This window comes from Taudactylus pleione, unplaced genomic scaffold (assembly GCF_031769625.1).
Source record: "Taudactylus pleione unplaced genomic scaffold, aTauple2 ptg001289l, whole genome shotgun sequence".
NCBI classification, from domain to species: domain Eukaryota; kingdom Metazoa; phylum Chordata; class Amphibia; order Anura; family Myobatrachidae; genus Taudactylus; species Taudactylus pleione.
Window position 1 is genome coordinate 286255 of NW_028285689.1, and position 121896 is coordinate 408150.

The following is a 121896-nucleotide window of genomic DNA, read 5'->3' on the forward strand; positions in this document are numbered from 1 at the left end:
ATCAGTCCTCCCGGGCTGGCACGCTCTGCATTATGGGAGAGACATCATGACATCATGACGTCTCTCCCATTACCCACTGCAGAAGCCGGAAGACAGCCGGCTCTTGCAGTGGGAGCTCAGCAGTCAATGAGAGTCTGTCTGACTCTCATTGGCTGCTGGGTAACACACACATCACTGCCACACTGGCGGCGATGTGTGTGTTACTGCACAGCCTGAGACCGCCTGCCTCCCACCCTCCTCCTGGCGCTATTGGGTAAGTGCTCAGGTGGAGGGAAGGTCTCAGCTGTGCAGCAAAGGACAGGTGCTGGGTGCAGGGAAGCCTAGCACTGGTCCTTTGTAAATGTGTAGCGCTGATCGCACACACTGTGGTTGGTGCTACACTGCCTAACTAGGGCAGGTCGGTACCGTGGCCAGCGGCACCGCCAGTCCTAGGGTGCCCAGGGCACACGCCCTGCTCGACCCCCCTTAGTTACGCCACTGAGGTAGATAGATAGATATGAGATAGAGAGATAGATATGGGATAGATATATATGAGATAGACACTGTAGATAGATAGATAGATAGATAGATAGACAGATATGAGATAGATAGACAGATAGATATGAGCTAGATAGATAGATATGAGATAGATATGTGATAGATACTGTAGATAGATATGAGATAGATAGATAGATAGATAGATAGATATGAGATAGATAGATAGATAGATATGAGATAGATAGAGATATGAGCTAGATAGATAGATATGAGATAGATAGAGATATGAGCTAGATAGATAGATATGAGATAGATAACTAGGGCGGGTCGGTACAATGGCCGGTGGCACCCCCCGCACCGCCGGTCCTACAGTGCCCAGGGCACACGCCCTGCTCGGCCCCCCTTAGTTACGCCACTGAGGTAGATAGATAGATAGATATGAGATAGATAGATATGGGATAGATATATATGAGATAGACACTGTAGATAGATAGATAGACAGATATGAGATAGATAGACAGATAGATATGAGATAGAGAAAGATATGGGATAAATATATATGAGATAGATACTGTAGATAGATATGAGATAGATAGATTTAAAATAGATAGATATGAGATAGATAGATATGTAGTTCAGTGTAGGCTGTTAGGGTGTCCAGTATCTGAAGTGTTCAGTTCTAACGTGTTTTGAGCATTTATAATCAATATTAGCGTTAGGCCGGCGTTCTTGTTACCTGTGAAGTGACACTGCCATCTTTCATCCTACAGGTAACTACTCCAACCAGATGCAGCAATTCTCAATGTTTTATAGCATAGCAGCTATTACATTGCATAGGTATATTGATATTAGTTGCTGTAAGTTGTTTTAAACTTGTACTATGTTTTTATATTAAAGGGAATTAGGATGATATACAGACCTCACTATGCACAGATTTGATTAGCACCATCTGCTGTGGGTGGAGGGCTGTTTCTAAGGGGGGATATGAGATAGATAGATATGAGGTAGATAGATATGAGATAGATGGATAGATATGAGATAGCTAGATAGATATGAGATAGATAGATAGACAGATAGATATGAGATAGATAGATGGATAGATATGAGATAGATAGATATGAGATAGATAGATATATAGATAGATAGATATGAGATAGATAGATGGATAGATATGAGATAGATAGATAGATAGATAGATAGATAGATAGATAGATATGAGGTAGATAGATACTGTCACGACCCTGTCTAGTTGTCACCTTTTTGCCTTGAGACTTATCCCTGTCAGCTCCCCCATGGATCTGTGTGTGTAATTTGCCTGGAGGATTTGCTCTGATTATTGCACCTGGTCTCTCCTGTCTGTGAGCACTGCTGGCTCTGATTGGAGTCACAGGTGTGGTTCTCATTCTCAGAGCTGCAGAGATGAATACTCCCTCTGCATGTTGTGCCTTCCACCACTCAGACTGCTACTACCAGACCACCTGTCCGTATACACCAATTGCTGCCAGACCCATGGTATATATCCTCTCCTGATAGCATTCTGGGCCTGAACATCTCGTCTTCCCGTGGTGTATGGTTCATGCATTCAAGTCTGTCCCTGAATCCTGCTACAGCAATCCCTGGCGCTATCCAGAAAACCTGTTTCAGCTGTACCTGGCAATCCAGTAAATCTGCTGGCAGCAACCCCCGGTGCTTCCAGAAAACCTGTTACAGCCAAACCTGGCAATCCAGTAAGCCTGCTGACAGCAACCTCTGGTGCATCCCGAAAACCTGCTACAGTAATACCTGGCATCCAGATGTCCTGTTACAGCATACCTGGCCTGTGCTCTGCTGTTAGTCCTACCCCTGGTTGGTCTCTGGCACTCTGTAAACCTGCATCGTGTCACCCTGCCTTGCTTCCTGCTGTGGATCAACTCCTGCCCCTTTACCTACCTACCCCCCTCCCTGAACCTAAAATTCCCAAACCTACCCAATCCTTCCTGAAACCTGTTATTTCCAATTATGCTGTCCAGCCTGCAAATTCCCAAACCTACCCAATCCTTCCTGAAACCTGTTATTTCCAATTATCCTGTCCAGCCTGCAAATCCCCAAACCTACCCATTCCTTCCTGAAACCTGTTATTCCCTATTATCCAATCCAGCCTGCACCTGAGTTCTAGCCTTTGTCATAGTAATTCCAGATTACCCTGTTTAGCCTCGTCTCAGCATTACCTGACTTCCCTTCAGCCATTGTTACGTTCCAGTCCAGAGTCAAGTTCCAAGCTCATCAGGTCAGTCCACGTTGTTCCAGTCCAGAGTCAAGTTCTTAGTTCATCAGTTCAATTCAACAAGTCTTCCTGCCGGTCGCTCCAGTTCCTGTCATTTATCATCAAAGGCAGTTTTCACTGCTACCCAAGTCTTGTAAATAGAGCTATTTACATTCTCTGTGATTCCAGTCATGCCGGCCTCCGTTGAAACCCGATCATCACCTGAGACAGGTAACTCGCAGACACCAATCATGACAGATATGAGATAGATATATAGATAGATAGATATGTAGTTCAGTGTAGGCTGTTAGGGTGTCCAGTATCTGAAGTGTTCAGTTCTAAAGTGTTTTGAGCATTTAAAATCAATATTAGCATTAGGCCAGGGTTCTTGTTAGCTTTGAAGTGATTAGCACCTTCTGCTGTGGGTGGAGGGCTGTTTCTAAGGGGTTGGGGGTAATCAGGATGCACACACGTTTGTAGCCTTATATCTTGTAGTTCAGTGTAGGCTGTTAGGCCGTTAGGGTGTTCAGTACTAAAGTGTTTTGAGCATTTAAAATCAAAATTAGCGTTAGACCGGCATTCAACCAAAGGAAAACAGATGGAAAACACACTGCAAGCCAACATGAACACAGACGGTCTACAGTCAAGCTATACATCAAAACTAGCTCCTGCAGTCTGCATAACCTGCACATTCTACACTGATGTCCCTGGTTTGGAGACTGCATAACCTGCACACTCTACACTGCTCTCCCTGGCTTGGACACTGCATAACCTGCACACTCGACACTGATCTCCCTGGTTTGGACACTGCATAACCTGCACATGCTACACTGATCTCCGTGGTTTGGACACTGCATAACCTGCACATGCTACACTGATCTCTGTGGTTTGGACACTGCATAACCTGCACTCTCGACACTGATGTCCCTGGTTTGGACACTGCATAACCTGCACACTCTACACTGATCTCCCTGGTTTGGACACTGCATAACCTGCACATTCTACACTGTTTTCCCTGGTTTGGACACTGCATAACCTGAACACGCTACACTGATCTCCGTGGTATGGCCACTGCATAACCTGCACACTCTACATTGATCTCCCTGGTTTGGACAATGTATAACCTGCCCACTCTACACTGATCTCCCTGGTTTGGACACTGCATAACCTGCAAACTCTACACTGATCTCCCTGGTTTGGACAATGCATAACCTGCACATTCTACACTGTTTTCCCTGGTTTGGACACTGCATAACCTGAACACGCTACACTGATCTCCGTGGTTTGGCCACTGCATAACCTGCACACTCTACATTGATCTCCCTGTTTGGACACTGCATAACCTGCACACTCTACACTGATTTCCCTGGTTTGGACACTGCATAACCTGCACACACTACACTGATCTCCCTGGTATGGACACTGCATAACCTGCACACGCTACTCTGATCTCTGTGGGTTGGACACTGCATAACCTGCACACTCTACACTGATCTCCCTGGTTTGGACACTGCATAACCTGCACACGCTACACTGATCTCCCTGGTTTGGACAGTGCATAACCTGCACATTCTACACTGTTTTCCCTGGTTTGGACACTGCATAACCTGAACACGCTACACTGATCTCCCTGGTTTGGACACTGCATAACCTGCACACTCTACATTGATCTCCCTGGTTTGGACACTGCATAACCTGCACGCGCTAACAGTGATCTCCCTAGTATGGACACGGCATAACCTGCACACGCTACACTGATCTCCGTGGTTTGGACACTGCATAACCTGAAAACGCTACACTGATCTCCCTGTTTTGGACACTGCATAACCTGCACACTCTACACTGATCTCCCTGGCTTGGACACTGCATAACCTGCACACTACACTGATCTCCCTGGCTTGGACACCGCATAACCTGCACACTAAACACTGATCTCCCTGGCTTGGACACTGCACAATCTGCACATTCTACACTGATCTCCCTGGTTTGGACACTGCATAACCTGCATGCGCTACACTGATCTCCGTGGTTTGGACACTGCATAACCTGCATGCGCTACACTGATCTCCCTGGCATGGACACTGCATAACCTGCACACGCTACACTGATCTCCGTGGTTTGGACACTGCATAACCTGCACACTCTACATTGATTTCCCTGTTTGAACACTGCATAACCTGCACACTCTACACTGATCTCACAGATTTGGACACTGCATAACCTGCACACGCTACACTGATCTCCCTGGTATGGACACTGCATAGCCTGCACACGCTACACTCATCTCCGTGGGTTGGACACTGCATAACCTGCACACTCTACACTGATCTCCCTGGTTTGTACAGTGCATAACCTGCACACGCTACACTGATCTCCCTGGTTTGGACAATGCATAACCTGCACATTCTACACTGTTTTCCCTGGCTTGGACACTGCACAATCTGCACATTCTACACTGATCTCCCTGGTTTGGACACTGCATAACCTGCACGCTCTACACTGATCTCCGTGGTTTGGACACTGCATAACCTGCACACGCTACACTGATCTCCCTGGTTTGGACAATGCATAACCTGCACATTCTACACTGTTTTCCCTGGTTTGGACACTGCATAACCTGAACACGCTACACTGATCTCCGTGGTTTGGACACTGCATAACCTGCACACTCTACACTGATCTCCCTGGTTTGGACAGTGCATAACCTGCACATTCTACACTGATCTCCCTGGTTTGGACACTGCATAACCTGCACATTCTACAGTGATCTCCCTGGCTTGGACCCTGCATAACCTGCACACTCTACTCTGATCTCCCTGGCTTGGACACTGCATAACCTGCACACTCTACACTGATCTCCGTGGCTTGGACACTGCACAATCTGCACATTCTACAGTGATCTCCCTGGTTTGGACACTGCATAACCTGCATGCTCTACACTGATCTCCCTGGTTTGGACACTGCATAACCTGCATGCGCTACACTGATCTCCCTGGTATGGACACTGCATAACCTGCAGACACTACACTGATCTCCGTGGTTTGGACACTGCATAACCTGCACACTCTACACTGATCTCCCTGGTTTGGACACTGCAGTACCTGCGCACACTACACTTTTTTCCCTGGTTTGGACACTGCAGTACCTGAACACGCTACACTGATCTCCGTGGTTTGGCCACTGCATAACCTACACACTCTACATTGATCTCCCTGTTTGGACACTGCATAACCTGCACACTCTACACTGATCTCACAGGTTTGGACACTGCATAACCTGCACACGCTACACTGATCTCTGTGGGTTGGACACTGCATAACCTGCACACTCTACACTGATCTCCCTGGTTTGGACACTGCATAACCTGAACACGCTACACTGATCTCCGTGGTTTGGACACTGCATAACCTGCACACTCTACATTGATCTCCCTGGTTTGGACACTGCATAACCTGCACACGCTACACTGGTCTCCCTAGTATAGACACTGCATAACCTGCACACGCTACACTGATCTCCGTGGTTTGGACACTGCACAACCTGCACATGCTACACTGATCTCCGTGGTTTGGACATTGCATAACCTGCACACTCTACACTGATCTCCCTGGTTTGGCACTGCATAACCTGCACATTCTACACTGTTTTCCCTGGTTTGGACACTGCATAACCTGAACACGCTACATTGATCTCCCTGGTTTGGACACTGCATAACCTGCACACTCTACACTGATCTCCCTGGCTTGGACAGTGCATAACCTGCACACGCTACACTGATCTCCCTGGTTTGGACAATGCATAACCTGCACATTCTACACTGTTTTCCCTGGTTTGGACACTGCATAACCTGCACACGCTACACTGATCTCCATGGTTTGGACACTGCATAACCTGCACACTCTACACTGATCTCCCTGGTTTGGACAGTGCATAACCTGCACATTCTACACTGATCTCCCTGGTTTGGACACTGCATAACCTGCACACTCTACACTGATCTCCCTGGCATGGACACTGCATAAACTGCACACTTTACACTGATCTCCCTGGCTTGGACACTGCATAACCTGCCCACTCTACACTGATCTCCCTGGCTTGGACACTGCACAATCTGCACATTCTACACTGATCTCCCTGGTTTGGACACTGCATAACCTGCACACGCTACACTGATCTCCCTGGCTTGGACAGTGCATAACCTGCACACGCTACACTGATCTCCGTGGTTTGGACAATGCATAACCTGCACATTCTACACTGTTTTCCCTGGTTTGGACACTGCATAACCTGAGCACGCTACACTTATCTCCCTGGTATGGACACTGCATAACCTGCACATGCTACACTGATCTCCGTGGTTTGGACATTGCATAACCTGCACACTCTACACTGATCTCCCTGGTTTGGACACTGCATAACCTGCACATTCTACACTGTTTTCCCTGGTTTGGACACTGCATAACCTGAACACGCTACATTGATCTCCCTGGTTTGGACACTGCATAACCTGCACACTCTACACTGATCTCCCTGGCTTGGACAGTGCATAACCTGCACACGCTACACTGATCTCCCTGGTTTGGACAATGCATAACCTGCACATTCTACACTGTTTTCCCTGGTTTGGACACTGCATAACCTGCACACTCTACATTGATCTCCCTGGTTTGGACACTGCATAACCTGCACGTGCTACACTGATGTCCCTGGTTTGGACACTGCATAACCTGCACACGCTACACTGATCTCAGTGGTTTGGACACTGCATAACCTGCACACTCTACACTGTTTTTCCTGGTTTGGACACTGCATAACCTGAACACGCTACACTGATCTCTGTGGTTTGGCCACTGCATAACCTGCACACTCTACATTGATCTCCCTGTTTGGACACTGCATAACCTGCACACTCTACACTGATCTCACAGGTTTGGACACTGCATAACCTGCACACGCTACACTGATCTCCCTGGCTTGGACAGTGCATAACCTGCACACGCTACACTGATCTCTGTGGTTTGGACAATGCATAACCTGCACATTCTACACTGTTTTCCCTGGTTTGGACACTGCATAACCTGAGCACGCTACACTTATCTCCCTGGTATGGACACTGCATAACCTGCACATGCTACACTGATCTCCGTGGGTTGGACACTGCATAACCTGCACACTCTACACTGATCTCCCTGGTTTGGACAGTGCATAACCTGCACACGCTACACTGATCTCCCTGGTTTGGACAATGCATAACTTGCACATTCTACACTGTTTTCCCTGGTTTGGACACTGCATAACCTGAACACGCTACACTGATCTCCGTGGTTTGGACACTGCATAATCTGCACACTCTACATTGATCTCCCTGGTTTGGACACTGCATAACCTGCACATGCTACACTGATCTCCCAAGTATGGACACTGCACAACCTGCACACGCTACACTGATCTCCGTGTTTTGGACACTGCACAACCTGCACACACTACACTGATGTCCCTGGTTTGGACACTGCATAACCTGTACACTCTACACTGATCTCCCTTGTTTGGACACTGCATAACCTGCACATTCTACACTGTTTTCCCTGGTTTGGACACTGCATAACCTGAACACGCTACACTGATCTCCGTGGTATGGCCACTGCATAACCTGCACACTCTACATTGATCTCCGTGGTTTGGACACTGCATAACCTGCCCACTCTACACTGATCTCCGTGGTTTGGACACTGCATAACCTGCACATGCTACACTGATCTCCGTGGTTTGGACACTGCATATCCTGCACACTCTACACTGATCTCCCTGGTTTGGACACTGCATAACCTGCACATGCTACACTGATCTCCGTGGTTTGGACACTGCATTACCTGCACATGCTACGCTGATCTCCATGGTTTGGACACTGCATAACCTTTCTTCTCAGCTGCAGCTTCTTGCATTGAAATTTCAGCTTTGAGACACCTCTGAGTGCACATCCCAAACAATGTCATTTGCTTTATATACACATGATCACCCTGTCTAAATGTACTTCTTACCAGTGTATTATTTACTACTCTTCATTTGACTTGTATTCCTCCAACACTATTTACCTTCTCTCTTCCACTACTTCACCGACGTATCACACTTCCTATTGTCTGCCTCCCCTCTAATTGTCTGCATCCTCTGCTGTGCTTTCCTGCCCACCTCCTATTTTCTCACTTGTCATCCTTCACTCTCCCTCCACCCTGAGTCAGCCACCATGCCTCCTCGCCCCTGCCCCATATCAACCATATCCACCGGCTTACATCTTCCCCTTAGATCTAGCCCACACGCCATCACCCACAATCCAGACAATCTCATCCACATATCCCGTCCCCTCCCTCCCATTTTCCTGTCCCCTCTGGAACACCAGATCCGTCTGCAGTAAACTGCCTGCTATCCACGACCTCTTTATTTCCCACTCTCTAAATCTTCTCACCATCACTGAAACCTGGCTCTCCTCCTCTGACACCACATCCCCTGCTGTGCTCTCCTATGGGGGCCTCTCTTTCACCCACTCTGTCAGATCTGACAATCTGACAACCGCCAAGGTGGCAGAGTGGGCATCCTCTTATCCCCCAACTGCACCTTTCGCATTATCCCACCTGAGCCCTCCCTTTCTTTGTCCACCTTCGAGGTCCACTCTATCCATCTCTTCTACCCCATTCATCTCTGTGTTGAAGTCATCTACTGTCCCACATGCCCCCCACCCAATTCCTTGACAACTTTGCTGCCTGACTTCCCCACTTCCTCTCTGCTGACCTTACCTCTATAATACTCGGTGACTTTAACATCCCTATTGACATCACAAATTCTGCATCCACCAATCTTCTTGCCCTCTCCTCCTCCTTTGGAATTTCTCAAAGGACCTCCACCACTACCCACTGTCTCGGCCACTCCCTTGACCTTGTCTTCACCCATCTGTGTGCTCTCTCTGACTTCTCCAACTCTCCCTTCCCCCTCTCAGACCACCATCTGCTCTCCTTCACTCTCTCAATTTCTCCACTCCTCCCCTCACCCAAAGCCACCATCACCAGGCACAATCTTGAGACTCTCAAACCTGCTGTCCTGTCTTCATCATTTGATATTCTCCTCTCTCCTCTATCAACCATGGCCTTCCCTAACCAGACAGCCTCCTTCTACAACATCACCCTCACTTCTGCACTTGACTTCATTGACCCCACTTCCTCTGTTCCCCTCCATCAATCAAAACCTCAACCCAGGCACTCCAAACTGAGTGCTCATGCACAGCCGAGCGCCTCTGGAGGAAATCTCGCTCTCTGGTGGACTTCCTTCACTTCAAGTTTGTCATCTCTTCCTACAGCTTGGCCCTCTCCCTCACCAAGCAATCCTTCCTCCAATCCCTGCCACCTCCACCCCTCCCATCCTCCCTCACTGCACTTGACTTTGCCTCCTTGAGGCAATTCGTCACAATATTTCCTTCAGTCTCTTTGCTGCAACCCCACCTCCCCCACCATCCGTACCTCCCGGCCACCCCACCTTGTGCTCCTTCAGCCCCACCACGGACGATGAGGTCCACTCCCTCATCTTGTACTCTCCCCCCTCCACCTGCCCCTTTGATCCTTCTAAGGATACTGCCTTTGAACCTCTATATACCCCTGCCTATACCTTCTAATATCCTACTTATAAACCTCTAAGGATGATGCTAATTTGCGTACGCAGTCATCCAGCAAATAAAGACTCCAGACTTAGAACATGTGGTTCCAAAGCACAAAGTATTATTCAAGTAAAAGTACAGCAGTTACACGCTATGATCCTCATATAATCTTAGCGCAAAGAGATTATACAGACTCAAGTACAATTATACATACGCAGCGCTCTCTGGTCCAGATGTAGGCATCAGCAAGAAACCCCTCATCAATCAGCATTCAGCACAAAGACCAGGAACCCAGGGTCAGAGCATATTTCTACCCCCCAGAAATAAAACAACACAATAGAGAAGTTTTTTGCTAATACCATTGGTAAAAACGGAGAGTGCATATGTTACAAGGCATTTAACAGGTTGATTCAAATAGACACAACCCAGCCTCTAACAACTGGGGGTCTCTGGTTTCCTGTCCCATGCATTCATCCTAACAGTTGTTCATATTATGTACATTTTGTTGCTTGAAGTCTCTGCGGTCCATAAGTTGAGAATGCATGATGCGATCTCCACACCGATGGTACCGGAATACTGTTGAGAGAGTACGCATCAGTACAATACCAATCACGGCTTACTTATCACATACAAAACCTTAGTTACCAAATAATCTTTATTTCATAGCAATCATAGTAAATGTGCATACTTGAATCTTATACCTTAAAGCTTATTAAACCTTTTATGTGAATATGTAATGTGTAAGTATGCGGGGTGTGATGTAAAGACGCTAGTTAACTTGGGGCAGTTGCGTGCGCATGAAGCTAATAAACAGTGTTTTCATACAGGATCTTATGCCTTCGCTAATATGCGATTAGTTACCAGCGCAATTGTGCGTATTAATGTGTGTATGACTATAAAGAAATGTATAATACCAGCGCTCAGTACTAAATAGTGGTAGATATGTTAGACTCAACAAACAGCAGCCTGCACCAAATAAAGGTATCCCAAAACCTTACAATTGATCAGTACATATACAAACATGTGGCGCTCATCTGTTAATATTGTGTATAAATATAAATCTAAATATGATTAAGACGTTGATGTATATATATATATATATATATATATATATATATATATGTGAGTCGGAATGCAATTAATTTATCCTGTATAAATCTTGTAGTAAAATTCACTCTCATGTACCAAACAACTCAATTGACTCTAATCCTATTGTGAGTCCCGCAGCAATCCAAAAAATAGTCTCGTATGATATGAGAGTCTCGTATATTATTATAAATACCAGAAGTCACTGTGGTAATCAATGTCCTTATATCAGCCATTTATTCATGGAATAAAGCTTTAGGTGAAATACCAATGGAGCCGATGAGATCACCAATACAGGAGTTATAGAGAGAGAGAGAGAAGTGAAGGGGATCGAGGACAGAGCCTTCAGGAACTTCAACAGGAACAGAGAGGGAATGTTCAGAAAGGATCGCCGTTGGTATATGAAGAATCCTCCGCTCTCCAGCTAGGGTCCCGTATGGCTGATATAAGGACATTCATTAACCACAGTGACTTCTGGTATTTATGATAATATACGAGACTCTCTTATCTTACGAGACTATTTTTTGGATTGCTGCAGGACTCACAATAAGATTAGAGTCAATTGAGTTGTTTGGTACATGAGAGGGAATTTTACTACAAGATTTATACAGGATAAATTAATTGCATTCCGACTCACATATATATATATATATATATATATTATACATCAACGTCTTAATCATATTTAGATTTATATTTATACACAATATTAACAGATGAGCGCCGCATGTTTGTATATGTAATGTGTGTATGAGAAATGGTGCACTTAAACCTCTTAAATGGTGCACTTAAATCTCACTTAAACTAGCAATGTAGAATGCTGAGCCTCATAGTTCCACATGCCCCCCTCTCAGCAGCCCCTACTCTTCCCAGGCTCAAAAGTACAGTCCTTTGTTCTCCCAGGTTCTTGTATAAATGCAAATTAGCACAGCTACAAGACCCAAACCTCAGATAACACTCTTGGCTTTGAAGGTATTTTATTGTAGGAAGCCTGCTAATGTAAGGTGCTACAAACGACCCTCTTGCTGTATTCGAGCAGGGCCACCTGGAGTGAGAGCAGACGTTATGTCCAGGAAGCTTGTCTTCACAGACTAGTTGTCACATGGCCATTTGCTCTGTTCAGCTAATGCAATCCAATTTTGACAAACTGGAAAGCCATTTCTGAAATATATCCTTTAGGGGAATTATAATAATATACACTTTATCCAGAGCACCCAAACTACGTAAAGTCATGAAATGGGCTTTTGGTGAATCGCCGTAACTTATGGCGATGGTCACAGATGCAATCGCATGATGCTAATAGTAATATCGCCACATGTACTCAAGTGTAAGTTTATCTAAAATGGCGCTTAGGTGGCCATTCGCAAAATGGCGTCTTGCGATCTCATTTCCAAGATGGCATCTTGCGGCCAGTCGCAAGATGGTGTAGCTGCGATTCAATTTTAAACTGATCTTGTCTCAGCCAATAATCCAGCTTTGACAGTTCACCCTTTGATAGCGAACAACATGCTATCACAATCTGATTTTAAAATATCATTTAGGCTTACATTTATATACTATTTAGTGTTATTATGGGATGGCACAAGGTGGTTCTTAATCCATCAATAATGTGTCTCTGAGTGGGGACATAAAACTACTATTATACGTACACTGCGGATCTTGGAAGATCATGTGAAAGGTGTGGGGATACACCAGTCCTATAAAGACAGTCTTGAAGGGGAATTGAGACTTTACATTATCTGAGGTGTTTTTAAAAATAACATTTCAATAATACATTCTATGCATGTCTAAATATAATACATTAAATGATGGTATTTCCTAGTTCAGGGTTGTAATGCAGTTACTCGTTATTCATACTGACCACCATCATAATTTCGTTCTTTCGTTTTACTCTATTTTTACATTTTCCACACTTCAACACAATAGGAACACACCGGACACATAGGCCAATTATTATGATGACAATCAGTATAAGGATTAAGAATTTGCCTATGCTGGCGATCATTTCCTGGACCCATTCCCCTAGACCTGAGAACCATTTCACTGGGTTCAGCCATGACACCCATCCTTCTATCTTCTCCCTTACTTCAGCCACTGAAGCATTATGGTTCTTACAAAACTCCCATTTTAGCTGCAGAATTTCATCCATCTTCCGGTCTATCACCTCCTTGGTGTCGCTGGTATCATTGGTGACATAAGTGCAACATTTTCCTCCAAATTGGGTGGCCAACGTTACGCAATACCCTCCAGTAACAGCTGTTAAATAATTTAACACTAGCCTGTGTTGCACCAGTTCTTTCTTGTACGCTTGCAATTCTCTCCCTGTATACCTGAATGTCATCGTACATCTCGGTGATATTATCTATCAATTTAGCAAGTTCCTGAATATATCTAAAGTTTAATGTATCCCGAGCGATCCTGGTGGGATCGATTGCGACTAAAACTTGAAAGCCAGTTGTCTCACTAATTAACTGAGTGGCTTTGTGCACGTCACCAGGTATCATATTTCGTTTGCCTGTGTGTGAAGATATGGTGATGGTGTGTTTTTATGTATACCAAGCATTCCAACATGTGTGAGGGTCATAACTTCTGGGACTACTCTTCCCAGGTGCCACAAACCTTTGGAACTCAGGGAGAGCCACTTATACGCTTTTCATCCACATATAAAATATACATTATCAGGGAGAACATAAGGAATGGTATGCACCATTATCATTAAGCACATTTCCCTTGCAAACAATCCTATTTCTGGGTCTTCCATCTGGTACATCCAAGTTTCTGGCTGTATTATTTTAACACAATAACCATCTGGCACCTTACCAATAATTTCTTTGGTGGAACGCAATGTATACCGATACCTAAAATGTTACCCACTAGATTTAATTGAGCGTAACAGATCATGGTTTATGGACTCATTATCAGCTCTTTGTGAGAAGGTCATCGTCTGATTATTCCCCGTCACTTCCCAACTCCCGGGTTTATTGGAGTTGGTTATGTTTAAACACAAAAGTGATCTATCTACTTGGAATTGATAGCGTTTGAAATGAGGTGGTTTGGATGAGAGAAATTTTCCATCCAATGTTTTCCCCTTTTGTAATTCTAAAACTTCCATGATATTCAGCAGAAATGGCACCAACCCTACATTCTGCTGTCCCTGTGTCACATGTGAACACACCCAGCAATCAGTTTAATTTAACACTTTGCCTAGCATGCTATGATAATCCTCTAAAGTATACCCACCCCAGTACGGGTTATATTTAGGTTGGCACCGTTGGATACAGTTCTCATCAACTAGGGACCCACAAAGCTCACAAATACAGGAATCTTCAGACGATAAACCTCCACACCGTTCCCGAGTATCTGGAATGACAGCTCTCTTAACAATAATAGTACTAAGATTGGTCAGACACTCCCCTGATTGGCATTGCACTCCTCCTGACTCCACTCCATCAGCACTGCCATCAGCTCCCATTTCTTAAATCGGTCTCCCATCACAGAAACTGGATATTCCCGAACCGACCAGGATGGTGAACACTCTAAAAGAGAATATGAAAATGAACACAGCAGGCCCGTCCATTGTCACAACAAGACCTGCAAATTTTTCTTAGTTCAGGTATCTCACTACGACCTTTTCAATCCTCCCGGAACAAGCTCGCGAGCGACAGGTCCACGCTATCAGCCTTGTCTCAGACTTGTTTCTCCACTTGTTGATTGACCTTTTTGCAGTGAGTGGAATGGACCCAGGTATTTCTCTCAGCCACCTTCAAAGATGTAGTACTTGTCAGCAGCACCTGGTACGGACCTTCCCACCGATCAGTCAAACAACCTGAACGCAAGAAATTTCTGATCATAACATATTCTCCTGGTTCAACATCATGACAGTTAGTTTCAGGCATATCATGGGACAACAATTTCAGTTTCTGCTGCTGTTGCTTTAACTGCTTACTCATTGATATAATATACTTTACAGTTACTTAGTTGTTACCCTTCAAGTCTTCCTGTGGACTTATAATCAAATGAGGTTGTCTACCGAACAGTATTTCAAATGGGGACAGATTTAGAGGGGGTCTAGGAGTGGTCCTTATGCTATGTAGGGCCAAAGGTAACGCTTCTGCCCATCCTAGTCCAGTCTCTGCCATGATTTTAATTAACTTATTTTTAATAGTCCTGTTCATCCTCTCTACCTTGGCACTGGCTTGCGGTCGGTAGGGGGTGTGAAGTCGGCTATTAATACCCATCAGCTTACACATATTTTGAAAAACATCACCTGTGAAATGAGTACCCCTGTCACTCTCAATGATTTTAGGGATACCGTACCTGCATACAAATTTCTGAACTATTTTCTTGGCAGTAAACGCAGCAGTATTAGTGGGGGTAGGCCTCAACCCAATTAGAAAATACATCAGTGCACACTAATACATACTTGAGATTCCTGCAGGGTGGTAATTGGATTAAATCAATTTGTATCACCTGGAAAGGTCCATCAGTCAGTGGAATGTGGGACGGTCCGGTAGGGAACGCTTTCCCTATGTTCTTCAACAAGCAGGTCAGACAGGACATTGCTATCTTTTCTGCTTGTGAAGAAAACCCGGTGCACACCAGTATGCTCTCACCAACTTGCACATACCTTGTTTTCCCAGATGAGTCAGACCGTGTGCTGCCTCAGCCAAGCTGGGGTAATATGCCTTGGGGGCTACTGGTTTCCTTGTCCGTCCCTCCAGAGCCCGGAGGACTCTTGCCCACATCCCTTGGACTTCCAAATGGACTTTTCCTGAATTGAACACAAATTTTGCATCTCAATTAATTTCAGCATATCAATTGTTTGGAAAGACATAATTTTTTCAGTGGGAGAAAACATTTTTATCCCTGCTGTCCATTTTGCAGCTTCATCGGCTCTGTTGTTGCCCAGTGACACCGGCTCATCCTCACATGTATGGGCTTTACATTTAATTACTAACACCGCTTTGGGCAGTTGGATTGCTTCTAAAAGATGTTTTATGTGTCGGGAATGTGCAACTGGTGTGCCTGCTGCTGTCATAAAATTTCTCAGACACCATAGAGCTCCAAAATCGTGCACCACCCCGAACGCGTACCTCAAGTCAGTGTAAATGTTAGCAGATTTCCCTGCTGCCAGTTCACACGCTCTAGTTAGTGCTACTAACTTTGCCACCTGGGCTGAGTGAGGAGGACCAAGAGGTTTAGCTTCTATGATGTCTGTGTCATTTACAACAGCATAACCTGTACATAATTCACCTGTCTGTTTGTCTATGACAACTCCCATCCATATAAAAAGTCACATCCACATTCTCTAAAAGGTGTGTCGTGTATGTCAGGTCTAGCAGTAAAGGTCTGATTCAGATATTCCATACAATCGTGCATATCATTATGTCCACTGAACTCACCTCCCGCCAGCAACTCGCCTCCTTCCACCCTTTGAACATCATGTTGTACATATGGTAAATACATTTCTGGATTCAGTGTGCTGCATCGTTTAACAGTGATGTTTGCAGGTACGATTAGAGCTAGTTACCATTTGGTAAACCTAGCCGAAGAGACTTGTCTGGTTTGAGCTGAGTTCAACAGAGCAGATACAGCATGGGGAGTGTAGACAATCATATCATAACCCAATACTCCGTCCTCACTTTTACTCCCAATAAAGCGGTAGCTGCTACACTTCTCAAACAAGTGGGGAGTGATCTTGCCACAGTGTCCAATTGGGCACTGTAGTATGCTACGGGCCTACTGGCATCACCATGTTTTGTGTAAGGACACCTGCAGCACAACCATCGGCTTCCGTACAATACAAATCAAAAGGTTTTTCATAATCAGGTATTCCCAATGCAGGAGCTTTTGTCAGACTATCCTTAAGATTAAGAAAAGCCTGCTCTGTTTCCTCTGTGTGTATGACATGATTGGGCTTTGAGGAAGAGACTAATTCCTGTAAAGGCAAGGCCAAAATAGAAAACCTGGGATCCACTTTCTACAGTACCACACATTCTCAAGAAGGTACGAATTTACTGTTGATTCTGCGGCAGTGTCATGTTCTGTATGGCCTGGATTCTATCATTTGTAAGATGTCGTAATCCCTCGGTTAGGCTGTGTCCCAAATATTTTACTCTGGATTGGCAAGGCTGTAGTTTGTCCTTAGCCACCTTGTGTCCTGTATGTGAGAGATGAAGCAACAAAAGTTTAGTATCATTCAAACATGACATAAACAAGTCAGAACATAGCAATAAATCATCCACATATTGAATTAGAACAGATCCATTGGCAGGTTGAAAAGATTGTAAACAGTCGTGCAATGCCTGGGAGAAGATACTGGGGCTGTCTATGAAACCTTGGGGTAACCGTGTCCATGTGTATTGTACACCTCTGTATGTAAATGCAAATAGATACTGACAGTCAGGGTGGAGAGGCACAGAGAAGAAAGCAGAACAGAGGTTAATGACAGTGAAATGGGTTGTATTTGGTGGGATCTGCATCAGGATGACAGCTGGATTTAGCACTACAGGGAATTGGCTCTCTACTACCATATTAACACCTCTAAGATCTTGGACCAGCCTATAACCCCTCCCACCACTCTTCTTCACCGGGAAGATGGGACTGTTGGCTACACTAGCTGTACGAACTAAAATTCCCTGTTGCAATAATCGCTCAATTATTGGAAAAACCCCTAATTCTACCTCCTGTTTTAGTGGGTACTGGGGAATTTTTGGAGCTTGCCTACTGCTTTTTAAATTTACCATTACAGGGCTTACGTTTGCCATTAATCCAGTGTCCTGTCCATCCTTAGTCCAAAGGGAATCTGGAATTTGGGACAACATTTTATCTACCTGAGATGGATTTTCATTTAAACTTGTAGAGTGATACATTATCCTTTGGGGAGTGTCCAACATATCCCACACCTCGTGTGCAACTCTCTCTGGGATATCTAAAAATACACCATCAGGGGTGCAATATATAATACATCCCATCTTACATAACAAGTCTCTACCCAGCAGGTTAGTAGGAGTCGCAGCAGCCAGAAGGAAAGAATGCCTGGTATGCAACGGCCCACTAGTAACCTCTGTGGACTTTGTTAAAGGATAATGTTCCACTTTACCTGTTACACCCATTGTTGGTACTATCTCGTTCGTCACCTGTAAATTAACGGGAGATTTTATCACTGACCTGGTCGCCCCTGTGTCTACAAGAAAAGGATATTCAGTACCAGCTACATCAACCATCATGACCGGTTCTTCCCTAGTACTTCCCGTTAACCTGACTATCTGTATACTACAGGTATGACCTTACCCCTAGCGTTGGCTACCATTCTCCAATAAAGCATTTACAGCCACAATTGGAGCTGGTGCCTGCTGGACATTTGCTGATCTCTGTGCATATCCCTTATGGGGATGTCTAGATCTTCCCTGATTTGGGGTTCCTACTCTTTTATCTGTACAGTTTCTACTTAAGTGTCCAGTTTGTTTACAATTAAAACATGTTCGTGGATCGGGTGAAGACACGTGTTGTTGTGAGGTTTGACCAGAGGGTAAAGGTGGTGGATATGGGTAAGGATAGGGAGGGTAAGGGTATTGTGGGGGATATGAGGTTTGTGAGTAGTATGGGACCTGTGGTTGTATAGGGTTTGTGGAATAGAGCTGTATTTGTTGTTGCATGGGGTTAGTGAGGGCATATAACTGTTCAGTTGTAAGTGTGTGTGCAGATGAGAGTGTGTCTGTTGGTTGTGATGTTAAAGTCATTCCCTCCAGAGCTTGTATACTGACAGCCATTAGTTTTTCGCTCTGGGTCTCTCTCTTCTTTGAGATGTTTTTATCATGTTTTATGGCAGATTCTATGAGGGTATCTATTGTGACTACCCTCCAGCCAGGTTGTGAGGTCTTTAAATTCTCTTTCAGACCGTCCATGAGTACCGTGACTATCATTCCCCTGTGGTGAGTGCTATCTTTAATACCTTCTAACCCAGTGTATTGGGTGATAGCCTGCAGAGCCTGGTCGCAATAATCTTCTGTAGATTCACTCTCCTTTTGCTTAATGGTGAAAATTTTGTTCCAGTTAAGGGAACGTCACCATCCAATACACAATCCGTGATAAATTTTCTCACGTCGGTATTGCGTGGTAGACAGGCCCTTAACACCACACGCCAATCTTTATTAGTTGGCTCATGAGAACTACCCAAATTTCTCAAAAATCTTTGACATTTGGCTAGTTCCTCTTTGGGATCGGGGAAATCATTTATGATGGAATTTAGTTCTGCTCTTGTCCAGGGGCAATGCATTACTACTTCCCTCATGGGCACTACACCGTTCGCATCTGCATTTCCATTTGGAATGGTTATTTTCCAAATGGGATGCAGACCGGCAGTGCTGCTACCTTTAACCTTGTTACCTGGCTGGTGGTTTAATCTGTTGCTGCTACGTATGGTATTAACAACTTCCTCTATGGTTGCAGAGGGTGTTAGCACTTCCCTTGCTGTTACCGATGGAGATGGTGGCACCACTCGTGATTGTGGTGATGCAGCATCTATCATCTGCACAGCATGGGAACTGGCAGACATTACAATAGGCTCATCATCCACATCATAAACATTTTCTTTATGGTTACTTAAGAGAGGGTACAAATTGCTTGTTACATTTTTATGGGTATTTTTGGTAACTGTACTTGCACCTCCATCCACATAAGGTGGGGATGGTGAACGTGAACTGCTGGCAATACTCTCCACCACGCTACCTTGCTGCACGTGCGCACCATTTTGTGGCTCGCCCGTATTGCAATTCAGTGTCGCGGATGTATTCTCTGGCAATGCGCCAGCAACGCTAGTTTGCATCGCTTGCACATTTTTAAGCCACGCATCCCCTTCATGCTGCCACAACTTTAAACATTCATAATATTTGACCTTTTTCTCTCGGGACTACATCAGACTGATGTGATCCCGGACATTATCTAGTACATTTTTATCAAAACTACCAATTCTGGGAAACGGTCTAACACTCTTCATCGTCATTTTAAACCATACATCACAATACCTTATCGCATAAGTACCGTACTTAGTGTGCATAATACGACGGGCCGATCCAAATGTCGCTTCCATTAGCAGCACATCATTGTCTAACATCTCTATTGTTTGCATGGCTCCCATTCTGAGACAACTCCTATGCTTTTCAATAAAGATTTAAACTGGTGAAAGATAATCAAGATACTTTCACTTACCTGTGGACGATTTAAACGGCAGCGCCCACACACCTGGATAAGATTTGAAAAAGGCAACTTCCACACCCGGATAAGATTTAGTAAGGCAACTTCCACACCTATGGAAGTTTATATGTCGGCCACTTCCACGCACCTCTCTACAACAAAGACAACATGTACACCTGCTACTGTGTATAGAACGGTAATCTGCTTACCGAGTGACTAGCACTTAGCCCTTAAAGGTCATACGGTACCTCTAACTGTAGGGAACAAGTTACCGCTACCAACAAATACTCACTGTTACACACTTTTTCCTGTGCAGAAAAATACACGTTAACCCAGATATTGATAACAATTGAAAAATGTAAACCTCAATGGCTTTATTTAAACACGTGGCAGCACAACCGGAAGGACGTATACGCTATTGTGCGACCAGTCACATACACAATAATGCAACTACCACACAACCGTATAACAACTTTTTAGCTGCGTACGCAAAATTGCATGTGGCCACTCCACCCTTTGCTGAGATATCGATAACCATATGTGCCGTGTGAGTAGGTAAGTGAATTCACCATGAGCCCCCAACTAAGGATACTGCCTTTGAACCTCTATATACCCCTGCCTATACCTTCTAATATCCTTCCTATAAACCTCTAAGGATGACGCTAATTTGCGTACGCAGTCATCCAGTAAATAAAGACTCCAGACTAAGAACATGTGGTTCCAAAGCACAAAGTATTATTCAAGTAAAAGTACAGCAGTTACACGCTATGATCCTCATATAATCTTAGCGCAAAGAGATTATACAGACCCAAGTACAATTATACATATGCAGCGCTCTCTGGTCCAGATGTTAGGCATCAGCAAGAAACCCCTCGTCAATCAGCATGAAGACCAGGAACCCAGGGTCCGAGCATATTTATACCCCCCAGAAATAAACAACACAATAGAGAAGTTTGTTGCTAATACCATTGGTCATAACGGAGAGGGCATATGTTACAAGGCATCTAACAGGTTGATTCAAATAGACACAACCCAGCCTCTAACAACTGGGGGTCTCTGGTTTCCTCCCCCATACAACATCCTAACAGTTGTTCATATAATGTACATTTTGTTGCTTGAAGTCTCTGCGGTCCATAAGTTGAGAATGCATGATGCGATCTCCAGACCGATGGTACCGGAATACTGTTGAAAGAGTACGCATCAGTACAATACCAATCACGGCTTACTTATCATGTATAAAACCTTAGTTACAAAATAACCTTTATTTCATAGCAATTATAGTAAATGTGCATACTTGAATCTTATACCTTAAAGCTTATTAAACCTTTTATGTGAATATGTAATGTGTAAGTATGCGGGGTGTGATGTAAAGACGCTAGTTAACTTGGAGCAGATGCGTGCGCATGAAGCTAATAAACAGTGTTTTCATATAGGATCTTATGCATTTGCTAATATGTGATTAGTTACCAGCGCAATTGTGCGTATTAATGTGTGTATGAGAAATGGTGCACTTAAATCTCACTTAAACTTAGTGAACACCTAGCAGTGTGGAATGCTGAGCCTTATAGTTACACACGCCCCCCTCTCTCAGCAGCCCCCACCCTTCCCAGGCTCAAAAGTACAGTCCTTTGTTCTCCCAGGTTCTTGTGTAAATGCAAATTAGCACAGCTACAAGACCCAAACCTCAGATAACACTCTTGGCTTTGAAGGTATTTTATTGTAGGAAGCCTGCTAATGTAAGGTGCTACAAACGACCCTCTTGCTGTATTCGAGCAGGGTCACCTGGAGTGAGAGCAGACGTTATGTCCATGAAGCTTGTCTTCACAGGCTAGTTGTCACGTGGCCATTTGCTCTGTTTAGCTAATGCAATCCAATTTTGACATACTGTACAGCCATTTCTGAAATATATCCTTTAGGGGAATTATAATAATATACACTTTATCCAGAGCACCCAAACTACGTAAGGTCATGAAATGGGCTTTTGGTGAATTGCCGTAACTTATGGTGATGGTCACAGATGCAATCGCATGATGCTAATAGTAATATCGCCACATGTACTCAAGTGTAAGTTTATCTAAAATGGCGCTTAGGCGGCCATTCGCAAAATGGCGTCTTGCGATCTCATTTCCAAGATGGCGTCTTGCGGCCAGTCGCAAGATGGTGTCGCTGCGATTCAATTTTAAACTGATCTTGTCTCAGCCAATAATCCAGCTTCGACACTTCCCTTCTCGCCTTCTATGTTCCCTGTCCTCCACTGCCTGCTCCCACCTTGCTCGCCTTTTCAACTTATCTCTCTCCACCGGCATCTTTCCCTCATCATTCAAACATGCTCTTGTCATGCCTATTCTTAAAAAACCCAACCTCAACCCATCATCACCCGTCAATTACCGCCCCATTTCTCTTCTCCTTTTTGCCTCCAAACTACTTGAAAGGCTTGTCTTCAGCAGCATCACCAGCTATCTCTCTGACAACAAGATTCTTTGATCCTCTTCAATCTGGCTTTTGCCCACTTCACTCCACTGAAACTGCCCTGGTCAAAGTCACCAATGATCTGCTTGCAGCCAAATCCAGGGGCCACTCCTCTCTGCTCATGCTCCAGGACCTCTCTCCAGTCTTCAACACTGTGGACCATATTCTCTTCCTTCGCACCCTTCAGACCTCTGGTATCTCTAACACCATCCATGTCTGGTTCACCTCTTACCTCACCAACTGCTCCTTCTCTATGTCTGCCTCTGGCTCCACCTCCCCCCCTTCCTGTTGGTGTCCCACAGGGTTCTGTCCTGGGCCCACTGCTCTTCTCCCTGTACACCTCTACACTAGGAGAACTCATCAGCTCCTTCGGCCTCCAATACCACCTCTATGCCGATGACACACAACTATACCTCTCCTCTCCTGAACTCTCCCCTTCTGTCCTCTATCAGGTAACCAGTTGCCTCTCCGCCATCTTTTCCTGGATGTCTGAATGCTCTCTGAAGCTCAACATGGACAAAACCGAACTCATCTTTTCCCCTAACAGTCTCCACTCCAGCCAATCTCACTATCACTGTTAACAACACAATCATCTTCCCTGTCCCCCAACTTCGCTGTTTGGGTGTCACCCTTGACTCCACCCTCTCCTTCACACCCCACATTCAATCTCTGGCTCAATCCTGTCGGTTCCAGCTATGCAAGATCGCTCGCATTAGACCTTTCCTCCACCAGAATGCTACCATGATTATTTATTCACTAATCATTTCTCGGCTTGACTACTGCAACCTTCTCCTTACTGGCCTCCCACGTTGCCATCTTGCCCCCCTCCAGTCTATTCTCAATGCGGCAGCTAGACTTATCTTCCTCTCCCGCCATTCCACTTCTGCTGCTCCCCTCTGCCAAAACCTGCACTGGCTCCCATTCTCCTACAGAATCCTCTTCAAACTCCTCACCTTCACATACAAGGCCCTCTCTAACTCCACTGCTCCCTACTACTCCAACCTCATCTCCTTACATACTCCCTCCCGCCCACTCCGGTCTACCAATGACTGTTACCTCTCCTTCACCCTGGTTACTTCATCTCATGCAAGTATCCAAGATTTTGCCTGCGCAGTTCCCCTACACTGGAATGAGCTCCCTCGCTCGATCAGGCTCTCCCTGACCTTGCAGAGCTTTAAATGTGCACTGAAAACCCACCTGTTCATCAAAGCATACCCTTCCACCACATAACCATGTTACCAGGTCTCTGTCACTCCTGTCTCAGCCGTCTCTACCTTGCTTAATTCTTGCACTCAGGTCCCCCTCTTCACACTCATGCCTCATGTCATCTGTCCGTCTCCCCTCTCCCCTAGATTGTAAGCTCCTAGGGGCAGGGTCCTCCTCCCCGCTGTCTCACAGTCCTCCTCTTAAGCACTTCAATGACAGCCTTCACCTTCAGAGCTGTATTGTGTATAGAGAATTGTGTTGCTAATTGTTACTTGTGTTCTGTTTATATTTTGGTTACTGTATTGTAATGTAATGTCCCATAAATAAAATGGAATGATAGATAGATAGATAGATAGATAGATAGATAGATAGATAGATAGATAGATAAATATGAGATAGATAGATAGATCGATAGGATATGAGATAGATGTTAGATAGATATGAGATAGATGTTAGATAGATATGAGATAGATGTTAGATGTTAGATAGATAGATATGAGATAGATGGATAGATAATGAGATAGATAGATAAATAGATATAAGATAGATATGAGATAGATAGATAGATAGATAGATATGAGATATATAGATAGATATGAGATAGATATGAGATAGATAGATAGATAGATAGATAGATAGATAGATATGTAGTAGCCACCTATGTAACCAGCACATGAATAAGGCGGCTACCAAGACCACTCATATGCAAATCCACCAAGACGTGCCAGATGCGGCGAGCTCCCCCTTACTGCTCTAGCCCAGTAGCATCAGGGCAGCCAGGTATCATTGTTGGGGCAGCAGGGGATTAGTTCTAGGACTGGATATACCATAGGGCTATACCTCTGCCCAGGCTGATACTGCTGGTGACCCTGATGCTACTGTGCTATATCAGGGTATCTATGTGCTGGTCATGTTATCTCCTGTCCAGGACCTGAGTGTAGCAGACAGTGACCTGTTATTGGGCTCTGTGTTACCTGGCTATGGTGTTCCTGTCACTACACAGCCTCCTATCACATACAGAGTGTATAATCTCCCCCTCCCCTTCATAAGAACTTCACTCTGCAATGCTGATAATAACAGACAGAGCAGGAGAAGCACAGGAGGAGGCAGCAGGTAAGGTGCACACCGCACACACACACACAGTACACACACCGCACACACAGCAATCCCATCACTCTGCCTAGGCATCTACACATACACACACAGTACACACACCTACACACACACACACACAGTGCACACACCTACACACAGAACACACACACCTACACACACACAGTACACACACCTACACACAGAACACACATACCTACACACACACACAGTACACACACACACAGTACACACACCTACACACAGAACACACACACCTACACACACAGAACACATACACACAGTACACACACACCTACACACACACACAGTACACACACACACACAGAACACATACACACACCTACACACAGTACACACACACACAGAACACACACACCTACACACACAGAACACATACACACACAGTACACACACACACCTACACACAGAACACACACACAGAACACATACACACATACACACAGTTACACACAGTCACACATACATACCGTACACATAGTCACACACGCACACACATACACACACACAGTACACACACCTACACACAGAACACATACACACAGTTACACACACACACAGTCACACATACATACCATACACACAGTCACACACGCACACAATGACACAGAGCAGCAATTCTTTATCCTCTGATAGCAGCAGAGTCGCACAGTTATCAGGACAGTGAGGTACGATTACATAGATGTATCAGACAAGCACGGGGGGGGTGAGAAATTAGGGGGGCATCTGACACTCACACAATGGCATCTGCACTGTAAGGGTGGGCTCAGCTTTCATGGGTCTGGCAGGGTGTAGGGTGATTCTGTATATACTTTGCTCTTGTTTCTGTGAGCGCAAAGGGCCTCATTCACATCTGCATACAAATGCCATCGCAGTTGCAATTTCTAATGGAACGCTGTTGCGAAAATATGCTAATGACCCACTCGACGTCCAGGACTAAGAGAGGCCCACTAAACGCATCTCACATCCGCCGCTCACGTACACAAAACCGGAAACACTGAACGCAGATCAGGCGGCCATCAGTCTTCTGAATAAGTTGAAAGTTCTGCAGACAATGGAGATGCACTAATTATTGGGGAGTGATAGAGTGGAGAGAGATAAAGTACCAACCAATCAGTTCCTAACTGTCAGTTTTCAAAAAACAACCTGTAACATGACAGGTAGGAGCTGATTGGTTGGTACTTTCTCCAAGGCTCAGTGCATCTCCCCTATGTCTCTAATCACACAGAGGGCTCTCCTGCTGCAAGGACGCAGGGGCTAATTTATGCACGCCCTGAAAACAGTGCGTTTTACTGACCCCTCCATTATCTCCCCCTAAACGCTGACTTCCTGTCACTCACTTTGCAAGTGAAATGTGTGTGCAAAACAATGGCTGCGTGTGAGCAGAGCGACTATTGCACATACGCAATGTCTAACAGTCGCTCAATCTGCGTAAACATCAGCGTTTACATTCGGATTTGAACTGGGCCCTAAAATGCTGAAATTTCAGGTGCCAGCTGTAGCACAGCCTCCATCTTGTGTGAGCGTGGCACTCGGTGAATGACCCCCATGGAAACACTATGTGAGGCACAGATAAAGAGATATTTGCAGAACATACCTAAGCGCGTTCTGTGATTGCTGTCGCACTGCGGCTCTCTGGGCTCCTCTACATATTATATAAAGCTGGTTACCATGGAGACATGCAAAATACAATCTACCTGTGTTCCTTAATGCTTACTCCCTTCCCTATGGTCCTTTATCATGTCTAATGTGACCATCGATAAGGACAAACTTCTCCACTAGCCCCAGAAAGTGTCTTTCTGTCTCCTAAATTCTCCGTTGATTATTCCTGTCATGTTTTACTGCTGTGTTTTATGATCATCTGTAGCTGAAAGTCCAACAGGGATTGTAAACTTATGTAAAAAGTATGGTGGTCGCTCACATCAGCTTAATGATATAGCACAGGTGCTTGTAAAGGGCGGGGTATACACTGAGCAGAATGTTCCCTCCAGCACACTGCAGTAATATCAACAAAAAAACTTGAATCCTACATGATAATAGAAATTCAGAGGTATTAGTTACATACATTTGCAAATATATAATTAAGCGCCAGGCCATCGTCAAGGCTCCTCTATACCAGTGTCCCTAACATTAAGGGGTTCACGTCTGAGGTGCAGGGCACCCCAAAATAATCCAGCCAAGGACTATCCACAGAGCATCACACGAAAATGGAAGAAAGGTGATAATGAAGTGTAAAGAATAGATGTGTAAAGAAAATCAATAAATGTTAATATAATGAGAAAGAATTAAAATTACATAAATAATGAACAAACAAATGGAAAGGTGAGGAAAAAATATTTATGTGAATTAAGTGAAAAAGACGCAGCCAGAGCCACTTCGGGGTTCCAACGCCCAAATGCTCACCCCAAAATAATTATTGCTACATAATAGTAGCACCCACTCTGGGTCATATAATTACAATTAGTGTACTGCATGATAACAGCACATGTATAAGCTGAGAGCTGACTCACCTAGGAGGTACCCCAGAAACCTCCACATGGCACTATATGGACCAACACATCCTCCCAATGCTGGCTCCCTTCATGCCTCTCAGAACTGTAAACAGAGAGTATGGTGGTCGCTCACATCAGCTTAATGATATAGCTCAGGTGCTTGTAAAGGGCGGGGTTTACACTGAGCACAGAAAAAAAAGGAATGTGCCCCCCAGCACACTGCAGCAATATCAACAACAAATACTTAAATCCTACATGATAATAGGGATTCAGAGGTATTAGTTACATACATTTGCAAATATATGATTAAGCGCCAGGCCAACGTCAAGGCTCCTCTATACCGGCATCCCTAACATTAAGGGGTTCACGTCCGAGGCGCAGGGCACCCCAAAATAATCCAGCCAAGGACCATCCCCGGGGCATCACACGAAAAGGGAAAAAAGGTGATAGTGAAGTGTATCATGTAGGATTCAAGTATTTTTGTTGATATTGCTGCAGTGCTGGAGGGAAAATCCCTTTTTTTTCTGTGGTATTGTAAACTTATGTGGGTAAGTCAATAGCAGCGCGCTGAGGACTAGAACTGTTATATCTATATTTGCTCCAGCTACTCCTGTAGGGCACGGAGTAAACGGGGGAGTGGGGGAGAGATGCGGGTCTGGATTTCTGAAATCTGAACACACCAGTATTTAAAGAACACGAATTAGGGGCTGAAGTTGTACCAAAAACCAGAGATGACCTTTGGCCACTTAGAGCCGTATTCAATTACAGCGGATCTGCGATACTTTTCCGCCTCCCAGACTTTTCGCCTACATCGCATGTTTTGTAGGCGAAAAGTATTGCGCTCATGCCCGCTTTACCCCGTATTCAATTTGAAAGTAGGCAAAAACGGGACCCGGCGAAACTTAAACAAGCGGAAAGTACTGTCAGATTTGGGGAAATCAGCCTGACACCCCCCAAAAGATGCTGTGACACGGGGGTTAGCTATGGTACCCCCCGATTTGGCTTGCTGAAGGTATTTGGTGTTTTTAAACGGGCTCAATAGCTGCTAAATAACGTTTTTGTATAAGTGGCAAAGAATAGTATTCAGGAGGTTTTTTTGCAGAAAATAAGTTATCCCAGCAAATTTGGGGTACTTGAAAATGGGGGTGAGCATATTTTAAAGTTGCTAAAGTGAAGTTTTAAAAATGTGAAAAATCCACCTGCCACAAGCACCTGCAATGAATAAAACACCTGGGGCATTTTTGGGGACCCCCCCAGAGTCAAGTTCGCTAGTTTTTAACTTTGTCCCCCAACATTATTTTTCGCCTCCAAATTCAAAGTGATTTTTCTGGGGTGTTCTTAAGTGCTTTTAAAACTTTTTTGACACAGTTTACCTTTGGGGGACTGTCTGAAGGCTGCACGGGGGGTCCCGCAACGTTGCACCCCAAAATCCCAACTATGCACTTTTTTCCGCCTGCTATTCATAGGTGAAACCTTTTCGCCTATTACATTGCATTGACTTTCCTCCTAGGCGTAAAGTCTTTGAAACTGAATACGGTAATACTTTTCCGCCTGGCGAAATGACGTCATTGGCTAAACTTTTTCGCCGATGCTGGCTTTTCGCCTCAAATTGAATACGGGGCTTAGTCGCTAACTCTTACCTGTGTCTCTAACTGTGGAGAGGTTGAGGCATCGTGGCAGCTAACACTCCTGACTAGGGCCCTGATTCAGAGCCGAACGCTCTGACAGAATCGCTCTGAATCAGGGCGTCTTGTTTTTTTTTTATGGAGCTGCCTCCTGGTTGCCACCCACAGCTTATGCAAGCGGCCAGGATGATGGTTGCGATGGTCAAGACCATCGGGCTTGCGACGAGACCCTTGTGGTAGGGTCTCGTGGCCGCAAGCCCCAGAGAGCTTTCGGGTCAAACAGAGCGTAAAGCTCTCCCACTGACATCACTTGTGAACACAAGAAGAGCCTCATTCACATAAACCGTAGAAATATTGGGTGCGACCGTTGTGGGCTAAATACTTCATTACTTCTGTAGTACATGGGAGATAAAGCCAGCATAACTCAATGGCGTATTCTTATTATAGAGCCGGTGACAGAGCAGAAATGTAGTGTTTTCTATAGCAAAATGCAGTTTTCTGGGCTTTTACCGCATTTCTCATGTGTACTAAGCGATACATTCCGGTGCTTCAACCCAGTGGGTAATAACCTGGGCATTACCCCGGAAGTCACTATTGCAAAGAACAACTCTTACCGGGAGAGCCATTTTCTAGGTACATACCGGCGATATTACCTGCTAATTGCGGATGCAATGCTTAGTACATCCCGCCCTTAGTCAGAAGCCAAATAACCTACCAGTATATTTTATTTAATGTGGGAGGAAACCCACAGAGAACATACAAACTCCACACAGATATTGCCTTGGTGGGTATCAAATCCAGGACATCAGCTCTGTGAGACAGTAATGCTAATCATTGTGCCACCGTGCTAAGCAGACAGGTATGCAGTCGGGATGCCGACAGTCTAAATGCCAACCGTCGGCACCCCGACTGTCTAATCCCGCCAAGGTACTAATGACAGGCGTCAAAATCCCGACACCTGTCATTAGACCTATGCCGGGAGCCCGTCACCTGGCTTACCGATCGAAGGTAAGCCGGGCGCTGGGCATGGACAGCCGCGGGGGGGAGGGTTAGGTTAGGAGCTACCGGGGGAGACTTAGGGTTAGGAACCCCCCCAGAAGGTTAAGGTTAGGCTAGGGGAAGGGGAGGTTAGGGTTAGGCACTTAGAGAGGGGTTAGTGTTAGGCACTTGGGGGGGGAGGTTAGGGTTAGGGGAGGAGGTTAGTAAATAGAAAAAATACTCACCTGTGGGGGGGTTCCGCTGTTGGGATTTGAATGTTGCCGGTGGTACATCATACTGATTCCAACAGACAAAACCTAAGTAGTGCTCAATGCTAACACTACAAATTACTTTTGAATGATCTTCATTAGAGATGAGCGGTTCAGATTCTGTGGAATCCGAACTGCTCCAAACATATGGGATCCGAGTCCACCTGTTCTGGTGTTCCCCGCCTGACTCGGATCTCCGTTCGGGGCCGAACGGCGGCCGCCTGTGAGAGCGGTCTGCCCTACACAGACACAAATACACAGCCGCCAGCATACTACTGGGGGCCAGCTAATGGGGGGCATACTACTGGGGGGGCATACTACTGGGGGCCAGCTAATGGGGGGCATACTACTGGGGAGGCATACTACTGGGGGCCAGCTAATGGGGGGCATACTACAGGGGGGAATACTACTGGGGGCCAGCTAATGGGGGGCATACTACTGGGGGGGCAAACTACTGGGGGCCAGCTAATGGGGGGCATACTACTGGGGGCCAGCTAATGGGGGGCATACTACTGGGGGGGCCAGCTAATGGGGGGCATACTACTGGGGGCCTGCTTATGGGGGCATACTACTGGGGGCCTGCTTTTGGGGGCATACTACTGGGGGACAGCTAATGGGGGGCATACTACTGGGGGCCAGCTAATGGGGGCATACTACTGGGGGGGCATACTACTGGGGGCCAGCTAATGGGGGCATACTACTGGGGGGGCAGACTACTGGGGGCCTGCTTATGGGGGGATACTACTGGGGGCCAACTAATGAGGGGCATACTACTGGGGGGCATACTACTGGGGGGGCATACTACTGGGGGCCTGCTTTTGGGGACATACTACTAGGAGCCAGCTAATGGGGAGCATACTACTGGGGGGGCATACTACTGGGGGCCTGCTAATGGGGGGCATACTACTGGGGGGCATACTACTACTGGGGGCACTGCATAGGGGGCCCTACTACTAAGGGGACTGCATAGGAGGCACCACTACTGGGGGCATTGTGTAAGGGACACCACTGCTGGGGGCTTTGTGTAAGGGACACCACTGCTGGGGGCAATGTGTAAGGGACACTATTGCTGTGGGCATTGTATAAGTGGCAATACTACTGTGGGCATTGTATAAGGGGCATTACTACTGTGGGCTTTGTATATAAGGGTCACTACTGTGGGCATTGTGTAAAAGGGTCACTACTGTGGGCATTGTGTATAAGGGTCACTACTGTGGGCATTGTGTAAAAGGGGCACTACTGTGTGTGGTAACATAAATAAGAGACACTACTTTATGGTGTAATGTGAATCAGGGACACTATGGCCCTCATTCAGAGCCGTACGCTCTGAGCAGAGCGCACGCTCTGAATGAGGGCCGGGCTCCATTTTCATGGAGCGTCCTCCTGGACGCTCGTATAGCTGTGGGTCACCACCCACAGGCTATACGAGCGTGCTTTTTGATGGCCGCGATGGTTGAGACCATCGCGACCATCGAAATTGCGAGCCGGAGCCTGCGGTTGAGGTTTTCAACCGCAAGCTCCGGAGTGATTTTGGCTTTATCAGAGCCAAAATCACTCCCACTGACATCACTAGTGATGTCAGTGGGCCGGCTTCTGACGGGAGGCGTTCCCGTGGGAACGCCCCCGTCAGGGAGGCACGCCCCCGGCACGCCCACCAAAGGGGGCGTGCTGTCAATCAACATTGACAGCATGCCCCCTTTGATCGGACACAACGAGCGAAGGACTTTCCTTCGCTCGTCGCGTCAGGCACATGCGCACGACGGAGCTCCCTCCGTCGTGCGCATGCTCAGTGCATAACATCGACCCACTTGCGAGCGGACAGCCGCTCGCGAGTGGGTCTGAATCAGGCCCTATGTGTGGTGTAATGTGAATAAGATTGTGCACTGTGACTCCTTGGGCCGTAGCTCACTATGTAAACAAGTACTGTGACTCTGCTGGCCGTACCCCACTGGGTGGGTGCACTACTTTTCATTTCTGCCACTGCTGTGTGGCAATGTGTCATAGATGTGCTTTATACTGTGGTGTCTGTGCCGCTGCTTTGTCGCTTAGTAACCAGTCAGCTCACTGCAACCTTTGGCCAATAATGGTGAAAACAATATTATAAGCTGTGATATGGTCTAAATTGACTGGAAATTAATGTTATTGAGGTTAATTAAACTCTAGGTAGAAAAAAAAGACCAATTTATGTGATTTTAGCTTTTTTTGTCAATTTTTGTAAAAAAATTCAAACCCAAATCCAAATCCAGTCACCGCAGTTTGGCAAATCCAAATCCGGATGACGAATTAGAACCAAATCCAAATCCGGCAAAAATGTTCCGGCGCACATCCCTAATCTCCATGTGGCAGCAACAAGAGGGAACGTAACTAAATGTCAGTAAGGAGCAGTCTGGAGCCGGTGGCTGAGGGGCGGGGGGTGTAGGGGAGGGTATTGATCCCTGCGCTCGCTGTGAGACACTTGGTGTTGTACATGTAGCATAGAGCATGTACAGGGGGAAAGTAAGAAGTAAAATCTACTAATGAAGCCACTGTGACAGGCCGGGCCCTGTAGGGCCGCTCCTGTTTGTTGTACTGAAAGTGCTTAGAAAGGTCAATTTTGCTGCTGTTTAAGATAAAAGCCAGATAAATACAAGTAGCAAATCTACCATCTCCAGATAACAGATATGAGCAAGAAGATTGGGGCTTGTAAAAATAAGCTGATAGACATCATACGTCTCAGAATATCAGCCTCAGGGCCAATCAGAATATCAGCCTCAGGGCCAATCAGAATATCAGCCTCAGGGCCAATCAGAATATCAGCTTTAAAGCCAATCAGAATATCAGCCTCAGGGCCAATCAGAATATCAGCCTCAGGGACAATCAGAATATCAGCATCAAGGCCAATCAGAATATCAGCCTTAGGGCCAATCAGAATATCAGCCTCAAAGCCAATGAGAATATCAGTCTCAAGACCAATGAGAATATCAGCCTCAATACCAATGAGAATATCAGCCTCAGGGCCAATGAGAATATCAACCTCAGGGCCAATCAGAATATCAGCCTCAGGGCCAATGGGAATATCAGCCTGAAGGCCAATCAGAATGTCAGCCTCAGGGCTAATCAGAATATCAGCCTCAGGGCCAATGAGAATATCAGCCTCAAGGCCAATCAGAATATCAGCCTCAGGGCCAATGAGAATATCAGCCTCAGGACTAATCAGCATATCAGCCTCAGGGCCAATCAGAATATCAGCCTCAGGGCCAATGAGAATATCAGCCTCAGGGCCAATGAGAATATCAGCCTCAGGGCCAATCAGAATATCAGCCTCAAGGCAAATCAGAATATCAGCCTCAGGGCCAATCAGTATATCAGCCTCAAGGCAAATCAGAATATCAGCCTCAGGACTAATCAGAATATTAGCCTCAGGACTAATCAGAATATCAGCCTCAGGGCCAATCAGGATATCAGCCTCATGGCCTGATCCAGGGGTGGACGCGCAGCCGATGTCGGATGTAGTGGAGCGGGTTCTTGCGTCCTGATTGTCTCTGTGCACAGTTGCAGTTGTGATTTCAGGTGCACACACAGAGAATTGTATTAAAAATGTATTGTGCGTTCCTGGGCGGTGACAGCACAAGATGATCCATTTTATGGCAGACACATAGGAGGCCATACTGGGATGGAGAATCTGTGTCTGCTATATGGATGGTACAAGTTTTAATGGTACGACCAATAGTGGTGTCTAAGGACGCACCAATCGGTATAGTCTTAGCCCCACTTACCATACGTGGCACTGCCACATCATTGCACTCCGCACATCCCCAGTGTCTCAGCAGTATCCCCGCTCTCCACAGCACATGAGTAAACAAACCAGTCGGCTGCATGGGCACGGCCATGATGGATTTTCCCGTGTGACTGTCTAGTCCAATCCCTGTGCTGCTGCCTATTTAAACCCCTTCAGAAGAGCAGCACATTCCTGAGATAGTTCCTGGTCCCCAGGCATCAGTCACTTCGGTGCCGGTGTATTTTGTATTGAGCTTCTGTGTCTGACCATCTACAGTTTATCACCTGTCATCTGTATCCTGCTGAGCGGACTCCTGTTATCTACCAGCGATCCTATATCTGCACTCTGCTACCATCCTGCCTTCCTGGTCTGCACTCATGGTCCCCATCTGTTGTGGCTCTTCCAGGAGATTCCCCAGCATGAAGTATATCTGGACTCTCGCTCATTCCCTTTGGCTGCCAATCATAGGTCTGGTGTATGGTTTTTCCTGTTCTGAGTTTCTGCACTGGGGCTGTTCCTGAGTGTCATGGTCCGGTTCCAGGGCTGAGGTGCGCTGCGGCCTCCAGGTTTGCCCGGCTGGTGCATTCGGGGGTCCAAGGTGCTGCATCCTCACTTTCAGTTTCTGAGTTCCATGTTCTGATTCCAGTGCCAGGCCTGTGAATCAAAGTTTGGGTTCCAGGATGATTTTACCCTTGTGGTTATCCACCCTGAGCTCGTTCTGAGTTTCTAGACTCCAGGCACCTCTGAGTCTCTCCAGTTGTGGTGTCTGAGTTTCTAGACTCCAGGTTCGGTACTAGGCACCTCTGAGTCTCTCCAGTTGTGGTGTCTGAGTTTCTAGACTCCAGGTTCAGTACTGGGTTCCCACCTTAACTGCTCTATTGGGAACTGGGGCTGAGTTCCGTACAAATGGTTCCTGGATGTCTCGGCTGGGATTCCAGTTCTGTGTCCTTGTGCAGACTCCAGTCCAGAGTTCCACCCTGTGTGTTTGGGTTTGCCACGGATGTCAGCTATAGTCCATGTCTGCTCCATGAGGACCACTCATCCAGTCTCCTAGTTTTCACCCATACTCCTCCGTCAGCTGATCCCAAGACGGATCTGAAACCTGCGAGTCTCATGATGGAGACACAAGGGAAGGAGTTTGTATCAGCATTTTCATAAACTCACAGACGGGTGCCCGACACTAAACCCTGCTGCATCTACTTCAGCCTGCGACTCAGAACTGCAGGGATTAACAAAGCACTACTAGAGTTAATGCTTGAGTACAATTTAAGGTTTATGGCGCACCTCCGGCTACTACAGCGACAAAGAAGGTGCAATCAGCTCTATGACAGTGTGTCAGGCACGGATGGTCCACAGTGCTCAGCCTGTTATGGGTGTGATTCAGATATATACGCAATGGGATGGGTATGGGGTGCTTGTCGGTAAGAACCCTAACCCTATCCCTACCGCTAAACCTAACCCACCCATCCTACAACCTAAACCTAACCCTACACCCCCACAGCCTAACTCTCCACCTAGTGCTTAACCCTAGCCCTCCCCTAGTGCCTAAACCTAACCCTCCACCTAGTGCCTAACCCTAACCCTCAACCTAGTGCCTAATCCTATCCTACCTCTAAACCTCCCCCTAGTGCCTAAACATAACCCTCCACCTAGTGCCTAACCCTAACCCTCCCTTAGTGCCTAATCCTAACCCTCCACCTAGTGCCTAACCCAGTGTTGGCTAACCTTGACACTCCAGCTGTTATGGAACTACATAACCCAGCATGCACTGCTACAGTTTTGCTATTAGGGCATGCTAAAACTGTGGCAGGGCATGCTGGGATATATAGTTCCACAACAGCTGGAGTGTCAAGGTTAGCCAACACTGGCCTAACCCTAACCCTCCACCTAGTGCCTAACCCTAACCCTCCCCCTAATGCCTAACCCTAACCCTCCCCCTAGTGCCTAACCCTAACTCTCCCCCTAGTGCCTAACCCTAACCCTCCCCCTAGTGTATAACCTTAACCCTCCCCCTAATGCCTAACCCTAATCCTCCCCCTAGTGCCTAACCCTAACCCTCCCCCTAGTGCCTAACCCTCCCCCTAGTGTATAACCTTAACCCTCCCCCTAATGCCTAACCCTCCACATAGTGCCTAACCGTCCCCCTAGTGCCTAACCCTAACCCTCCCCCTAGTGCCTAACCCTAACCCTCCCCCTAGTGCCTAACCCTAACCCTCCCCCTAGTGTATAACCTTAACCCTCCCCCTAATGCCTAACCCTAACCCTCCACATAGTGCCTAACCGTCCCCCTAGTGCCTAACCCTAACCCTCCCCCTAGTGCCTAACCCTCCCCTTAACCCCAAGGAATCGGTATGATATCCCGGATGCCGCATGGGCGGGAGTTCAAATCCTGGCAGCGGCAGCCCGACAAAACAACAGAGCCTGGCAGCGGAAGCCCGACAGCGCTGGAAATCCTGATCGTGGTAAGGCAAGTATCTACTAATCTAACCTAACCCCCCTAACCCTCCTTAGGGGTGCCTAACCCTAACCTCCCCCCCTGTGCCTAACCCTAATCCGCCCTCTAAGTGCTTAACCCCCCCCTTCCGCGCTGCCTAACCCTAAGTCCCCCCCGGGGTGCCTAACCCTAACCCTTCCTCCCCTAGCCTAACCCTAACCCCCCTCTTCCCCGCTGCCTAAACCTAAGTCCCCTGGGGGGGTGCCTAACCATAACCCTCCCTCCCCCTAGCCTAACCCTCCTCAAGGTGCCCTAAACCTAACCCTCCCCCCCGCGGCTGTCCGCTCGCGGCGCCCGGCATCCGCTCGATCGGGATGACGGGCGCCGGTCTCCCAGCGTCGGGAAATGAGCGACGTCTAGATATAGATGCTGGTCATTTATCCCATGGCGGGATAAAGCAGTCGGGAAGCCGGCTGCCGGGATTCCGGCTGCCGGCTTCCCGATTGTATACCAACCCCAATACGTACTGTCGGGATGCTGGTGTCTGCATCCCAACAGCCGGGATATAAATTACGCAATGCCGATATTTATGAAGTTGAGCAATTAACACCTGACCGAGCATGTGTCTCAGCAACAATGCGCACGCACGGAGAGTGAATTGAATTGTGATGAAATGGGGTTGTAGTGAGAATTTATTCGGTTGGAGATTGATGGACAGGGGCCATTTTGTGTGAAGTAACGGAGTGGCAGCAAAAACGCGCATTTCATGGCTGTTTTCAGGGCATGTATCTGTCTAAATCTGCAATTCTGTAAAATATGGCGCCAGTGTCTCAGTTCCTGCGGCCATTCTGCGCCACCATAGAATTACTCAGGTGGTCGATTATCGATGGACTTGCGACCGTCGCTGCCTATGTGCGCGCACTTACTTGGATCTGTGAAGCCACCAGTGGGCGTCTCAATACATCCCCTGGCAGCTGCGACATTTGCATATTTTCGCACATTAGCTGCGTACGGGATCACAGCTGCGATTGCATTAGTGCCCACATCTGGATGAGGCCCAATATTAGGTGAGGGCAAATCCTGCACAGTAATGAGCATATTAATGACACCAGGGAGAATATACCCGTGTTTGGTGGTTTATCGTTGGCTTTTTGAGGTAGGAAAATACAACAAATCACCAGTCCGAGGGCAATTATTTCATCATTTTATTTAGGTTCTCTCAACTTAGGTCTTTGTGGTGCAAGAAGCATTGCAGAGGAGGAGTTTCAGTCCGGCTTGAATGAGAGAGCGCTATAGGGATAGAGAGAAAACAGAGAGATACCTCTGTGGGCAGGAAATGCGGCTGCCGGTGGTGTATCTGCTGGGCTGTGAAGTACAAACAACCCACCGGGTATAATAGGCAGGAAATGCGGCTGCCGGTGGTCAATCAGCTGGGCTGTAAAGTACGGACAGCCCGTCGGGTGGACGCGCGTTTCGACTCTGAAGGCTTGGTCACCTGATGTGCAATTTTATGAATAAATGATATATGTCTTCTGAGATCTCAGGTACCAAGATGTGTTTCCAGGAATACACTTCTTTTTAATAAGATTTATTAAAGGTTAAGTATTATTATATATATATATTTTTTTTGTCTTTTTCTAATTTTCCTTATCTAATCTGACTAAGAGTCCACCAGTAAGACTTATTTATTCTTCTGCTTCTTTGCATAATCAGTTAGATTGTGATTTTCACTAATTTATCTGGTAGCACCACCAACCATAGCATAGTCTTACGTCAATTTATTTCCGTTAAGACCTCAATGTTGGTTTCTATAATTAAACTTTGAATGACTTACATGATTAAACTAATAACTAATTGACTAGTGCGGACCCCCCCAAACCATTTTTTACATGCAAAAAAGTGGGCCTGGTGTGTAAAAGGAGGCATGACCTCGCAAGAAAGGGGTGTGGGGTCTGTCCTGTCGAAATCACACTTTGGCCTAGGCCGTCCCTGGTCACGGGTTAGCGCTTTTGGACTCCCACTCACCGTCAGTGACCGCCTGTCACTGACTCCGCCCACTGCACCGTGGGCGTGTAATGATGCTGCCACCACCAAACTCTACCATCGGCGTTTGGAACCGCTTTTTACGTACAATCAGGTTCCTGCCTAGGCAGCTGGAACCACTTCTGCTGCGTATGCGTTTGATTAACTGCGGCCACACCTCCTGTTTGGTGTTGGCTGTATCCTCCTGATCCCTCGCAATGGACCAGGTCTGCACGGTAGCTTGGCAGAGGGCTTGAACTTGGAGACACGGAGCTCTTACTCAGAACAGCAGGAGAATGGAATAGCGTTTTGGCGCAATTCTGTTGGTCGCAGGATTGAGTCAATTGAAGTAAAGGAAAACGGTGTTTATTTGCTCAATGTCTTAAAGAAGACCCTCCCTTCCGTCTGAAGGGGAATATCACACAGAAATCAAACAGCAATTCTCCACAAAGGCTTTCCAAAGATGTACCACATACAGGAATCTTATCAGCAGCTCTTCTCCTCAAAGAAGTTACAGGGTTGTACCCATACAGGGCTCACAGTCCCTCTTTTTATGTCATTCTTACACACAACATCACAGGGAGGCAAATCCACCCTGTGTTCCTTCTAGCCAATCAGACTCTCAGAAAACATAAATAAATACGTCTTACATTTCACAGAAATGAAATTAATTACCTTGATACCACCCAAAAACATTTGCTTTCCTAAGCACAAACTGAGTTAGCATATACTGTTTCTGAAAAGGTAAATATAATGCAAATTCCTATTGCATTCGTCTCTTCACACGTCTATGACTAAACCAGTTTGGGCTTTCTGAGTCTTACACCTTCTAAGCTCTTACACAACATAGAAGCTTCCTAACCACAAACAACTTGCTTTCCCCAAACTTGCGGGGGTATCGTACACAGACACACAGGTGTCTCCCTAGCCCGCATTTCAAAGGAAAGGCTTCTTCAGTCAACACCTAACCCTTCACTGCCAGGCTAGGGTAATTACCATATCCCTCCCTAGGTGAGGCTGCCAGGCTATAGGGTAATTACCATATCCATCCCCACTGCTAGGCTAGGGTAATTACCATATCCATCCCCACTGCCAGGCTAGGGTAATTACCATATCCATCCCTAGGTGAGGCTGCCAGGCTATAGGGTAATTACCATATCCATCCCCACTGCTAGGCTAGGGTAATTACCATATCCATCCCCACTGCCAGGCTATAGGGTAATTACCATATCCATCCCTAGGTGAGGACGTCTAACCAGCAGTTTGTCTCCAAAGGTCAGGACATGTTACATTTCTATAAGTGCATTTACACCCATATTACATACAAAAATATATTCAAACATGTCATAGACTATACTACTCCACTTTATACACCAATGCATTGCAGACGCAGTGCTTTACCACAAAATATGTGTATATTAATACAGGTTACTATGAACCATGTGCAGTGTGCTTTTATACTGTGTTCACTGTAACTGTTTCAGTGCTGGTTGCAGTGGAAGCTGACTCTCCCTGTCCCGCAGTGGCCATGACACACTCTACCCACACTCCCCCAGTGCAGCAGGTCCAGGCAGCGACATGTAAAACATTAAAAACACACTTAACACTCAGCGCGTAGCACAGAGTATACATTTCCAATGGGCGCCTGGTGCCTTTTTGTCCTTTAAAAATGGCGGCACAGCACGGGGGTTAACCCCTTCAGTGCTGTGGCAGCCATTAACCCCGTGTGGCCTGCCTCCGGCCACACTTCTCCCCTCCCCCTCAAACGGGCTAAAAGAGGGCCATGTCCCAACAATTTGGCTCCTGGTCCCGCAGTCTCTTGGGGGGTTCAGGGAAGCTACCTGGGTGGCTTCGGCTCCGGCCTGGACAGTTCATCCATATTGCAGTGGGCCTTTCCTTGTCTGTGCACAATGTCCAAATAGTCACTCTGAAGTCCAAGGCTCCACCACAACAGTCTGTCAGTTTCCCTTTTGGGGGACCAGTCACACACATAGTGCCGAAGGTGGTCCAATGCTCAAACAATTGCCAACCACTGTGTTCCAATTGTGGCATACCCCACCTCCCACAGTAGCAGTATATGACTCAAACAAGCCACAGGGTGCTCCTGCCCATATGGCCCCTCCTGGCTCTGTACTGCTCCCTGTCTGTGCAATGACGCATTAGTTCGTGCCACAATGTCCTGGTCCTGAAATTGGGGCATCTGCACTGGAGCTGGTATCAGAGCCTCCTTCAATGACTGGAATGCCAACTCACAAGCGGTTATCCAGTCCATTGACTTGGGGATTCCCTCCCTGGTCAACTCTGTAAGGGGTGTCACTACAGCACTAAGGTCAGGGACAACTTGTCCATAGGGCCTTACAGTTTCTAAGGTCAGTACCTGTCTTGGGGTTGTGGGACGGGGACAGTTTCTGGTTGCCTTCACCCCCACTGGTCTGGGCCTACCACTGTCTCCCCCCACTCTACACCCTGGGGACTGCACCTCTGTCATCTCCACCTGGCATCTGTCTGTGCTACCTGTCAGACCTGCCCTACCATCTTCCTCCAATGACCTATGACTCGGGGAAGCTAACCTGTCACCTAGGCCTTCTCTCACCACCTCATCCGCTACCTGTTCCATAGTGATGGCGGACAGATCACCAGCCTCTGAGCTCTGTGTGGCATTCACCATGGGTAGGCTGCGTGTCTTCCCTGATCTACTTGGCACAAGCAGGGGACCTTGCTCCCTAACTGGCCTATCCCCTTCTACCTTCCTGGCTATCCTGTACCTTAACCCTTCCCGCCAGGTCACACTCACTGCCGCTATCCCTGGAAGGCCGCTGCCAGCTTGGCATGATATGCCTTCCAGATGTGGGTCAGCAAGCTGAGCTTCCCTGAACTCCTGTCTGGGTCCCTCACCTCCTTCAAAGTAGGGACAGTCTACAGGGGGATATGGGTTGGGATCGCTAGGGTCAGTTTGGTTGAGGTCAGTCAAAGGGAAGTCAGTGTGGTCGCTCATACTCACCACCGGAGTTGGCAAACCACTAGGGACAGGAGCATCACTGGGCACCCTCACAGGATCCAACGAGCCGGAACCAACATCCTCTGTGTTGCTAAGGGACGTAGGCATACCAGAGGCAAAAGGCATGCTGGGTAGATATGCTGATCTAGCCGCTGTAATATTTTCCTCTGGGCTGGTTGATGCTGTGGTAAGCTGCGCTGGCAGTTATCTAGCTGCTGTGGTCTTTTCCTCTGGGCTGGGCTGTTCTGGTGTAGTTGATGTAGACTGTGATCCGGAAACTTGACTCCGGGCAATGGCGTTAGCAAACAAGGTAACGGTTCCACCATCAAGGTCATCCCCCAGGATCACATCAGTTGGAAGGCCATCCATGACAGCAACATCCCTCAACTCTGGGCCAGCTCCCCAGTCCAGGTAGACTCTCACTCCATTCCGCCTGCCACGGTCACTTTGGCAGTGCAACCTGGCAGTACTGCAGCAGAATCAGTAAGGTGGGGGCTCACGACAGTGATTGAGGCCCAAGAGTCTCTTAATCCTTATCCCTGCAGGGGCCCCACTTGGACCGTCTGCAGGTGCTGCAACATATTTTGGGGTGGCCCCTTGGCCATGCAGGTGACTCTCTCTATAGAGTTCACCTGATTCTCCCCACACTCCATTGGACTGACTGGAGTAGGAACAGTCTCTTTGGGCTCACCTCTCCGGGTCAGTCAAGCATGCCGGGCTCCAGCACTCGGATTTGGGGCACGAGTCTGGGGTGCTTGGGGTGTGGGACAGTTCATCCTCAGATGTCCGATTTTCCCTTCCTGTCCAGTCGGGGCCCCGGTGGTCTCTGATGATTTGCAGGGACAGGGCGGGGCGATTGCTGGCCAAGAGCACCCGGGTTGGAGGATGCCCGCTTTGGGGGGTGATGAGCAGAAGAGGGGTGTTCCCCTGGTTGTACAGTCCATTGGGGTCGGCTACTAGTGGGGCGCTTCTGCCCTTGTGATCGAATTGCCACATACTTGTCTGCTAACTGGGCAGCCATCTTCAAGCTGGGTGGCTCCCGGTCTAGCACCCACTCCTTCACCTCTGGGGCACACCTGTGGTAGAACTGCTCTTGGCATAGCAGATCAATCAGTGCGTCCCAGGTAGTGGCACCAGATCCCTTCACCCACTTCACCATGTACTGCCTCAGCTGGGTGGCGAACTGCTCATTGGTGCTGGTAGGGTTCTTGGGCAAGTCCGGAACTTTTTCCTGTAAGACTCAGGAGTGACAAAGTTTCGCTGTAGGAGGGCCCTTACGACTTCATCATAGTCACCGCAGTCCTCGGTGGCCACTCCTCGATAGGCCTCCAGGGCCTCTCCGTGCAGTGTGGGCACTAGGTGTCTCACCCACTCCTGCTTGGGTAAATCATGTCGTTTACAAGTCCTTTCAAATACTTGCAAATGTCCATCAATGTCCCCATTGCTGTCTGCAACCTTGGCAAACTGGATACAATCTGATCCCGGTACAGCAGTCTGCAACGGTGCTTGGGGTACCACGGCCCGTGGTGCCTGCTCGTCATGCCACATCCGAATGATGAGCATACGTTCTTGTTCCGTTGCCTTTTCTCCCAATTCCGCTAGCCGATCCGCTAGGGAATCCATTCTGTCCCCCCTGGGACGTTGGGATCCCTGCCATGCTGGGGAATTCTGAGAAACATAACTGCTGTGAGAGGGGGCGGTACTTGTTGCTCTCACCACGTTCTGAGGGGCGTCCGTTGTTACGGTGGCGCACTTTCCACCTCCGTCTGATGCAACTCCACTCAGTTGTAATCAGCCATCCTACGCATTCTCCTGAACTGCAGTTACTCCTCTCCTGAGTAACTCTGCTTCTCTTGTCGGGTGACCGAAAAGCCACCTGGGATTATCCCACCGCTATGCCACCAGATGTGACTGGACGCCTTTCACCTAGGCCGTCCCTGGTCACGGGTTAGCGCTTTTGGACTCCCACTCACCGTCAGTGACCGCCTGTCACTGACTCCGCCCACTGCACCGTGTGCGTGTAACGATGCCTCCACCACCAAACTCTACCATCGGCGTTTGGAACTGCTTTTTACGTACAATCAGGTTCCTGCCTAGGCACCTGGAACCACTTCTGCTACATATGCGTTTGACTAACTGCGGACGCACCTCCTGTTTGGTGTCGGCTGTATCCTCCTGATCCCTCGCAATGGACCAGGTCTGCACCGTAGCTGGCAGAGGGCTTGAACTTGGAGACTCGAAGCTCTTACCCAGAACAGCAGGAGAACGGAATAGCGTTTTGATGCAATTCTGTTGGTCGCAGAATTGAGTCAATTGAAGTAAAAGCAAACGGTGTTTATTTGCTCAATGTCTTAAAGAAGACCCTCCCTTCCATCTGAAGGGGAATATCACACAGAAATCAAACAGCAATTCTCCACAAAGGATTTCCAAAGATGTACCACATACAGGAATCTTATCAGCAGCTCTTTTCCTCAAAGAAGTTACAGGGTTGTACCCATACAGGGCTCACAGTCCCTCTTTTTATGTCATTCTTACATACAACATCACAGGGGCCAAATCCACCCTGTGCTCCTTCTAGCCAATCAGACTCTCAGAAAACATAAATAAATACGTCTTACATTTTACAGAAATGAAATCAATTTCCTTGATACCACCCAAAAACATTTGGTTTCCTAAGCACAGACTGAGGGCCTGATTCAGAGCCGTTCGCTATTTGCGGTCGTTCGTTCAAAAACAAGGGGTGGCTATTCAAATGATCCGTTCGCAAATTGTAGTCTGTTCACGCCTCTAAGTCTGAACGAGCGAGCAAAACATACGCTCGTTTATTTGTTAAAAACGCCCCCTGGCCGCTCGCATCCTACGTCATGTCCGCTATTTATTAGATTAATCGAGTACATCGACCAGCGTATGAACTGCTCGCTATTCTTGTGGTTGGTGTTTGCTACCACAAATTTGCGAGCAGTTCTGGCTATAAAATAACCCAGTGACGTGGTCAATGACGCTGCTGAATTAATTATGCACACCCATAATACGCCCGTTTTGACCTTTAAGCACGCCTGCGTTCGGATCTCCACTCCCCATTTTCAAGCATCTTCCCCTGTTACCACCCACATACACCTCATTCTGTCACTCAAAATAGCAGGCACTCGCTATATAGCGTACAAACGATTTTTGGCCGCACTGACTGGTTCGCGCATGCGTACTAAAAACCGTACGCATGCGCAGATGTGCAAACATCGCTCGGAACGAGCGTACTGCCGCTAACGAGCGGCTCTGAATGAGGGCCTGAGTTAGCATATACTGTTTCTGAAAAGGTAAATATAATGCAAATTCCTATTGCATTCGTCTCTTCACACGTCTATGACTAAACCAGTTTGGGCTTTCTGAGTCTTACACCTTCTAAGCTCTTACACAACATAGAAGCTTCCTAACCACAAACAACTTGCTTTCCCCAAACTTGCGGGGGTATCGTATACAGACACACAGGTGTCTCCCTAGCCCGCATTTCAAAGGAAAGGCTTCTTCAGTCACCACCTAACCCCCCACTGCCAGGCTAGGGTAATTACCATATCCCTCCCTAGGTGAGGCTGCCAGGCTATAGGGTAATTACCATATCCATCCCTAGGTGAGGCTGCCTGGCTATAGGGTAATTACCATATCCATCCCCACTGCCAGGCTATAGGGTAATTACCATATCCATCCCCACTGCCAGGCTATAGGGTAATTACCATATCCATCCCTAGGTGAGGACGTCTAACCAGCAGTTTGTCTCCAAAGGTCAGGACATGTTACATTTCTATAAGTGCATTTACACCCATATTACATACAAAAATATATTCAAACATGTCATAGACTATACTACTCCACTTTATACACCAATGCATTGCAGACGCAGTGCTCTACCGCAAAATATGTGTATATTAATGCAGGTTACTATGAACCATGTGCAGTGTGCTTTTATACTGTGTCCACTGTAACTGTTTCAGCGCTGGTCGCAGTGGGAGCTGGCTCTCCCTGTCCCGCAGCGGCCATGACACATTCTACCCACACTCCCCCAGTGCAGCAGGTCCAGGCAGCGACATGTAAAACATTAAAAACACACTTAACACTCAGCGCGTAGCACAGAGTATACATTTCCAATGGGCGCCTGGTGCCTTTTTGTCCTTTAAAAATGGCGGCACAGCACGGGGGTTAACCCCTTCAGTGCTGTGGCAGCCATTAACCCCGTGTGGCCTGCCTCCGGCCACACTTCTCCCCTCCCCCTCAAACGGGCTAAAAGAGGGCCATGTCCCAACAATTTGGCTCCTGGTCCCGCAGTCTCTTGGGGGGTTCAGGGAAGCTACCTGGGTGGCTTCGGCTCCGGCCTGGACAGTTCATCCATATTGCAGTGGGCCTTTCCTTGTCTGTGCACAATGTCCAAATAGTCACTCTGAAGTCCAAGGCTCCACCACAACAGTCTGTCAGTTTCCCTTTTGGGGGACCAGTCACACACATAGTGCCGAAGGTGGTCCAATGCTCAAACAATTGCCAACCACTGTGTTCCAATTGTGGCATACCCCACCTCCCACAGTAGCAGTATATGACTCAAACAAGCCACAGGGTGCTCCTGCCCATATGGCCCCTCCTGGCTCTGTACTGCTCCCTGTCTGTGCAATGACGCATTAGTTCGTGCCACAATGTCCTGGTCCTGAAATTGGGGCATCTGCACTGGAGCTGGTATCAGAGCCTCCTTCAATGACTGGAATGCCAACTCACAAGCGGTTATCCAGTCCATTGACTTGGGGATTCCCTCCCTGGTCAACTCTGTAAGGGGTGTCACTACAGCACTAAGGTCAGGGACAACTTGTCCATAGGGCCTTACAGTTTCTAAGGTCAGTACCTGTCTTGGGGTTGTGGGATGGGGACAGTTTCTGGTTGCCTTCACCCCCACTGGTCTGGGCCTACCACTGTCTCCCCCCACTCTACACCCTGGGGACTGCACCTCTGTCATCTCCACCTGGCATCTGTCTGTGCTACCTGTCAGACCTGCCCTACCATCTTCCTCCAATGACCTATGACTCGGGGAAGCTAACCTGTCACCTAGGCCTTCTCTCACCACCTCATCCGCTACCTGTTCCATAGTGATGGCGGACAGATCACCAGCCTCTGAGCTCTGTGTGGCATTCACCATGGGTAGGCTGCGTGTCTTCCCTGATCTACTTGGCACAAGCAGGGGACCTTGCTCCCTAACTGGCCTATCCCCTTCTACCTTCCTGGCTATCCTGTACCTTAACCCTTCCCGCCAGGTCACACTCACTGCCGCTATCCCTGGAAGGCCGCTGCCAGCTTGGCATGATATGCCTTCCAGATGTGGGTCAGCAAGCTGAGCTTCCCTGAACTCCTGTCTGGGTCCCTCACCTCCTTCAAAGTAGGGACAGTCTACAGGGGGATATGGGTTGGGATCGCTAGGGTCAGTTTGGTTGAGGTCAGTCAAAGGGAAGTCAGTGTGGTCGCTCATACTCACCACCGGAGTTGGCAAACCACTAGGGACAGGAGCATCACTGGGCACCCTCACAGGATCCAACGAGCCGGAACCAACATCCTCTGTGTTGCTAAGGGACGTAGGCATACCAGAGGCAAAAGGCATGCTGGGTAGATATGCTGATCTAGCCGCTGTAATATTTTCCTCTGGGCTGGTTGATGCTGTGGTAAGCTGCGCTGGCAGTTATCTAGCTGCTGTGGTCTTTTCCTCTGGGCTGGGCTGTTCTGGTGTAGTTGATGTAGACTGTGATCCGGAAACTTGACTCCGGGCAATGGCGTTAGCAAACAAGGTAACGGTTCCACCATCAAGGTCATCCCCCAGGATCACATCAGTTGGAAGGCCATCCATGACAGCAACATCCCTCAACTCTGGGCCAGCTCCCCAGTCCAGGTAGACTCTCACTCCATTCCGCCTGCCACGGTCACTTTGGCAGTGCAACCTGGCAGTACTGCAGCAGAATCAGTAAGGTGGGGGCTCACGACAGTGATTGAGGCCCAAGAGTCTCTTAATCCTTATCCCTGCAGGGGCCCCACTTGGACCGTCTGCAGGTGCTGCAACATATTTTGGGGTGGCCCCTTGGCCATGCAGGTGACTCTCTCTATAGAGTTCACCTGATTCTCCCCACACTCCATTGGACTGACTGGAGTAGGAACAGTCTCTTTGGGCTCACCTCTCCGGGTCAGTCAAGCATGCCGGGCTCCAGCACTCGGATTTGGGGCACGAGTCTGGGGTGCTTGGGGTGTGGGACAGTTCATCCTCAGATGTCCGATTTTCCCTTCCTGTCCAGTCGGGGCCCCGGTGGTCTCTGATGATTTGCAGGGACAGGGCGGGGCGATTGCTGGCCAAGAGCACCCGGGTTGGAGGATGCCCGCTTTGGGGGGTGATGAGCAGAAGAGGGGTGTTCCCCTGGTTGTACAGTCCATTGGGGTCGGCTACTAGTGGGGCGCTTCTGCCCTTGTGATCGAATTGCCACATACTTGTCTGCTAACTGGGCAGCCATCTTCAAGCTGGGTGGCTCCCGGTCTAGCACCCACTCCTTCACCTCTGGGGCACACCTGTGGTAGAACTGCTCTTGGCATAGCAGATCAATCAGTGCGTCCCAGGTAGTGGCACCAGATCCCTTCACCCACTTCACCATGTACTGCCTCAGCTGGGTGGCGAACTGCTCATTGGTGCTGGTAGGGTTCTTGGGCAAGTCCGGAACTTTTTCCTGTAAGACTCAGGAGTGACAAAGTTTCGCTGTAGGAGGGCCCTTACGACTTCATCATAGTCACCGCAGTCCTCGGTGGCCACTCCTCGATAGGCCTCCAGGGCCTCTCCGTGCAGTGTGGGCACTAGGTGTCTCACCCACTCCTGCTTGGGTAAATCATGTCGTTTACAAGTCCTTTCAAATACTTGCAAATGTCCATCAATGTCCCCATTGCTGTCTGCAACCTTGGCAAACTGGATACAATCTGATCCCGGTACAGCAGTCTGCAACGGTGCTTGGGGTACCACGGCCCGTGGTGCCTGCTCGTCATGCCACATCCGAATGATGAGCATACGTTCTTGTTCCGTTGCCTTTTCTCCCAATTCCGCTAGCCGATCCGCTAGGGAATCCATTCTGTCCCCCCTGGGACGTTGGAATCCCTGCCATGCTGGGGAATTCTGAGAAACATAACTGCTGTTAGAGGGGGCGGTACTTGTTGCTCTCACCACGTTCTGAGGGGCGTCCGTTGTTACGGTGGCGCACTTTCCACCTCCGTCTGATGCAACTCCACTCAGTTGTAATCAGCCATCCTACGCATTCTCCTGAACTGCAGTTACTCCTCTCCTGAGTAACTCTGCTTCTCTTGTCGGGTGACCGAAAAGCCACCTGGGATTATCCCACCGCTATGCCACCAGATGTGACTGGACGCCTTTCACCTAGGCCGTCCCTGGTCACGGGTTAGCGCTTTTGGACTCCCACTCACCGTCAGTGACCGCCTGTCACTGACTCCGCCCACTGCACCGTGTGCGTGTAACGATGCCTCCACCACCAAACTCTACCATCGGCGTTTGGAACTGCTTTTTACGTACAATCAGGTTCCTGCCTAGGCACCTGGAACCACTTCTGCTACGTATGCGTTTGACTAACTGCGGACGCACCTCCTGTTTGGTGTCGGCTGTATCCTCCTGATCCCTCGCAATGGACCAGGTCTGCACCGTAGCTGGCAGAGGGCTTGAACTTGGAGACTCGAAGCTCTTACCCAGAACAGCAGGAGAACGGAATAGCGTTTTGATGCAATTCTGTTGGTCGCAGAATTGAGTCAATTGAAGTAAAAGCAAACGGTGTTTATTTGCTCAATGTCTTAAAGAAGACCCTCCCTTCCATCTGAAGGGGAATATCACACAGAAATCAAACAGCAATTCTCCACAAAGGATTTCCAAAGATGTACCACATACAGGAATCTTATCAGCAGCTCTTTTCCTCAAAGAAGTTACAGGGTTGTACCCATACAGGGCTCACAGTCCCTCTTTTTATGTCATTCTTACATACAACATCACAGGGGCCAAATCCACCCTGTGCTCCTTCTAGCCAATCAGACTCTCAGAAAACATAAATAAATACGTCTTACATTTTACAGAAATGAAATCAATTTCCTTGATACCACCCAAAAACATTTGGTTTCCTAAGCACAGACTGAGGGCCTGATTCAGAGCCGTTCGCTATTTGCGGTCGTTCGTTCAAAAACAAGGGGTGGCTATTCAAATGATCCGTTCGCAAATTGTAGTCTGTTCACGCCTCTAAGTCTGAACGAGCGAGCAAAACATACGCTCGTTTATTTGTTAAAAACGCCCCCTGGCCGCTCGCATCCTACGTCATGTCCGCTATTTATTAGATTAATCGAGTACATCGACCAGCGTATGAACTGCTCGCTATTCTTGTGGTTGGTGTTTGCTACCACAAATTTGCGAGCAGTTCTGGCTATAAAATAACCCAGTGACGTGGTCAATGACGCTGCTGAATTAATTATGCACACCCATAATACGCCCGTTTTGACCTTTAAGCACGCCTGCGTTCGGATCTCCACTCCCCATTTTCAAGCACCTTCCCCTGTTACCACCCACATACGCCTCATTCTGTCACTCAAAATAGCAGGCACTCGCTATATAGCGTACAAACGATTTTTGGCCGCACTGACTGGTTCGCGCATGCGTACTAAAAACCGTACGCATGCGCAGATGTGCAAACATCGCTCGGAACGAGCGTACTGCCGCTAACGAGCGGCTCTGAATGAGGGCCTGAGTTAGCATATACTGTTTCTGAAAAGGTAAATATAATGCAAATTCCTATTGCATTCGTCTCTTCACACGTCTATGACTAAACCAGTTTGGGCTTTCTGAGTCTTACACCTTCTAAGCTCTTACACAACATAGAAGCTTCCTAACCACAAACAACTTGCTTTCCCCAAACTTGCGGGGGTATCGTATACAGACACACAGGTGTCTCCCTAGCCCGCATTTCAAAGGAAAGGCTTCTTCAGTCACCACCTAACCCCCCACTGCCAGGCTAGGGTAATTACCATATCCCTCCCTAGGTGAGGCTGCCAGGCTATAGGGTAATTACCATATCCATCCCTAGGTGAGGCTGCCTGGCTATAGGGTAATTACCATATCCATCCCCACTGCCAGGCTAGGGTAATTACCATATCCATCCCCACTGCCAGGCTATAGGGTAATTACCATATCCATCCCTAGGTGAGGACGTCTAACCAGCAGTTTGTCTCCAAAGGTCAGGACATGTTACATTTCTATAAGTGCATTTACACCCATATTACATACAAAAATATATTCAAACATGTCATAGACTATACTACTCCACTTTATACACCAATGCATTGCAGACGCAGTGCTCTACCGCAAAATATGTGTATATTAATGCAGGTTACTATGAACCATGTGCAGTGTGCTTTTATACTGTGTCCACTGTAACTGTTTCAGCGCTGGTCGCAGTGGGAGCTGGCTCTCCCTGTCCCGCAGCGGCCATGACACATTCTACCCACACTCCCCCAGTGCAGCAGGTCCAGGCAGCGACATGTAAAACATTAAAAACACACTTATCAATACTCAGCGCATAGCACAGAGTATACATTTCCAATGGGCGCCTGGCGCCTTTTTGTCCTTTTAAAAATGGCGGCACAGCACGGGGGTTAACCCCTTCAGTGCTGTGGCAGCCATTAACCCCGTGTGGCCTGCCTCCAGCCACAACCCCACATTAAAAATATTAAACTCATTGACCTCCACAAAAAAAACGTGCCCCTAGAGCAGAAAACCAAAACACAAATGTCACCCTCTACATCTGAGTATTTTCTATTCTCTGCTCCCTCCCCTACAGGGGTTAATTTACCTGTTTTTCTCCTGTAGCGCAGTCTCACTCCTGTCACCGTGGGTCACCAGAAGTCCGCGGAGTTGCCAGCAGTAAGTGGCACTGGCGGGGGAAAGGGAGCCCCTTTAGGAGGTGAAACCAGCCAGATGCCATTGGGGAAAGCAGGCGCGCATGCAGGGGGGGTTTCCGAGTACCTAGAAACCCCCCCTGCCCGTCGATCCATCGCCGCGCACTGGCAGCTTAATAAGGGACCCGGCGGCAAATTTGTCCACTAACGCCAATCATGCCTCGCGGACTGGCATCCAATCAGGAGCGGCCACGTGGCCGCTTCTAATTGGCTGTTGTTCCTCACGGCCGGCGACCAATCAATAGCGGCCATGTGGCCGCTCCTAATTGGCTGTCGGTCAGCGCGGCCGGCGCACTATTCTAATGTGCCTCCGGGGATCCTGAAGGGAAGGGTGCACACCACTGCGGCGAAGCAAGTCCTGAGAGAGCGGGGCTATGTGCAGAAATGCCGGTGAGGTGGATGTGTGTATGCCGATGATGCCGATGATGAAGGGGCTGTGTGTACTGTGTAAGCAGATGGTGTAGGGGCTGTATTACACAGTATACACAGCCCCTCACTATCTGATCTGCATACACACAGAGCAGATGTAAGGTGCTGTGTGTATGCAGATCATTTAGTGAGGGGCTGTGTGCACTGTGTAGGCAGATGGTGAGGGTCTGTGTGTACAAATGGTGAGGGGCTGTGTGTATAGGTAAGGGGAACAGAGTGCTGTGGCGATTGCTGAGGGGAGTGGTGAGGGGAGAAGTGAGTGCTGCAGTTAGGTGAGGAGAGGTGAGTGGTCATGTGAGGAGGGGTGTGCTGCTGTGAGGAGAAGGTAGGTGTGAGGAGAAGTGAGTGCTGTGGGGAGGGGAGGTGTGAGGAGAAGTGAGTGCTGTGGGGAGGGTAGGTGTGAGGAGAGGTGAGTGCTGTGGGGAGGGGAGGTGTGAGGAGAGGTGAGTGCTGTGGGGAGGGGAGGTGTGAGGAGAGGTGAGTGCTGTGGGGAGGGGAGGTGTGAGGAGAAGTGAGTGCTGTGGTGAGGGGAGATGTGAGGAGAAGTGAGTGCTGTGGGGAGGGGAGGTGTGAGGAGAGGTGACTGCTGTGGGGAGGGGAGGTGTGAGGAGAGGTGACTGCTGTGGGGAGGGGAGGTGTGAGGAGAAGTGAGTGCTGTGGGGAGGGGAGGTGTGAGGAGAAGTGAGTGCTGTGGTGAGGGGAGATGTGAGGAGAAGTGAGTGCTGTGGGGAGGGGAGGTGTGAGGAGAAGTGAGTGCTGTGGGGAGGGGAGGTATGAGCATGAGGAGAGGTGTGTGTTGCAGTGCGGTGAGGTGTGGGCTGCAGTGAGGAGAGGTGTGGGCTGTGGGGAGGGGAGGTGTGAGCATGAGGAGAGGTGTGGGCTGCAGTGAGGAGAGGTGTGGGCTGCAGTGAGGAGAGGTGTGCTGCTGCAAAGGGAGAGGAGCAGAGAGGGAGGAAAGAAGACTTCCAGAAGAAAAGAAGAAGGAAGAGCCGGCCAAGATGGACCTACAGCAAGAAGCTGAGGACCGGAGAGTGTTGCAGTGGTGGAAAGGAAAAGACCTAAATGAATCTCCCCTCTGCAGCCTCTCCCAGCGCCATGGTAGGCAGCTTCGCCCACTTTCACTTATTTAATCCTCCCTAGACCACCGGGGTTGTTGGACACTAGGCCCGTTGTGGGCGTATCCTGAGTGCATATAATAAACTCTAAGCATAGCTCAGTCTCATACAATCAGATACAGGCAGCGCTCTCCTCGGGTACTCAGTAATCCAGGCTTATTAATCCATTTCTGTGCCACTTTACAGATGCATTTATTACATATTTTGTCACGGCATCTGAAAGGTTGCACAGTAATGAATTAACAAGCTTGGATTATTGAGGAGGAGTGCTGCATGTATGTGTTTAGATTTTTGCCATTGGTTTTGTAACCAAGTATTGGAAACCCCCCTTTCAAAATCCTGCATTTGCCACTGGAAAGGGTCCTAGACACATGTCTGGCGGGCGGGAGAAATGCAGATGGTGTTCCCCGGCCGCACAGCTTGTTAGAAGGAGGATAATCAGCAGCGCATGGTGCAGATGACACGCGGCCCAGCCCGCCCCAGGCCTCAGCCAATAACAATCAACCAGATTCTTATTGGCTATTGCTGTCACAGTTACAGCTGCCAGAGACAGCCGCGGCTTCATCTAACCGCAGCTATAGTTTGGAGCAGCGGCCAATAAGAATCACACTGATTCCTATTGGCTGCTGGTGATACAGCTGACGCAGCAGCCAATAGGAATCTGCCTGACTCTTATTGGCTGCTGCTGGTTGCCCCCGCATGTCCACCGCAATCGAGTGGTCGCGTGTTGACCGTGCTTGGTGTCTTGGCCAACCCGGATTTAAATAAATAGCTATCGGTGTTCTGCCAAATCTACATCTCGGTGTCTTTAGTATTTATATTCTAGTGCTTAGATGACTTATACACATGATACGTCTCATTCCAAAGAAGGTTTAAAGCTGGGTACAAACCAAACGATGGTGCGACCCGGCTACAGCACGATGTGATGGAATGATACATTGTGCGCGCCGTACAGTCTCTACGATCTGGAGTATGATTGTGCCATGTATGGTTACATGTAACTACACTGCTACGTCCATTGCAACGTTCCATCTACCGCGCAGAACAGCAGGCGATCGATACGATGATCGGCCATCATACAGATCAGCTGTACACACTGCTCCTGATTGAGGGATGGACAGAATTGCAGCTGGAGGTGTCTGTATGACAAAGGGGTAACCGTTGCTCGCGATTGTCATCCCTTTGTCCAGGCTGTGGAAGCTGAAGCTTGTGAGGCCAGGAAAACTGACGCAGACTGTGGCCTCGTCCCCACTTTTCCAGGAATGCTGCACAGGAACGCCCCCGCTGCAGCTTGGGATGTTCTGCGTGCAATATAGCATGACCCGTTCTGCAGATGAGCAGACCTCTCACCATCGGGTTATTGTACATATACGATGTGTACAAAATATCGTTCTGATCCGCGCTGGTACGATAGATCATACAATACATCGTATAGTGTGTACCTGGCTTATGAGTCAGAGATGGCCTCCGGTGTTCTGTGTCCACCAGGTCTGAGTGGCAATACTCCTGGAGACTGTGCGTGCAGAACCATGGACAGACAGAGGAGACGTACCCAATGCAATATTCATGTCATTTGCTGACTGTTTGCAGCTGTGTGTGCGTCTAAATCCCTAAACAGTTGCATGACACATGCGCCCCACAGTGTTACCACCGGACGGATTGAGCCGTGATGACTCTGGAACGTATTGGGCATTTCTGGGCAGTGAGTGGATGATATTATGGGTGTGCAATGGGAGTGTCCAGAAGTGGTTTAGGACTAAGATCCTGATTCAGCTTAGGATGGTATTCTAGCAAGCAGCTCTGCAATTCCTTCCTTGCAAATATGGTAATGTAGCAGGATGCGTCACGCCATCGGGAATCTGCGTTCAGCAGTGCACTGCTGAATAAGGCTCTAAGGGCCTGATTCACTACCGACCGCAACTGCAATTACGCACTCAATCGGGCGATTGTTGCGTTCTGCGCTTACATCACAGTGCGCATGTGCGAAGTCTCCGTTGCCATCTTGACTACGCAGACCCATTGCAGAGTGAATGACAGGAAGTACCGTTTGTGGGTGTGACGGTCAGTGGTCACCGAAACGCATGCGTGCCACTGCGTTTGAATGCTGTTACAGGGGCGTGCATAAATTAGCCACTGCTATGCCATACGCAGCTTGTGTGCTGACTGCATGTGATGAGGTTAGTAATTCCTGAGTAAGGTCAGAGCCTGTGTAAGTGTGTGTGAGGCTGTGATGGTACTCCATGTTACTGATGGTCTCTCAGTCTTGTGTAATCACTGCGTGTGATGATGTTAGTAATTCCTGAGTAAGGTCAGAGCCTGTGTAAGTGTGTGTGAGGCTGTGATGGTACTCCATGTTACTGATTGTCTCTCAGTCTTGTGTAATCACTGCGTGTGATGATGTTAGTAATTCTTGAGTAAGGTCAGAGCCTGTGTAAGTGTGTGTGAGGCTGTGATGGTACTCCATGTTACTGATGGTCTCTCAGTCTTGTGTAATCACTGTGTGATGAAGTTAGTAATTCCTGAGTAAGGTCAGAGCCTGTGTAAGTGTTTGTGAGGCTGTGATGGTACTCCATGTTACTGATGGTCTCTCAGTCTTGTGTAATCACTGTGTGTGATGAGGTTAGTGATTCCTGAGTAAGGTCAGAGCCTGTGTAAGTGTATGTGAGGATGTGATGGTACTCCATGTTACTGATGGTTTCTCAGTCTTGTGTAATCACTGTGTGATGAAGTTAGTAATTCCTGAGTAAGGTCAGAGCCTGTGTAAGTGTTTGTGAGGCTGTGATGGTACTCCATGTTACTGATGGTCTCTCAGTCTTGTGTAATCACTGTGTGTGATGAGGTTAGTGATTCCTGAGTAAGGTCAGAGCCTGTGTAAGTGTATGTGAGGATGTGATGGTACTCCATGTTACTGATGGTTTCTCAGTCTTGTGTAGTCACTGTGTGTGATGAGGTTAGTAATTCCTGAGTAAGGTCAGAGCCTGTGTAAGTATGTGTGAGGCTGTGATGGTACTCCATGTTACTGATGGTCTCTCAGTCTTGTGTAATCACTGTGTGTGATGAGGTTAGTAATTCCTGAGTAAGGTCAGAGCCTGTGTAAGTGTGTGTGAGGCTGTGATGGTACTCCATGTTACTGATGGTATCTCAGTGTTGTGTAATCACTGTGTGATGAGGTTAGTGATTCCTGAGTAAGGTCAGAGCCTGTGTAAGTGTGTGTGAGGATGTGATGGTACTCCATGTTACTGATGGTCTCTCAGTCTTGTGTAGTCACTGCATGTGATGAGGTTAGTAATTCCTGAGTAAGGTCAGAGCCTGTGTAAGTGTTTGTGAGGCTGTGATGGTACTCCATGTTACTGATGGTCTCTCAGTCTTGTGTAATCACTGTGTGTGATGAGGTTAGTGATTCCTGAGTAAGGTCAGAGCCTGTGTAAGTGTGTGTGAGGATGTGATGGTACTCCATGTTACTGATGGTCTCTCAGTCTTGTGTAATCACTGTGTGTGATGAGGTTAGTAATTCCTGAGTAAGGTCAGAGCCTGTCTAAGTGTGTGATGCTGTGATGGTACTCCATGTTACTGATGGTATCTCAGTCTTGTGTAATCACTGTGTGTGATGAGGTTAGTAATTCCTGAGTAAGGTCAGAGCCTGTGTAAGTGTGTGTGAGGCTGTGATGGTACTCCATATTACTGATGGTGTCTTAGTCTTGTGTAATCACTGCGTGTGATGAGGTTAGTAATTGCTGAGTAAGGTCAGAGCTGTGTAAGTGTGTGTGAGGATGTGATGGTACTCCATGTTACTGATGGTTTCTCAGTCTTGTGTAATCACTGTGTGTGATGAGGTTAGTAATTCCTGAGTAAGGTCAGAGCCTGTGTAAGTGTGTGTGAGGCTGTGATGGTACCCCATGTTACTGATGGTATCTCAGTCTTGTGTAATCACTGCGTGTGATGAGGACAGTAATTTCTGAGTAACATCAGACCCTGTGTAAGTGTGTGTGATGCTGTGTTGGTACTCCATGTTACTGATGGTATCTCAGTCTTGTGTAATCACTGTGTGTGATGAGGTTAGTAATTCCTGAGTAAGGTCAGAGCCTGTGTAAGTGTGTGTGAGGCTGTGATGGTACCCCATGTTACTGATGGTATCTCAGTCTTGTGTAATCACTGCGTGTGATGAGGATAGTAATTTCTGAGTAACATCAGACCCTGTGTAAGTGTGTGTGATGCTGTGTTGGTACTCCATGTTACTGATGGTATCTCAGTCTTGTGTAATCACTGTGTGTGATGAGGTTAGTAATTCCTGAGTAAGGTCAGAGCCTGTGTAGGTGTGTGTGAGGATGTGATGGTACTCCATGTTACTGATGGTATCTTAGTCTTGTGTAATCACTGTGTGTGATGAGGTTAGTAATTCCTGAGCAAGGTCAGAGCCTGTGTAAGTGTGTGTGAGGCTGTGATGGTACTCCATGTTACTGATGGTATCTCAGTCTTGTGTAATCACTGCGTGTGATGAGGATAGTAATTTTTGAGTAACATCAGACCCTGTGTAAGTGTGTGTGAAGCTGTGTTGGTACTCCATGTTACTGATGGTATCTCAGTCTTGTGTAGTCACTGTGTGTGATGAGGTTAGTAATTCCTGAGTAAGGTCAGAGCCTGTGTAAGTGTGTGTGAGGATGCGATGGTACTCCATGTTACTGATGGAATCTCAGTCTTGTGTAAACACTGTTTGTGATGATGTTAGTAATTCCTGAGTAAGGTCAGAGCCTGTGTAAGTGTGTGTGAGGCTGTGATGGTACTCCATGTTACTAACGGTTTCTCAGTCTTGTGTAATCACTGCGTTTCATGAGGTTAGTAATTCCTGAGTAAGGTCAGAGCCTGTGTAAGTGTGTGCGAGACTGTGATGTTACTCCATGTTACCGATGGTTTCTCAGTCTTGTGTAGTCACTGTGTGCAATGAGGTTAGTAAATCCTGAGTAAGGTCAGAACCTGTGTAAGTGTGTGTGAGGCTGTGGTGGTACGCCATGTTACTGATGGTATCTCAGTCTTGTGTAATCACATCGTGTGATGAGGTTAGTAATTCCTGAGTAAGGTCAGAGCCTGTGCAAGTATGTGTGAGGCTGTGATGGTACTCCATGTTACTGATGGTTTCTCAGTCTTGTGTTGTCACTGTGTGTAATGAGGTTAGTAATTCCTGAGTAAGGTCAGAGCCTGTGTAAGTGTGTGTGAGGCTGTGATGGTTCTCCATGTTACTGATGGTTTCTCAGTCTTGTGTAGTCGCTACTTATGATGAGGTTAGTAATTCCTGAGTAAGGTCAGAGCCTGTGTAAGTGTGTGCGAGACTGTGATGTTACTCCATGTTACCGATGGTTTCTCAGTCTTGTGTAGTCACTGTGTGCAATGAGGTTATTAAATCCTGAGTAAGGTCAGAACCTGTGTAAGTGTGTGTGAGGCTGTGATGGTACTCCATGTTACTGATGGTCTCTCAGTCTTGTGTAGTCACTGTGTGTGATGAGGTTAGTAATTCCTGAGTAAGATCAGAGCATGTGTAAGTTTGTGTGAGGCTGTGATGGTACTCCATGTTACTAATGGTTTCTCAGTCTTGTGTAATCACTGCGCTTTATGAGGTTAGTAATTCCTGAGTTAGGTCAGAGCCTGTGTAAGTGTGGGTGAGGATGTGATGGTACTCCATGTTACTGATGGTCTCTCAGTCTTGTGCAGTCACTGTGTGTAATGAGGTTGGTAATTCCTGAGTAAGGTCAGAGCCTGTGTAAGTGTGTGTGAGACTGTGATGTTTCTCCATGTTACCGATGGTTTCTCAGTCTTGTGTAGTCACTGTGTGTAATGAGGTTAGTAATTCCTAAGTAAGGTCAGAGCCTGTGTAAGTGTGTGTGAGGCTGTGATGGTACTCCATGTTACTGATAGTATCTCAGTCTTGTGTAGTCACTGTGTGTGATGACGTTAGTAATTCCTGAGTAAGGTCAGAGCCAGTGTAAATGTGTGTGAGGCTGTGATGGTACTCCATGTTACTGATGGTTTCTCAGTCTTGTGTAATCACTGCGTGTGATGAGGTTAGTAATTCCTGAGTAATGTCAGAGCCTGTGTAAGTGTGTGTGAGGCTGTGATGGTACTAAATGTTACTGATGGTCTCTCAGTCTTGTGTAGTCACTGTGTGTGATGAGGTTAGTAATTCCTGAGTAAGGTCAGAGCCTGTATAAGTGTGTGTGAGGCTGTGATGGTACTCCATGTTACTAATGGTTTCTCAGTCTTGTGTAATCACTGTGTTTTATGAGGTTAGTAATTCCTGAGTGAGGTCAGAGCCTGTGTAAGTGTGTGTGAGGATGTGATGGTACTCCATGTTACTGATGGTTCTCAGTCTTGTGTAGTCACTGTGTGTAATGAGGTTAGTAATTCCTGAGTATGGTCAGAGCCTGTGGAAGTGTGTGAGGCTGTGATGGTACTCCATGTTACTGATGGTGTCTCAGTCTTGTGTAGTCACTGCGTGTGATGAGGTTAGTAATTCCTGAGTAAGGTCAAAGCCTGTGTAAGTGTTTGAGTGGCTGTGATGGTACTCCATGTTACTGATGGTGTCTCAGTCTTGTGTAGTCTCTGCATGTGATGAGGTTATTAATTCCTGAGTAAGGTCAGAGCCTGTGTAAGTGTGTGAGAGGCTGTTATGGTACTCCATGTTACTAATGGTTTCTCAGTCTTGTGTAATCACTGCGCTTTATGAGGTTAGTAATTCCTGAGTAAGGTCAGAGCCTGTGTAAGTGTGTGTGAGGATGTGATGGTACTCCATGTTACTATTGGTCTCTCAGTCTTGTGCAGTCACTGTGTGTAATGAGGTTAGTAATTCCTGAGTAAGGTCAGAGCCTGTGTAAGTGTGTGTGAGACTGTGATGTTACTCCATGTTACCGATGGTCTTGTGTAGTCACTGTGTGTAATGAGGTTAGTAATTCCTGAGTAATGTCAGAGCCTGTGTAAGTGTGTTTGAGGCTGTGATGGTACTCCATGTTACTGATAGTATCTCAGTCTTGTGTAGTCACTGTGTGTGATGATGTTAGTAATTCCTGAGTAAGGTCAGAGCCTGTGTAAATGTGTGTGAGGCTGTGATGGTACTCAATGTTACTGATGGTCTCTCAGTCTTGTGTAGTCACTGTGTGTGATGAGGTAAGTAATTCCTGAGTAAGGTCAGAGCCTGTGTAAGTGTGTGTGAGGCTGTGATGGTACTCCATGTTACTAATGGTTTCTCAGTCTTGTGTAATCACTGCGTTTGATGAGGTTAGTAATTCCTGATTAAGGTCAGAGCCTGTGTAAGTGTGTGTGAGGATGTGATGGTACTCCAGGTTACTGATGGTTCTCAGTCTTGTGTAGTCACTGTTTGTAATGAGGTTAGCAATTCCTGAGTATGGTCAGAGCCTGTGTAAGTGTGTGTGAGGCTGTGATGGTACTCCATGTTACTGATGGTCTCTCAGTCTTGTGTAGTCACTGCTTGTGATGAGGTTAGTAATTCCTGAGTATGGTCAGAGCCTGTGGAAGTGTGTGAGAGGCTGTGATGGTACTCCATGTTACTGATGGTTCTCAGTCTTGTGTAATCACTGTGTGTGATGAGGTTAGTAATTCCTGAGTAAGGTCAGAGCCTGTGTAAGTGTGTGTGAGGATGTGATGGTACTCCATGTTACTGATGGTTTCTCAGTCTTGTGTAGTCACTGTGGGTGATGAGGTTAGTAATTCCTGAATAAGGTCAAAGCCTGTGTAAGTGTGTGTGAGGCTGTGATGGTACTCCATGTTACTGATGGTCTCTCAGTCTTGTGTAGTCACTGTGTGTGATGAGGTTAGTGATTCCCGAGTAAGGTCAGAGCCTGTGTAAGTGTTTGTGAGGATGTGATGGTACTCCATGTTACTGATGGTCTCTCAGTCTTGTGTAGTCACTGTGTGTGATGAGGTTAGTAATTCCTGAGTAAGGTCAGAGCCTGTGTAAGTGTGTGTGAGGATGTGATTGTACTCCATGTTACTGATGGTATCTCAGTCTTGTGTAATCACTGTGTGTGATGAGGTTAGTAATTCATGAGTAAGGTCAGAGCCTGTGTAAGTGTGTGTGAGGCTGTGATGGTACTCCATGTTACCGATGGTTTCTCAGTCGTGTGTAGTCACTGTGTGTAATGTGGTTAGTAATTCCTGAGTAAGGTCAGAGCCTGTGTAAGTGTGTGTGAGACTGTGATGTTACTCCATGTTACCGATGGTCTTGTGTAGTCACTGTGTGTAATGAGGTTAGTAATTCCTGAGTAAGGTCAGAGCCTGTGTAAGTGTGTTTGAGGCTGTGATGGTACTCCATGTTACTGATAGTATCTCAGTCTTGTGTAGTCACTGTGTGTGATGATGTTAGTAATTCCTGAGTAAGGTCAGAGCCTGTGTAAATGTGTGTGAGGCTGTGATGGTACTCAATGTTACTGATGGTCTCTCAGTCTTGTGTAGTCACTGTGTGTGATGAGGTAAGTAATTTCTGAGTAAGGTCAGAGCCTTTGTAAGTGTGTGTGAGGCTGTGATGGTACTCCATGTTACTAATGGTTTCTCAGTCTTGTGTAATCACTGTCTTTGATGAGATTAGTAATTCCTGATTAAGGTCAGAGCCTGTGTAAGTGTGTGTGAGGATGTGATGGTACTCCAGGTTACTGATGGTTCTCAGTCTTGTGTAATCACTGTGTGTAATGAGGTTAGCAATTCCAGAGTATGGTCAGAGCCTGTGTAAGTGTGTGTGAGGCTGTGATGGTACTCCATGTTACTGATGGTATCTCAGTCTTGTGTAGTCACTGCGTGTGATGAGGTTAGTAATTCCCGAGTATGGTCAGAGCCTGTGGAAGTGTGTGAGAGGCTGTGATGGTACTCCATGTTACTGATGGTTCTCAGTCTTGTGTAATCACTGTGTGTGATGAGGTTAGTAATTCCTGAGTAAGGTCAGAGCCTGTGTAAGTGTGTGTGAGGATGTGATGGTACTCCATGTTACTGATGGTTTCTCAGTCTTGTGTAGTCACTGTGGGTGATGAGGTTAGTAATTCCTGAGTAAGGTCAAAGCCTGTGTAAGTGTGTGTGAGGCTGTGATGGTACTCCATGTTACTGATGGTCTCTCAGTCTTGTGTAGTCACTGTGTGTGATGAGGTTAGTGATTCCCGAGTAAGGTCAGAGCCTGTGTAAGTGTGTGTCAGGATGTGATTGTACTCCATGTTACTGATGGTATCTCAGTCTTGTGTAATCACTGTGTGTGATGAGGTTATTAATTCATGAGTAAGGTCAGAGCCTGTGTAAGTGTGTGTGAGGCTGTGATGGTACTCCATGTTACCGATGGTTTCTCAGTCGTGTGTAGTCACTGTGTGTAATGAGGTTAGTAATTCCTGAGTAAGGTCAGAGCCTGTGTAAGTGTGTGTGAGGCTGTGATTGTACTCCATGTTACTTATGGTTTCTCAGTATTGCTAATTATTACAGATGTGTGTAAGGTAAAGTGGGCGTCCTTATGTTAGGCTGCGACAGTATTGCGATTGCAATCATTAGCATATCATCGCAATGAGACTGCCTGCGTAATCACTATTGCGATTGCAATAGCATTACTTACTGAATCTGAGCCGGACGCTATTTGCGGACGGTCGTTATAAAAAAGGGGCCCGGATATTTAAATTGAGCGCTCGCTCTTTGCAGTGTGTTGACGCCTCTATGTCTGAGCGAGCTATTTTGTAATACGTTTGCATCACACGTCATCTCAGGTATTTATTAGATTAATCGGGTACATAGAAAGGCATCTGAACTGCTCGCAGTGGTTGTCATAGGATTTACTTCCCGCTATCACTGCGAGTAGTTCAGGCTAAAAGACAACCAAGTGCCGTGGTCGATGCCGCTCCTTTACTAATTATGCACTCCCATTAAACGCCCTTTTGACCGTTTGGCACTCCTGCGTTCGGATCTCCACTCCCCCGTTTTCAAGCACCTTCCCCTGTTACCACCCACAAACGGTACATTCTGTCACTCAAATTAGCAGCCCCTCGCTGTTTTACGAGCACACAATTTCCGACCGCAATGACTGGTTTGCGCGTGCGCATTATGACCCATACGCATGCGCTTACGAGCAGCTCTGAATCAGGCCCTCAGTCCCTTAATGCTTAAATATATTGGAGGCCGTACCCAAATGTTTCTGTACGGGGCTGGTGCACGTCCCAATGGTGCCATTGATGGTAGTGACTGCAGATGCACAAAGTGGGCGTCCCAGCCCTTGCGCAGTCAGATGCACACTTCTACACTAGGGGAAGGGCTGACAGTAGTAAAGTCACATATGCAACTGCAGCAAAATTAACCCCATTCCATTCATCCTGAAAAGGACCCACATGCTAACATGCATGCAAACCGTGGGTGCAAGGAGTGTGGCTGCTATGGTGCTCGAGCTGCCTCTGTGGCCCACCGCTCCCCTGCACCCTGAATGTTGATCTAGGGCTGGACCGCCAGTTGATTACAGCTGGCGCATCGTCAGGCAGACATCGAGGGACAGCGCCGCTGGTCACGAAGCAATCAAAGCTCATAGACTGACAGCCAATCAGTAGTGGTGGCTCCTGATTGTCTCCCGGTCCAATAGCTCCAACTGGCTTGCGCCGCTGCTGTCTTCCATGTCTTCCACTGCCTGTCCCTGCACCAGCTGCAATTATCTGGGGGCCCAGCCCCAAATCCACACCTGCTGGCTGCTGATGGCACACAGGTGGAAATGGGAGGCTGCTGGAGGGACACGGGGGCTGAGTTGCTGGGGGGGCATAATGGGGGTCATTCAGACCCACTCACGAGTGGCAGTACGCTCGCAAGTGGGTCGATGGTCCCCACTGCGCATGCGCACGACGGAGGGAGCTCCGTCGTGCGCATGCGCGAGACCCGGCGAGCGAAGGACTTTCCATCGCTCCGGGTCTTGCACCAAAGGGGGCGTGCTGTCGATGTTGATTGACAGCACGCCCCCTTTGGTGGGCGTGCCTGCCAGACGGAGGCGTTCCCATGGGAACGCCTACCGTCTGAAGGCGGCCCCACTGACATCACTAGTGATGTCAGTGGGAGTGATTTTGGCTCTGATAGAGCCAAAATCACTCCAGGGCTTGTGGTTGAGAAACCCGACCACAGGGTATCGCTCGCACGTCCGATGGTCGCGATGGTCAAGACCATCGCGACCATCTTGTTGCACGCTCGTATATGCTGTGGGTGGTGACCCACAGCTATACGAGCATCCAGGAGGACGCTCCATATTAATGGAGGAGGGCCCTGATTCAGAGCGAGCGCTCTGGTCAGAGTGTCCGGCTCTGAATCAGGGCCAATGTGTAAGGGGCACTACTATTGTGTGGAATAATGTGTTATATGGGGCATTACTACTATGTGGCATAATCTGTACAGGGCATTACTGTGTGGTATAATTTGTAACTATGTAGTGTAAGGGGCATTACTATGTAGTGTAAGGGGCATTACTGTGTAGTGAAGGGGCATTACTGTGTGGCATCATGTATAAGAGGCACTACTACTGCATGGCATAATGTGTATAAGGGGTACTACAGTGTGGAATAACCTGTATGGGCTCTGTGTGGCATATATTGTATAGCAGGTGCTGCACTTATTAAACAGTTTAATGAGTGCAGCACCTGCCTTAAAATATTTGCTGAATAAGAATCCCCTATGTCCATAGGGGGAAAACATTTCTTATCATATAGGTGCGTATCCACAAACACACCAAGTGTTCTGCAGCTTCTAAGATTCTTACATTTAACAATTGCCTGGATCAGTGTTTATATAACTTTGCGTGGCATAACCTGTATAAGGTCTGTGTGGCATAATGTGTATAAGGGGTACTACTGTGTGCCATACCTTGAATGGGCTCTGTGTGGGGCAAGTATATGTGTTTTTTTCCCTCTGGGGGCCCTTTTAAGATCTTGCTATGTGGCCCTTGCATGCAAACACAGAGGCTTCGGATTTAATATGAACTTGCATGAGTCTTCAAGTTTGCTCAGACTGATATTAAAAATATACTTTTGTAGCTTTCTCACAGTTTTTTGGCAGACTGCCAATTTCCACTGGAACCTGTGTAATGTAACAGTGTCCCCATTTTTTGGGATTGTGTGACAGTGTGTAGCCCTGACGAATTTCAAACCTTAGCAAAAACCTAATCTTGATCATACTACACCACCATGCCAAATTTGGTGGAGCTAGGTCCAAAACTGTGGCCGTGCATAAAGGACAAACAGATGGACAGACAGACGGACAGACAGACACAGACAGGCTTTCTCGCTTATTATAGAGATTTTAAACAAAAGAGTCATTTATACTAAACTGATTTATTGTCTTTTATTTTTACACCAAAATTAGCTCTAAGTTCCAAAATATCCTCCTACTCACCAATCACCAATCAATGAGCAATTAACCATAAAAATGCCCTTCCACAGGGACCATTGCACCAGTCTGACAGTCAGGCCTCTGAATCTCTATATTCTCTATAGACATTTGCGCTGAAGTCCCCTATGTGTTTTAGGATTATAATCCCACATGGAAACATTCCTGCAGACTTTATCCTGGATCACGAGAGCCTGACAGATAGAGCACGTGGCCCAGAATGTGGCACATACAGTATGTGACCCAGAACGTGAACGTTTCAGTACGTGACCCAGAACGTGGCGCATACAGTACATGACCCAGAATGTGGCACATACAGTACGTGACCCAGAACATGAATGTTTCAGTACGTGACCCAGAACGTGGCACATACAGTACGTGACCCAGAACGTGGCGCATACAGTACGTGACCCAGAATGTGGTGCATGCAGTACATGACCCAGGATGTGGTACATAAGTACGTGACCCAGAATGAGGCACATATAGTACATGACGCAGAATGTGGCACATATAGTATGTGACCCAGAACATGGCGCATACAGTACGATAAGTACATGACCCAGAATGAGGCACATATGGTACATGACCCAAAATGTGGCACATACAGCAAAATGTGGTACATAAGTACGTGACCCAGAATGAGGTACATATAGCATGTGACCCAGAATGAGGCACATACAGTACATGACCCAGAATGTGGCACATATAGTATGTGACCCAGAATGTGGCATATAGAGTACATGACCCAGAATGTGGCACATACAGCAAAATGTGGTACATAAGTACGTGACCCAGAATGAGGTACATATAGCATGTGACCCAGAATGAGGCACATACAGTACATGACCCAGAATGAGGCACATAGAGTACATTACCCAGAATGAGGAACATATAGTACATGACCCAAAATGTGGCACATACAGCAAAATGTGGTACATAAGTACGTGACCCAGAATGAGGTACATATAGCATGTGACCCAGAATGAGGCACATACAGTACATGACCCAGAATGGGGCACATAGAGTACATTACCCAGAATGAGGAACATATAGTACATGACCCAGAATGTGGCACATAGAGTATGTGACCCAGAATGTGGCACATATAGCACGTGACCCAGAATGTGGCACATACAGTACGTGACCGAGAATGTGGCACATATAGTACGTGACCGAGAATGTGGCACATACAGCATATGACCCAGAATGTGGCACATATAGTACGTGACCCAGAATGTGGCACATATAGTACGTGACCCAGACTGTGGCACATATAGCACGTGACCCAGAATGTGGCACATATAGCACGTGACCCAGAATGTGGCATATAGAGTACGTGACCCAGAATGTGGTAAATATAGTACATGACTCAGAATGTGGTAAATATAGTACGTGACCCAGAATGTGGTACATATAGCACGCGACCCAGAATGTGGTACATATAGCACGTGACCCATGATGTGGTACATCGAGTACATGACCCAGAATGTGGTACATATAGTACGTGACCCATGATGTGGTACATCGAGTACATGACCCAGAATGTGGTACATATAGCACGTGACCCAGAATGTGGTACATATAGCACATGACCCAGAATGTGGTACATATAGCACGTGACCCAGAATGTGGTACATATAGTATGTGACCCAGAATGTGGTACATATAGTACGTTACCCAGAACACTGTGTATCAGCTACAGCTCCCAGACATCATCCTGCAGTACACTCCTCCCAGGGAACAATGTATGGGGCATATCGTTGATTCATGGGAATTATTAAAGCTGGCTTCATTTGGTTTGTAGAATGAGATTTATTTGTAAATGGAGTCAAATTATAAATGATTGTAATACTTTCTTTCTTATCCATAGATACTACATTATGGGGCTAAAGTTTCTTACACAGATGGTTGCGTTGATGTATGTTGTAAGAGTCATCTCCTGCACAAAGACGTTCTCCAAAGGTCGGCACATGGCCTCTGTCTTTTCAGACTTGACTCCCAGTGAGATGAAATCTGTACATAGCTTCCTCATGGACCAGCAGCAGCTTAAATTGGTCTCCATTCGGAGCAGCTTCGGCAAAAACACAATATTCATGATGGAGCTTAATCTGCCAAAAAAGAGGAATGTTCTCAACTTTCTGGACAAAGATGGCCACAAGCCCCAGCGTGAGGCCAAAGTTGTCATATTCTTTGGGGACCAGCTGCAGCCCAATGTCACCGAATACCTTGTTGGTCCCCTTCCTCACCCATACTATTACCGGCCACTGACTTCCAAAGGACACAAGATAAGTAGATTTGAGTCACGCCCAATGACTTATATGGAATATGAAAAGATTCACCAGAAGTTGGTTGAGGTCACAAAGGGCTTCAACCACATATTGCTGGAGATATCGGGATTCTCCTTTTACAACTGCTCACAACATTGTCTGACATTCACCGACATCGCTCCCCGAGGCCTGAGCTCTGGAGAACGCAGGTCTTGGCTCATACTGCAGAAATTTGTTGATGGGTTCTTCCTCCACCCTATCGGCTTTGAGCTCCTGCTTAACCATCGCTCTCTCAATCCCAAGGAGTGGACGGTAGAGAAGATCTGGTACAACGGGCTATACTTTGATAGTGTAAAGGAACTGCTTAGAAAGTATGAGAAGAATGAGTTGACCAAGCTGAATCTACCGGAGTTCACAGAGAAAGACCCCTATTCTACGTTTATGCCCCGGGGAGAGTTTAAGACAAAGACAGATATACATGGGCCAAAAATATGTGAACCCCAAGGCAAACGCTACAAAGTAATGGGAAACTATGTGGAATATACAGGGTGGAGCTTTGCTTACCGGGTACGTCCGGCGGCTGGCCTGCAGATATTTGACATACAATATAACAATGAGCGGATAGCCTACGAGGTGAGCATACAGGAAGCTATTGCTTTTTATAGCGGCGTTAGCCCAGCAGCCATGCAAACTAAATACATTGATTCTGGTTGGGGGATGGGCACTGTACATTATGAGCTGGCCAAAGGTATAGACTGCCCTGAAGTGGCCACTTATGTGGACCTCTACAACTTCTATGACACAGACCAGCCAGTTCACTACAAGAACGCGCTGTGTATCTTTGAGATGCCAACCGGGATCCCCTTACGCCGGCACTTCGACAGTACCTATAATGGTGGTTACAACTTCTTTGCTGGAGTGGAGAATCATGTGCTGGTGGTGAGGACCACGTCAACCGTCTATAACTATGACTACATCTGGGACTTTGTCTTCTACCAGAATGGGGTGATAGAGGTGAAAGTCAGCGCTACTGGGTACATCCATGCCACCTTCTTCACCCCTGATGGGCTCCATTATGGCAGTAAGGTCTACAGCCACGTCCTGGGGAACCTACACACACACCTGGTACACTATAAGGTGGACCTGGACATTGCAGGTAAGACAGAACACAGCAAACTATACAGGAATTAGAGTTCATCACCCTGCAGAGGGCAACAGCTAAGGGGCAGATTTATTAAAATATATTTGGAGCATACACCCCCTCCACCAAAAACACAAATTTCTGGGGGCTACCCATAAATACTAAAATACTAAGGATGTGTGTATGGGGAACCATAGCAGATGATGGAGAGATCTGCTGCAGTCCCCATTTTTGAACACAACAGCAGCTCCCAAAGGTTTCTATAGGTTTTGCTGAAATGCAGAATTTACCAAGATTTTCAGATTACCAAGCTTGGCTTCATTAGCTAACACCATTGTAGCTAACATCATTGTAGCATTAGCCATTGTAGCATTAGCCATTGTAGCTTTAGCCATTGTAGCTAACACCATTGTACCATTAGCCATTATAGCTAGTATCATTGTAGCAATAGCCATTGTAGCTAATGCCATTGTAGCCAATGCCATTGTAGCATTACCCATTGTAGCTAACACCATTGTAGCTAATGCCATTGTAGCATTACCCATTGTAGCTAACACCATTGTAGCATTACCCATTGTAGCTAACACCATTGTAGCATTAGCCATTGTAGCTAATGCCATTGTAGCATTAGCCATTGTAGCTAATGCCATTTTAGCATTGGCCATTGTAGCTAACACCATTGTAGCATTAGCCATTGTAGCATTAGCCATTGTAGCATTAGCCATTGTAGCTAACATCATTGTACCATTAGCCATTATAGCTAGTATCATTGTAGCTAATGCCATTGTAGCCAATGCCATTGTAGCATTACCCATTGTAGCTAACACCATTGTAGCTAATGCCATTGTAGCATTACCCATTGTAGCTAACACCATTGTAGCATTACCCATTGTAGCTAACACCATTGTAGCATTAGCCATTGTAGCTAATGCCATTGTAGCATTAGCCATTGTAGCTAATGCCATTTTAGCATTGGCCATTGTAGCTAACACCATTGTAGCATTAGCCATTGTAGCTAATGCCATTTTAGCATTGGCCATTGTAGCTAACACCATTGTAGCATTAGCCATTGTAGCATTATCCACTGTAGCGAACACCATTGTACCATTAGCCATTATAGCTAGTATCATTGTAGCAATAGCCATTGTAGCTAATGCCATTGTAGCCAATGCCATTGTAGCATTACCCATTGTAGCTAACACCATTGTAGCTAATGCCATTGTAGCATTACCCATTGTAGCTAACACCATTGTAGCATTACGCATTGTAGCTAATGCCATTGTAGCATTACCCATTGTAGCTAACACCATTGTAGCATTACCCATTGTAGCTAACACCATTGTAACATTAGCCATTGTAGCTAATGCCATTGTAGCATTAGCCATTGTAGCTAATGCCATTTTAGCATTGGCCATTGTAGCTAACACCATTGTAGCATTAGCCATTGTAGCTAATGCCATTTTAGCATTGGCCATTGTAGCTGACACCATTGTAGCATTAGCCATTGTAGCATTACCCAGTGTAGCTAATGCCATTGTAGCATTGACCATTGTAGCATTACCCATTGTAGCTAACATCATTGTAGCATTTCCCATTGTAGCTAACATCATTGTAGCATTTCCCATTGTAGCTAATGCCATTGTAGCATTAGCCATTGTAGCATTAGCCATTGAAGCATTAGCCATTGTAGCATTAGCCATTGTAGCATTGGCCATTGTAGCTAATGCCATTGTAGCATTTCCCATTGCAGCTAATGCCATTGTAGCATTAGTCATTGTAGCATTAGCCATTGTAGCTAACATCATTGTAGCATTACCCATTGTAGCCTATGAGCTGCCTTACACATATTTTTCCAGGAGAGAAATCCAAATGATGACCATGCATTTGGGACATGGTTGCTGCAAATGCATGGTCATCATTTGGATAATGGTTCTTTGAGGAAATACTTCATTTCTAAGTGTCGTGATAAGCGGACATAAGAAATGTACAATAACAGGGCCATTCCCCATAATTAATACATGTGCCCCTAAGGATTAAATAGATAATCATTGGGCTCTAGAATATTTGAATTAGTTGCAAAACAATACAGGGTCCCCCATGACACAACCATCCACTACAACAAGTTCCGCTCGTTCTTGTATGATAATCCATTAGTGTAGTACAGTGTACACAGAGTATATGCAAAATACATAGATCAGGGCTGGCTCTAGGGGTGTTCGACCAGTGCAGTCGCCCCACCCATAGAGGGCGCACCCCTCCCCAACATCCCGATTTCAGCGGGACAGTACTGTCCCGTTGTTCCACCCGTGGTCCGAAGTGGCCCGCGGGTGGTCAAATCGGGAGGTTGGGGACCCCCACCACTACAGCTGTACGGTGGTGCCAGACCCCCAGAGTGTGAATGGATGCAGCGCACGCATGCGCACGGCATCCATTCACTGACGGGAGAGGGCTGGTGGAAGCTCAGCTAGTGATGGAGGTCTGGGCTTTACCCCCAGCCTGACGTTATTTGGAGGCGTTAACGTTACTTAGGGGGCATGGCCTATGGTAATGAGGCCACACCCCCAATTTCGGGTGCACGCGATTGCAGGGCACTATGTACCGGGCCGGCACAGGGTGCTCAGACCCCTGCAGCCGGCCCTGCCATACATACTGATGTGAATGCCGGTTGTATGGCTGATAATGCACAGTATATATTAGTAGAGATGGTGGTGAAGACAAACTGTCACAATGACTCGCATGCACAATTTGCTGGGAGCAGTAGTTCCCCAGATGAATTGATAAACTAGAGTATAACTGGCCAGGGGGTGAGTGATGTCAGGTGGATGTATAATGCAGTAATTGGTGCCGGTGGTGGTTAGTCCACACATGGCACAGCCTAAATACCCCTCAGATTTATTATATATCAGGTAGAAAAACAGGTGGCACAGGGAATTACACAGTGTCACAGCTGTAACTTTTTGTGGCAGCCTGTAGCTCAGGTATTGCTGGGTGTTATAGTGCGCTGGTGTGAACCCAGTACTGACAGTGGCAGATATTAGCCCTGGTCGTCTAGTGTACAATGGTGGTGGTATAGTGTATAGTGGTGGTGGTATAGTGTACAGAGGTGGTGGTATAGTGTACAGCAGTGGTGGTATAGTGTATAATGGTGGTGGTATAGTGTACAGCGGTGGTGGTATAGTGTATAATGGTGGTGGTATAGTGTATAATGGTGGTGGTATAGTGTACAGCGGTGGTGGTACAGTGTATAATGGTGGTGGTATAGTGTATAATGGTGGTGGTGGTATAGTGTACAGAGGTGGTGGTATAGTGTACAGCGGAGGTATAGTATACAGCGTTGGTGGTATAGTGTACAGCGGTGGTGGTATAGTGTACAGCGGTGGTGGTATAGAGTACAATGGTGGTGGTATAGTGTACAGCGGTGGTGGTATAGTGTACAGCGGAGGTATAGTATACAGCGCTGGTGATATAGTGTACAGCGGTGGTGGTATAGTGTACAGCGGTGGTGGTATAGAGTACAATGGTGGTGGTATAGTGTACAGCGGTGGTGGCATAGTGTACAATGGTGGTGGCATAGTGTACAGCGGTGGTGGTATAGTGTACAGAGGTGGTGGTATAGTGTACAGCAGTGGTGGTATAGTGTACAGTGGTGGTGGTATAGTGTACAGCAGTGGTGGTATAGTGTACAATGGTGGTGGTATAGTGTACAGCGTGGTATAGTATACAGCGTTGGTGGTATAGTGTACAATGGTGGTGGTATAGAGTACAATGGTGGTGATATAGTGTACAGTGGTGGTGGCATAGTGTACAGCGGTGGTGGTATAGTGTACAGCGGTGGTGGTATAGTGTATAATGGTGGTGGTATAGTGCACAGCAGTGGTGGTATAATGTACAGCGGTGGTATAGTGTACAGCAGTGGTGGTATAGTGTACAATGGTGGTGGTATAGTGTACAGCGGTGGTGCTATAGTGTACAGCGGTGGTGGTATAGTGTACAGCGGTGATGGTATAGTGTACAATGGTGGTGGTATAGTGTACAATGGTGGTGGTATAGTGTACAGAGGTGGTGTATAGTGTACAGCGGTGGTGGTATTGTGTACAGCGGTGGTGGTATAGTGTACAATGGTGGTGGTATAGTGTACAGTGGTGGTGGTATAGTGTACAATGGTGGTGGTATAGTGTACGGTGGTGGTGCTATAGTGTACAGCGGTGGTGGTGTATAGTGTACAGTGGTGGTGGTATAGTGTACAGTGGTGGTGGTATAGTGGTGTGGTGGTGGTATAGTGTACAGCGGAGGTGGTATAGTGTACAGCGGTGGTGGTATAGTGTACAGCGGTGGTGGTAAAGTGTACAATGTGGTGGTATAGTGTACAGCGGTGGTGGTATAGTGTACAGCGGTGGTATAGTGTACAGTGGTGGTGGTATAGTGTACAGTGGTGGTGGTATAGTATACAATGGTGGTGGTCTAGTGTACAGCGGTGGTATAGTGTACAGCGGTGGTGGTATAGTGTACAGCGGTGGTGGTATAGTGTACAGTGGCAGTGGTATAGTATACAATGGTGGTGATATAGTGTACAATGGTGGTGGTATAGTATACAGCGGCGGTGGCAAAGTGTACAATAGTGGTGGTATAGTATACAGCGGGGGTGGTATAGTGTACAATGGTGGTGGTATAGTGTACAGCGGTGGTGGTATAGTGTACAGTGTTGGTGGTATAGTGTACAGTGGTGGTGGTATTGTGTACAATGACGGTACTATAGTGTACAATGTTGGTGGTATAGTGTACAATGTTGGTGGTATAGTGTACAGTGTGGTAGTATAGTGTACAATGGTGGTGGTATACACTAGTGTACAGCGGTGGTGGTATAGTGTACAATATTGGTGCTATAGTGTACAGCGGTGGTGGTATAGTGTACAGTGGTGGTGGTATAGTGGACAGCGGTGGTGGTATAGTGTACAATATTGGTGCTATAGTGTACAGCGGTGGTGGTATAGTGTACAGTGGTGGTGGTATAGTGGACAGCGGTGGTGGTATAGTGTACAGCGGTGGTGGTATAGTGTACAGAGATGGTGGTATAGTGTACAGCCGTGGTGGTATAGTGTACAGTGGTGATGGTATAGGGTACAGCGATGTGGTATAGTGTACAGTGGTGGTGATATAGTGTATAGCGGTGGTGGTTATATTGTACAGTGGTGGTGGTATTGTGTACAATGACGGTACTATAGTGTACAATGGTGGTGGTATAGTGTAGAATGGTGGTGGTATAGTGTACAGCGGTGGTGGTATAGTATACATTGTGGTAGTATAGTGTACAATGGTGGTGGGATAGTGTACAGCGGTGGTGGTATAGTGTACAGTGGTGGTGGTCTAGTGGACAGCGGTGGTGGTCTAGTGTACAGTGGTGGTGGTATAGTGGACAGCGGTGGTGGTATAGTGTACAGCGGTGGTGGTATAGTGTACAGAGATGGTGTTATAGTGTACAGCCGTGGTGGTATAGTGTACAGTGGTGATGGTATAGGGTACAGCGATGTGGTATAGTGTACAGTGGTGGTGATATAGTGTATAGCGGTGGTGGTTATATTGTACAGTGGTGGTGGTATTGTGTACAATGACGGTACTATAGTGTACAATGGTGGTGGTATAGTGTAGAATGGTGGTGGTATAGTGTACAGCGGTGGTGGTATAGTATACATTGTGGTAGTATAGTGTACAATGGTGGTGGGATAGTGTACAGCGGTGGTGGTATAGTGTACAGTGGTGGTGGTCTAGTGGACAGCGGTGGTGGTCTAGTGTACAGCGGTGGTGGTCTAGTGTACAGCGGTGGTGGTATAGTGTACAGCGGTGGTGGTGGTATAGTGTACAGCCGTGGTGGTATAGTGTACAATGGTGGTGGTCTAGAGTACAGCGGTGGTGGTATAGTGTACAGTGGTGGTGGTATAGTGTACAGCGGTGGTGGTAAAGTGTACAATGTGGTGGTATAGTGTACAGCGGTGGTGGTATAGTGTACAGCGGTGGTATAGTGTACAGTGGTGGTGGTATAGTGTACAGTGGTGGTGGTATAGTATACAATGGTGGTGGTCTAGTGTACAGCGGTGGTAAAGTGTACAGCGGTGGTGGTATAGTGTACAGCGGTGGTGGTATAGTGTACAGTGGCGGTGGTATAGTATACAATGGTGGTGATATAGTGTACAATGGTGGTGGTATAGTATACAGCGGCGGTGGCAAAGTGTACAATAGTGGTGGTATAGTATACAGCGCGGGTGGTATAGTGTACAATGGTGGTGGTATAGTGTACAGCGGTGGTGGTATAGTGTACAGTGTTGGTGGTATAGTGTACAGTGGTGGTGGTATTGTGTACAATGATGGTACTATAGTGTACAATGTTGGTGGTATAGTGTACAATGTTGGTGGTATAGTGTACAGTGTGGTAGTATAGTGTACAATGGTGGTGGTATACACTAGTGTACAGCGGTGGTGGTATAGTGTACAATATTGTGCTATAGTGTACAGCAGTGGTGGTATAGTGTACAGTGGTGGTGGTATAGTGGACAGCGGTGGTGGTATAGTGTACAATATTGGTGCTATAGTGTACAGCGGTGGTGGTATAGTGTACAGTGGTGGTGGTATAGTGGACAGCGGTGGTGGTATAGTGTACAGCGGTGGTGGTATAGTGTACAGAGATGGTGGTATAGTGTACAGCCGTGGTGGTATAGTGTACAGTGGTGATGGTATAGGGTACAGCGATGTGGTATAGTGTACAGTGGTGGTGATATAGTGTATAGCGGTGGTGGTTATATTGTACAGTGGTGGTGGTATTGTGTACAATGACGGTACTATAGTGTACAATGGTGGTGGTATAGTGTAGAATGGTGGTGGTATAGTGTACAGCGGTGGTGGTATAGTATACATTGTGGTAGTATAGTGTACAATGGTGGTGGGATAGTGTACAGCGGTGGTGGTATAGTGTACAGTGGTGGTGGTCTAGTGGACAGCGGTGGTGGTCTAGTGTACAGTGGTGGTGGTATAGTGGACAGCGGTGGTGGTATAGTGTACAGCGGTGGTGGTATAGTGTACAGAGATGGTGGTATAGTGTACAGCCGTGGTGGTATAGTGTACAGTGGTGATGGTATAGGGTACAGCGATGTGGTATAGTGTACAGTGGTGGTGATATAGTGTATAGCGGTGGTGGTTATATTGTACAGTGGTGGTGGTATTGTGTACAATGACGGTACTATAGTGTACAATGGTGGTGGTATAGTGTAGAATGGTGGTGGTATAGTGTACAGCGGTGGTGGTATAGTATACATTGTGGTAGTATAGTGTACAATGGTGGTGGGATAGTGTACAGCGGTGGTGGTATAGTGTACAGTGGTGGTGGTCTAGTGGACAGCGGTGGTGGTCTAGTGTACAGCGGTGGTGGTCTAGTGTACAGCGGTGGTGGTATAGTGTACAGCGGTGGTGGTGGTATAGTGTACAGCCGTGGTGGTATAGTGTACAATGGTGGTGGTCTAGAGTACAGCGGTGGTGGTATAGTGTACAGTGGTGGTGGTATAGTGTACAGCGGTAGTGGTATAGTGTACAGTGGTGGTGGTATAATGTACAGCGGTGGTGGTAAAGTGTACTGCGGAGGTGATATAGTGTACAGCGGTGGTGGTATAGTGTACAGCGGTGGTGGTGGTATAGTGTACAGCGGTGGTGGTATAGTGTACAGCGGTGGTGGTATAGTGTTCAATGGTCGTGGTATAGTGTACAGTGGTGGTGGTATTGTGTACAGAGGTGGTGGTCTAGTGTACAGCGGTGGTGGTATAGTGTACAGTGGTGGTGGTATTGTGTACAGAGGTGGTGGTCTAGTGTACAGCAGTGGTGGTATTGAGTACAGCGGTGGTGGTATAGTGTACAGCGGTGGTGATATAGTGTTCAATGGTGGTGGTATAGTGTACAGCGGTGGTGGTATAGTGTACAGTGGTGGTGGTATAGTGTACAGTGGTGGTGGTATAGTATACAGCGGTGGTGATATAGTGTTCAATGGTGGTGGTATAGTGTACAGTGGTGGTGGCACAATGTACAACGGTGGTGGTATAGTGTACAGTGGTGGTGGTATAGGGTACAGCGGTGGTGGTATAGTGTGCAGCAGTGGTGGTATAGGATACAGCGGTGGTGGTATTGTGTACAGCGGTGGTGGTATAGTGTACTTCTGGGCATACAGCAGGGCACTGTAGTACTGTGAGTGGGGAGAGTCGCCTCAGGGCCAGAACAGGGCTATATGCCACCCTGTGCCTGCTCCGCCCCCTAAACCTGTGACGTCCTGATGTCATGACTAGGGAGGTGGTGGAGCATCGGCTCTTTCAAGTACAGCTCTGTCCTTTGGATGCTCCGGGCGTCTCTGCAGTGTTGCTCCTGGCTGCAGGGGGCTGTTACAGGCAAGTCACATGCAGGTGCCATGGAACATCGATGGTGCTTCCCCAGGGCCTTTACAACGGCGTCAGTCACACACACCTAGTGACCAACCTGAGCCTCCTGGTCCAACCTGCCCTCATGTATGTTGGGGAGTAAAGACATGCAGAGACGCCGTGCATGTGCAGTTCGACCTCTCTTAGCTGTGCCCCGGGGGATCCTTGTGACTATCGGTTCTCTCCTACCTGGTTGGTGCAGGAGGGAGGAAGCGCACTCCTCCCACCATCCCTCCTCACTCTAGATGCCATCCATCACAGGACACAACATGGCATCACCACCTGTGATGGGTCTTTCCTGCAATTCAAGACATAGAGGGTTAGGTGTAGTCATTTTACAAAACAAAGCATCAACATTTTAAATATGTTCCAGGCCACGTTCCTGCAAAAGATAAATCTGGGCATAAGAAATCAGACATTTGCTCAACATTTCACTGGAAACATAAACTGCACCCGATCCGTAATAAAGTGGCAGCGATGTATGTGCCAGGGAATGGGGCTGGGGGCTGCAGCTTTCTCTCCATGTGTAACATTAGTAGTGACCAGGAAGATGCCCATCATCAGTGACTCCTTGGTATCTTCTGCCCCTTTCTCACAGGTGTTGGAAACAGCTTTGAAACCATAGACCTAAAGTATGAGAACATCTCAAACCCCTGGAGTCCAGGTCACTTCATCGTCCAGTCCCGCATGGACCATGTACCTAGAACGAGTGAGAAGCAGGCGGCCTTCAGGTTTGGTACCACTGTCCCCAGGTTCTTGATATTTCAAAACCCCAACAAGAGGAACAAGTGGGGACATCAGAAAAGTTACCGAATCCAGTACAACTCCCACGGTCACAGTGTGCTGCCCCGGAGGTGGAGTGAGGAGAAAGGGATCGCATGGTCCAGGTAAGGTCCCCACTAGGAGAACCAGAGGCCTGCTCACACATGAAGCGCAGGACCAGGCAATGTTCTCAGTAATATAAGATGGAAGGATAGGAATGTATGAAGGCCTCCAGGGCATTCTGTGATTATCAGCAGTTCCCAGGGGATAGCTCATGGCCACCTGGAAGAGTGGGCAAGTTACCCGGCAGCCATTCGCCCGCACCCACCTTCCTGCTACTTTCCACTATTTCCCTGCAGCCGCCCACTTATAGGGGCATATTCAATAGACTGCAAGAATAGCAAAAAACCCGCAACTGCGAGGTTTTTCCAGCAAGTGCAGGTTTTTTGCTATTCTATTAGGTGCATGTTTTGTTTTAAAAAACATGCGCCGGGAGGTATTTTTTTACGCACCTCCTGAGCAAGCGTGATTTTCCCTAAAATCGTTGATTTTAGGAGAAATCACCGGGACTTGCTCTGACACCCCAGCGGTACCCTCCTGAGGACTAATTAAGCAACTGGAAGATTCCAATTAGCTTAATTAGTCCTTAATTACTTACCTTGTGCAGCGCTGTCTTCTGCACCTTCTTCATCCAGCGTCAGCAGCCAGGTCTTATGCAGCAGGCTGAGTATGTTAGTGTGTGTGTGTATGAGTGTTGTGTGCGTGTGTCCTGGTGTCAGTGTGCCCCCCAGAATAGGAGCTGGGAGTAATACATCTCCCAGCAGCTCTTGCCCCTTCCACCATCCCGCCCACCTTCACATCCCGCCCACCTTCACATCCCGCCCACCTTCACATCCCGCCCACCTTCACATCCCGTCCACCTTCACATCCCGCACACCTTCACATCCCGCCTACATCCACCTTCACATCCCATCCACCTTCACATCCCGCCCACCTTCACATCGCGTCCACCTTTACATCCCGTCCACCTTCACATCCCACCCACCTTCACATCCCGCCCACCTTCACATCCCGTCCACCTTCACATCCCGCTCACCTTCACATCCCGTCCACCTTCACATCCCACCCACCTTCACATCCCACCCATCTTCACATCCTGCCCACATCCACCTTCACATCCCGCCCACTTTCACATCCCTTCCACCTTCACATCCCGTCCACCTTCACATCCCGCACACCTTCACATCCCGCCTACATCCACCTTCACATCCCACCCACCTTCACATCCCGTCCACCTTCACATCCCGTCCACCTTCACATCCCGCTCACCTTCACATCCTGTCCACCTTCACATCCCGCCCACCTTCACATCCCGCCCACCTTCACATCCCATCCACCTTCACATCCCACCCACCTTCACATCCCGTCCACATCCACCTTAACATCCCGCCCACCTTCACACCCCGCCCACCTTCACATACTGTCCACCTTCACATCCCGCTCACTTTCACATCCTGTCCACCTTCACATCCCGCCCACCTTCACATCCCGCCCACCTGCACATCCCACCCACCTTCACATCCCACCCATCTTCACATCCTGCCCACATCCACCTTCACATCCCGCCCACCTTCACATCCCTTCCACCTTCACATCCCGTCCACCTTCACATCCCGCACACCTTCACATCCCGCCTACATCCACTTTCACATCCCACCCACCTTCACATCCCGTCCACCTTCACATCCCGTCCACCTTCACATCCCGCTCACCTTCACATCCTGTCCACCTTCACATCCCACCCACCTTCACATCCCACCCATCTTCACATCCTGCCCACGTCCACCTTAACACCCCGCCCACCTTCACATCCCTTCCACCTTCACATCCCGTCCACCTTCACATCCCGCACACCTTCACATCCCGCCTACATCCACCTTCACATCCCGCCCACCTTCACATCGCGTCCACCTTTACATCCCGTCCACCTTTACATCCCGCCCACCTTCACATCCCGTCCACCTTCACATCCCGTCCACCTTCACATCCCACCCACCTTCACATCCCGCCCATCTTCACATCCTGCCCACGTCCACCTTAACATCCCGCCCACCTTCACATACCATTCACCTTCACATCCCGCTCACCTTCACATCCCATCCACCTTCACATCCCGCCCACCTTCATACCGCGTCCACCTTCACATCCCGTCCACCTTCACATCCCGTCCACCTTCACATCCCGCCCACCTTCACATCCCGCCCACCTTCACATCCCGCCCACCTTCATACCGCGTCCACCTTCACATCTCGCCCACCTTCATACCGCGCCCACCTTCACATCCCGCCCACCTTCACATCCCATCCACCTTCACATCCCACCCACCTTCACATCCCGTCCACATCCACCTTAACATCCCGCCCACCTTCACACCCCGCCCACCTTCACATACTGTCCACCTTCACATCCCACTCACCTTCACATCCCGCTCACCTTCACATCCCGTCCACCTTCACATCCCGCCCACCTTCACATCCTGCCCACCTTCACACCGTTTCCACCTTCACATCCCGCCCACCTTCACACCGCGTCCACCTTGACATCCCGCCCACCTTCACATCCCGTCCACCTTCACATCCCGCTCACCTTCACATCCTGTCCACATCCACATTCACATCCCGCCCACCTTCACATCCCGCTCACTTTCACATCCTGTCCACCTTCACATCCTGCCCACCTTCACATCCCGCTCACCTTCCCATCCCACCCACCTTCACATCCCGCCCACCTTCACATCCCGCCCACCTTCACATCCCGCCCACCTTCACATCCCGTCCACCTTCACATCCCGTCCACCTTCACATCCCGCCCACCTTCACATCCCGCCCACCTTCATACCGCGTCCACCTTCACATCTCGCCCACCTTCATACCGCGTCCACCTTCACATCCTGCCCACCTTCACATCCCATCCACCTTCACATCCCACCCACCTTCACATCCCGTCCACGTCCACCTTAACATCCCGCCCACCTTCACACCCCGCCCACCTTCACATACCGTCCACCTTCTCATCCCACTCACCTTCACATCCCGCTCACCTTCACATCCCGCCCACCTTCACATCCCGCCCACCTTCACATCCCGCCCACCTTCACACCGCGTCCATCTTCACATCCCGTCCACCTTCATACCGCGTCCACCTTCACATCCCGCCCACCTTCACATCCCGCCCACCTTCACATCCCGTCCACCTTCACATCCCGTCCACCTTCACATCCCGTCCACTTTCACATCCCGTCCACTTTCACATCCCGACCACCTTCATCTCCAGTAACTCTCTTGACCTGGTCTTTCAAGAACTTTCTTAATGTTTGTCTGACCACAGACTTCTCTCTTTCAGCTTTCAGCATTCTTCCTGCTACTCTCCTTACCTCTAAGAACACCCTTACTAAACAGAACTTAGAGACCCTTCACCTTACTAGTTTCTCCTCCTCTTCATATTTCCTTTTTCCCATCACTGCCCTCACCTATCCTAACCCAGCTGTCTTTCAATTGATGTCCTCACTATTTCTCTTGACTTTGCTGCCATGACTGTTACAATCAATCTATGTTGAGCCCCTCCCTAATCCTGGTACACTACCCTGATCTGCTTTCTCCAAAAGTGTTCTTGCTCTAATGAGCGCCTCTTGGAAAAAGTCTGTGGTTTCCTCAAGAGGTGCTCAGCAGCCCTGGACTGCAGCAACAGGGAAATCCTGAATTGACTTGACCAGCGAAATCTTGCTAGCAAGTGAATTGGCAACACCAAGTGAGATAAGAGGGTCTAAAATCCGGGGGCATGACAGTACCACCCCTCTTACAGGTGGCCTTAGAACATTTTTGGATTAGAAAAAAACCTAATGAAATACTGAGAATTCATGTAGGATAAATCCTTGAAAGATAATTGAGCAACAGTAGTTGAATCCAGATGATCACAGAATTATCCCCTCTTCTCTGAAACCTTTTGATCTCACTGGAGGTATCAGGATCTTCTTTTGGGGAAAAACATGACTGGGCAACGTAGGACCCCCAATAAAGGGAGTAGCATCCACCACTGGGTCATAGTCAGAATCAGAGTCTAAGTCCAATGTTAGTATCAGATCTTTCTATGTATGATCGGCATCAGTATTGGTTGATGTATCTGAAGGATCTGGACATTCCAAAAGACCACAAGCAGAACACAGAGAAGTGAAACCAACTCTTAACTCAATGGACTTTCTTCTTGAAAGCTTGGACCAACAAAGCCTAGTCTTGTTCAGAATGCAAAAGACCAGAGGACTGAGTATCAGATGAATATTTTGCAGGCAGAGCAAGAGACTCAGATGACCCAAACTGAGATAACTTTGGACCAAGGTTTGCTGTAATGCTTTGCAGAAAGCTGAGAGATTAAAGCAATGGGTTCCTACATTTAGTAAGTAGATTTGCCCTCTCCAAGGCTTTTCTTGTGAAAGCTGAGATAAAGTATTTCACCGCCAGAGTTGCAGTGACAGGAATTGGGCATACAGTTTGGAAGTACATGTGGCATTGGCGAGCCAAATCACGGAATTTCACAAGATCTCCATCAAAGTAGATAGATGGCTAGGCATCAGCTGGAGACTTGGATGTCTGGACAGATGATGAACATTCTCAAACCTCTGGCATTGGAGGGTTACAACAGATAGAGGACACAAAGACTATTGGACAGGCAGTGGACATGGCAAGAGGGTAGAGGGATGGCATTCTCTCAGAAGCAAACATACTGGAGTTCCTCACTGGGACTAATGAACAGGAGTGCCCAATGGGACAGACAGAAAGGATTCCCAACTGGGACTGATGGACAGGAACATCCCACCGGAATATGTCACTAGAGGCCCCTCCTGGGGTTTTTAGCACTAGAAACCCCATCTAGGTTTTTGGCACTAGAGACCACCCTGGGGTTTTGACACTAGACAATTCTCCTGGGGGGTTTGATGCTCAAAGTCCTCTCCCACTGCTGGAAACTCAGGTGTTCTCCTGGGGCTGTAGATTGCAATGTCTCACCAGGGCTGGAGATTCAGATGTCCCTCCCAGGGCTGGAAATTCAGATGTCCCTCCTGGAGCAGGAAATTCAAGACTCCTTAGATCTATGGAACTTTGAGTCAACTTGTCCCGGACAGCACTCTCTGGACTAGCAGATGGAAGTCTCTCAGACTGAAATCCTTGACTAAGAACAGCAGACAGAAGTCCTTGACTGGGACCAACAAACAGAAGTTCCTCTTTGAGACTGGCAGATTTTGAACCTCTCCATGAGGCTAGAAGACTTGAAGGCCTTCCTTGGGCAAAATACTTGGAACTCTCTTCAGTAGCAAAAGATACATTTGGAACTTGAGGTTGTCCCTCGACACCATTCTTTAGTTTAGAAATAGGATGAGTTTGAATAAAATGTCCAGAACCCCTACAGTAGAAACAGAGTTCATTACCTCTACCAGACTGATGTTCAGCTTCTGAGAGACTAGGTCATAGGAAACTGCAGAACTAGCATTGATTCTGAGCAGGAGTAAAACATCTTGCATTTATAGTTCCAATTTCACAAATAATTTTTTCTCTGAGAAGCACTTAGCAGTGTAATTCGCAGAAGGTAACATCTCGGGATCCGGGAGCCTCTCCAAGACCTCAGGCATTACCAAAAGTGTACTGGTTAACTGATTTTGCACTTAAACTAGCATTTCACTGAATACCCCGAGTCACGCTAATAAAAGAGAAGTGGTAGCTCAGAGGCTTGAGGGTTTAGTGGTGGTAAGTATACTCTCACAGGCAGTATGCCTGTAGAGAAATTGTTAAGTTGCAGTTCAACATGGATCCCACGCCGTTTACAGACTTCTCTTTTCAAATTTGGATCACGGTCGTGTCCATCTGGAGTTGGCAATTTCAGATAAGGATTTAAGGTGTTGGGGGTAACTTAGAGAATCTGGGGAACAGAACTGAATTGATAAATAGTATGTTGAATATTATCCAGACGCGTAGACAGCTCCTGCAGGAACTGCATAACCTGTCTCTGAGTAGACTTTAATCCTGCAGATGTCTCACAAGTTCAGAATCCATTAATCCAGTTTGAACTGAGAGCTGGTTTGGAGGCTATGTGAAGTAAATTAGGTGGCTTGATTAAGTTCCTTCGCATGGACTAAGGATTGAGGAGATGAGCAGGCTCTAGATAGGAAATAGCAAGGTTTGAGTCCTATGAGATACTGTAACTAATATAATGTAACCAGGCCATAACCAGTATAGCGTATGGTAACCGGGATAGGACCAGTGTAGCAATAAGTAAATGGGCAGGGACCGTATAGCCATAGGAGATCAGGGGAGACCAGGCTGGGACATATATATTAGTAGGTGCCCAGGTTTGGACTGGTATAGAAATAGGTGACCAGGCTGGGACCGGTATAGCAATAGGTAACCGGGCTTGGATCAGTATAGCAATAGATTACTGGGCTAGGACCAGTATAGCAGTAACTAATTTGGCTGGGACCTGTATAACAATAAATAAACAGGCTGGGAAAGGCAATGCAACTGGTAACCAGGCTGGGACCAACAATGTAACTGGTAACCTGGCTGGGACCGGTAATAGATGAGTTGTAGCTGAGAATGATAATATGTATTTGGAATTTGAGCAGATAGAGCTGCAGGTGGTGGTAGTGAGCACTTGCTGAGAGGACCAATTTGTATTTAGTAGTTGAGCAGTGTGAACATCAGGTGGTGCTAGTGAGCACTTGCTGAGAAAACCAGGTTGTATAGTGTAGGTGAGCAGTGTGAACATCAGGTGGTGCTAGTGAGCACTTGGTGAGAGGACCAGGTTGTATAGTGTAGGTGAGCAGTGTGAACATCAGGTGGTGCTAGTGAGCACTTGGTGAGAGGACCAGGTTGTATAGTGTAGGTGAGCAGTGTGAACATCAGGTGGTGCTAGTGAGCACTTGCTGACAGGACCAGGTTGTATAGTGTAGGTGAGCAGTGTGAACAACAGGTGGTGCTTGTGAGCACTTGCTGAGAGCACCAGGTTGTATAGTGTAGGTGAGCAGTGTGAACATCAGGTGGTGCTAGTGAGCACTTGCTGAGAGGACCAGGTTGTATTTAGTAGGTGAGCAGTGTGAACATCAGCTGGTGCTAGTGAGCACTTGGTGAGAGGACCAGGTTGTATAGTGTAGGTGAGCAGTGTGAACATCAGATGGTGCTAGTGAGCACTTGCTGAGAGGACCAGGCTGTATAGTGTAGGTGAGCAGTGTGAACATCAGGTGGTGCTAGTGAGCACTTGGTGAGAGGACCAGGTTGTATAGTGTAGGTGAGCAGTGTGAACATCAGGTGGTGCTAGTGAGCACTTGCTGAGAGGACTAGGTTGTACAGTGTAGGTGAGCAGTGTGAACAGTAGGTGGTGCTAGTGAGCACTTGCTGAGAGGACCAGGTTGTACAGGGTAGGTGAGCAGTGTGAACATCAGGTGGTGCTAGTGAGCACTTGCTGAGAGGACCAAGTTGTATAGTGTAGGTGAGCAGTGTGAACATCAGCTGGTGCTAGTGAGCACTTGGTGAGAGGACCAGGTTGTATAGTGTAGGTGAGCAGTGTGAACATCAGGTGGTGCTAGTGAGCACTTGCTGAGAGGACCAGGTTGTATAGTGTAGGTGAGCAGTGTGAACATCAGGTGGTGCTAGTGAGCACTTGCTGAGAGCACCAGGTTGTATTTAGTAGGTGAGCAGTGTGAACAACAGGTGGTGCTAGTGAGCACTTGCTGAGAGCACCAGGTTGTATAGTGTAGGTGAGCAGTGTGAACATCAGGTGGTGCTAGTGAGCACTTGGTGAGAGGACCAGGTTGTATAGTGTAGGTGAGCAGTGTGAACATCAGATGGTGCTAGTGAGCACTTGCTGAGAGGACTAGGTTGTACAGTGTAGGTGAGCAGTGTGAACAGTAGGTGGTGCTAGTGAGCACTTGCTGACAGGACCAGGTTGTACAGGGTAGGTGAGCAGTGTGAACATCAGGTGGTGCTAGTGAGCACTTTGTGAGAGGACCAAGTTGTATAGTGTAGGTGAGCAGTGTGAACATCAGCTGGTGCTAGTGAGCACTTGGTGAGAGGACCAGGTTGTATAGTGTAGTTGAGCAGTGTGAACATCAGGTGGTGCTAGTGAGCACTTGCTGAGAGGACCAGGTTGTACAGGGTAGGTGAGCAGTGTGAACATCAGGTGGTGCTAGTGAGCACTTGCTGAGAGGACCAGGTTGTATAGTGTAGGTGAGCAGTGTGAACATCAGCTGGTGCTAGTGAGCACTTGGTGAGAGGACCAGGTTGTATAGTGTAGGTGAGCAGTGTGAACATCAGGTGGTGCTAGTGAGCTCTTGCTGAGAGGACCAGGTTGTATTTAGTAGGTGAGCAGTGTGATCATCAGGTGGTGCTAGTGAGCACTTGCTGAGAGGACCAGGTTGTATTTAGTAGGTGAGCAGTGTGAACATCAGCTGGTGCTAGTGAGCACTTGCTGAGAGGACCAGGTTGTATAGTGTAGGTGAGCAGTGTGAACATCAGATGGTGCTAGTGAGCACTTGCTGAGAGGACCAGGCTGTATAGTGTAGGTGAGCAGTGTGAACATCAGGTGGTGCTAGTGAGCACTTGCTGAGAGGACCAGGTTGTATTTAGTAGGTGAGCAGTATGAACATCAGGTGGTGCTAGTGAGCACTTGCTGAGAGGACCAGGTTGTATAGTGTAGGTGAGCAGTGTGAACATCAGGTGGTGCTAGTGAGCACTTGCTGAGAGGACCAGGTTGTATAGTGTAGGTGAGCAGTGTGAACATCAGGTGGTGCTAGTGAGCACTTGATATGCTGTAGCAGAGAAGCACTGATTAAGTGGGCTAACACAAGTGCAATGCTGAACGCAGATTCCCGTAATCGCACGCAGCCCTTCAATGCTGCTGCTTGATTGACAGGCAGAGGCATTTAAGGGGCAGTGTGGGGGCTGGGAAATGGGGGCATGTCCGCCCATTTTCAGGGAGTGGCAAGGCCAGCGACTGATGCAAGCTTACTCAGCTGGCTGGCGGCCCGGCGCCGTCCACAATTCAACCATTGATTGTCACGATGGTGATCCCAGCCTTTGACCTCGGTTGCAGTGCTGGGATCACAAATGCAGCAGAGGGTGTCATACACATATCCTCCAAACCATATTAGCGAGGACGGTGCCTGCGTGAAGCTTTACAATTCTGTCCAAAGCTGAATCATCCCCAAGGTTTTCAATAGATAGCTGTCTGCAAGTCAGACTCCCGGTAATAGCAGCAATCTCCCTGTCTCCCTGATTTCACCCCCATTATGAAGATGTTATATAACAGAGATATATACATTTAAATGGGGTCATTAGTATCATATCCCTGCATTGGGTATAAGGCACAATGATCCCTATGGCTACATGTATTTTCTGAAAAGTATCAGTGTGTTTTCAGTAACAAACAGATCATACTAACTGCTTTGGGATGCGTTTACATTTGGATTTATGTAAATTTTATGACACGTCACTTAGATGTAGCAGTACACGTCCACTTTACCGCTGCGCTCATAGGTGCTGATTTCACAATCTCTCTGAAAAGCTTTTTCAAAAGTAGGAAAGTTGCAGCAGGTTGATAGTAGCAATGTGAGAATTGCTCTTATATGCAGATTGGTACTGCAGGGATTTGCAGAATGGAGCTGCGGATGTTTGTATTATGGTAACTACAAGAGATTGCAGGGTGGAGCTGCAGGTGCGTTGCAGAATGGAGCTGCGGATGTTTGTAGTATGGTAACTACAAGATATTGCAGGTTGGAGCTGCAGGTGCATTGCAGAATGGAGCTGCGGATGTTTGTAGTATGGTAACTACAAGATATTGCAGGTTGGAGCTGCAGGTGCATTGTAGAATGGAGCTGCGGATGTTTGTATTATGGTAACTACAAGAGATTGCAGGGTGGAGCTGCAGGTGCGTTGCAGAATGGAGCTGCGGATGTTTGTAGTATGGTAACTACAAGAGATTGCAGGGTGGAGCTGCAGGTGCATTGCAGAATGGAGCTGCGGATGTTTGTAGTATGGTAACTTCAAGAGATTGCAGGTTGGAGCTGCAGGTGCGTTGCAGAATGGAGCTGCGGATGTTTGTATTATGGTAACTACAAGAGATTGCAGGTTGGAGCTGCAGGTGCGTTGCAGAATGGAGCTGCGGATGTTTGTATTATGGTAACTTCAAGAGATTGCAGGTTGGAGCTGCAGGTGCATTGCAGAATGGAGCTGCGGATGTTTGTATTATGGTAACTACAAGAGATTGCAGGTTGGAGCTGCAGGTGCGTTGCAGAATGGAGCTGCGGATGTTTGTAGTATGGTAACTACAAGAGATTGCAGGTTGGAGCTGCAGGTGCGTTGCAGAATGGAGCTGCGGATGTTTGTAGTATGGTAACTACAAGAGATTGCAGGGTGGAGCTGCAGGTGCATTGCAGAATGGAGACATGGATGTTTGTAGTGTGGTAATTACAAGAGATTGCAGGGTGGAGCTGCAGGTGCGTTGCAGAATGGAGCTGCAGATGTTTGTAGTATGGTAACTTCAAGAGATTGCAGGTTGGAGCTGCAGGTGCGTTGCAGAATGGAGCTGCGGATGTTTGTAGTGTGGTAATTAAAAGAGATTGCAGGTTGGAGCTGCAGGTGCGTTGCAGAATGGAGCTGCGGATGTTTGTATTATGGTAACTACAAGAGATTGCAGGTTGGTGCTGCAGGTGCATTGCAGAATGGAGCTGCGGATGTTTGTAGTATGGTAACTACAAGATATTGCAGGTTGGAGCTGCAGGTGCGTTGCAGAATGGAGCTGCGGATGTTTGTATTATGGTAACTACAAGAGATTGCAGGTTGGTGCTGCAGGTGCCTTGCAGAATGGAGCTGCGGATGTTTGTAGTATGGTAACTGCAAGAGATTGCAGGTTGGTGCTGCAGGTGCGTTGCAGAATGGAGCTGCGGATGTTTGTATTATGGTAACTACAAGAGATTGCAGGTTGGAGCTGCAGGTGCTCTGCAGAATGGAGCTGCGGATGTTTGTAGTATGGTAACTACAAGATATTGCAGGTTGGAGCTGCTGGTGCGTTGCAGAACGGAGCCGCGGATGTTTGTATTATGGTACCTACAAGATATTGCAGGTTGGAGCTGCAGGTACATTGCAGAATGGAGCTGCGGATGTTGTAGTATGGTAACTACAAGATATTGCAGGTTGGAGCTGCAGGTGCGTTGCAGAATGGAGCTGCGGATGTTTGTAGTATGGTAACTACAAGAGATTGCAGGTTGGTGCTGCAGGTGCTTTGCAGAATGGAGCTGCGGATGTTTGTTGTATGGTAACTACAAGAGATTGCAGGTTGGTGCTGCAGGTGCCTTGCAGAATGGAGCTGCGGATGTTTGTATTATGGTAACTACAAGAGATTGCAGGTTGGAGCTGCAGGTGCCTTGCAGAATGGAGCTGCGGATGTTTGTATTATGGTAACTACAAGAGATTGCAGGTTGGAGCTGCAGGTGCGTTGCAGAATGGAGCTGCGGATGTTTGTAGTATGGTAACTACAAGAGATTGCAGGTTGGAGCTGCAGGTGCGTTGCAGAATGGAGCTGCGGATGTTTGTATTATGGTAGCTACAAGAGATTGCAGGTTGGTGCTGCAGGTGCTTTGCAGAATGGAGCTGCGGATGTTTGTATTATGGTAACTACAAGAGATTGCAGGTTGGTGCTGCAGGTGCCTTGCAGAATGGAGCTGCGGATGTTTGTATTATGGTAACTACAAGATATTGCAGGTTGGAGCTGCAGGTACATTGCAGAATGGAGCTGCGGATGTTTGTAGTATGGTAACTACAAGATATTGCAGGTTGGAGCTGCAGGTACATTGCAGAATGGAGCTGCGGATGTTGTAGTATGGTAACTACAAGATATTGCAGGTTGGAGCTGCAGGTGCGTTGCAGAATGGAGCTGCGGATGTTTGTAGTATGGTAACTACAAGAGATTGCAGGTTGGTGCTGCAGGTGCTTTGCAGAATGGAGCTGCGGATGTTTGTTGTATGGTAACTACAAGAGATTGCAGGTTGGTGCTGCAGGTGCCTTGCAGAATGGAGCTGCGGATGTTTGTATTATGGTAACTACAAGAGATTGCAGGTTGGAGCTGCAGGTGCCTTGCAGAATGGAGCTGCGGATGTTTGTATTATGGTAACTACAAGAGATTGCAGGTTGGAGCTGCAGGTGCGTTGCAGAATGGAGCTGCGGATGTTTGTAGTATGGTAACTACAAGAGATTGCAGGTTGGAGCTGCAGGTGCGTTGCAGAATGGAGCTGCGGATGTTTGTATTATGGTAACTACAAGAGATTGCAGGTTGGTGCTGCAGGTGCTTTGCAGAATGGAGCTGCGGATGTTTGTATTATGGTAACTACAAGAGATTGCAGGTTGGTGCTGCAGGTGCCTTGCAGAATGGAGCTGCGGATGTTTGTATTATGGTAACTACAAGATATTGCAGGTTGGAGCTGCAGGTACATTGCAGAATGGAGCTGCGGATGTTTGTAGTATGGTAACTACAAGAGATTGCAGGTTGGAGCTGCAGGTACATGGCAGAATGGAGCTGCGGATGTTTGTAGTATGGTAACTACAAGATATTGCAGGTTGGTGCTGCAGGTTCCTTGCAGAATGGAGCTGCGGATGTTTGTATTATGGTAACTACAAGATATTGCAAGTTGGAGCTGCAGGTACATTGCAGAATGGAGCTGCGGATGTTTGTAGTATGGTAACTACAAGAGATTGCAGGTTGGAGCTGCAGGTGCGTTGCAGAATGGAGCTGCGGATGTTTGTAGTTTGGTAACTACAAGAGATTGCAGGTTGGAGCTGCAGGTGCATTGCAGAATGGAGCTGCGGATCTTTGAAGTATGGTAACTACAAGAGATTGCAGGTTGGAGCTGCAGGTGCATTGCAGAATGGAGCTGCGGATGTTTGTAGTTTGGTAACTACAAGAGATTGCAGGTTGGAGCTGCAGGTGCATTGCAGAATGGAGCTGCGTGTGTTTGTAGTATGGTAACTACAAGAGATTGCAGGTTGGAGCTGCAGGGTTTTTCCTAATGGTAACTGCACAGGTTTGTAGATTCAAGAGCCAGGAGTAGCTAGAAAACTTCTGAGACAGGAACTCCAAGAAGACTAGTTGAACTAGCAGAGCACAGATGCCTGGGAATGGTTTATATAGGTCACTCTGCACCAGGATTGGACACTGGACCCATGTGAGAAGAAAGTCTCTGTGAATGGCTGCAATGGTGTCTATTGTGGCACCTATGCAGCCCTGAACTGCAGCAACAGGGATATCCTGAGATGACTGGCCAGTGGAGACATGCCAGTCAGTGAATAGGCAACACCAGGTGAGATAAGAGGGTCTAAGATCCATGGGAGTGACAATTTTATCCTATAGCTCCACTCTCTCACTTGCTAAGCAATCATGTATAATGGTCCTCATCTTCTCCCAGTCCTATATCCCTCATCACCTGTTTGCTAAATTCAACTATCTTTTCCTTCCATCGTCCCTTAGTGCACTTGACTGAATCATCCACTTCACCACCAAATATAATCCATTAACCAGGAGAAATCATCTCTTTAGTCTACTCTTTCCTCTCCATCCCTCTGACTAGGACATCCAACTTTAGCATCTTTCACCCTAGTCTTCAGAGATGAAGTCCATATTTTCCTCTTCTCCATACTCTATCTTTCCTCCTGACCTGATCCCTTCCCCTACTGCAATCCTTCCACTTGAGGCATGCTCCCAGATTGCCCACCTACTGTAGTCAATTTAACTATCTCTTCTGACACCTTTCCTACTTCCTTCAAATGCTCCATTATCTCACCATTTCAAAGAAACCCTCATTTGACCTCTACTCCCTCTCCAACTACAACCTGATCTTTTTCCTTCCTTTTGCCTACAAGTTCTTTGAGCATGTGGTATACAGATGCCTTCTTTCCTTCCTCTACACCCACTTTTCTACCTCTTATTCCGCCAAAACTGCCATGACCAAGGTCATTAATCACCACTCCTCCTTACATCTCCAGCCTCATCTCACCGCTCCTCCCAACATCTCCAGCCTCATCTCACTGCTCCTCCCTACATCTCCAGCCTCATTTCCTCACCACTCCTCCCTACATCTCCAGCCTCATCTCGTCACCACTCCTCCCTACATCTCCAGCCTCATCTCCTCACCACTCCTGCCTACATATCCAGCCTCATTACCTCTCCACTCCTCCCTACATCTCCAGCCTCATCTCCTCACCACTCCTCCCTAAATATCCAGCCTCATTTCCTCACTGCTCCTACCTACATCTCTAGCCTCAATTTCTCACTCACTCCTCCTTATATTACCTCACTGGTCCTCCCTCCACCTCCTTCAGTCTCATTACCTCACAACTCCTCCATACATCTCTGGCCTTATTTTCTCATTATTCTTCCCTACATCTCCAGCCTCATTATCTCTCAGCTCCTCCCTCCACCTTCAGCCTCATTTCCTTACTACCCCTGTCTATATCTCCAGCCTCTTTTCCTCATCATTCTAACCCTACATCTACATCCTCATTATCTCTCAGCTCCTCCCTCCACCTTCAGCCTCATTTCCTTACTACTCCTGTCTATATGTCCAGCCTCATTTCCTCATCATTCTAACCCTACATCTCCATCCTCATTATCTCTCAGCTCCTTCCTCCACCTTCAGCCTCATTTCCTCATCAATCTTCCCTACATCTCCATCCTCATTATCTCTAAGCTCCTCCCTCCACCTCCACCCTCATTTCCATACTACTCCTGTCTAAATCTCCAGCCTCATTTCCTCATCATTCTTCCCTACATCTCCAGCCTCATCTCTCGGCTCCTCCCTCCACCTCCAGCCTCATTTCCTTACTACTCCTGTCTACATCTCCAGCCTCATTTCCTCATCATTCTTCCCTACATCTCCAGCCTCATTATCTCTCAGCTCCTGTCTACATCTCCAGCCTCATTTCCTCATCAGTCTTCCCTACATCTCCAGCCTCATTATCTCTCAGCTCCTGTCTACATCTCCAGCCTCATTTCCTCATCATTCTTCCCTACATTTCCAGCCTCATTACCTCTCAGCTCCACCCTCCACCTCCAGCCTAATTTCCTCATCATTCTTCCCTACATCTCCAGCCTCATTACCTCTAAGCTGATCCCTACACCTCCAGCCTATTTACTTCATCATTCCTCCCTACACCTCCATCCTCATTACCTCTAAGCTGCTCCCTACACCTCCAGCCTAATTTCCTCATCATTCTTCCCTACATCTCCAGCCTCATTATCTCTCAGCATCTCCCTCCACCTCCAGCCCCATTTCCTTGCTACTCCTGTGTACATCTCCAGCATCATTATCTCTCAGCTCCTCCCTCCACCTCCAGACTCATTTCCTTACTACTCCTGTCTACATCTCCAGCCTCATTTCCTCATCATTCTTCTCTACATCTCCAGCCTCATTATCTCTCAGCTCCTCCCTCCACCTCCAGCCTCATTTCCTTACTACTCCTGTCTACATCTCCAGCCTCATTTCCACATCAGTCTTCCCAACATCTCCAGCCTCATTACCTCTCAGCTCCTCCCCCCACCTCCAGCCTCATTTCCTCATCAGTCTTCCTTACATCTCAGCCTCATTTTCTCTCAGCTCCTCCCTCCACCCTCATTTCCTCATCATTCTTCCCTACATTTCCAGCCTCATTATCTCTCAGCTCCTCCCTCCACCTCCAGCCTCATTTGCTCATAATTCCTCCCTCCACCTGCATCCTCATTATCTCTCAGCTCCTCCCTCCACCTCCAGCTTCATTTGCTCATCATTCCTTCCTACACCTCCATCCTCATTACCTCTAAGCTGATCCCTACACCTCCAGCCTAATTTTCTCTTCATTCCTTTCCACAATGTCAGCCTCATTACCTATTCATTCCTCCCTACACCTCCATCCTCATTACCTCATCATTCCTCCCTACATTTCCATCCTAATTACCTCTAAGCTGCTTCCTACACCTCCAGCCTAAATTCCTCATCAGTCCTCCCTACACCTCCATCCTCATTACCTCTAAGCTGATCCCTACACTTCCAGCCTAATTTCCTCATCATTCCTCCCCACACTGCCAGTCTCATTACCTCATCATTCCTCCCTACACCTCCATCCTGATTACTTCTAAGCTGATCCCTACACCTCCATCCTCATTACCTCTAAGCTGATCCCTATACCTCCAGCCTTATTTCCTCATTGTTCCTCCTAACATCTCCAGTCACATTACCTCCAAGCTCCACCCTATAACTCCATCCTCTACCTCTAAGCTGCTCCCTACACCTCCAGCCTCACACACTACCTCCCACCCTCGTTGCTCTGCTAATGATTTTTGCATCACCTCCTCCTTGATCATCACTTTTAGATTCAGGATATCTCCTGGGCCTGGACATCTGGAGTCCACTCCCTCACTCCATCAAGCTACCCATCCACTAGCAGACCTCAAAAAGACTGCACAATTATGACATTGTAATCATGTAGTTGTTTCAAAGTCTGCGATGTGCCTACACTGAATGAGCAGCTGAACCTGACGTTATCGTCAGGTTGTCCAGCATGTTTGCCTTATGATAGATGTTTAAAACAACCAGCGGGAGCGTGCATCACTGGTCATTTTAGACATTTTTATAAACAATTTGCAGACGATTAATGAACGATTGAACGATATCGTTATCGTTCAATCACTCAATTTAATTGCCAAGTGGATGGGCAGCATTATGGAGGGTACACGCGGTCAGACTGCTCGACAGTCAGATAACTGTAACGATCATTATTTGATCGTCCTGCATGTGCTGGATCAAACATCCAGCACATGCAGCAACCCCCCCCAACTACTGTAATGACCCGCGATCGACGATCACGGGTCCCTATAGTAAACAGGCTAACCTGGCCGATATCAACCATGTGCACGAGCTTTGGTCGACATGCATCGACCATCATTTGGTCGTTGAAAGGGGTAATATTCCGGTCAATATAAATGATCGAACGATAAACGATATTGTTATCGTTCATATCGACCAGGATATATGACCTCCCAGCCATCAATCGTGCCCTTGAAACTCATTTTTCATTCTAGTGCCACGGAATCCTTGTGACGCCTCTAAGTACACAACAATAACTTGATGATTTTAAATCATGTCAATTTACATCTCCACTTCTAAAAACTCTCACTTTAGTAAATATACCCCTAAATGTAATAGGGTCCGAGTTTTTCTCAGCCACTCTTTATACAGGGGACAAAAGTACAGGGGACAAAAGACATATGGGTCCCCCATATTTTCATCAACCAGCACCAGGCTCAGTGAGCCAGTCCTGGTTGTGGAAATACAGGGGAATCAATGAGTAGGGGTTCCCTGTTTTATCCACAACCATCACCAGACTCTTTATAGCGGGGGTGTAATGCCACAGCCATGAGACCCACTTCATGGGGTCACTGGCCAATGCATTTGGACCCCACACTATTCAGCCCTAGCCGGGGATCCCTGGGGTGGTGGGGATCCCCCAATAAAGGGGTACCTCAGGCCTGGGCTGATAGTCCGGGTCTATCCATGGCACCCCTGTGCGGTGGGTGCCTAGTTGATTGAGTAAAAAAATAGAATATATGATATTGTCTTTTACAGAAAAACTAGAAGTACCAGCAAGCCTCCCCGCATGCTGGTACTTTGAGAACCACAAGTACCAGATTGCACAGTATTAAGGGCCTACTGGTACCTCTAGTTGGGATGTAGTTAATATACCTACATGCGGCATGCCGGCTGATGAAATCCCGTTGCCGGAATGCCACTACCCGGCCAGAAGACTAGCGCTGGAATACCGACAGTAGGTGACATGCCGAAGCCGGAATCCCGATAACCGGGATGCCAAATGTAAGTATATTGGGCTTGTTAGGTCTTAGCTGGGGGAGGGGGTGAGAGTTAGGTTTAGCCATCATGGGGATTGGGGTTAGGGATAGGCAAGGGGAGGTTAGGGTTAGGTACCCCCGGGGGTGGGTTAGGGGCAGGCACCACTAGTGGTGGGGGTTAGGGTTAGGCACTAAGGGAGAGGGTTAGGTTTAGGCACTAACAGGGAGGGTTAGGGTAGGGGGGGAAAGTTAGTGTTAGGATGTAGGAACAGAGAGTTATGGGAGAAGGGGGAGGGTAAGTATATTTACTGGACCCTTGTCGGGATCCTGAGCATTGGGAGACTGCTGTCGGTATATTGTCAGCTGCCGGGATTTCATATCCATTCCCTCTAGTTCACCTGTAAAAGAATTATAAAAGAAAAGACAGGACAGGCACACCGTGAAAGTACAACTTTATTATCCAATGCTAGTCTGTAGCATTGGATAATACGGGGGACCCCTACTTATTTTGTCCTCAGTATTTCCACAACCAGGACTGGCACAGAAAAGCTTGGTGCTAGTTGTTCTTTTCAGAGACACGCCTGTGGCTCAACCTTAGGATGAAACCGCTGCGCTCGTCTGACGACCCCCTCCCCATTACCTCCCAGTCACCGCTCAACACTACCCAATATACAGTCAGGTGCATAAATATTGGGACATTGACAAAATTTTCATATTTTGGCCTCTATTCACCACCACAATGGCTTTGAAATGAAACAAACAAGATGTGATTTACCTGCAGACTTTCAGATTTAATTTGAGGGTAATTACATCCAAATCAGGTGAACGGTGTAGGAATTACAACAGCTTCTATATGTGCCTCCCACTTTTTAAGGGGCCAAAAGTAATGGGACTATCAACGCAAAAGCTATTTCATGGACAGGTGTGGGCTATTCCCTCGTTATTCATTATCAATTAAGCAGGTAAAAGGTCTGGAGTTGATTCTAGGTGTGACATTTGCATTTGGAATCAGTTGCTGTCAACTCTCAATATGAGATCCAAAGAGCTGTCACTATCAGTGTAGCAAGCCATCATTAGGCTGAAAGATCAAAACAAACCCATCAGAGAGATAGCAAAAACATTAGGTGTGGCCAAATCAACTGTTTGGAACATTCTTAAAAGGAAAGAACACACAGGAGAGCTCAGCAACACCAAAAGACCCGGAAGACCACGGAAAACAACTGTGGTGGATGACAGAAGAATTATTTCCCTGGTGAAGAAAAACCCCTTCACAACAGTTGGCCAAATCAAGAACACTCTCCAGGAGGTAGGTGTATATGTGTCAAAGTCAACAATCAAGAGAAGACTTCACAAGAGTGAATATAGAGGGTTCACCACAAGATGTAAACCATTGGTGAGCCACAAAACCAGGAAGACCAGATTACAGTTTGCCAAACAACATCTAAAAAAGCCATTACAGTTCTGGAACAACATCCTATGGACAGATGATCAACTTGTACCAGAGTGATGGGAAGAGAAGAGTATGGAGAAGGAAAGGAACTGCTCATGATCCAAAACATACCACCTCATCAGTGAAGCATGGTGGTGGTAGTGTCATGATGTGGGCATGTATGGCTGCCAATGGAACTAGTTCCCTTGTATTTATTGATGATGTGACTGCTGAAAAAAGCAGCAGAATTAATTCTGAAGTGTTTCAGGCAATATTATATGCTCATATTCAGTCAAATGCTTCAAAACTCATTGGACGGCGCTTTACAGTGCAGATGGACAATGACCTGAAGCATACTGCAAAAGCAACCAAAGAGTTTTTTAAGGCTAAAAAGTGGAATGTTATGCAATGGCCAAGTCAATCCCCTGACCTGAATCTGATTGAGCATGCATTTCACTTGATGAAGACAAAACTGAAGGGAAAATGCCCCAAGAACAAGCAGGAACTGAAGACATTTGCAGTAGAGGCCTGGCAGAGCATCACCAGGGATGAAACCCAGCGTCTGGTGATGTCTATGTGTTCCAGACTTCAGGCTGTAATTGCCTGCAAAGGATTTGCAACAAAGTATTAAAAAGTGAAAGTTAGGGGACTTCCGGTGGGCGGAGCATCGCGATGGCCGCGTTTTACTGAAGCTCCATCACCCTCCTGCCTAATCTAACTGCATCTAAAGCTTCCCTCGGTCCCTTCAACACGTGAAGGAGATTTGCTGGCAGTGGAGGGTCAGATAAATCTGACAATAAAAACCTTTTATTATACGGAGGCATATTACCACCGGAGTTCAGCCTGAAAGTATTAAGGCCTAGAGGCATGCGGATGCTGTGAGCCGTTGGCGCCACGAGGCAAACATCCTTCCCAACATTGATCCCTTCATCCACAAATGCGGGGTTCTATCGTGGCTTGCCTACACTACATCGCAGACTTAATAGACCTACTGTGAAAACCCGGCTGCAGGTCCCTCTATCTGCTGTCTCACCCCGGCGCCGGGCTGGGACGGCAGGTGCCATTGAAGACCGGCTGGACGGAGGTTCCGCCTGTGAGTGGAATACAGCATTTGCCTGCTGCCGTGGAAACGGCTGAAATGGATGTCGGAGTGTGATTTCAGCCCTCTGTGAACGCCGCCGATTGCCTCCTGGTGAGCATCCACTTATTGTACTTACCTGCTGTTGCTGTCTGTGGGTAGACCTGCGGTGTCTACGGGCTGCTGTTGGGATGGACTGCTGAGTGTGGACACACGAAGGACCTCTGTGGGATCTTGCTTGTCTGCTGTCCGGCTGCCTGTGAGTGGATCTGCGGAGCTCGCCGGCTAACTCTCCCTTGCATATTCGCGGGAGTACACCTGCTGACTCTCCGGGTCGTAAGGGGCATCCTTCATACTCTGCGGGTGCATCAGTTTCAGGAGATAGTGCCGGTAACACGGGAGGCCAGTGGAGCTTGCCGGGGCTGTTGCATATCGAGCAGCTGATAGGATCTGACACGGCAGTAAATCGGATCTCCTTTAGTGGCTCTCTCTTATCCCCTGGCTCCCGTCTGCCGGTTGCTGCAATCTGAGGGCTGGGGTCCCGTTGTGCCTGCCATTCATCTAAGCAGTTAATATTACCTGGTAGTGCTGCGAGAGTGGACTTAACCCCTACCATACCTGAACACAGGACATCGCCTAATTGAGGAGCTTTCTGGAAACTGACAGACCGTGTCCCCACAGTGTCTTAACCTCTGCAGTGAAACACTTAACCAGAAACAGATGAACTCCTACGGTACATGCCGGTTGCACTGCTTATGTGCGAGAAGTGATTTAAGAGACGGCTGCTCTGTGGGAATTACTGCTAGACGGGGACTCTTCACTCCCGGCAGTCTGGTACTATAAATCACGCTGATTTTTTCCATTTGCTTCACCTTTGCCTCTTCTTTGATAAAACATACCCCTCCCTCCCCCTCCCGTCCCATTCTAATACATTTTACATTTGTGACAATGGTGATTTCACTTCACAGAAGACAAGGCTTCTAATTGTATGCTAATTTTTGTTGGCTTCTAATTATATGCTAATTCTTGTTGGTTTTAATTACATGCTGATTTATGTTTAACTCACATAGCTTTGCTGGGTTACATTTTCACAGAATACTGATTATCCTGATACCATTACCTTCGTTCTGAAAGTTACCTTGTGCAGGACCGCCATCTAGTGGCAAACCATTAATAATACAGTTATATTCAGCATCATTCTGACAAATATTTGTTAAACAAAACAGGGTAATTTGTTTCATAACATTCTATTGTTCTAGTATAAATATGTAATCGTTGTGTATCATCTGGGGGGGATAATATCATCTTTCTGGCCTGCATTTCTCTCCATGGTATGGACAGATACTTCACTAAGATTCAAACACCTAAAATGGGGAAACCACAAAAGCAACTCAGTAAATCTGCTCCTACCAGGGTTTCACCAGTATCTAATTCATTAATTCCAGGGTCTGTGTCCCCTACAACTACGCCCCCTGAAAGCCCACCTTTACATGATGTCCCTGAATCCTCTCAGGTACTCTCCTCAACACAGGCTTCACAAATTGATAAAAAATTGGATGCTATTCAATCATCCATTAATGCAATCCTAACCCACCTTGAGTCTAATACCAAACGGCTTGTTGAGGTTGAACAACGTACAAGTGATAATGAAGATGCCATTTTGGCACTTCAAAACACTCTTGAGGAACAGGCCCAATACATAGCGACTATGGAATCCAAGTTAGATGACTTAGAAAATCGTCACAGACGAAATAACCTAAGGTTCATTGGTATTCCGGAACAAATTAAAGGATCTGACCTGTTTGACCTCCTCTGTACAGATGTTGTCAATACACTTAATGTTCCTACCACTTCTGGTGCGGTGATTATAGAAAGAGCACATCGCATTGGGCCAGAACGGGAAACTCGTAATGCAAATTGTAGACCAGTCATTGCAAAATTTTTGAATTATCGAGATAAAGAGAACATCCTGACAGCATACAGGAAACAGCGCACACTCATGATACGTGACTTTAAGGTCTTGATATTTCAGGACTTTTCGGTCTCTGTCACCCAGAAGCGTAGAGAATTCACCCCTATCTGCAAACATTTGTTTGAAAATAACATTCGCTTTGCTCTGCTATACCCAGCAAAGCTTAGGGTCATGGCTGATGGTAAACCCATTTTTTTTGAGGACCCTCTTTTGGCCAGAAATCACTTTAAAATCTCACAGAACACATCTTCCACCAATCCACCCCCTAATGGATGAATACTTTATCTTAGCGCTAATACACAACAAATTCCATATTGAGTAAGCGTGAATAGCACGCAATTGCAGTTTGATATTTTTTATGTATGGTATGTCTATTAATGATTACCTCCACGCCGTGGAGCGATCATTGCTATTACTGTTCTTGATATACTACATGTTTTCGTTCCTCTTTGTTTTTCTCCTTTCCTTTTTGTTTTCCCCTCTTTTCCTCCTCCCTTTCCTTCTTGGGATGTGCACTCCTGGGGTCTGGTCGTTTGACATTCATAGAACCCTCTTTCGTCTTGCTCGCTGGGATGAGACGGAAGACACTCCATCGCAGTTTCTTGGCTGGTCTCACTGTAGAACTGGGGTAGGTTACAGTCATTGCAATCCTCCTCACCAACTAATATACAACTCAACTCTACTTCCTTCAGATGTATGTCATGGAATGTTGCAGGGCTAAATTCAATTATTAAAAGACGTAAAGTCTTATGTCACCTCAAACGTTTTCGCCCTGACATCATAATGCTTCAGGAAACCCATTGGTTAAAAAATGCTAACTCTACTTTAAAAAGTCCTTGGATACAGGAATGTGTATCTGCCTCATATTGTAAGAAAAAACGTGGGGTAGCTATATTATTTAACAGGAATTTAGTTTATTCTATTTCGGAGACGCTGGCGGACCCTGAGGGCAGATTCCTTTTGATTCATGTCACAATCCAAGGTGAGCGTTTCACATTGCTCAACATATATGCTCCAAATTTCCCTAATTTCTCCTTCTATAGGACTATTTCTAATATACTTATGAAACACGATACACCTAACCTTATAATTGGCGGAGATTTTAATTCGCTTCATGACAGTACTCTGGACCATTCCAATCCACCGAATAGATCTTCTGTCAATCCACGGGAAGGCATCTCCCTCCTTTCTTCTCACCATGCTCTGATCGATGCTTGGAGACTCCAGAGTGCTTCTAGTCGTGAATTCACATTTCACTCTCGAGTACATGACTCTCACTAGAATCGACTACTTTCTAATTGCAGAAACACTATTCTCCCGCATTGCCCAAACTTATATTGATAACATCATTATTTCTGACCACGCCCCTATTGTTTTGGATTTAACGCGACGTACTCCTCTGAATACTTCCTGCCTTTGGCGCTTCCCTTCCTTCCTCTCTCAAAATGAAGATTTTCAAATATACCTAAAAGCCAAATGGCATGAATACTTGGATGATAATATTGAACACTGGGATGACCCAGTACTATTCTGGGAAGCGTCAAAGGCAGTTATGAGGGGTCATGTCATATCTTACTTGGCAAAACGTAATAGAGACCACAAGGAAAAGTTACGCCTTTTAAATAGCAGGTTACAAACCTCTTATAAACGTTATTTGTCTTTTACAACAGCTGAAAATAAATCCCTCTACCTTCAAAATAAACAAGTATTGGAGGCTTTTCTATTGCAAGAGGCTAAACTTAAAACAGATTACACAAAAAATCTATATTTTCGTTGGGGGGGCAAAACAGGTTGACTTCTAGCATTTATGGCCAATCGACAAAAGAAAAGACATTACATCACTAGTCTTTGCGATCCTATAACGGGAGAGACCATTACATCTCAATCTGATATAACAAAACTTTTGGAAGTATATTTCCAAAATTTATATGCAGCTGAAACGTCTAACTTAGCAAATGCAAGCACTTTTCTTAATGAGACAATTCTACCAAAACTATCCACCCAGCAGAGGGAATGTTTAGAAGATAATATCACAGAGGAGGAAGTTCTCATGGCTATTAAATCGCTCAAATTGAATAAATCACCTGGCCCTGACGGCTTTACAGCAAATTACTATAATATCCTAAAAGACGACATTACACCTACACTTACCAATTTACTGCAACAAATCTACTCGAATAACATTGCATATCCCTCATTTAACGAGGCAACAACAATCCTGATTCCCAAACCAGATAGGGATACCTCCTTGTTGTCTTCATACAGACCCATTACTTTGCTTAACCAGGATTATAAAATCTTGGCAAAGATCTTATCGATTAGATTACATAATATGATGCCGACAATCCTTACCCCATATCAACTAGGATTCACAAAAGGCCACCAATCGGTGTTGGGCATTCGCTCGGCAGTTGCAGTTCTGGCCTCCTCCCCAGCGGATCAGAGATCTTCCACTATTTTGTTGAGTTTGGACGCTGAGAAGGCCTTTGACAAAATTCTATGGGAATATTTGTTTCTAGTTCTCGATGCCAGGGAATTTGGTACGTCTTTTATTAATATGATCAAATATCTTTATTTGAATCCATGTACTAAGTTACTTGTCAATGGCCTTCTCGGCAACACATTACATATGTTTAGAGGTACGAGACAGGGGTGTCCGCTCTCACCCCTTTTATTCAATTTAGCACTTGACCCGCTAATCCGTTCTCTTCAAGATTGGTCGCTGTTGCGCGGTGCTTCCATTGGAGATTACGAATTAAAGCTTATAGCTTTTGCGGATGATCTCATGCTTTTCATATCTAATCCAGAGGTTAGTTTGACCCCCTTGTTCGAAAAATTGGAACGATTTGGTCACATTTCTGGATTTACTATTAACTTTACTAAATCTACGGAACTAGCTTTGGGTAATAGACCTTTTAGACCTAGAGACAATTTAGGAGGCTTAAAATGGGCATCTTCCAGCATACCTTATCTGGGTATACAATTACCCAAGAATATTAACAACCTATATTCTTTAAATGTTACCTCAATAATAAATAAAATTTGTGCGGAAATGGACAGCTGGCAACATTTTCAGCTTTCTTACCTAGGAAGGGCCAATCTAATAAAAATGATAATTTTCCCTAAACTGCTATACCCTCTACAAGTCCTCCCGATACTTCTCACTTTAACTGATATTAAAATGATAGATGCCGCATTTCGGAAATTTATCTGGATTAACAAAAAACCAAAACTTAGTTTGAAAATTCTTCAACGCACTAAAGAAGAGGGGGGAATTAACTTTCCCCATACTCTCCTTTATAACCAAGCTGCAATATGTAGATACATTCATGACTGGATTCTACATAGAAATCATTTCGCCCACTATGAATTAGAGAGACAGTTCCTATCTGGTTTGGACTTGGTCTACTTCTTACATATGCCTAAACACGATATACCACCGCACTTGCTTGATAACCCACTCCTGATGTCAACATGGTCAACATGGCACTCGATACGTAACAAATTTAAAATTCATGCTTCCTACTCACTACATCTCCCTCTGCTGGGAAACAATGACTTTCAGAATGGGTCTGCAACACATCCTTTCCGAAGGTGGGACTCACTGGGCCTTCGTACAGTTAGACATTTCACTAATTCTTCACTTAAACGCCCATTAACGTTTGAACAGGCACATACACAATACGATTTTCTTCATTCTTGTAACTTGGCCTTCCTACAGGCACAACACTACACCAGTAAAATATTATCTTTTTTATCTCCCTTGGATTGGGATAATAGGTTAGACACTGCCTTATTGTCTGCTGGCTATCCATATAGGGCTATATCCCTGTTTTACCACCTACTAAGAATTCCTTACTTTACGGGAACATTCTCCACTGGTATCACTAAGTGGCAGACTTGCTTTCCAAATCTAACAGAAACTAATATTTTGCGCACGCTACAGTATTCCCTCCAAACATTGACAGCTACAACTTACAGAGAAATGTTCTACAGATTATTCTATAGGAGCTATCTTTCTCCCAAACGTTGTCACTTGATTGGTATTGCAACCTCCTCTGCGTGTCCAAAATGCGCCCATTTAGAGGCATCTTTATACCACTGCCTATGGGACTGTGGGGTCATCAAGAAATTTTGGATGGAAGTGAAACAATATGTGCTAGCTGACCTAATCAATTATCTTCCATTAACACCAGAATGGGCAATATTGGGTTATATTCCAGGAATAACTAGAGTTTCCAAGGGTTGTAAAAAATTATTATTAATTATTTTGGCTGTAGCTAAAAAATGTATCCTGCAACAATGGATTGCTCCTACCCCTCCTTCATTATCCATGTTCAAAGAGAAATTATTTTATAGTTTCAAAATGGATTGGGTCAACTCTTCTATCAACAAGGAAAAGAAAGCAGAACAATTCTTCTTAATTTGGGAAAGCTTTATTGAGGCTTTAAATCCTGAGATTAAAAGACAAATACAACAGTGTTTCAAATCAACACAATGGTATGAAACTAGAATACTGCTACAAGACCCCCCAATACCTTACGCTTAAGAGAAAACAAAAAAAAAACCCACATAAATAAAAGAAGAGTAGTGAGGGATTGACCCTGGGAGTGCATGGCTCATAACCCCCACCCCACTTTATTTCCTCTTCTTCTCTGTTTTTTTTATTTATTTATTTTCTCCCTTTTTTTTTCATCTCTCTCTTCTTATACTTATCACCCCCCCACCCCCCCAATCACCCATCTACTTTTTTCCCCCTTCATTTCTTCTATTATGGTTGAAGTCATTATAATATATTACTGTTTAATTTTCAATTGATCGGTAAAAAGAGAAAATTGTAGCAAGTCTATTACCTCAAACCACAAGCGAACTGTATGCTATAAATTGTGATTATGTCATTGTTTCTTGTCATATTTACTTGTGTACCAGAGTGTATTTGTTGACTTCAATAAAAACAATTTTGAAAAAAAACAAAAAAGTGAAAGTTAGATTTAGGATTGTGTAGTTTGTCCCATTACTTTTGGCCCCTTAAAAAGGTGGGAGGCACATATAGAAACCGTTGTAATTCCTACACCGTTCACCTGATTTGGATGTAATTACCCTCAAATGAAATCTGAAAGTCTGCAGGTAAATCACATCTTGTTTGTTTCATTTCAAAGCCATTGTGGTGGTGAATAGAGGCCAAAATATGAGAATTCTGTCAATGTCCCAATATTTATGCACCTGACTGTATATATGTACGTCAAAGACTGTGCATCCAAATCTGTCATCTGTCCTGTCTCTGTACCATCCTCCTTACACCTGCGCAGTGCCACTCAGGTACGTGCGCAAACACATAATATCGCTTTACTGCGTCCGATATCAGCGCTTTGTCTGACTCAGAATCAGGCTCATTATGTTAGGTTATCACTATTATGTCAATGCAGTCCCTATATTTATTTAGCCTAAGCTGTACATATGTATAATAAGCTAATCTGCAGGCTTTTCATGGCTCACACTGGCAGTGGGACCACCCCAAACCCCAGGGACTGCTCACATGTAGGGCGCTTACTCCCAAAGGTCTAATATCAGCCCCCGGTGACCATATTCCTAGAGGACAGCCTGCTGCCATCGCCCCTTCCCAACACCCAGAAAGGTGCCCGCCCTAAGTGATGCCACTCTGCTGGGAAAGTGCTATGAACAGGGGAACTGTGTATGGTGAATTTGTCCCCCCTAATATGACTGTGATTTGCAGATACAGCCTGGCGGTGACGCGGCACAGCGACTCCGAGCTAAGCAGCAGCAGTTTGTACGCTCAGTGTGACCCGTGGGAACCCACAGTCTATTTTGAGAATTTCATCCGCAACAATGAGGACATTGTAAACACTGTGAGTAATACACATACACACATATATACATACACACATATATACATACACACATATACACATACACACATATATACATACACACATATATACACACACATACACACATATATACACACATATACACACATACATACACACACATACACACATATATACACACACACATATATACATACACACATATATACACACATATATACATACACACACATACACACATATATACACACACATACATATACACATATATACATACACACATATATACACACATATATACATACACACATATATACACACATATATACATACACACACATACACACATATATACACACACACATACATACACACACATATACACATATATACATACACACATACATACACACATATATACATACACACATACATATACACATACACACATATATACACACACATACACACATATATACATACACACATACATACACACACATATACACATATATACATACACACATACATACACACATATATACATACACACATACATACACACATACATACACACATATATACATACACACATACATACACACATACATACACACATACATACACACATATATACATACACACATACATATACACATACACACATATATACACACACATACACACATATATACATACACACATACATACACACATATACACATATATACATACACACATACATACACACATATATACATACACACATACATATACACATACACACATATATACACACACATACACACATATATACACACACACATACATATACACATACATACACACATATACACATACATACACACATATATACACACACACATACATATACACATACACACATATATACACACACATACACACATATATACATACACACATACACACACATACACACATATATACACACACACATACATATATACATACACACATACATATACACATACACACATATATACACACACATACACACATATATACACACACACATACATATACACATACATACACACATATACACATACATACACACATATATACACACACACATACATATACACATACACACATATATACACACACATACACACATATATACATACACACATACATACACACACATACACACATATATACACACACACATACATATACACAACAATGAGGACATTGTAAACACTGTGAGTAATACAGATACACACACACATATATACACACACACAACGAGTACATTGTAAACACTGTCAGTAATACAGATACACACACACACATACAGTACATACACACACATACATATACACATACATATACACAACAATGAGGACATTGTAAACACTGTGAGTAATACAGATACACACACACATATATACACACACACAACGAGTACATTGTAAATACTGTCAGTAATACAGATACACACACACATATATACACACACACAACGAGTACATTGTAAATACTGTCAGTAATACAGATACACACACACATATATACACACACACAACGAGTACATTGTAAACACTGTCAGTAATACAGATACACACACACACATACAGTACATACACACACATACATATACACAACAATGAGGACATTGTAAACACTGTGAGTAATACACATACACACATATATACACACACACAACAATGAGGACATTGTATACACTGTGAGTAATACACATATTAATGAATCCACTACTCACAATACATTCTCATAGATACACTAAGGAAATATCATACATAATGCTACTAAGGTAAAAAATAAGCTACAGTGTATATAGTAAATAATCTCTCTCACATAGTGATGTACACACACACAAATACACACGCACACTTATGCACATACATACACACAGACATACTGTACATACACACACACATATATATAAGCATATAAACACACTTACACACACAAATACACACATATATACACAATGTGATATCTTGGGGGTAATTAGCTTGGCAGAGGGTGGATTGGTGCAGGGTTGAGGTGCTTAATGAGGGTCCACACACAGCTTTCAAGCAAAACAAATGAGATGGTGCTTTACTTCCAGCAGGGAAAACAGGTACAACACAAGGAACAGAAAATAATAAACAACCTAGCCCCTATTCAGGGCATCTAACTCACTTCTTGAGCCCTCTCTAATTTGGTGCAGCTAGTCTGCCAACAAAGTCTCTGCCTGCTTCTTGCAGGTCTATCGCCAGCTCCAGCCTGGCTTGGCTGCCACAGCTACATAAATACAGTCAGTTCTGGTGGCCTTCCCTGTATCCTACAGATATAGGCCCTGGCTTCCTCAGCCTGCAGCTTCACTGCTTTAATGTCACACAGTATGCGAGTTTGTGGTCCCCCCTTGCCTCGTGCAGGTACAGACACTGGCCTGCTGGCCCCCAATGGCTCACTCAGTTTCACTGGGCTCTCTGGCTGCTACAATCCCACATAGACTGTTCCGCATGGCAGCCTGACTGGTCTGCCTTCTCATCAGCCCACACCTGAGCTCTACCCACAAGGCAGCCATTAGGCATCTTCCCATAATGCTTTTCTAGTCTGTGTGTCGGTGGATCTTCCCTGCCCCACATAGAATCCGCTGCTCACCAGTGCCACCTCTGGTGATACTGCCACATATCCCCCCTCCCCAGCTTGAAACCCCTGGGTTCAGCTACATGGGATGAGGCATTCTCATTGCGAAGTCCCTCTTCACTCTCTTCATGAGGGAAATCCACTGTATCCACAGTCATACAGACTCTAGTGATCTCTGGGGGTCTCATCCTCCAGATTCCAGAATTTATTTCCTTCCAAACTTTTTTCCTCACTTTATGGTAGCAATGGTACTTCTTGCTTTCTTTATGCAGTACTTGAGGGTCATCCCCAGGTACCACGTCAGACATCAAGAACTTGAAGTTACTTTTCCCAAAGCGACATACTTCATCTTTACTCTTGCCACTTAAACCTACTAAAGACACATCTTTTTGCCAACTTCTACTTGTCCCATCTTTAACCTGCAGCCTTGAAGCCCTGTATTGGCTACTGGCATATTTCACCAATGGCCCCTTGAAAGAAGAGGAGCTAACATTATCCTGAGAGTCACCAGCATCACAACTTCTGGACCTTGGCTTTATGTCAACAGACAACGTACTGGCATTGTCACCCACAGATTCCGGACTCCCAGGTCCATATAGGATAATTGAATATTTACTCCATTGATCCACATAATTTATCTCATGGCTTTGATGGCTATCTGTCACTTCATTAAGGCATAGATCTCTTGGATTTTCTTGTGCTCCCGAGTTTTGAGCCTTAAAAATCTGATGAACTGTTTCAACATGTTCCACCAGCACAGGTTGAAGTTCACTCTCCACAGAGGTCTTTATTTTCCAATTCACTTTAGCTGGACATTTTGCTTCAAGCTTTGTAATTTGAGACCACTTCCCTTCATCACAGATAAATCCAGCAGTACTGCAAATTCCATCCTGTACCTTTACTTCACAGGTCATGCAATCACCATCTGTATACGTCAATTCTTTATTATCAACTTCGGACACAATTTTGCAATCTGGACCTGTGCCCCTTTTGGAGAACTTCATACCCTCAGCTATCACTGTAAGCTGAAAGTCACTGCAAGGAATCTCATCCACTTTTCCAGGATGGACCTTTAGGGAATTTCCCACCACGCAATTCACTGTTTGTCCGCTGCTCATCACACAAGACACTCTGCACCGGTAGCATATCACTCTGCGCACCAGCCTTTTCAGGATCAATCTGTAACAATTGCTGCTTATGTTTATGTACTTCTGCCACACTGGGTTCAGCGAAGACATCGGATGCCATTTTATGTTCAGAATTCAACTTCAGAATGTTATTTAACTTCTTTTCCTCTTATGATTTTCCCACTACCATGTGGAACTTTTTCTGAGTCATAGACATCTGCTCTTCCAGCTGGGCAATTTCCACCATGGCGCTGTCCAACTTGCTCTCAGATTGCAGCAGATTGTGCTCCACAACTTCATGTTCAGCAAGTCTCAACTTTTGTACATTTATTCACTTTGCAACTCCAGTTCTTTGGTATGCCTCTCTACTTGGAATCTTTGCCACTGGTTCTGTGTACTTAGCAGACACTTCTCAAGGTTCTCACTCTGTTCTTGCAACTTCCAAGTCCTGCCATGGGCAAGGTTAAGCTCTCTCTCCAAAGATTCACTTTGCTTGGCGGCTTCATGCAGACTTTCCTCCAGGAATACATTTCTTTCCATCAGACATTCTGAAACTGCTCTAGCTGCAGCTAAATTGGATTGGAGAGTTTGTACTTGCTCCTTACAGCTGACTTTAAGACAGACCATCTCCATCTCTTTTCATTCACGGTCATTTTCTTGCTGAGCGTGAGTCTGCAGCATCTGGAGATACTTCTCTTTTACTTCACAAAACTTTTTAGCCAGAGAACTTTTCTCCAGTTCACAATCTTTAAGCTTTACTTGAGTGGACACAATTAAAGAGTCTTTTCCTTTTAACACCAGAGTCAGATCCGCCACTTTCACTTGCGTGCGCTCTGCATCACTCCGATGTCTCTGAACACCTTCCAATTCCTCCACTTCCTGCTGAAGTACCACACACTTTTGCTGCAACTCAACAACATCTTGCTCTAATAAGTCATTATTTGCTAGGAGCACATCATTCTCATACTTTGTAACACATTTGAAAAGTTTAGCTTCCTCAAGGCGTTCAGACATAGCTGCCAATTTGAGGTCTCTCTTTAAGAACTTCACGTTTTTATGTTTCTTCCTGTTCAAATGCCATTTTCAAAGCGGACAATTCACTCCGTCATTTCTTTTCAGCTTGCTCATGAAAATTTCTCTCATCAACCAATTGTTCCATTAAGTCATCAACCTTCCCAGCATAATACATATTACTTTCATTCAAAACTTTACGCATACTGTCAAATTCTTCCAGGCTAATATAGTCCTTTATGGATGGACCTTGCATCATACACTGACCACACACACTGACATCTTTATTCTGCTTTGTAATTATCTCTTTCAATGGAATAACACTGTTTACCCCATCAATTTGAAAGGATTCACCACAGAGGATTTCAAACAGCTTTAAATCCCTTCCATGTAACCGACTTTCTTCACATTCAGACTGTAAACTCCAGCCCGGGTTTTCCATTTCTCTAGACTGAGAATTAAATTTGTACCAAGAATTCTGCCTTTAGATTTTTTCTTTTTATTTCCCATGATTCTTGGCACAAAATACACAGAAACAACTTGTTTTTGTTTTCACTGTATCACACTTTGCCTTCAAAAGTATTTTCAACACAGCAAAACATTTTTCTTCATGTGGCAATACAATTACCAGCATGTAGTCTCAATAGCCTTTCAATAGGAACCTCTGCTCTCTCAGTACCACACCTTGATTTAATGAGCATGAGCAATTCACCAGGGTTTCTTTTAACCCTTCCAATGCTGAAGAAGTGCACATTTCTCTTTACAGACACAGTATATACTGCACTTTTCACTTTTGCAAAATGCTTGAATACTGTACTTCTGTTTCTGGCAAACTTTGCCTCTCCCATAAACAAACAATTCTCCAGCAACTTCTGTAACACTTATATCTCTTCCTTTCCAAGGAAAAGGTATACACTGCAGCAACAGTCCACATTTGCAGACAATTTTTTTGTTTAAACAGCACTTCATATAGACTTATCTTCACTCAGCAGCCTGATGAGCATTGTACTGTTGAGTAAACTATGCAGGTGCAGTAAACATCCATATTTCCATTAGCTACTGTTATCCACTTTCTGCACAGATCTTGTTGCGTAAACCTGTGTGCGTAGAATCTTTTGTGCCTGCATTCTCCTCTAAAAGTGATTTCTTTGGGGGTAATTAGCTCGACAGAGGGTGGATTGGTATAATAAACAACCTACCCCTGTTTAGGGCATCTAGCTCACTTCTTGAGCCTTCTTTAATGTGGTGCAGCTAGTCTGCCAACAAAGTCTCTGCCTGCTTCTTGCAGGTCTATCGCCGGCTCCATTCCTGGCTCCTGCCACAGCTACACAAATACAGTCAGTCCTGGTGGCCTTCCCTGTATCCTACAGATATAGGCCCTGGCTTCCTCAGCCTGCAGCTTCACTGCTTTAATGTCACTCAGTCTGAGAGTTTGTGGTCCCCCCTTGCCTCCTTCAAGGTCCAGACACAGGCCTCCTGGCCCCCAATCACTCGCTCAGCTTCACTGGGTTATCTGGCTGACACAATCCCACATAGACTGTTTCGCATGGCAGCATGACTGGTCTGCCTTCTCATCAGCTCACACCTGAGCTCTCTCCACAAGGCAGCCATTAGGCATCTTCCCATAATGCTTTTCTAGTCTGTGTGGGTGGATCTCCCCTGCCCCACCCAGAATCTGCTGCTCACCAGTGCCACCTCTGGTGATACTGCCACAACACATACACACATATATACACACATACACATAGTCTTCAATTAAGAGTTTCATTTTTGGGGGACTTAATTAGCAATAGGCCGTTTGTGTCCCTGGAAGTTACTGCACGCCCGGCTACACTGCAGCTGAATACACCACAAAGTGCAGCTGTGTTGTGGGGACACTTTGGTAGCACTCTGCTGTGAGGGGTGGCTATGGGGGTGCAGCCTGCTGTGGTGCAGATGTGCACTTACCTTTGGCCACACATTCTCACCTTCGGGCCAATGGTTCACTCCAGTCGAATATCCTGGGAAACAGTCACAGTTCGGATGAGGACCTAGGTCGGGTGAGGTAAACCTGCTCACGGGCCCTGCAATGAGAAACACACACTACCAGGAAGACCTCCAGTGGGGTCACTAGATGGTCATCATTGGCATTTTTGGCCTTTTTTTCTAGTTTTACCTCAGTGCCAGGCACCAGGTGCAAAGGGAAAGGGGTGGGAACAGCACTCAAACACAAATTTTGCTCACCAGATGTATTCTTGTCCCATTGATGGATAAAAGGTCCTCATCTCAGTATCTACAGGTAACACAAGACAAAAGCCCACCCGCACGGCTATAATAGACTGCCCTCTTCTCACTAGTGTGTACCAGCGACAACAAGCTGGCTACTCATACACACATCAGGACCCTCATTTCTCACTGACCCGGTGACCGGCTGGGAGTAGTGCACTGCCGTAACACACTACACACAGACTCCCCCATCAGTACATTTATCAACCAATGCACAATAGCTGCAGAACAAGGCAATAATGCAGTTACAATACAATGCCATAATCACAAGCAGGGACCTTATCAACAGCCTGACTGCAGGAGATACAATGACTTAGCACAGGACATATTCTAATAATGGGTCTCTCACTAACTGGGGCCTAGTGCACAATAACTATAGGGCATAATGTCCTTTTGGGTCACAGACGTAGTCCCCGTCTATCAATGAGGCTTTATAACAAGAACACTACAAGGCCTAATGCCCTTCTCTGACAGGCCTAGTGCCTGCCTAATCTGTGCGGCCAATAACAATATGCAACGGCATACATGGCTTAGCGTCATCTGTGGCTCGGACCTCTTGCCCACCTAACCAATCGGGTCTAACCAACTCATGCAGGGTCTAGTGCCCTTCTGTGACTCAGGCTATTTCCTGCCTATCCTGGGTCCAAAGTAACCAAACTCTGTAGGCCTTGGCCTAGTGCCCTCTTATGGCCTAGTGTTTGTTTACTGTGCCTTAGACCTAATGCCTGAACCCTGGTGACCAAGGAAGAATATAAACAATGGACTTATACATCCTGTGGTCTTCAGCAACACCCATAACTTTGTCTTTGCTTGAGGTGGGACACTCACTGCCCACCAGATCAGGGCTTCACCTGAGGAGCAGTGACCTACTTTAGTCAGGTCACTGATACCAGTATCTTTACCGACATCATCTCCATCGGATATCGGCTCTTTGATCTTCACCTGATCGAGCTCTTTTGCAATGGGCACCATTAGCTCAGGGCTTCCACCATCTTCTACAACTTCTTCTGTCTTCCAGAGCTCTTTGGTGCTCTCTTTCCACCATGGAACTCCTACCCGTCTCTTCATGCTTACTAATATACACCAGCGCCTGGGGGGGAGGGGGGCGATGACGCAACTAGCTGCAAATAGCTCACCATGACAATCTTGGATTGATGCCATGGTGAGCCCTGATTTGCTCGCTCATGGCACCCTATTCAAATAGGCATGCTGTGATTGGCTGGGTGTGAAACCCTGCTTATTCAGACCCATCAGCTGTTCTCCACGTGGGGCAACAGCGACGAAGTGCCAAAACATGTTTCCCCACGCCTGTTGTTGTGCTTTGCCACATTGGCTGGTGGGGGCTGGATCCTCCAGGGTCCAAGCCCGCTACCATGCCCAAAATACAGCTAGGTCCTGCTGCATTGGGGGATACCTCCTGATCCATGCCTGTTGCCATGCTTTGGGTTCCCAGGTGACCCTGCAATATCGCCCCCATTTTCCACAGTAGTTCCTACTACAGGTTGATTTGTTGGCTGACCAAGGTTAAGCATCTGTTAGCACTGCAAAGCTGCTCCAGTTGGGTGCCCCATATGCCGACCAAGGGCTGATACTGCCTCCACTCCTGGCTATTTGGTGTAACTTCAACATCTGTGTATGAGAACATATCTGTATCAGAATTAGTGATGTACTAATGCCTTATAAATAATGTTCTAATGAGCTTCCTTTCTGTTCATTCTCCAGGACCTTGTCGCCTGGGTGACTGTAGGGTTCCTCCACATCCCCCACGCCGAGGACATCCCCAATACTTCTACTCCAGGAAATTCAGTGGGGTTCTTTCTCCGTCCTTTCAACTTCTTTAATGAGGACCCATCCGTGGCCACCAGGAGCACCGTCATCGTGAGACCTACAGACAAGACCTTTACTAAAGTGAACATTGAACGCTGGACCCCTGAAGTCATTGGTCAATGTGTGTCAGACAAGCCCTTCCACTACAATGGAACTTACTTCTTTGACTGAATCCAGGGGAGCCACCTAAAACTACCACATTGAGGCTGAGAAGGAAGGAGTCTGGGGACACCTGAAGCCGAACCTTGTGACCTGAAGCTGAATAGGGAAACCATATACTGTAGTCCACCAGAGTCCAGAGAAAGTGACATGATTGTACGTTCCACCATTCCTAGAACCTTCCACATAGTGACACTTCTAGATAGATAAATGTGGAAGGAATATCCACCCTCTGACACCACGGACACATATAGGAGGTGGAGATATTGTTTTTTATATATATATATATATATATATATATATATATAAACATATATACACACTATGTAGAATAAAGTGATTGGACAGTGTTTCAGCTGGTTTGGCCTGGGTCCACTAGTTGTAATGCATGGTCACACTAACTCTGAGAGTGTATTTATCAGGCCGACAATGGCACCTGCCATGTTTCCTGGGCGATGCTGGACTGGTATACAGAAAATCAGTAACCAGGATGGACTGACCAGCTCAGAGTCCAGATCTTGACCCCACTCTGGGATGAATAGGAGTGACGGGTGCGATCTAGGCTGACTCTCCCCTTCCTCAGTGTCACAGTTGGTCACTATATATAAGGCAAAACATAGCACCGGCTGCTGTCCAGGAACTTGTGGGCAGTTTGGCAGGAAGGGCGTCTGCAGTAATCACTGCACGTGGTGACCTACACAGTACTGACGGCAATAACATCTCACTGCACGTGGTGACCTACACAGTACTGACCTCACTATAACATCTCACTGCACGTGGTGACCTACACAGTACTGACCTCACTATAACATCTCACTGCACGTGGTGACCTACACAGTACTGACCTCACTAACATCTCACTGATCTATTTACTGACACTGTCCAATCAATTTTATCTACATAGTGTGTGTATGTAATATATATATATATATATATATATATGTATATCACACTTATCTCAAATAAATTCTACAGTGTGAATATACTGCTGTTCTTTATTATAATTTATTATATTATTTGTGGTGTAATTTATCCACAGAGCCACACAGAGATATAAGGGTCAGGGAAAGAGCACGTAAAGCCGCAGTCCCTGACTGTACTACAGAGGCCAATAACAAGGCTGAAATCAGAGACGGCTCAGTCATTCTCGCCTGTGTTACTGGAATTTCTGAGAGACTCACAAATTTAAGAGTACATGACCCCCCCCCCCACATTCTGCCATCTCCCCCCTTGAAGCAGGCACGGTTGTGGCAAGCAATGCCAGACTAATCTGAAAATGATGAAGAACCTGCCGCAGGGGGAGTGACCACTGATGTGGATGGTGGTCTGCACAGGGGGTGTGGCTAGTGATGTGGGAGTGTGGTCTGCACAGGGGGTGTGGCTACTGATGTGGGAGTGTGGTCTGCACAGGGGGTGTGGCTACTGATGTGGGAGTGTGGTCTGCACAGGGGGTGTGGCTAGCACCATGGAGGGCACAGTTACAGCCTACCATCACCCACCTGAAGATCAGAAGTTCCTGGTTGGGAACTAAGGGCCTGATTCAGAGCCGCTCGCTATTTACGAGCGCACGCTCTGAATCAGGACGGGGAGTATTTATTTATTTTTTTTCCTGTCCGCTCGCTAAGCTGTGGGTGCCCACCTACAGCTAGTGCGAGCGGGCAGGAGATGGTCACGATCATCGCGACCATCGGCATTGCGAGGAGACCCTAAGGTAGGGTCTCAGCACTTGCAATGCCGAGTGGACTTCCAGCTCTAATAGAGCCGGAAGTCCATTACTGATGTCATTAGGGTCGCCCACAAACATCAGGCGTTCCTTCGGGAACGCCTCCGTTTGTTCAGCCAACCCCCCTACCCGCCTACAAAACTGGGCAAGCTGTCGTTCAACATCGACAGCTGCCCCATTTTGCTGGGAGCTCCGGAGTGAGTGAAGGTCTCTCTCACTACGGGGCTCACGAGCGTGCGTGCGCACTGGGCCACCATCGCCCTGCTTGAGACCTCAGCGAGTCAATCGCTATTCTTATCATCTTCCAAAGGCAAAACACCAGCGCTAATGCTATGCACACACAACAGCATGAACATACAGCCGCATGCACATATAACCACCTGCACATACAGCCACATTCTCATACAGCCGCATGCACATACAGCCACCTGCACATACAGCCACATGCACATACAGCCACATGCACATACAGCCACCTGCACATACAACCACCTGCACATACAGCCACATGCACATACAGCCACCTGCACATACAGCCACATGCACATATAACCACATTCTCATACAGCCGCATGCACATATAACCGCATGCACATACAGCCACATGCACATACAGCCACATTCTCATACAACCACATGCACATACAGCCACATGCACATACAACCACATGCACATACAACCACATTCTCATACAGCCGCATGCACATACAGCCGCATGCACATATAACCACCTGCACATACAGCCACCTGCACATACAGCCGCATGCACATACAGCCGCATGCACATACAGCCGCATGCACATATAACCACATACAGCCACATGCACATACAGCCACCTGAACATACAACCACATGCACATACAGCCACATTCTCATACAACCACATGCACATACAGCCGCATGCACATACAGCCGCATGCACATACAACATGCACATACAGCCACATGCACATACAGCCACATGCGCATACAGCCACATGCGCATACAGCCACATACACATACAGCCAAATGCACATACAGCCACATGCACATACAGCCACATGCACATACAGCCACATACAGCCACATTCTCATACAACCACATGCACATACAGCCGCATGCACATACAGCCGCATGCACATACAACAACATGCACATACAGCCACATGCACATACAGCCACAAGCACATACAGCCACATGCGCATACAGCCACATGCACATACAGCCACATACACATACAGCCACATGCACATACAGCCACATGCACATACAGCCACATACACATACAGCCACATGCACATACAGCCACATGCACATACAGCCACATGCACATACAACTGTCCTACCATAACCAAAACTCACTTTTCCTTTTCAGTTGTTGTTTTAGTACTGCCACTCATCCATATTATGCCACATTTTGGTGCCTCCTGATACACATGATGCCACATTGTAGTGCCCCAGATGCATAATTTGCCACTTTCTAGTGCCCCCAGTATACGTTATGCCACATTGTGCTGCCCCCTGGTACACACTGAGCCAGTCTATAGTGCCCCTGGTGCACAGTATACCTCACAGGCCACACTTCCAGTAGCAAACTTAGGGCCTGATTCAGTATGAATCGCAACTGTGATTGCAATAGTGATTATGCACGCAGTCGCACTGCGAAGATATGCTAATGACTGCAATCGCTATGCCATACACAGCCTAACATGAGGACACCCACCTTACGTTACACACATACGTGATACTTAGCAAGAATCCGAAACCATCGGTAACATAGAGTACCATGGCGGCCTCACGCACACTGACCTCACTCAGGAACTGCTAACCTCGTCGCACGCAGTGAGTACTCAGGCTGTGTATGGCATCGCAGTGGATAATTTATGCATGCCCCTGTAACTTCATTCAAATGCACTGGCACGTCTGTGTTTCTACGACCACCCCCCATCACTACCCATACTTGCCTACTTTTATAAAAGCATTTCAGGGAGATTGTGACAGCAGCACCTATGAGCGCGTGTTACAGTGGGCGTGTACGGATATATCTGATAGGCGTGTCCTACATGTGATGGGCGTGTACTGATAAATCTGAGAGGCGTGTCCTACATGTGATGGGCCTGTACTGATACATCTGAGAGGCGTGTCCTACATGTGATGGGCGTGTACTGATACATCTGAGAGGCGTGTCCTACATGTGATGGGCGTGTACTGATACATCTGAGAGGCGTGTCCTACATGTGATGGGCCTGTACTGATAAATCTGAGAGGCGTGTCCTACATGTGATGGGCGGGTACGGATATATCTGAGAGGCGTGTCCTACATGTGATGGGCGTGTACTGATATATCTGAGAGGCGTGTCCTACATGTGATGGGCGTGTACTGATAAATCTGAGAGGCGTGTCCTACATGTGATGGGCCTGTACTGATACATCTGAGAGGCGTGTCCTACATGTGATGGGCGTGTACGGATATATCTGAGAGGCGTGTCCTACATGTGATGGGCGTGTACTGATACATCTGAGAGGCGTGTCCTACATGTGATGGGCGTGTACGGATATATCTGAGAGGCGTGTCCTACATGTGATGGCCGTGTACTGATAAATCTGAGAGGCGTGTCCTAAACCTGACTTACATCCAAATGTAACCAGCCCACAAGCAGTCAGTAAGATCTGTTTATTGATGAAAATTCACTGATACTTTTCAGGAATTCATAGGGATCATTGTGCCTTATAATAACCAATGCAAGGAAATGACACTAATGATCCCATTTGAATGTATATATCTCTGTTTTTTAATATAACAGCTTCATAATGGGGGTAAGGGGAAATGAGGGAGATTGCTAGACTCTTCAGGGAGACAGGGAGATTTCTACTATTTCAGGGAGTCTCCCTGACAATGAGCAAGAGTTGGCAAGTATGTCACTACCCCCAAACAGTACTTCCTGCCAATCACTCTGCGATGGGTCTGTGTAGTCACTGCGATCGCAGTGGTGTGTTTGCGCACGTGCAATGTGATGACTACGCATGCACTGTACACAACAATCGTCCGTTTGCGTGTGTAATCTCGGTTACAATCGCTGCTGGATCAGGCCCTTAGAAAAGATATTGCAAATGGGGATTAAGTGGGAAAAGCAGAAGCCACTTTAACAGGGGATTTGCTGTATCAGTCCAAGTTGGAAGCCCCATACACACACCCAGCTTTTGTCACAATAGTTCAGCAGGGCATCAGCTGGAATGCCAGCATGTGGCACACATCTCAGCCACTGACAGAGGTGTGTATGTGGGGAGCGGGGGTGGTGACTATGGGTAGCTTGCCCAAGTACTGTACCGTATGTGTCTGTTGGATCAATGGAGAACAAGAAAACCGCCCCTAAACTATTAGTAATAACTGATTTTTCATCCACAGATTAATACATTAGGATATATGCTAATGCTTGAGTCCTAAAAATGTATATAATTCAGGAGGTGCCCCTGGAACAGAGAGACAGACCGCAAAACACATTTCAGAAAGAGTTAAAAAAAAATAAGGATATTCCAAAAGTTGGTAAAATTGTATAAGGGATCCCCCTTAGAACTGATTTCATGTTTATTGGTATACTCTAAAAATATAACTCACACGTTACCTATGAGACAAATAGTAAAAGCAAAATATCAAATGTGATTGAAAATGACAAAAACTAAAACAACAAATAATTTGAGCACAGACAGAAATATAAATAACAACCAACATGGTTTTGTCTTTTAAATGATTGTCCCATGGGGCAGACTCGCCAGGAAGTCGATGATGCCCGCGGGTCTCAGGCTATTACATTTACCCCTATATCAGAGGGTCAGAGACTTACATAAATCTGATATTTACCTAGTGCCCCAAAGCTGCCACCTGATTGTCCTACTGCTGGCATTTAGGGGATGGCGACACGGAGCGTTTCACAGAACGGAGGAGCGTGCCAAAGCCAGTGGTGGCGTCTCTGGAGGCCCCTAAGTGTGACTTTGCCGGACACCCTGAGTAACACGAGGCTTGTTCAGATGTCCGATAGTCACGCAGGTGATCCGATGCTGCGTTAGCAGACGCCGGCAGTGGGAGTCTCTCTACTTAAGATGCCTCCTGTGTCTTTTGCATGAATTCGCACAGGCGCTGCTCACAGAGGCAGCAGCAGCGAAATTAGCGTCCTTCTCCGAATTGTAGGTGCAATGCATATTATACTGGATCAGTTATCTAAGGGCCTGATTCACTACGGATCGCAATATTGCGTATGCACACAGTTAAACTGCGATACTATGCTAATCCATAGCGATCGCAATGCAAACCCAACACTACATAAGGACACCCACTTTACATTGCACACATCCGTAATACTTAGCAG

The 121896-nt window shown here is 46.7% G+C and overlaps 1 protein-coding gene across 1 annotated transcript; it reads left to right on the forward strand.

The window, feature by feature from the left end:
• The first annotated feature begins 25404 nt into the window (after positions 1-25404).
• Positions 25405-116703, forward strand: LOC148443365 (diamine oxidase [copper-containing]-like). Its single transcript, XM_088462928.1, has 5 exons — positions 25405-25427; positions 67812-69364; positions 78395-78683; positions 106679-106811; positions 115562-116703. The coding sequence occupies exons 2-5, from the start codon at positions 67822-67824 to the stop codon at positions 115835-115837; spliced, it is 2241 nt and encodes a 746-aa protein (XP_088319054.1). The 5' UTR covers positions 25405-25427; positions 67812-67821; the 3' UTR covers positions 115838-116703.
• Positions 116704-121896: the final 5193 nt, after the last annotated feature.

Coding starts and splice junctions, on each gene's coding strand:
- LOC148443365 (XM_088462928.1), top strand. CDS start 67,822: ATGGGGCTAAAGTTTCTTACACAGATGGTTGCGTTGATGTATGTTGTA. Junction 69,365..78,394: donor GGTGGACCTGGACATTGCAG/GTAAGACAGAAC, acceptor CCTTTCTCACAG/GTGTTGGAAACAGCTTTGAA. Junction 78,684..106,678: donor AAAGGGATCGCATGGTCCAG/GTAAGGTCCCCA, acceptor TGTGATTTGCAG/ATACAGCCTGGCGGTGACGC.